This window comes from Trachurus trachurus (genome assembly GCF_905171665.1).
Source record: "Trachurus trachurus genome assembly, chromosome: 14".
NCBI lineage: Eukaryota > Metazoa > Chordata > Actinopteri > Carangiformes > Carangidae > Trachurus > Trachurus trachurus.
Genome location: NC_139903.1, coordinates 6,634,414 through 6,778,592, shown reverse-complemented (window position 1 = coordinate 6,778,592; position 144,179 = coordinate 6,634,414). Strand labels below are relative to the sequence as shown.

At 42.2% G+C, this 144,179-nt stretch overlaps 4 protein-coding genes and 2 long non-coding RNA genes across 8 annotated transcripts; all 6 read left to right on the top strand.

Annotated features, from left to right (window-relative positions):
* The first annotated feature begins 1,093 nt into the window (after positions 1-1,093).
* LOC310997562 lies at positions 1,094-1,799 on the top strand. The gene is made up of 3 exons (XR_014595945.1): positions 1,094-1,194; positions 1,291-1,456; positions 1,585-1,799. It is a non-coding gene; the product is annotated as an uncharacterized lncRNA (long non-coding RNA).
* A 794-nt stretch (positions 1,800-2,593) lies between these two features.
* Positions 2,594-3,722, top strand: LOC310997561. The gene is made up of 3 exons (XR_014595944.1): positions 2,594-2,893; positions 2,988-3,166; positions 3,368-3,722. It is a non-coding gene; the product is annotated as an uncharacterized lncRNA (long non-coding RNA).
* Positions 3,723-6,393: 2,671 nt separating this feature from the next.
* LOC310997335 (insulin-1-like) lies at positions 6,394-6,801 on the top strand (the record flags this gene model as incomplete). The annotated part of the gene is made up of 2 exons (XM_083987010.1): positions 6,394-6,574; positions 6,698-6,801. The coding sequence occupies 2 exons, from the start codon at positions 6,394-6,396 to the stop codon at positions 6,799-6,801; spliced, it is 285 nt and encodes a 94-aa protein (XP_083843136.1).
* A 4,156-nt stretch (positions 6,802-10,957) lies between these two features.
* LOC310997333 (insulin-2-like) lies at positions 10,958-11,426 on the top strand (the record flags this gene model as incomplete). Its single annotated transcript, XM_083987008.1, has 2 exons — positions 10,958-11,138; positions 11,311-11,426. 2 exons carry the CDS (start codon positions 10,958-10,960, stop codon positions 11,424-11,426), a joined length of 297 nt encoding a protein of 98 aa, XP_083843134.1.
* A 79,763-nt stretch (positions 11,427-91,189) lies between these two features.
* On the top strand, positions 91,190-100,511 carry LOC310996715 (leukocyte cell-derived chemotaxin-2). The gene is made up of 7 exons (XM_083986170.1): positions 91,190-91,321; positions 91,990-92,103; positions 92,194-92,267; positions 94,604-94,951; positions 95,348-95,438; positions 96,850-96,995; positions 99,407-100,511. The coding sequence occupies exons 3-7, from the start codon at positions 92,219-92,221 to the stop codon at positions 99,571-99,573; spliced, it is 801 nt and encodes a 266-aa protein (XP_083842296.1). The 5' UTR covers positions 91,190-91,321; positions 91,990-92,103; positions 92,194-92,218; the 3' UTR covers positions 99,574-100,511.
* A 2,044-nt stretch (positions 100,512-102,555) lies between these two features.
* On the top strand, positions 102,556-143,918 carry sh3pxd2b (SH3 and PX domains 2B). Of its 3 annotated transcripts, XM_083986530.1 has the most exons (14): positions 102,556-102,883; positions 106,249-106,329; positions 116,277-116,352; positions 122,951-123,027; positions 127,770-127,861; positions 133,688-133,713; positions 134,592-134,627; positions 136,151-136,282; positions 137,280-137,381; positions 138,948-139,065; positions 139,823-140,037; positions 140,147-140,193; positions 140,292-140,417; positions 140,585-143,918. In XM_083986530.1, exons 1-14 carry the CDS (start codon positions 102,812-102,814, stop codon positions 142,106-142,108), a joined length of 2,724 nt encoding a protein of 907 aa, XP_083842656.1. In that variant the 5' UTR covers positions 102,556-102,811; the 3' UTR covers positions 142,109-143,918. The 3 variants fall into 3 exon arrangements, with proteins under 3 accessions (XP_083842656.1, XP_083842657.1, XP_083842658.1); XM_083986531.1 differs by lacking the exon at positions 134,592-134,627; XM_083986532.1 differs by lacking the exons at positions 102,556-102,883; positions 106,249-106,329 and adding an exon at positions 106,379-106,500.
* The last annotated feature ends 261 nt before the right edge of the window (positions 143,919-144,179 follow it).

Genomic DNA, 144,179 nt, shown 5'->3' with positions numbered 1-144,179 from the left:
AGACATAGTCGGGTGCAGAGTTATTAGGGCTGGGACGATATGCTTTTCTCCCGATTCGATTCTTCTACGATTTTTTGGATGGTGATTCTATTTAAATTGGGATTCTACGATACTGCCGATTCTCTGGATTTTTAGTCTGCATTTTTAACATTTATCTGCACACAAATACTGTAGGAGCCTATAAATTAATATACTCCATTATAAAGTGAACTTAAACCCTTTTCAAAACCTGTACTCTCTGTATGTAAAAAAAGGCTAACAAATGCACATTGCACAATATTAACAAAAAAAAAATTGATTAAAAAAAAAATCGATTTAAAAATCGTCAAAAAAGATATCGCGATATTTATGTGAATCGATTTTTTCTCCCACCCCTAAGAGTTATGGACCTAGAATTGACACTTTCTTATTCCTCCCACCATCAAACTATCAAACTGATCCTTCTCTCACACACAGAACAGCTTTAAGCACATCAGACAGATATAGAAGTAGGCCATGGGTCATATGCTCAGCTCCAGACGATCAGTGAAGAGACAGCAGAGCGGTAGAGTGGATTCTCGCAACAACCAAGGTTAAAGGAAATTACAGTAACGATCTACTTCTTAGCACTATTTATTTGTGTGTAAATCATGTTCAACTTCTTTCTGTGGACATGTTCCTATTGTGTTATCAACTAATATTACTAACAATAACATGTATCCATCCATCCATCATCTACACAAAGCATACACACAGTACAGGGTCACAGGAGGGCTGGAGCCGATCCCAGGTCAGGGGTGGTTCATGGTGTGGTACTGTACCTGGGTTCGTCTCATTCAGAAATAATTTTTAAAAAAGTTACAATTACTCAATCCAAAGTTGTTGATTTTCTGTTGCATTGACCTGTACTTTCAAAAATTGCACAATGATGCAGACGGGAAATGTTTAATTGTTCAGCAGAGTAAACGCAAGGTTTGGAGGTGTTTTCGGGAAAAGGGGGTGAAACAACACGTTTGCTCATTGGCTCAGTTTGTTTTGAGTGCTGTAATGTTTTTACGCATCCAGTCAGAACACAAACACACAAACACAGTTGTGTCTATGTGCTGTAAGAGAGTATAAATGGAGAGGAGTCCCTCAGGTCGGCATCACACCAACCTGCTCTACAGACCTGATACAGCTGCTGCACATCTCCTCCTTCTCCTCCTCTAACTCTCGGTAAGCTCTTCTCCCCATCTTCCACTTCTCCATACTCTGTCTCTTCTTCTATCCTGTTTTACTTCAATCAGTTTCTGAACATGTCTATGTGGGCAGCACTTCTCCATCATGGCAGCACTGTGGCTCCACACTGTGTCTCTGCTGGTCTTACTGGTCGTAACCTGCCCAGGCTCCCAGGCCAGCCCGTACACTTTGTGTATGGACCAACTTCAAAGCGCCCTACGGATTATCTGTGGGGACAGAGGGGTTGGCTATGTAAATGGTGAGAAACCCAACTGTAAAACACGCCACGTCACGTCAAATCAGACTCAGTTCAGTTCCTCTGAGCTTTGTGTGCTCTAACTTTAAACCAGCATGTTGATGACTTCTCTCTCTCATCATCATCATCAGGGTTCCGATTGGATGAATGCTGTTCCAGGTCCTGCTCCAGGTCTGAGCTGGAGCAATTCTGCAACTGAACAGCTCAGACACCAGCACTTCACTGGATCTCTGTTGGTCCTGCCTGGCCTTGGCTTAGCTTCCTGGATAACGACACGTAACATCCACCTTGGCGTTATTATTGGTGCTATAAAAGCCAAGAGTTGTCACATGTGAGCGATGATAATTAAATGATTTGTCTTTTTCCAAGAAAGTAAAGTTCACTGTTTTTTTTGTTGTTGTTGTTGTTTTTTTGACTGTACAACTCAAATGTGAACAAAAAAAATAAATCATTCATGCCCACAATGATGTTCAACTTCTATCTGTGGACATTAGGGGTGTCACGATTTCGATTTTTTATCGAAATCGATCGAAATTACGTCACGATCTCGAGCATCGAAGTCAAAGAGAGGATCGACGAAAAAAAAAACCCCACAAATAATAAGCCAAAAGGTGCAACTTGCCACTTTTTGCATTATGGAAATTGCATCACTTAAAGCCCATCTTTTGAAATAAGATTTACTGTACAAAATTTGATGAATAAAACCAATGATCGTAGACTAGACTAGTCTGAAAATAGCATAGGCGTCTGTGCTGTAAGAAAAAGAAAAAAAATCGAAAATCAAATCGAATCGAGGATTTGGAGAATCGTGACACCCCTAGTGGACATGTTCCTTTTGTGTTTGAATGTGTTATCAACTAATATTACTAACAATAACACTCATACATCCATCCATCCATCATCTACACACAGCGTATCTGTACGGGGTCACTGTGACAGACTGGTTCGGCTGGAGCCGATCCCAGGTGACAGAGGGGAAAGAAAATGACAACGGGGTCGTTCATGGTGTGGTAGCTGGGATTGTCTCATTCAGAATTTTTTTTAAAAAGTTACAATTATTCAATCTAAAATGGCTGATTTTCTGTTGCATTGACCTGTACTTTCAAAAATTGTGCAATGATGCAGACGGGAAATGTTTAATTGCTGGGCTGCTGTTCAGCAGAGTAAACACAAGGTTTGTAGGTGATACGTAGTTTTCGTGAAAAGGGGCTGAAACAACGTGTTTGCTCATTGGCTCAGTTTGTTTTAAGTGTTGTAATGTTTTTTTTAATTTTACAGCAGAGCAGCCAGTCAGAACACAAACACACCAACACAGTTGTGTCTATGTGCTGTAGGGGAGTATTGATGGAGAGGAGTCCCTCAGGGCGGCATCACACCAACCTGCTCTACAGACCTGATACAGCTGCTGCACATCTCCTCCTTCTCCTCCTCTAACTCTAGGTAAGCTCTTCTCCCCATCTTGCACTTCTCCATTTACTACTGCCTTCTGTCCTCTTTTACTTCTACCATTTTCTGAACATGTCTATGTGGGCAGCACTTCTCCATTATGGCAGCACTGTGGCTCCACACTGTGTCTCTGCTGGTCTTACTGGTCGTAACCTGCCCAGGCTCCCAGGCCAGCAGCCTGCACACTTACAGCCTGCACCGCCCTACAGTTTATCTGTGACAGAGGGTTTTCCTACAGACCTAAAGGAAGTGTGGGCATTGGAGATGGTGAGAAACCCAGCTGTAAAACACGGCACAAAACAAAACTTACTTATTTTTTTTAGTGTATAGTGACGTATTGTAATGTGATGGAATTCAACTAAATCAGACTCAGTTTAGTTCCTCCAAGCTTTGTGTGCTCTAACTTTAAACCAGCATGATGATGACTTCTGCTCTCTCTCTCTCTGACGGCACACAACACATCATCAGTGCGCAGCAGGAGGCCGACTAGATTCAGAATGGATGAATGCTGTTCCAGGCCCTGCTTCATGTCTGAGCTGGAGCAATTCTGCAACTGAACAGCTCAGACACCAGCACTTCACTGGATCTCTGTTGGTCCTGCCTGGCCTGGCCTTAGCTTAGCTTCCTGGATAACGGCACGATATCGGCACGATATCGATATTTTTTCAAATAATAAATCATGTTTCAGACGTAAATCCAGTATGACTTCCGAAACCTCTGCTCCGCGAGGTGTCACTGTACTGCTACCTCAGACAGTGTGTTGTTCATGCAAGTTGTAACTTGCGCTTGTATAGTTTGAATAAAATGGCATGGATAATTTGAATTACATTGTTTTCACTCAGTTTGTCCCATGAATTATTACTACCATCTGATGTACATACAACTCGGATTTTAAGAGGCATAATGCCTTTTACATTTTTCAGTGAACTATGTAGAATATCGCAATATATCGCAAAATTTGGATATCGCAATATCGTATCGTATCGTGACTCAAGTATCGTGATGTGTATTGTATCGTGAGGTCCTTGGCAATGCCCACCCCTATCCAGGTCATGTCCGTGAAGGTTCTCAGTCATCCAGGTCATCTTATTCTTGTGGAGTTTTAGTAAAAAAGCAACTGGACTTCTTCTCTTGCTTGAAGACGTTTCACCCCTCATCCAAGAGGCTTCTTCAGTTCTGAGACTAATGCAAGAAACCCAGGTATTTAAACCCAGAGTGGGTGGTCCTAAGACCACACCCCTGAGACTTGAGTCACATGACCACACCCCCGAAACTGGGGGGGGTGTTCATGTGACCCCTAGTCATGAGGGGTGAAACGTCTTCAAGCAAGAGAAGAAGTCCAGTTGCTTTTTTACAAAAACTCCCCAAGAACAAGAGGCAAACAACAAAATCACCGTCAGGTAAATGGTAAATGAAACACAGCATTAATAGACTAAGCCAGACATTCCTCAGAGCCTGTAGCCCCTCCCATCTGTGACCCCCCAGTGACACTGACTGTGGCTGGGATTGTCTCATGCAGAAATTAAAATATATATATAATTAATAATTATACAATCTAAAGTTGCTGATTTTCTGTTGCATTGACCTGTATGTTACACTTAAAAATTGCACAACGATGCAGGCTGTAAATGTGTAATTGCTGGGCTGCTGTTCAGCAGAGTAAACACATGTTTGTAGGTGATACGTAGTTTTCGGGAAAAGGGGCTGAAACAACATTTTTGCTCATTGGCTCAGTTTGTTTTAAGTGTTGTAATGTTTTTTTAAATTTTACAGCAAAGCATCCAGTCAGAAAACAAACACACCAACACAGTTGTGTCTACTGTATGTGCTGTAGGGGAGTATTAATGGAGAGGAGTCCCTCTGCTCTATAGACCTGATACAGCTGCTGCACATCTCGTCTTTCTCCTCCTCTAACTCTAGGTAAGCTCTTCTCCCCATCTTCCACTTCTCCATTTACTACTGCCTTCTGTCCTCTTTTACTTCTACCATTTTCTGAACATGTCTATGTGGGCAGCACTTCTCCATTATGGCAGCACTGTGGCTCCACACTGTGTCTCTGCTGGTCTTACTGGTCGTCACCTGCCCAGGCTCCCAGGCCAGCAGCCTGCACACTTACAGCCTGCACCGCCCTACAGTTTATCTGTGACAGAGGGTTTTCCTACAGACCTAAAGGAAGTGTGGGCATTGGAGATGGTGAGAAAGCCAGCTGTAAAACACGGCACAAAACAAAACTTACTTATTTTATTTTAGTGTATAGTGACGTATTGTAATGTGATGGAATTCAGACAAGCAAATTAGACTCAGTTCCTCCAAGCTTTGTGTGCTCTACCTTTAAACCAGCATGATGACTTCTGCTCTCTCTCTCTCTCTCTCTCTCTCTCTCTGACGGCACACAACACATCATCAGTGCGCAGCAGGAGGCCGACTAGATTCAGAATGGATGAATGCTGTTCCAGGCCCTGCTTCATGTCTGAGCTGGAGCAATTCTGCAACTGAACAGCTCAGACACCAGCACTTCACTGGATCTCTGTTGGTCCTGCCTGGCCTGGCCTTAGCTTAGCTTCCTGGATAACGCCATGTACTGTAACATCCACCTTGGCGTTATTATCGTCTCTTTATAAAAGCCGAGAGTTGTCACATCTGAGCAACGATAAGTAAATGACTTTAAGAAAGTAAAGTTCAATGTTTTTTTTTTGTTCTTTTTTAACCATACAGATCAAATCAAAACTCAAATGTGAACAAACAAGGTTTTATTTGTGAATAAATCATTCATGCACACGATAATGTTCAACTTCAATCTGTGTACATGTTCCTATGGTGTTTCAATGTGTTATTTGTGTGATTTTCTGTTGCATTGATCTGCACGCTACACTTAAAAATTGCACAACGATGGAGGCTGTAAATTGTTGGGCTGCTGTTCAGCAGAGTAAACACAAGGTTTGTAGGTGATACGTAGTTTTCAGGAAGAGGTGGTCAGAGGTGAACAACACGCTGGCTCATTGGCTCAGTTTGTTTTATGTCCTATAATGTTTTTACAGCCAGTCAGAACACACACACACACACACACACACACACACACACACACACACACACACACACACACACACACACACACACACACACACACACACACACACACACACACACACACACACACACACACACACACACACACACACACACACACACACACACACACACACACACACACACACACACACACACACACACAGGCAGGCGTGTCCAAGTGCTGTAGGGGAGTATTAATGGAGAGGAGTCCCTCAGGTCAGCATCACACCAACCAGCTCTCTACAGACCTGATCCTGCTGCTGCTGCTGCTGCTGCTGCACATCTCGTCCTCCTCCTCCTCTCCCAACTCTAGGTAAGCTGTTGTCTCCATCTTCCACTTCTACTTCTCTATTCACCACTCTCTCTCTCTCTCTTCTTCTATCAGTTTCTAAACATGTCTATGTGGGCAGCACTTCTTCTCCATTATGGTAGCACTGTGGCTCCACACTGCGTCTCTGCTGGTCTTACTGGTCACGTCGTGTCCGGGCTCCCAAGCCATCGCCTCCCAGTACATGTGTGGCTCTCACCTGGTCGACGCCCTAAACCTGGTCTGCGGGGACCGAGGGTTTTACTACCTGCCTCTGAGCCGCGTGAACCCAGCACCAGGTGAGAAACCCAGCTGCACAAAACAAAAACCACTGAGATGCTGATTATCATTTTCAAACCAGCCTCACTTCAGTTCTTCAAAGCCGGATGATGACTCGGTGTCCTCTCTCTCTCCGATGGCAGGAGGAGCAGCAGCATCAGACCAGGTGATGGTGAAGAGAAGCCCCGTGGAACAATGCTGTCTCCGGCCCTGCAGCCTCTTTGACCTGGAGAACTACTGCAACTGAACAGCTCGGACACCAGCACTTCTCTGTATCTTTGTTTGTCCCACCTGGCCTGGCCTTAGCTTAGCATAGCTTAGCTTCCTGGATAACGGCATGTAACCTCTCCCTTTTGGCATTTTTATTGTTGTCACATGTGAGCAATGACAAGTAAAAGGTTGGTTTTTTTCCTAGAAAATAAAGTTCAATAGTTGAGAGACTGCGTGTTTCTTTGACGATGGAATTCAGTTATGAACGATGTTACAGGTAAAAAGGGCAGGTCCAATCGGCAACAACCTGTCAGCTAAAGGTCAAACTCAAAGAGTGGACACACCTGAGATGAGCCAGAAGCCATAAAAAGACATAGTCGGGTGCAGAGTTATTAGGGCTGGGACGATATGCTTTTCTCCCGATTCGATTCTTCTACGATTTTTTGGATGGTGATTCTATTTAAATTGGGATTCTACGATACTGCCGATTCTCTGGATTTTTAGTCTGCATTTTTAACATTTATCTGCACACAAATACTGTAGGAGCCTATAAATTAATATACTCCATTATAAAGTGAACTTAAACCCTTTTCAAAACCTGTACTCTCTGTATGTAAAAAAAGGCTAACAAATGCACATTGCACAATATTAACAAAAAAAAAATTGATTAAAAAAAAAATCGATTTAAAAATCGTCAAAAAAGATATCGCGATATTTATGTGAATCGATTTTTTCTCCCACCCCTAAGAGTTATGGACCTAGAATTGACACTTTCTTATTCCTCCCACCATCAAACTATCAAACTGATCCTTCTCTCACACACAGAACAGCTTTAAGCACATCAGACAGATATAGAAGTAGGCCATGGGTCATATGCTCGGCTCCAGACGATCAGTGGAGAGACAGCAGAGCGGTAGAGTGGATTCTCGCAACAACCAAGGTTAAAGGAAATTACAGTAACGATCTACTTCTTAGCACTATTTATTTGTGTGTAAATCATGTTCAACTTCTTTCTGTGGACATGTTCCTATTGTGTTATCAACTAATATTACTAACAATAACTTCTTTCCATCCATCCATCATCTACACAAAGCATACACACAGTACAGGGTCACAGGAGGGCTGGAGCCGATCCCAGGTCAGGGGTCGTTCATGGTGTGGTACTGTAGCTGGGTTCGTCTCATTCAGAAATAATAAAAAAAAAAAGTTACAATTACTCAATCCAAAGTTGTTGATTTTCTGTCGCATTGACCTGTACTTTCAAAAATTGCACAATGATGCAGATGGGAAATGTTTAATTGTTCAGCAGAGTAAACACAAGGTTTGGAGGTGTTTTCGGGAAAAGGGGGTGAAACAACACGTTTGCTCATTGGCTCAGTTTGTTTTGAGTGCTGTAATGTTTTTAAGCATCCAGTCAGAACACAAACACACAAACACAGTTGTGTCTATGTGCTGTAAGAGAGTATAAATGGAGAGGAGTCCCTCAGGTCGGCATCACACCAACCTGCTCTACAGACCTGATACAGCTGCTGCACATCTCCTCCTTCTCCTCCTCTAACTCTAGGTAAGCTCTTCTCCCCATCTTCCACTTCTCCATACTCTGTCTCTTCTTCTATCCTGTTTTACTTCAATCAGTTTCTGAACATGTCTATGTGGGCAGCACTTCTCCATCATGGCAGCACTGTGGATCCACACTGTGTCTCTGCTGGTCTTACTGGTCGTCACCTGCCCAGGCTCCCAGGCCAGCCCGTACACTTTGTGTATGGACCAACTTCAAAGCGCCCTACGGATTATCTGTGGGGACAGAGGGGTTGGCTATGTAAATGGTGAGAAACCCAACTGTAAAACACGCCACATCACGTCAAATCAGACTCAGTTCAGTTCCTCTGAGCTTTGTGTGCTCTAACTTTAAACCAGCATGTTGATGACTTCTCTCTCTCATCATCATCATCATCATCATCAGGGTTCCGATTGGATGAATGCTGTTCCAGGTCCTGCTCCAGGTCTGAGCTGGAGCAATTCTGCAACTGAACAGCTCAGACACCAGCACTTCACTGGATCCCTGTTGGTCCTGCCTGGCCTTAGCTTAGCTTCCTGGATAACGGCATGTAACATCCACCTTGCCGTTATTATTGGTGCTATAAAAGCCAAGAGTTGTCACATGTGAGCGATGATAATTAAATGATTTGTCTTTTTCCAAGAAAGTAAAGTTCACTGTTTTGTTTTGTTGTTGTTTTTTTTGGACTGTACAACTCAAATGTGAACAAAAAAAATAAATCATTCATGCCCACAATGATGTTCAACTTCTATCTGTGGACATGTTCCTTTTGTGTTTGAATGTGTTATCAACTAATATTACTAACAATAACACTCATACATCCATCCATCATCTACACACAGCGTATCTGTACAGGGTCACTGTGACAGACTGGTTCGGCTGGAGCCGATCCCAGGTGACAGAGGGGAAAGAAAATGACAACAAGGTCGTTCATGGTGTGGTAGCTGGGATTGTCTCATTCAGAAATTTTTTAAAAAAAGTTACAATTATTCAATCTAAAATGGCTGATTTTCTGTTGCATTGACCTGTACTTTAAAAAATTGTGCAATAATGCAGACGGGAAATGTGTAATTGCTGGGCTGCTGTTCAGCAGAGTAAACACAAGGTTTGTAGGTGATACGTAGTTTTCGGGAAAAGGGGCTGAAACAACGTGTTTGCTCATTGGCTCAGTTTGTTTTAAGTGTTGTAATGTTTTTTAAATTGTACAGCAGAGCAGCCAGTCAGAACACCAACACACAAACACAGTTGTGTCTATGTTGTAGGGGAGTATTAATGGAGAGGAGTCCCTCAGGTCGGCATCACACCAACCTGCTCTACAGACCTGATACAGCTGCTGCACATCTCCTCCTTCTCCTCCTCTAACTCTAGGTAAGCTCTTCTCCCCATCTTGCACTTCTGGGGACAAACAAATTGAAGACGCCCTACGGTTTGTCTGTGAGGACAGAGGGTTTTCCTACAGACCTAAAGGAAGTGTGGGCATTGGAGATGGTGAGAAACCCAGCTGTAAAACACGGCACAAAACAAAACTTACTTATTTTATATTAGTGTATAGTGACGTATTGTAATGTGATGTAATTCAGACAAGCAAATCAGACTCAGTTCAGTTCCTCCAAGCTTTGTGTGCTCTACCTTTAAACCAGCATGATGATGACTTCTGCTCTCTCTCTCTGTCTCTCTCTCTGTCTCTCTCTCTCTCTGACGGCACACAACGCATCATCAGTGCACAGCAGGAGGCCGACTAGATTCAGAATGGATGAATGCTGTTCCAGGCCCTGCTTCATGTCTGAGCTGGAGCAATTCTGCAACTGAACAGCTCAGAAACCAGCACTTCACTGGATCTCTGTTGGTCCTGCCTGGCCTGGCCTTAGCTTAGCTTCCTGGATAACGCCATGTACTGTAACATCCACCTTGGTGTTATTATCGTCTCTTTATAAAAGCCGAGAGTTGTCACATCTGAGCAACGATAAGTAAATGACTTTAAGAAAGTAAAGTTCAATGTTTTTTTTTTGTTCTTTTTAAAGTAAAGTAAAGTAAAGTATGCCTTTTTAACCATACAAATCAAATCAAAACTCAAATGTGAACAAACAAGGTTTTATTTGTGAATAAATCATTCATGCACACAATAATGTTCAACTTCAATCTGTGTACATGTTCCTATGGTGTTTCAATGTGTTATTTGTGTGATTTTCTGTTGCATTGATCTGCACGTTACACTTAAAAATTGCACAACGCTGCAGGCTGTAAATTGTTGGGCTGCTGTTCAGCAGAGTAAACACAAGGTTTGTAGGTGATACGTAGTTTTCAGGAAGAGGTGGTCAGAGGTGAACAACACGCTGGCTCATTGGCTCAGTTTGTTTTATGTCCTATAATGTTTTTACAGCCAGTCAGAATACACACACACACACACACACACACAGTTGTGTCTATGAGCTGTAGGGGAGTATTAATGGAGAGGAGTCCCTCTGCTCTACAGACCTGATACTGCTGCTGCACATCTCGTCTTTCTCCTCCTCTAACTCTAGGTAAGCTCTTCTCCCCATCTTCCACTTCTCCATTTACTACTGTTTTATATCCTCTTTCACTTCTATCCTAGTTTTCTAACATGTCTACTGTATGTGGGCAGCACTTCTCCATCATGGCAGCACTGTGGCTCCACACTGCGTCTCTGCTGGTCTTACTGGTCGTAACCTGCCCAGGCTCCCAGGCCAGCAGGCCGCTGCATCTCTGTGGCTCCCACCTGGTTGATGCCCTATACTTGGTCTGTGGGGACAGAGGGTTTTTCTTTAATTTCGAGACAAAGATGAGCGCTGCAGAAGGTGAGAAAACCAGCTGCAAAAAAACACGTTACAACACAAAACAAAACCGGCTGAGATGCATTTTATTTTAGTAGTAGTAGCAGCAGTAGCGATTTAGTAGTAGCGGGTGATGTATTGTAATGTGATGTAATTCAGACAAGCAACAACATCTATCGCTCTTTCGCTCTGACAGCTGCATCAGTGGGCGGTGGGAACGAGCAGGTGAAGACGACGGTGAAGAGAAGCATACAGAATGACTGTTGTTCCAGGCCCTGCAACATCTTTGACCTGCAGCAATACTGCAACTGAACAGCTCAGACAGCAGCACTTTGCTGTATCTTTGTTTGACCTGCCTGGTTTGGCCTCGCTTAGCTCAGCTAATAGCTTCCTGGATGACAGCATGTAACCCCATACCTTGGCCAATAGTTGCCACATGTGAGCGATCAATGATAAGTAAATAATTATCTTTCAAAGAAAATAAAGTTCAATAGTTGAGAGACTGACTGGTTCTTTGACAGTAAACAAGGGCAGGTTCACTCAGCAACAACCTGTGAGCTCGAGGTCTCACTTTATGGAGCTGACACACCTGGATTGACATCAGGCACAAGCCATACAAGACGGACGTAGTCAGGATGCAGATCAGAAGCTGGTGAAGATAAAGATTGTGAAGCAAAGGAGGAAAGTGCACGCACATCCAACTAGTAGGCAGGTGCAGGACAAAAAAAAAAGTTGTAGTGAAAGAAAAAGAAAAATGTCCGCACACTGCTAAATAATGCTCCCAAATTGTATTAATCGACAACTTTTCGACCACCTATGGGTCTTTTTCAACCAACACTAAGGAACTTTTCAACCTTCATATAATATTTTCATAAATTTTGTGATGGTACATCGACTTACAACAGGTTGAATGACACCTCTGTCATGGCCCGAGGGGGTCTGTATCATTATGGTCTGTATCGCCTTCACTGGCACTAAGCAGCTTCGAGGAGCATGGTAGGAACCCGGCTCTCACTTAAGTTTCACTTTCACTTTCACGAGTCAGGACGAGGAGGGAGCAGGCAATGCGGTACTTTTCCGTCGGATTGTGTATGTGTGTTTACTGTTTTTTATTTATGTATTTATTTATTTATTTTTTATTTTGTTAAATGATCCACTGGAAACAGAAACTTAGTTTGGACGTCTTCTGTTAATTTCAATGCACCGGGAGATCAGGATGTTTGCGGTGCTGGTGCACTACCGCTTTGGTCCACTGGCGCCGCCAAACTCAACCAAAATTGAAAGTTCTTTAGTACTGATTTCAGGTCATCTGAAGGTGTGTTTAGGGTGAGGCCTATAAATAGGGGCTGGGATGAAAAGTGGGCAGTGACTCGTAATTGTCACCTGCTGCAATTACAAAACCCCATCTTGATAAGTAATACATATAAACAATTGGACCATAACAATGACAACAACCCAAACCCCAGGTCGCAAAAAAGATAAAGATTGTATCTTATCCCAAACTAGTTCACAGCACGTGTAACAAATGCAGCGTATGTAGGCTACTGTTTATTAGCACTGATTAAAGCAGAAGTAAGCGGAATGTTTGTGTTAATATAAGTCTTAAATAGTTATATCTTCCGACAGCAATCACTTATATAGAGTGTTTGGTCTGAAACACGGGTCTGTCAGTCACTCTGCTCTGCTGTAAGCCGAGGAGAAAACTTTCCTTGTATCCTACAACCTTTATCCAATGAGGAGAGAGAACGGCATAAAGGGGCAGTCCTCTCTGTGTGTGCAGCCAAGGGATGCGCATGAATGTGGTGACGTAGGGACGAGGGCGGGGACTGCTAACTCCATCGGCTGACAGGAAACGACCGGATCGCTTACTTCTGCTTTAATTTGTGAATAAATAAACTGATTTATTTCTGAATAAATCAATAATGTTCAGCTTCAGCCTGTGGACATGTTCCTGTGGTGTTAAATGCATTGTGATAACTGATACTGCTAACAACAACATACGATGTGATACGATCATTTTTGAGTAATGTAAAGAATAGTACGTACAGTCAGATACTTCTCAGTGCCTGTCGCCCCGCCCAGCTGTGACCACCTAGTGACACTGACCTTGATACCAAGTGCATTCACCGGCACTGTGAGTCTTAATTCATGTGGCTCGTTTCAACTGAGCCAGTGTGAACAGACGGTCGGTCAGGAGTCCATGAGGATCGGCCAGGTACCGTCTCTTTGATGTGAGCGTAGTGATGGTCACCGCTGACAACAGTCAACTCTCTCTCACTCTCTCTACAGTTAAAAATGGCTGAGAACTATAATATATATATTTATATATATAAATTCAAGGCTTACACCGTATCATGAGGCTGTGAGTAGTCTTTCTCAAAATGAGCTATGGCACAAATGCATGATTTTGTGTGTGCGTGTGTGTGTGTGTGTGTTTTCTGTCACATTTAGCAGAGATCGGCACTTCCCCCTGCTGGCTGTTCTGCAGATCTGCTGGAACCAGTTTGTCCTTTGAAGCCTCAGCATCATTGTAGAAGCAGAGATCATATTTTAACAGCAGAAGAAACATGAGCACTGTAGACTGACTCTTTATAATAGTTTTCTAATTAATTATTAGTCATATTGAACATTAACCCAACAGTGTACTGCACGTCACTATAAATAGTACATACATTACTGCATGGTTTTTCATAATTGCACAGTTTCATAATGATGATGATAACTAAAGTCCAGTGCAGTGGTACAGTGATCACAGAGTGAATGCATGAGGGATTTCACTGGTGAGATTTATGGAGGGAGAAAGAGACACACAGAGTCTCTTTGTATTCCACCTGAGACGCTGTGCCTCCATATTGCAATTTCCTGTTTGAGTCTTATCTAGAGCAACCTGGAACTGTGCTCCAGCAAAAAGCCTCACACAGCCCCCTCTGCTCACCTGCTGCTACTCCATCTCTCTCCCTCTCCCCTCTCTTTCTCTCTCCATTCTCATTTTTACCCTCCCTTCCTGCCTGTGCAATGTCATGATTAGTATGCTAAGAACCAGTAAAGCTTCACCTGGACATCAGTCACTCAGACGATCAGTCAGCTGTCTCGCTGTCAGTCAGTCAGTCAGTCAGTCAGTCGGCTGATCAGTCCCCACCGGCTCACGCTCTTGTTGAATTACTCATTCAATTGCTCGGCTGATCACACCAGCCACTTAAACTCACTAACTCGTCCTTTCATTTATTTTTTGTCATTATTATTTATTTATTTTTTACTTTTACTCTGTTTCCAAATGTCCCCTGTGTGCCTGCACGCTTCATGGGAGGCACAACAGACATATTAGACTGAACAGGGCCTATTTCCCTCCTGTTTATATTTCCCCAGCTCCCAGTGAAGAACGGCGTTCAGCTCCTATTTGCCCTCACACTGAACTACTTGCTCAGCGCTGGGTTCTCCAGGACAGGGGAAAAAACAACCTTGCGTGATGGCGATATATCAGCAGAAAGACGAGGTTGGAAGGCAGCTTATTTCCTCTGACAGTAACCCTCAAGACCTGGGCTTTGAACATCTGTACAGAAACAGAATAATTGATGTGACACTCTCATCCAGATGTTACAAGATAGGTTTATACTTTATATTGAAGAGGCTAAAAATGAACATAAAAGTCTTCCCTCTGGGTCTCCTTTTTCTTCTTCTTCTTATGTTAGTTCTTATGCCACATGTGAACACACCTTTTACAGATGCCTTGGAGGGGTAAGACTCACTGACATGCTCACGGAAACGGTCACCAGGGCAACAGCAAATGTGTTTTGTTTTTTTTCCTTCAAAGGGAGGTAAAATTGTGTCTCTTGAAACTGATATCCAGTGTTTCCCTTCGCTTTCATCGCCACACTAATCAAAAATCAAATGCTTTTCATTAATTGGTGCAGAGAGAGTTGGATACACACAGAGAGAGAGAGGGAGGGAGAGATGGAGAGGGAGAGAGGCAAGTGAAGCAGAAGGCTGATCCCTCTGTTTCTCCCATGATTACATTCTGTTCAGGCCCTGTTGCAGGGAGAAGGAGGAAGATCAAGCTTCGGCCACAGAATATGAATTTTATATCTGCAATGCAGCCGAGAGGTACCTTCATGTAACAGGCAGCCTGACTTGGCACTGAGAATAAAGATCTGTCTTTGTGCATTGGCTGATTCTTTTTTTATTTATTTATTTTTTAACAGCTATACTTGGTTTAACATTCAGTGACAGTGTTGACATAAATTTTATACCGCTGTCACACTTCACCGCCCTTTTGTTTGCCTGTTTGTCATTTTGTACTCTAAAGTTATTATTCTTGCATACCTGACATGGTCATAATAATTATTCCTGAATCATAAATAAAACCATAAATATTCTGGATCAAAAACCAGTGTGTGTTTTTTTTTGTGTGAATATTTACTACTCAAAGAACAAATGACACATAAAACAGAAGTCTAAATGTGTGTTGGGGTTGTACAGCACATGGTCAAGTGTGGTCTGGCTTGTTTTAATGAAATATTCATAACGCGGTGCACATTTCAGTCACAATGGGCTACAGTGGGTGAAAAGTCATTAGAATCTACCCACGAGCAGTGTGATGAATGAGTGGATAAATGCTGACAGGTGCTTTGTATTATTGCCTGATCATTAGAAAGGTCCCACAAAGTCAGAGAACCGAGGCACTTTTGCAGGGTTCATCTATTTAAGTGTTATGTTCATGAACTTGCTGTTTATTGCGACAGAAAGTGAATGGGAGACATGACACATCAGGTGCAATGTGCTATTATGTCTAATTTTTACAAATGAAGAATACATAAATAATGTAAATCTTGAGTAGAGTGGCCTTTTTTTCAACTGAACTTAAATACAAATGAGTTGTTAATGGTTGTGTTGCCCAACCAGGGGAAAAACAGCACGGCAATAATAACAACGTACCACATCGGTATGTTTGGTATAAAATAAGACCTGAGGCCACAACAAGAAGTTGCCAAGTCTGATATTCTTTGTTACTTATTTCAGCCGAGACCTGGCTCAAGAATTAAATGCTCTTTCAATATAATGACACTTCACTGAAGCCCAAAGGCATGTAAACATCTCATTACATTAGAGCTGCTCTCTGTGTGTGTGTATGTGTGTGTGTTTGTCCTCTTACCCATAGGACAACCAATATTATTTTTGGAACAACTCTTTATTAGTATATAAAGTTTTTTCTTTTCTTTTAATAAACTAATTAACAGTATGTAACAGTGTTTTTCTAACTTGTGGTTCACGATGTACTGACCGGCACAGGAAGTACACAACTTTGGATGGTTTTGCCTCCAAAACTGACAGCAAATGAAACTGCCAAAGGGGAAATAGGGAAATAACTCTGCAACTGAACTGTTCACAACTGTAAGAAATGCACCACGTGGTGTAGGGTTAAAGTCTAGTCAAGGACACAGGCCAGTGTGAGTGTCTATGGATATCCTCATTAGGGCTGTCAGATCAAACTTCGCTATTCGAACAGAATTCGAATTATTTTCAAAATGAGAACATTCAAAGGTGAAAACTGTTTGGGGTAGTAAACATGTTGATAAAATAAACATTTTTGTTGTTGTTGTGTGCAACGTAGAGCTGCAGCTTCAAATTTACGAGCTGAGTTTTTGTAATTGCCCGTTTATCCATCTGGGGCAGCGCGCCGACGTGTTCCCGCACAGTACGCATATATTCTTTTTTATTTTTATCGATCGATCCACGGACGGATCGATCAACTGTGATCTGTTACACCTCTACTTAGAATATTTCGATTTCCCTCCTTGAAATTTTATATTGAGTTGGTAAAACTTAAAAGTTGAATATGGAGAATGTTTATTAAAAGTTATATTTTTTTCAAAAATAATAACCCACAGGGTGTTTAGAGGGGTGCAGCATAAAAGTATTGCTTATATTTAGTCAGACTCTGAATTAATTATTTAAAATTTTTTGACAGGTTCAATGATGACTTCCTGTTTACATCGTACCAGCCAGTAGACGCCATTGTGGCTCACTTCTCCACTGTTTTCCTAAGCCTCCTCCTGGTCGTGTGCATTTGTTTTCAACGAAGCCTTTTAATAATCAATCGGTGGACCGATATCATATTCATGTTACGATGTGTATTTGTGTATTTCCTGGTTTTATGAAACGTATTTGTGGAAAAGTTTTCATATTCTGGCTACGGCCTGTATTTCTGCTCTAAAAACCCAAACTGAAACCTACACGGAGGTTTCCTCATGGACCTGTATAGAATCGGACGTATTGATCGAGATGATTGCTAACCTGGTCCACAATGAGACCAGAAGACTGTGATCAGATCCCCAGCAGCCTGAATACAACGTTTGGCCTTTGAAATAAAGCCTCTTGTAACCTATAATCTCTCATTGATCACCTCCACGGTTTTCCATCTACCCTGTCCCTTTGGATTAGAGACAGGGGGAAAAAATGGAGCCAAGTCCGCCTTCCCAAACTCACCTGGACGACGCAGCATCAAGCAGATCAAAGAACAGGAAATGGCACAATGTCAATATGACATTTTGTTGCTTGAGGCAATGTGGCATTGAAAAACACCTTAGAGATTAGTGTGTGGTGGGGGGTCTGGTGAATCAGCTCAAGGTCAAACAACACTAACAAACACACACACACAGAAATAACACACACCCCGAGGCGTCACACTATTGTAGCAGGAATACACGTGAAGCTTCATGCTAATAAACTCGCCCAGAAAGTGGCTGTTAACCTTGTCAACAAATGCGTCCTTCCTGATGCAGAACATCAGATTTCATTATTACACACGTCAAATCACGCTGGTTTCAACTGTGCAAATTCAATTTCAGCGCTGATAGGCCTTGTGAATGTAAACCGGGGTGGGGGGGGGGGGGGGGTCATTATGGTGTGTTTGTTTATCATTACCTCCAAAAAATAGCTACAGTATCAGCATGAGCAGCAGTGAATGGTGCAGATGCTAATATATTCAAATGTTTTCTATAAATGGTCCTCTCGCTTTGTGATAAGTCACAGGGAATAAAAGTGGAAGAAGAAGACGGAGAAGAAGGACAGTACTGTATGAGTGAAGTGGAGGGTGGGTGGGGAGGGGAGGGGCTGGTTCAACATGCACCTCCACACTCAGATCGTCCACCTCAGACAATATCTGCAATCTGCATAACAATGTAATTATAATCTGCCTGATCCTCTCCTCTGCAGTTCCCCCCTCTCTCTCTCTCTTGAGCAACAATCGCAGCGGCACCAAATCTACCTCTGATTGTTTTGGCAAAGCACTGGCTATTTAATCAGGTGAAGTGAGTGACGAGCACATTGAAGAACAACCCCCTTATAGCATTAATCACAAGATAATTGGATTGGAAATTAGGGAGACGTTGTCTTTGTATTCCATTAGCTTGGAGTGGATTTCTCATCACTCTCTGGCAGCGAGCGCTCCTTTCTTTCTTTCGTTTTTTTTTTTACATACTTTGCGCTCACTCTCGCTCTCTTTCCCTGAGGCTTTCAGCAGACGACGGCGAAGGTGGAGGGAGAAGATTGGGATAAAGGAGTAAAAAAAAAGGGAGTAAGAGAGGCAGATGGAGGAGAGGGAAGAGGAGGAGTTTGGTAAATTTGATTCACTTAATTTTGTATAAAGGGGCCCGGTGTCCTCATAGGGTAAATTGATCCAGTCACTGTGATGAATAGGCTCAATTACTCTACCCAGTGTGGGACAGGGGTGAATACACGTGTAGGGAAACGCCCCCTTGTTGTCGGCTAATTCCTCAGACATCATCTTAGATCTCTTCACGTGGAGAAATCACTGATTGTCACTCTCTCCTTCCATCGTCTTTGGCTCCTTCATTATTTCATTTCTGAATTCCCCATGCTAAAACAGTACTGAGGAAAACACTGATGTATGGAAATTATCCACGTGATGTTCCTCATATCACTTTACTGTATGAGGTGAAATAGAGTTTAATATGAAATATTCAGACACTAGATCTTTCTCTTTTGACATGTTGGGAGGGAGGGAATGAATGTTGTTGTTTCTAAAACTACATGTTTGTGCTTTGTTGTTGGCATCAACATTTTGGCAAATTGGCCCATTGCCATAATCCCTATAGTTTTAGGAGTAGGTCCATTACCTTTTATTGTCGGTGCAAGCTATTTTTAGAAAGGCCGAGCCGAGCGGCGAGCTGCTCAGAGCTATGCTACGGAGGCTCATGGGATTTCGTGGTTTCCCTCATCAAACTCATCAAATACACAATCCAACAACTCCAAAAGCTCTGGTGGACAAGTTGTGACCTGCACGTTACGAGACTGAGTTGTTTTCGAGGCAAATGCAGAGACTGCTTGCCAAAAACTGCCCCGATGGGAACGCGCATCAGCGATTTTGCATGAATTTACTGTCTCATAGCGTTCCGTTATTATCTCATAGCGTGGTGAATGTGCAGGTCACAACTTGTCCACGAGAGCGTTTTAGAGTTGTTGGATTGTGTATTTGATGAGGGAAATCAAGAAATCCCATTAACCTCCGTAGCGTAGCTCTGAGCAGCTCGCGGCTCTGCTCCGCCGTTCTAAAAATAGCTTCCACCAACAATTAAAGGTAAGACACCTACTCCTAAAGTTATAGAGATCATGGAAATGGGCCAATTTGCCGAACTATCCCTTTAACTATATTAAACTAAAAGTATTTGACATCAATGGCTACGAGTGTGCAGCATCACTTTATACGTAAGTGTTGTTCCTGTTGTCAGCACCTCATCAACACTGGTGTGTGCTCTCTCCCAGTATCTTCAGTTTCCTTTTGCAGAGATAACATGAAAATAAAATAACGTACGTAATGTGCCATATTCCATATATTGTAAGTAAGCACTAAACAACCTCAGCTCAGTGTCCAGTTAGCAGCCTTTCCCAGAGCTTTAAATCACACTGCACTGTCTTCATCAGCAGATGGAGTTTGCTCAGTCATTATGATAATAGGTGTGTTCACATAAGCTCACCGGCTCTTTAATTTTTATGCATAACACTTTCAGGAATTCTTGACTATGCTAATCTCACCGGAGCAGAGAGGTCTAATAAGACAACGTAAAACACCTGCATTTGTGAGCGTGTGTGTGTGTGCGTGTGTGCGTGTGTGTGTGTGTGTGTGTGTGTGTGTGTGTGTGTGTGTGTGTGTGTGTGTGTGTGTGTGTGTGATAAGGAGCTAGAGGCTAGAAAAGAGTGAAAACAGCTGTGCTATTGAACTGTGAGTGTAGGGTATTCAATCAATCTCCTCAACACAGTAGGTGTTATAAAGATATTTTCACATTTCTATCCCTCTTGTTTAAAACATGACTATAATTAAATCCTGTTTTGTACATGTTTTCACAGGAATTATCGAGTGATGTGCAAATAATACACCTCGTAACTTTCAAAATGATCATCAGGAGATATCAAACCACTCCTGCAGACAATCATATCTCTGACCGGACAAATGACATCAGCAGAGCTACGTTGTTCAAAGTCGCGATCCCGGTCATGTTTAGCTTCTCACAATTCCCATGGTTTGGAGTTGTGGCAGGCGTCATTAGGTCTGCTGCATGTGAGCATAATACAAAGATCAATGTGCACACAGAGGTTCATAAATCTGGAACAAATTGCATATTTCTGCTTTTGTGCATACACAGGCTCTAAGACACTAATCTATAAAGTTTTATGCATTTGGCCCCAGGGGTCCAAGCAGCCGAAGCTTTCAACACTGTGAGCACTTAGTAAATTGCACAAGAGTAATTTACACTGGCCTAATATGATATTCTGCACATCTCCCCATTCCTAAGAAACCCCTTTATATCTCTTTTCTCCAATTTCTCATTTCACTCAAGCTTCAGTGTATTACTTTTTCATCACTTTAAATTGGATATCCCAGAATAATAGTGGCCTTGTCTATTATTAATACACTGAATCCATCACGGCAGAAAGAATAAGGGGTTTGGAAACCCCATGAAAGATCTCGAGGGCTTGGGGAACTTACGATTTCTCTGCACGCACATCCTCTGCCTACCTGTTTGAATGTGTCTCTGATAAGGATTTGAATGGGGGGTGGGGGGGGGATTGGGGGTGGCATTATACAAGACTGCCTGCCAGCAGATCTCCTTTCAGCGACTACTAATGAGAATCATCTACCTCAGAAGTGACACGGTTCACAGTGTGTCATAAGTTATCTATTCTATTTTGCTTTCCCATATTTTCTGAGGGATTAACTTGTGACAACATAGAATTGAACAGTGGTGGGAAACGTAAATCCATCATATGGGCTCAACTCTGCCGTAAGAAACACCAGCACCTCTATGTGTTTGATTTAGATGTAGTGCAGTGCTCATTCAAGAGGTTCTTGTTACGCCATTAATCGTCAAATCCTCCACTGAATCATCTTATCACTGTCATCTCATTTACACATCGGTGTAGAGCAGTTGTACTGCTGCGATAAGTCATTTCCAATTTGCAGATCTCGGATCTCCATCTAAATTATTCACATATTTTCAATGATCCTGAATGAGAATCTGTAGCTGCAGCTTGTTTTCTGGGGGATTTATACTTTGACCAGGAGCTACTACTGTATGTTTACCAGGTACTGCAGTTATGTGAATGCCCACAGCTCTAACATACTTGTTCAGTGTTTCTGTTCTTATGTTTCTCAAAAGAAAACTTCACCTTTCACCATCTCTGGTCATCAGCTATACTGTACATCCACCAATGGCCCTTTTCCACTACACAGTAAAGAGCTCGACTCGACTCGGTTTAGGTCATTTTTCATCACAATTGAGTAATTCATAGTACCTCATCAATGTGGGCAGGGTCAGCAAAAAAAACTTGTTGAGTCAAGTCAAGTTGAGCCGAGCCAAATAGCGCTACTGGAAAGGGGCCATAAAAGTCTCAAGTTGATCAGACAATACATTGTCAAGAATATACAGACACAGATTCCTCCATATATAGTTTGATTGAATCTTCTTTCTTTGTGCAAAATTTCAAATCAACAACTGTAGTTGGGAAAACAACTTTATCCAGCAATGACACAAATGGGTTATAAAAATCCTTTAAGAAGCAAAAATTCCAGGTAAAGCTTCTTAGAAATAGCATTCCTATGTGTAAATAGCAATTTAGTGTCATCTGGGCCTTTACTGTATATGCCAGTTGTCTTGGGGTTATGTTTATGTTCTTTATGTTCAATTTAGTTATATGAATGCACCTTAATACCAAGAGAAATTCTTTGTATAAGATAGTTGGTAATTCTAATATGACAATATTCGACTGAAAACATGGAATATGAGTAAATTACATTTGATTATTGGAAACTGTTAGCCGTTTTTTATAAATTTTCGGACAAACAAATAGATATCCAAATAATACAGGGTAATATACATTTATGCTTTTGTGTACAAAAAAAGTTCCTGTTGTTGACTGTCAATTGAAATATACAGTATGGCCATTCTGAAATATCTAGTTCTGGCTTATTTATTGGTGAGAAATCATTAATTGAGTCTTCAGTGTTGAGTTCTTTCCTAGAGAACCAGCAAACAGCTTTAAAGACAGCATGTTCAACCCACAGTCTTGGCTGTATTTCAAAAGCCCCATTTACTCCAGCCTTTATGTGAGTGGAGGCCTGGTGCAGCACACCTCTGAGTGTCACCCAGGGAAATTAGAGGGTGTTTTTGGAAGTTATGAAAGCAACTAAAAGTGACAGCAGCTAAGAATATGTGTCAGTATGAATGTAGCCTTTTCTATATGCACAAATATACACGATGGAAAATAAAACCAGATGACACTGGGTCAAATGCTGCATCTTCCCAGGAGCATCGTCTGCATTAATACAAACTTGATGAATCGTTTATGAGACTCACTTTAGATGAAATTCAAGGAAACTGAAAATAAACTTATTTTGTGTTTGTGCACAGGTGTCTATTGACAGCGTAGGAATACAGATCAACCAGTCCCCTCCTGTTTCAATGGGTTTCAGGGTCGCAGGTTAAACAAGTGTGGACTCCCCTTTGAGAGGTCTTCAGTCATTGCACTGTAGCATCAATGATACTGTAGCCTATATTCCCATGGTTAAGCCAATCTGATGCAATGATACATCACAGCTTGAATCGTACTATAGGCTCCATTCATTCACTACAGGTTTGCATACTCAGAAGTAATGAGCATTTCTGTTTACCCGCTAATATTGCTAACATTGGCCCTTTGTGTTAACAGTTGTAACGTGGCCTACTGAGAATGACAGCTGTGTGGCTGCTGCTGCTGTTACCAAGTTATCACAATTAACTATGGCATTGATTTTGCCATTTTGCTTTTAATGATTAACAGTGGAGAGTTCATCTGTCCAGTCTGTTTACTGGTTTGTAACCAACAACGTTTATGTCAAGCAAAAAACTACTTGATAAAGATTTATTTTTTCAGAGATCCAACAGCACAACAACAAGACTTAGTTCTGTTTTCTTTTCAGAGGATCTCGCTGTCTTTTGGCACAATGATGCACTTGTAACTCCGGTCACATAACCCTGACATTGGTTATGAATACGTATGTCTTTCATAACCTGTAAAGACTTTGCTCTGAGGAATGAGTCAGCGCTGAGTTTGACCTTTTTACAAGTTTATAGCAGCTCTCACAGTTGACCTTTCATTTTCTTAAGTCAATGATGCCTCCCACATTACAAAGCAGAGCCTCATTACCCACAGTGTCCCACCTGTCTCACACTCTCGAATAAGAACAAATGCACAGATAGTGTTCACACTTTGATGAACACTAATACATGCAGCCACTCCATGTCAAAGACTCTGGAAAGTTGCAGGCAGTGTACACGGGTCAGAAGTTGTAATGCAAAAAATTATGAACATTATGTGTCTGGAGGTAATTACATCCAAAAAGGAAAAGTCTGTGAAGACTAGTGTTGGGCATGTTACTTTTAAAAAGTAATTAGTTATTACTACATTATAAAAGTACCTAATTACCAGGAAGGGCAACTATTGGGTTACTTTTTAATAAAATGCTCAAATGTGTCAAATTACTTGGACTCGACCCCCTAATCCCCTAAACATAACCCTAACCTCCCGTTTAAAAAGGAACTAAGCAGGATTTCTCCCGTGGCTATGCTACATTTTTACCTTTATTAAACAGCTCCGGACTAATTGTGATAGTTAACTACATGACTTTTGACTTGTTATGAATGAGAATGGAGACTCTCTGCCTTCACCTGGTGTCTCATGGCTGAAAACCAACCTGGCAACATCAGTGTAGTTACTCGGTCGCCGCCCCGGTGTCCCAGCTCTCATTTCTGCGGCCCCACGACACAAATGTGCTCCGTAACCGGCAATCTTTTGCTTAGGACAGTTAAGATTACACAAATATACACTTCGTAACATCGTATATGTTATACAACGGTATCCACCGCTCCATGCATTGATTTTTTGCTGGCTTCATTGTAAACAAATGCACTTGGACGAGAGGAGCGTTAGTAAAACAGTGGAAAACCGACCGGGCGGCATAGTTCCCCTTTAAATGGAACTATAACCAACTCACTTAGTATTCCTCCACACAGGCAGGCTACGTGACGGTCGCGTTAGCTCCAGATTAAAGGCTTTTTTCCAACTTGTCGATGGACTGAAAAAAATGTGTGTATTAAATTGTGACAGGACTTCTTGAGTCAAGTAATGGCGAGTAATGGCACGTCTTATTGTCCGTAATGGTAAAGTGTTACTTTTTTGATAACTTGTTGCTGAAAAAGGTAGCGCCGTTTATAATGCCATTATTATATAACGCCATCACTGGTGAAGGCAAGATGACACATCGCCATGAAATCACCTTTTACCTGCATCTGGGATCTTGGATTTATTCTACAAAGTTGTTTTTACCCACAATTTGGAGCAGCCGCATGGAAGTAGACATTAATGGAGGATAGGTCTGCACAAGCCCAACATCCCCTCGGTGCCTCACAGCTGGGTCTCTGTTAATGTGAGCTGGTAAAAACAGAAGGAGAACCAACACCACAGTTTATGACACTTCAGTGAAATAACTGCACAAGTAGTTGCAGAGTTTCTCTGCAGTGAATTATAAAACGCCACCATTACAAATTCAGATTTTGAACAGTCAGAGCACAGATCAGAACTATTTTGTAATACCATGTAAAACAGGGATTTACTTTGTGCCTCAGCTCTCTTTAAAATACTGCTGTATCCTTGATGAGACGAGCACTTCAATCCACTCGGCCCGTTCTGCTGACGAGAGCCGGTCTCAGTCCGACATCCGTCCGTCGCCATAGTAACCGCGGCCGGTACAGCTGCTTGCTGCTTAACTGACGGAGTTAAGTCAAAACTATTCTGTCAGATCTGTGATCAAAGTGACGCTGAGTCAGCTCCTCGTCAAATCTACTTCTTTTTTTTTGTTTGTTTAGTTTTTACCTGTAGCTGCGCTTTTTATGTTCACAGCTGTTTTTTGTTCTGTCTGATTTTGTCTGTCATTTGTTTATTACGTTTTTTTCTGTCTCTATCAGTTTTGTGCTAACTAAGCAAGCCTGTCTGATTCAGAGATTAATTGCTGTGTTGCTCCCTGCAGAGACTTTTTTTTTTGTTAATATTTCACTGTCGGTATGAGAGACACAGTAAATCAGAATCTCCATTTGTAATCACTATCATTGCTCTGAAGGCCAGCTGCTGCCTCGACTTTTATAGAGCTGTGAAGTGCAAGTGGGGATGTGCCTTTTTTTATTTTGTGTTCCCAATATCATTTATTTTCTTTAGACTAACCTCCTTTTGTTTTGTTTGTGTTTCTCCTCAAATGCAGCTACTTTCTTTCAGCTTGGATTAGGAAGTTTAGCTCCTGCTCCCTCCCTAATTGTCTCACAGTAAGGAAGACTCTGAAGTCTATTTCAACCGTTGACATTTACTTAAGACTATTGTGTCTCTCAAGATACAGGATGTCTTTATAAAACCTTGACTTTAATTCTCTGGGACTTTATGAAACTTCACTTTGCATGTTATCTGAATGTTTGGCAGTTTTTTTTTGTATTATCTGCACGGCGTGGAGGCTGCTCTGGTGCCTCGGGCTTTTCTTTTATGTTAACCTAAAGAGGCTAACTTTCACACACTTGGAGACAAACTGCATTACAACGTTGCTGGAAATATTAACAGAGTGTGTAGATAAGCCCGCTATTGTTAACGTCTTAAACTCACCTCTAAATCCTGGATTTGGAGAAACAATAAAGCCTCTCTTTGCTTTGCAGTAACCATGAGCCACGTCCTGTTTGTCCTGCGTGTGTCTTTTCATCTGCATCACTGGTTGCATTAGCAGTGATGGTTGTTTTTGTATTTTGTATTTGTGTGTGTGTGAGAGTGTGTGTGTGTGTGTGTGTGTGTGTGTGTGTGTTCTTTCACCAGTTACACAAAGGCCCCGTGGGGAACTGATGACCTAGAAACTGAGAGATTCTGTCAATTGGATTCAGAGCAGTTTTCAGCTGGGTTTTGTGCTGAGGTTTTTAGTCTGCTCTCTGGTGTAATACAGTCCAGGTGCAAGTGAAACACAGTGTCACTATATGCACGACAGTGTACTTGTACTAATGGTGTAATCTGTTCAGAGCGCTACATCGTGATGCCTCAGTTCCTATTTAAGAGCGAAAACCTGGTCCCCATACTATTTATTTTAGGTTGTAAAAAAAAAAGAAAGAAAGAAGAAACCATCTTTTTGGTTCAAGGGTGGAAAGCAGCTTAAGTTAAGTGTTTCCTCTTCAAACTTCCCACTAACATAATGTTATATAACACAGCGCAGCTTTAAATTGTGTTGGCTGGAAGTTCCACATGTGAATCCTCGGGGACGAACCATTAAGGAAACCATGGGCACAGCTAAACCCCAGAGAGGACAGCTGCAAAGGCTCATGGGAATTACAGATGGCAGGGATTCCACTTCCACAGCCTTGAAAAAGCACGACTAACAAGACTCAAGACGATAAATCTGTGTACGCTGAAAAACAACACGGTGATATCCTGGTTCTCTGTAACACTGGAGGCATAAAACAAATGTGTACGTTGGAAAAGTGGAGCGAACTTTCAGGAGAGGGAAGGAGAAAGGTCGGTGAAGCTGTCAAAACTCAATACACGACTTCTCACCACGTCAGCAAGTAAACTTCATCCACAGGATGGTTCGTAACAATAACAGGAGAGAAATCAATACTGAAAATCTATGATGAATACATTTCAATATAATATAAAAAAACAGAATGAAAGAACCCAGAAGAGAATAGATGAGCACAAGCAAAAATGTGGACAACTAGTTTGGATAACCAATATAATAACTTAGCAAAAAGTCTGTACAAACTACTGGTTTCTGTCTGACAATATCAAACCCAGGAGTGTTGTTGTTTTTGTTCCTGAGGAAATGACTCAGAAGACTCACAGCGAGTGGCATCACACGATGGAAATCAGCGATGCCAAACAAAATTAAAATCAAAAACATCTTCCAGAACAACACGCTGGCTTCTACGGACGACTGAGCATATACGCTATAATAACACTTAGCAGCGTTGTTGGTGTTTTATGTTGTGTGGCAACATGGTGCAGCGTTTGTTGATGACATGGCGAGTGGCAGTTTTACGAGTGTGAATGTGTCAAACTAAAGAGATGAAACGACGCGACACGTGTTCCTCCAGCGTCAGAGATCGAAATCACTGACGCTACATTTTGTCTTTCACCGACAGACTCGCATCTTACAAATCCAGCTAAATGTTTCTGGAGGATGACCATATATCCCAGTGGGTTTTACAAGGAGAGCATGTTGTGGCCTCATTAGAGATAATTGCATACACTTATGCAAATTACAGAAATGTGCTGTTTCTCTGGAGGTTTGACACGTCTTACCCACTCATTCTTCTCGGTTTTTGTCTCCCTCTGTAATCTTTGGGCCGCTACCAAACTCTCGCAGTGCCAAAATACGAGTAGCAGGATGTTTTTTGTTTTTTAAACCCTGTTCTCCCTCTGGCATCTCTGACCTTCCCTCCTCTCTCTCCTCTTAGTGTGAATGCCGTCCTTGGGTGTTTGCCTCCTCCTGTGTTTATGTGCAGCTTTACCTCCTTCCAAAGCTTCATTATGGAGATGAGGCCCTTTGAGGCAAATTTGGGATGTGGGGCCGCACCTGTGGCTCACCTGGTGGAGCGTGCACCATTAAGAAACCTCAAGCAGAGAGAAATATTCACTGAATTCATCTTTGTCATCGTAACCTGCATCCAAAAAGGGCCCCCTGCTTATTTCTCGTCTCTACGGCACATATGTAACTCTCTGTAGTGAAGGACACAGGATTACCTTCTAATGAAACATAAGTATTTAAAGGGATAGTTCAACATTTTGGCAAATTGGCCCATTGCCATAATCGCTATAGTTTTAGGAGTAGGTTCGTTACCTTTAATTGTTGGTGCAAGCTATTTTTTAGAACGGAGGAGCAGAGCTGCGAGCTGCTCAGAGCTACACTACGAAGGCTAATGGGATTTCTTGGTTTCTCTCATCAAACTCATCAAATACGCTCTGGTGTTCACATTCACCACGCTATGAGATAATAACCGAACGTTACGAGACAGAGCCGTTTTCGAGGAAAATACAGAGACTGCTTGCTGAAAAACTGTCCCTGAAGGCAACAAGCATCAGCTGTTTTGCATGAATTTACCTCTAAAACAACTCTGTCTGGTAACGTTCTGTTATTATCTCATAGCGTGGTGAATGTGCAGGTCACAACTTGTCCACCAGAGCGTTTTTGAATTGTGTATTTGATGAGTTTGATGAGGGAAACCAAGAAATCCCATTAGCAGCTCCCGGCTGTGCTCCGCCGTTCTAATAATAGCTCACACCGACAAATAAAGGTAACGAACCTACTGCTATGATTATAGCGATTATGGCAATGGGCCAATTTGCCAAAATGTTGAACTATCCCTTTAAGCTCAATCCATTATTTAGTGTAATCCATTTTTTTTTTAAAGTCAGCCCAAGACAGACATCATGTTCTCAACATTAGCCGATCATTTTTCACATCGGGCGTTTCTGCTCATCTCATCTGTTCAGTTACACACAACTGCAGCGTTGCCAAACTGTTTAATCACGCTCAGGTGCTTCATTACAGCTTCTATTTGTCTGTTAACCCACAACTTTCTCATTAACTTCACTGTCACACACTGTCACAGAACTTGGACCGACAGACTCCGAGTGACTTGTTGCCAGAAAACACAACACAGCAGCCGAGGAGGAGGAGGTGGAGAGAGAGCTAGCCAATGTTCAGCCCAGTGGTTTCACTTTAAAGAAAAAAAACACAGGTACCGGCCAAATGGTTCTTGCTATTCATTAAATTTGAGGACGTGGTTGGCAACGCGGCAAAGTTTGGTGCCGTCAGCACAAATATGGGGAGGTGAAATGGTTTTAAATAGGTTTTCTGCATCACTGCACATTTTCTTATTACTGAAAAGGCACATACTGCAAAAATGGGTTTAGTTAGGGCATTTTTTAATATCCAGGACAAAGAAAGTTGTGTAAATTGATTTGTTGCATGAGGATTTTTCTGATGGTTCTTATTTTGTTTTGGAAGAGGAGACGGGATTACACTATAAAAGTTATTCATCTTGAATGTGCTCTAAATGACTTAACTAACCCTTCTCTCTCGCCACTGAACTTTAGAGAAATTGATAACATTCAGAAACAGCATATGACATTTTCGACTCCTGAACGACAAAGTTCACCGAGCGCCAGACACTGGAAAGGCATCTACAGTACAAACAGTGGTGAAGGCTGTCAAACACATTCATGGTCAAGTTTTTATTTTCTGACGTTGCATCAGCAGAGCTGCATGTTGCCTCAGGATACAGGGCCGAGCGTGTTACCTAATTTAGACGTTGGGATGGATGGATGCAGGAATCTGGCAAAGGGCAGGGGAAATATAGAGGAGTGACAAAGCTTTTCTTAGGTTACTATGAGGTGGATTTTAGAAGACGGTATTTTTTGAACATTTGAGCAACAGAAGATAAGACACAACTATAGTTATACAGATACTGCATGTGTCAGCAAATGCTTGTTAAATGACATAGCAGAGCAACACTAGCATTAGTTTGGAGCTGTATTTCATTAGGCTATGTCATGTCCATACTCCCCTTGTCTAAAGGGGATCTATAAAAGTCTTGTCGCTTTTTTGCTGTTTTGTGAGAGTGGTGGATAACATTTTATATAATATACACTTTATGATGTGTATATTTGTGTCACTTTTTATCTGTCATAAACAAGAGATTACAGATTATGGGGCGTGTTTGTGTCGTGGTGCCACCGAGACAAGATGTGGGACACCGGGTCGGAGGCTCTGATCTTGCACAGTCGGTTTTCGGCCAAGAGAAGCTAGATGGAAGGCAGAGAGCCTCCATTCTCCCAGGAACAAGTCTTTAAACTATCAGAATTACTCCAAAGCTGTTTAATTAAGGTAAATATCTTGCATAGTTCCTCTTTAAGCTCTGTTTTAACTTTTACCAACTCCCAATGTTGTATCTTCACCAGCTATCTGCCTGATCCTCAGTGCACAGCAGTGTACGTAGGTGGATCAGCGTAGCTTTTTGCCTGGTTGAGCTTCAAATGTCACCAGTTGTGGATCACGAAACTAAAACAATGAACTGGAGGAAGCGACAAAGCTGTCGTGAACGTGCAAAGTAATAACTGTAATAACTATAGCTTCTTTCATATCACACATGTTCATTCATTTAAATAGGCTATACAGACAAATATGCATAGTTACCCTCATAAATAGATACATGACGTCATAGATAACCTCATAATTCAAACATCAGGTGGCTGCAGTATAACCAGAGAGCTAACATTGTCACAGCATCACAGGTCTAATGATGCATGAACAAGGCAATAGTAGCAGTTGCCTTATAGCACATTATAGTTCAAATCCATTATGGAAAGCTAAGCCAAAGAAAACACAACATAGTTCAGTATCTGTTCTATATCATCCAGTGCATATAGGAAATTAAAGCAACTGGGATATTATGTTAATGTAGGAAATGCATTAGTGAGAGTACAATGTGTTCTCTGTGTGTAACTTAATGGCACACAATCAAACTAGGCAGTCAGTGATTGCTCAGACATTTTATTCTACAAGTATAATGATATTAAAAAAGAAAAACCTGAGAGCCAGATACGACACGGTGTAAAACCTCCTCTATGGTGCTTCTGTCCAAAAGTGAGGTGGAGCATGAGGGGAACTGTTCACATCCTATACAGCTTAGGTAACAAAACAGCACGAGTGCACTAATAAAGCAGCACTTCTTCACACAAACACATACACAGGAGCAAGTCATAAGAAGTGTTAACACACTGTCCATGATACTTCTCTGGCTTTCAATCCACATGAAAAAAAGAGAGAATTACTGAATTATGCTCCAATTACATGGCTCCAGTCTGCAGCTAATCGCAAAAAAAACCCTGTTGCATATAAAAACCATTTGCCTCATTCTGTGATTGCAAGACTTAAGGAAGCATCCATCATATCCATGTATGTCACTGTGTGAGTCACAGCAATTAGTTGGAACTAAACCAGAGCCTGATTGGTGCAGAGCAGACTTCATAACCTTAGGCTTCCCTTCAGAACATGTCTATGTTTATTCTATGTATGGCAGCTTTACTGGGGCCGCTGGCTAAATTGTGCTAAAATGTGTCATACGTCCTGACAGACCAGCAGACATCTTTTGCTTGCAATGACAGCCATTCTTACACACCACTAACTCTATAATGTCATGCCTTCCCACGGTGACGCACATGTCATAATGTGGCGGATTCAAACCATACATGCCCCCTTTTCTATATGTTCTTTTTTTTCTTTCTCTGTGAAAATGACACGAACAAGCTGTTCCATGTGTTAATGAGTGCGAAAACACCACTCCTCCGTATACTATATAACACCTGAAATCGAAACGCACATATAAAATGTAACTTGCAAGCATTTACAAGACGGGGTGTAAAACATATAGGAGAGTGGCACAGGATTGACACATCATGCACGGGTATACAAATGATTATAGGATGTTTCATTTCGCCTCTAATTGCTACTCCCATCTTTTGAGCCTGTCACGCCACCGCTATGCAGATTGTGGGGGCAGGAGGAGAAAACAGACAAGTCTGTATTTGGAGGTGTGAGAGAGAGAAAGAGAGAGGGAAAGAAGGGAAGAGAAGATGTGTGAGAGGAGAGGGGATATCAAGCAACAGCAACTGTAATGTGCGTTATCTAAAGATGCATTTTATCTGTCTTTTTTGTTGTTTTTTTATTACATGCACCTGGAGCTGTTATGTGCACATGCAAACAACCACCTACTGTTACTTCTGGCAAATAAAGAATAAAATTACACTTTATTTAGAGTTTTTATAGGAATCCCCCTTGATAAACACACCGTACTTTAAGCCGTGCATGTAAAAGTTGCCAGGATGACGTGTTTCTTTTATTACCATTAACTTGGCCTCTACGGTTTATTTTGAAGCACTCCCACTTCCACCATTCTGATGGCATAAAGAGCCACTCGTGCAGCAAATGTGTTAATTAATCGTCATTTGAAAATAGTCCCCCACCCCCCAAACAAATACGGAAAAAAACAAACTGCACTCTTGAGCACTGTTGAGTAGAAAATACATATCTGTGATCTGTGCTGGGATATTTCCCTTCAGCATTTTCACTGCAGGAGGAATAATGCATGTATTCCACGAGGAGCGATAACAGTCACAAACAAAAGATCACGTTATGTATCAGAGCACAAATACAGATATGGATCAAAACAACAATGCCTTTTGCACTCCACTCCTCTCTGCTCATACACCAGGAGGGTGAGGATGTTTTGTTCCAAGACTTCAACAAAAATGTTGTTGGGTGTGTTTTTTTTTTTCTTTAGTTATGATGATTTTTTTTTCTTTTCTGTTTTGTCAAGACTCTCTTTCATCAGTCGACATGCTGATTTAAGAATTTCACAATTCCTGCTAGAGGCAGAAGAACAGATTATTCCTAGATTGGATTTATTTTGGGTCTCTCTCTTTTCTATCCGCGGTTAACGGTTGGGACAAAAACATTCCTCAAAGCGATTGTAAGACTTGCGCGACAGACCTTTGGCTTATTCACAGCTCAGTGCCATACTCAATATTATTATGTGCTTGGCTTTTAGAAATATGGAGGGAGTTTATGTTTTGTGTGCGAGTGTTTTTCATGAGCAGCAGGGCTCCCTTGTAAAAAAAAAAAAAAAAATGTCTCCTCAGGATTCCCACCTCCCTCAGGAGAAGATATCCACCGATGCCATCATCTGATTGGAGCAGTCGATGTTATGATTACTACTATTAATAGAAACAGTTTTACAGTCACAGCCTTTGATGAATGTCCCATCAGACAAGAACATAACAATGAGATAAAGACCTATTTCTGTTCATTTTGAAATATTTCAAAGGGTCTGTGCTATTCTAGATTCATTGTTGCTGTTAAAATTATTACTTTTTATATGATACTGAACAGAGTAAGGCTGCTGTTAAATGTAATATGTCAGACTTTATATCCATATGAACAGGTCAAACCTATTGGAGCTACAGTATGGTAAAGTAAAAAAAAAGAGGATGGATTGTGCTTCTCTTCTCACAGCGGACAGTGTTTTTTTATGGATAAACCAAGCATTGTAACACACTGTTTTAAAAACCTGGGATTAGGGCTGAAATGATTACTCGAGTAATTGAAATAATTTCGCTTACAAAAAATGATCGAGGCAATTTCTCCTGAATTGAAGCTTCATTTAATTACACGTGCAGTATATATGCCTCTTGTGTTTTACATGGACTTCAGTTCAGTGGACCAATCGAAGAAAAGACAGAAAATAAGGAAAGAGAGACAACATCAAAGGTGCAGGACCATTTCAAGTTGCGTCCACCGTAAAACTGAAGTTTCATACCATAACAGCTCATCCCCAATGATGCAGCAGTTAAACCAAAAGCACCCGGTCTACCGTACTCAAGTCCACTGAGCGGATCCAACACAATATAAGCCAACGTAAAGTAATGTAAATGTGACATCAAAATATCAGGTGGTAAATAAGATTAGAGATTGGAGTTTTAAAAAGTTGTATTGAAGTTTTAATGATTTTTAGACCTTGTTGAATGGACCAAATGTTGATATGTGCTGGATGTGGATAAACCTGTTGTGTCGTTCTGAAGTGGTTAAAATCCAGTGGTCTTGAAGAAGATTAAGCGCTGCTTGACCCCATCCTTCTCTATAATCCTTCTCTAAACAAAAGAAAATTTGGTTTGACGAGTATAATCAGACGGTAAATCAAAAAGAAAACTGAAACTGAGTGGTTTCTTGTCTGGCTGTGTTTCTTTTGGAAAACAAAAACAAAAAACACAGCATGTTTTCAGGTAAAGCCTTCAGTGAACAGGGTAAATAATTAATGCTGGGACACAGATCTTGGAGCAGCCTTACTGTATGGTTTACAGCTAGAGACATGATTGCCTCTTTTCATAGCGGCACAGCAATCAGTATGGGGACAGTGTCGGCGACTCTGCAGCGATGATCAGCGATGTTATGTAAATATGGGGGAAAACCATTATATTTGCAGATTGGAGAGGAAGTCAACTGATTTCTGGGTAATGAGTGTGACTGTGCACAAGCAGAACTAGTGTTGAATGCTGAGGCTGATGTAGGATGACAGCTGAGATTAAACCAGGCAGTCGGTGGCATTTGTTTTTGTATCCGTACACAGCTGCAGTTTGCTGTTGAATTATGATCATATTATTGACTAAACTGTGGTAAAGGTGTGTGCCAGGAACCATTTCTCCCTTGGATATATATTTTTACTGAAAACTGAGAGCGCTAAACAAAAACCAGGGAACACCAGAGGTCACTTGGTGCTGCCCCTGGAGCATTTCTACTGGGGGTTAACCTCAGGTAACTGTTCTGGTAGATTAGTTCTTAAATCACTCAAATCAACCTCAAAGTGATAGTTCAGCTTTTTTGAAGTGGGGTTGTATGAGGTACAAATGGCCACTAAAGGCGCTTTTCCACTACACAGTCACGGTACGGCACGGCTCGGTTTAGGTGCTTTTCCATTACAGTTCTTCATAGTTCCTCCTCAGCGGGGACGGGGTCGCCATATCACGGCCACCGCTTCGTCTCTCTCTCTTTTTACGATCCTCTCGTCAGCTCCAAACTCACTTGTCTGCACCTTGATTACGGACCACAGCCTGGTTTTCCACACAGCAGTCATTTAACTCACATGAAAAAAATAACAACAGTCTCATCAGCACAGATCAGTGGGCGCTGTTGTTGGTGTGTTTTTAAATTTAGCAGGTTTGACTCTCGTGTCGGAAGTCACGCTCGCGACTCTTCCAGCAGTGACGACGCTCTGGCCAATCAGTGGAAGGCAGTCTGCTGACGTCAAGTTTAGTATCGCTTTGGCTCACTTGGAATCAGGGCTGAGGCGTTACCAAAAAAATACCAGTGGAAAGCAAAAAAACTAGTAGAGTCGAGTCGTGTTCTGTCGTGCCGTGCCGCCAGGTTGAAGAGAAAATACATCAATTTTGATGTAAAAAATACTCAGATAATAACTTTCTCACATGAATTTGGTAAATATTAACTGATAAATGAGCAATTAAAATGATCACAGCTGGGAAATGACCTTTTTTCCATTTCACAGGGCTTTTAAAGATAATCCCAGAGATGACCTGCAGGCAGGTGTTTTCTGTAGTATCTGAATTAAAGTGAACTTTATTAACAGGCTCACTTATTACAGCTTGCACTGAGTTATTTAGCATGAAACAGTTGTTTGCTTTATGTTTTTCCACTACGAGGGAAACTTTAAGAAGAGGCAATATGGTGTCAAAGAAAGGAGAATATAATAATAATAACAAGTACTAAGTACTAAGTAAGTAAGTAAAGATTAGCTCCCTTCCCTCAGTTTACGTTGGTAAGCGAGTGCTGCTCTGGAGCAGGAAGGTCACTCTGCCATGGTGGGTTTCAGGATGGTGCAGAACAGAGGGAAACAACCAGCGCTGTCAGAGCAGAGAGCTGGCGTGTAGTCCTGTTTCCAGCATGCAACTTTTGAATGTAGCGTGAGCAAACATCAGCAGTTGGAGTGGGTACAAGAGGAGGAAGTGAAATGGGAGGAGGGGGGGGGGGGGGGGATAATACCGGTAGTGGCCCCCTGGATCTGGAGACAAATGTGGCTGGAGGAAGTACAGGAAAGGACAGCTTACTAAGTAGGAAGAAGAGGTGGATGTGTTTTTCTATATTTAGTGGTATTTTGTGCTCGGCATCATTCAAGAATATCGCATGAGAATTGCTGTATTACTGTAAAATTCTTGATTGTATAGGAGGAATCAATAGGATAATGGTTGTGTTTTGTCATTCAAAGGGACAGGCCAATAATTGGCCTTGTGTGGATAGAGTGAGGGGAATTTAGAGAAAGGGCAGAGTGGGAGGGAGATAGTCTATGAGGGTACTTTATATTTTAGATCATTTTCCGTTAACGGAGATGGATCATCACTAGGTCAAACCTCAATTTGTTAGATGGTGGTAGTGAGCCCCAATCAATCCACTAAAATGTTGTGAGTAGTTTCATTTTAGGAACAATGGATCAGGGGAGGAGGAGGAGGATGGGGAGGAGGATGGGGAGGATGGGGAGGGGTGCGGTGATGGAGATTAATGTTAAAGTGGACTAATGGACTGTCTGTCAAAGCGCTCAGCGTGGACAAACTCTGTAATCAGCTCATGGACGCTGCTCAGGTTTGCTGGGACGCAGCAGGCTGCAATGAGGTTGCACATAGAATTTATTACAGTGAGTCTTGGCAAAACGCCTCATTTCCCAAAGCCTGTGCTGCTGTGTATGTGTGTGTGTGTGTGTGTGTGTCCTGTGATCTGCATTTTAATTGTTTCTGCGTTTACACCCTGATCGGTGACAGCACAGCTCTCTGATAGAAACATTATGACCTTGATGATGCCCGTTATCTCCTCTGTTTCCGCCCTCTGCATCCTACTTCTCCTTCCATTCACCCTCTGTGCTCATGGTCTCATTCTGCCATCTAACTTCATCTATTTTATTCTGTATTCCGCTTACTCAGCCTTACGTCAATTCCTATACCATCACTGTTTGGGCACGATGAATATATATCCTGCAAGAGCCATAGACATAGAGTTGAATAGGCCTGGTATGCATCAATTATAATATCTTTTACAGTATACAAACCTGGTGACTGGATTTTGGTTTATAAAAATTCACCATAGGAAAAGAAATTAATTTTTTCGCTGCTGAAAACGGCGGTGGACGAAACATAAGAACCAAGGCTGATGTTCAAAGATGCTGGAGGACGTTTCAGCGTATGAATGTGTCACTTCGGCTGCATGTCCATATCCATACAAGTGTCCATTTTTGACACATGGCAGATCAAAGCGGACAGAGGCATGAATATCATCAACGCTGCCGATGACAAAAATGAAAAACAGATTTGACTTAGAGAAAAGAAATTTGAATGCATGAAAAGACCCAGTCTGTGCAATGGCACCGATAGAGCGGCTTTGTAGCTGATGTGGCTCGTTCCTCTGGAAAAGCAGAACTGAAAGTTGAAAGCAGAATCCCAACATATTTAAATATGTGATAAAGTGCCTCTCAAACACAAAAAATGCAAATTGACAGAGTTTAGAACCTGGCTTTGAATGTTTCCTTTCTCTCCATTTTCTTTTTTCCCATTGAGTGCTTTCATCATACGCTTACATATTTGAAGCAATGAACTTCAATCGGTACCCTACATATCTAAATTGAATATGTTTTACACACCCTGGACACCCTGCAGTTGAAATAATTACAAAATATTTACACTACAAAGAGGAGGAGGACAGCTGTGTAATACAGTACGTATCACTCATGTAAAAGGCAAATATGCCTAATGGCAAGAGCTTTGCATGACTCCTGAGTGTGGCAGCATTATTATAGGTCAATTAAAATTACACTATCTCAAAAGAAAGAAAGGTGTGGGTGAATTTATGTTTTGTTTTTTTATATCAGCTATGTCAATGTGGACCACTATTTAAAGGCCAGCAGTGTCTAATTCAGAGCTGAGCTGATTTTTTAGAAGGAAACAGAGGAAGAGGAGCATTCAACATCACATTTTCCTCATGTCCTCATCCTATCTGCTGTAATATCTGCCTGTGTCATGTTGCCATGGGGATCATAGCGAAGCACTCCGGGTCTCCTGTCAGGTAATGGAAACGTCGCTGGCACAAACACGATGTGAGTGTGTTCTGAATGCAAAACAACCCGTCTCAGTGTCCAGCCGTCAAACGGAAGGATGCGATCCGAAACAGTGGTTGGCAAGAATCCATGGACCGCCAGAGCAAATCAGAGCAGACCTCCTGACGTCCAGGAGACGGCATTAAAGTGACATTTAGATTTAGCTGATCGCAGAGTCAACGGCTTTGGATGTGAGCACTGAGCACATCCAAGAATAAATAAATATGTATTTATTTATTATATATATCTGAGTCTGTGTCTAAAAGTCTGGTATAGATTTTTGTATTTACTCTTCACTATGATTCTGAATGTGTAAATGATTGACTTTTTTGTATTTTCTGTTGGTATTATTTGTAAGGACCTCCTCGAAAATGAGACGGTAGCTACATCCCAAGGGGCTATCCTTTGAAAATAAAGTCTGGATAATGACAGACGGGCCGACGCTTCACCTGGAGCTGATGTGATGTGCTGAGTTTTAATAAGAGTGACCTCCAAAAGTTCATGTTATAATGGCATACAGTAATAACTCAGGGAGAGATACACCAGTTGAATATGAAACGCTCATTAATACCACATACACGTTGTTTTAGTGAAGCGCACTTAGATGCTGATCGTGTTTTTCTCCTCATTAACTTTTTGGTTTTTCAGCAAGCAGTGTCTGTATTTACCTTGTTACGTTCCGTTATTATTTCATAGCGTGGTGAATGTGCAGGTCACAACTTGTCCACCAGAGCGTTTTGGAGTTGTTGGATTGTGTATTTGATGAGTTTGATGAGGGAAACCAAGAAATCCCATGAGCCTCCGTAGCGTAGCTCTGAGCAGCTCGCGGCTCTGCTCCACCGTTCTAAAAATAGCTTGCACCGACAATTAAAGGTAACAAACCTATTGCTATGACTATAGCAATTATGGCAATGCGCCAATTTGCCAAAATGTTGAACTATCCCTTTAAGGCTATTACCATTATGCTGTTTCTCAACATTAACAAACACAAATCATAGCATGTTAGTGGGATTTTAAATGCTAATGATCACTGTGTGAAATCAAGGCAATGTTAGCTAATATGCTAATCCGACTTATTTGTGTATTTTGGCCGATAATTATCAGTACCAATAGTTATTGTGCATTCCTAGTTGTAAACAATGTAAACATTATTTTTCTTGATTTATGACTGCATTTTATTTTATTTTTTGTGCTGTTAGTGCCTAAGCATAACACAAAATTATTTCAGAGTATTTACTGGAGGAAAGAGGAACCTATTCGCTGACTAGCAGTAGCAGAAAAAACAGAAAATCTTTCTTGGATCCAGATGCAATAACACAAAATTTCTTGAAATTTCCCCTCACATCCAACAAACAAAAAATCAAACCCTGCACATCTTTCATTCTTCTTTTCTCTCAGGAGAATTTCAGAGCTGTGCCATGGCCTCATTTAGCCGGTGTTAATTCACACTTATCTGACTGTGGTGAAAGTGTCAGTGACGTTATGCATGAGCACGAACACACACGCACACACACACACCGACCGTTCATCAATGACCACATTGTATCACCTCAGGCCTTGCAGCTGTCTGCGGCCTGTTCTTAATCACTCCCTCCTGGGGTGCAGACAGGTCAGTGAAGTCTCAGTGGTGAGTCACACTGACCTTTCATATCTCTCCTTCAGACCTCCTCGTGACCTTTTGTGAAGAATACAGGGCGTGTTTCTCACTTGGCAGCCATCTCTGGTGAGAAGGAGCCAGAGCAGGTCACACGAGGGCTACGACATGATGAAGTCTGGCCTTCAAAGTCCAGCGATGAATGCAACACACAGCAGAAGTGTTCCCTATCTTCCTGTGCTGAAATTACCCCTGCATTGTGGCCGGTAAGTTTGGGAAATGTTAGAGAAATGTCAAATAAATACTGAAAATAACAGTGGATGATAAAGCTTTGATTGCTGCGAATTCAGAAACACAGATGGAAATGCAACAATAGACACATGTTGTACTGCACAGAGTCTAAACGAATAAATTACAAGCAAATCGTTGATCCTTTTCACATTCACTTCACACACCTCATACCTGTAACCTGAGCTACACCACTAGACCCAACATAACAACAACCTCTGGCATCTATTGGCATATCTGTTCTGCCACGACTTCTTGTGTTTAGTCGACTTATGTTTAGAGTTTGTTGACGGCTCGCAAGCTCTCCACTGCTCTCCGTTACTCTGAGCACAGCACACACCTCCAAAACAAATGCAACAGACAACACAATGGAAGAGCTCCAGGCCTCCGGGGGGAAGACGCCTAATGCCCATGAGATGTGCAGCAGAACCCAGGGGCTAAAACAATTCCAGTCATCACTCCAGTCCACACGTTCATTGGTTGCACAACATTATTCTCTCATATTGATGCTCATCAGAAACTGTATCACAACCTGCAGTTAGTTAATACAGCTCTTGATTCAAACCAAGTCATTGCTATTCTCTTGAATTAGAGACCAGAAATCCACTAAGTCACCGTCATAGCTCCTGACAATGATGGCAATGATGATGATTCCCCATAAATGAAAGCAAATTATTAAAGGGATAGTTCAACATTTTGGCAAATTCACCCATTGCCATAATCCCTGTCATCATTGGAGTAGGTTCATTACTTTTAATTATCCACAAGAGTCTTTTGGAGTTGTTGCACAGTATATTTGATGAGATTTGAGGGACAGGAGTCGATGTACCATTACCTCAATTGTGTTACCTGAGCAGCTCGTGTCTTTGCCCCATGGATCTCAAAACAACATGCACTGACATTAAAGGTATTAAACCTACTCCTTTGTCTATAGGGAATATAGGCAACAGGCAAGTTTGCCAAAATGTTGAACTATCCCTTTAAATGAAAAGGTATACTCATAGACTGTAAAAAGAATGGACGTAGCGTCCGTGACGTCACCCATTGGTTTGGGGGAGTCTGTTTTGTGCCTCTACTATGGGGGTTAGATCCGCGCCATGTTGGATTCTACTTGCCATATTTGGAGCGGTGCGGCCGTTGGCCGGCCGAGAGACCGCCCACTGGCCTCGTAGCAGCGGTCGCCGGACCTGTCACTCAACGGTTCTGCGCCCTGATTGGCCAGAACTTTAACCCTAATAATAGTAAAACGGTAGAGTTTAAAAAAAATTCACCCCCCTCAGAGTGTGTGCGGGGGTAGAAACTATCGATTGAGACCAAAAAAATAAAATGTACCAGGCTGTAAATATGTTTTTTTAAGCTGTAAAATCGGCTATTTTAACATGGGGCTCAATTGGAGTTGCTCCCTTCTGGAGCCAGCCCCCAGCGACAGCCGGGGGGATTGCAGCTTTTTGAATGCGGAAGTGAGCTTCACTTCTCAGACCGACAACTGCCCCCTTGGGTATACTACTCTATGATTTGCAATGCAATAAGAACTGCTCCAAATTAACAGCATTTTTTTCACTCCACCCACTTCACTTTCACAAGCTCAGGACATTATTCAATAAAGATGACAGCAAACCGTGACTACCTCCACCATTGCAAATTTTTTCATTGATTTAAATTTTCACACATATAACTACTGGGCATTACACCGTGATGCACAGGAGACTCAGGACTGTCATACCTTATTACCTGGAACAAGGCATGCATATGGATGAAAGAGCCATGTGGAGTGAGCTAATACAAGACTGAAAGGAGCCTCGCAAAGGGATCTGACAGAGACAAGCAGCTTGTAATGGAAAGGAGAAGTGTTAGAAAAATGATTTCCACAAATCTCCTTGTTCCTATGACAACTCGTCTCTTTCATAACCATAATAGTGTTTACCTTTCCTCCACTGAGATGAGCAAATCTACCTTTTTGGGGGGGGATGTTGTCATTGATTGACCTTGACAGGGTGCTCTTAAAGTGGGCAGTGATAATATGGAGAAAAACACAGCAGTAGTGGTCTCGGCCTAGACACAAAACTATTAAAAGAGCCAAAGTGTTGAGATGCATGAAGTATTGATCATGGTAAAGGGACTTTTGGTCAAGAAGAATAAGTCTAGAATTTAGATTAGATTTACAAGCACAACAGTACAACAGCAGTGAAATGTTGCAGCATTTAAAAAAAAGAAGTTTGCTTTTATAAAAAAGTCTTATATTGATGTGGATGAATCTACGTTACCACTTGTTAATGGGTCCATTTTCGATAAATATATAGTTTTGTCGTTTGTGACGGCCCAGTGCTGTCTGTGCTGCCTGTGTGTTTCCCTTCCCCCTGCAGTAGCTGTATTTTGAGCCGGAGCCTGGGAATCGGGAACACCTGCCGCTGTGATTCCCGGTCTGTTCAGTCCGCTTTCGCTCTCTCCCTGCCACTTTTGCTTTTTCTTCGCTGTCCGGCGGTTCAACGCCACCAGATCACTAGTTGGCATCGTTTATGGTCGGAACTATGACGGTATCTGATCGTCTTCGAACCTCTGACTTCCGTTCTTGATTAATGAAAACATTCTTGGCAAATGTTTTCGGTTTCGTCCGTCTTGCGCCGGTCCAAGATTTTCACTGTGCTCATGGAGGCTCATGCATGGGAAATGTAGTGTGAAAACACTTTGCTTTCCGAAACTCCTCGTATAGTCCCTTAAGTAAGCTAAAATAAAAAATAAAAATAAACAATTCAAAAAGTATAAGAAGGGAGAGAGAGAAGGGTCAGAGAAAAAAAGCAAGTAATAACAATATAATATTGACTGATTGTCAAGTAGTAGCGAGAGTGTCCAACTGACAACAATAGCAGCCAGGTTGTAAACAGTAGCAATATTGTATAAATACATACGATGTGGAAAGTTTGTTCGAGTTCAGAGTTCGATTGGCCTGAGCACCATATTGTAATCATCTTATTCCCTTTACACACACACACACACACACAGACCGACAGACAAACAGACGGCTGCAGGAGTCACAGAGAGAGAGAGAGGAGCTGGGACACGGACACACTCAGGGTGCCAACTAAAAATGCAGGCATCTGTCTGCCTGTCTCCTTTATCCAGCCAGACCCAGAGGTATTATTTATGAATGCTGGAGGTGTTTATGCACTGCAAAATAACACCTCGAGTAGGTCAGAATGAAACCTGCACGGGAGATTGTGACGGGTACCGTAATATTTTCATTACGTCTGCTGAAGCTGTGCAAAGAGAGGCAGCGTCGGTCTGTCAGCGAGTCCACGTGCTGCGGTCTGACTCTGGTCATCGTGGCCGTGGGCCCGTACGTTCTTTCATACATGCCGATAAAACTATATTGCCTTATTGATTTCAGAAAGATCATCATCTCTGCCGGTTTTCTCGACTTTCCAGGAAGGTCAGGCCGGGGTCGGCTGCAGACTCACCGTGTACAGCGCGCGCTTTGATCACAAACAATCCATGTCTGCAGAAATGTGTGATATAAGTCGGTGCAGAGCCACAGGCAGAAAACTGACACAGGCTGGGAGTTTGAAAATAGGATCATTGCACTTCTCAAGGATGTGGCAGCTATGGTTGGTTTCTTTTCCCAGATAAATATGCTGCTCTAATACAAAAAAAAAGAAAAGCATACAGTACTAGCTCTGATGCTAACTTTCATTTGCACTTTCATGAATAACAGCTGTAATCCTCTCCATCTCGCTGGCACTTCAATTTAAATGCTGTGACATTTGACACATGTCTTTGAAATCCCTCGCTCCAAGTGTTAATCCTGGAGTTTTTCCACTGGCTCGAGCTGAAGCATTTTGGACTCCAGCCTTCCCAGTTCTATTTATTCTGAGCCCTGACAAGGCCCATTTCAGGAGCGCGGTCAACACATTCAATTATGTTGTTTCTGTCACTGTGAGGGCTGTGCAGGTGTTTGGTTTTGACAGGGCTTCCTCCGTCGTTGTGTTTCTACTTAACCTCAGTTGTTCCATGTGTTTCACTCAGTGTTCGTAGGCAGATTTGGCAGCTCTAGTGATTTTGGGAACACAGTGCATGTACCTATCTGGAACAACACATCTGGAAATATAGAAGTCAAAGTAAAAGGGATATAATTCAATGATTATTGCCCTATAGAATACAGACTAGTCTCAATCAAAATGACATGAATTGGTTGTAAATGGCATCGAATTGTTGCCACCATAAGGAGAGGTTCACACGCCTGACAATAACCCACTAAAATCTACCCCATAACACTATACCACGCAATGACTGCAACGCAATTTAACAACAGAAAACAATTTTGGAAAAACATGTTTCTTGACTTATATGATGCTTAAAAACAACGCTATGACATTTTCATATTTCACACCCTGCAGAGTTTGAACAACAAGTCAGACATGTAGAAATAAGATAGGAATAACCAGAAATCTAATCTCTATCAAAAGACATGAGGTCCACATGGTGGCCCCATCTGGGACTGGCAATTCCATCTATTCAGCTACACATGCACACATGCACATGTACACAAACATGCTCACACACACACACACACACACACACACTGAGATGAGCATCTAATTCAGAACGGACTATTTTCACAGTGCAGCAAAGCTTCTATTACTGCCAGAGCGGGCGTCTTGATTATTCAGTCTATTACAGCAGCGCAGCGTGGTGCCTCTCGCCAATGCTCCTAATGGGCCACTTATTATCCTGTGCTATTCTACCACCAGTTCAACTGGCCTGCTTCTGACTGCAGAGATGATTGCTGTGCTTCATTGCACAGAATGACAATAAAATCTGCAGAGTTTTTTTTTTTTCACCCTCCCCTTTCATTTTGTGTTTTTCCTTTTGATAAAACCACGGTTATGAAACAAGACACGTTGCAGAGGTCACCACTTACACTAACACTAAAAATGCCAGTTTAGTCTATTTTACATTAAATATGCAGAACTCACTACAGTTTATTTTTAGCAGTAAACCTTTTCCGTTATGTCTGTGTTGACCGTTTGTTTATGTCTGACACCACGTCACGGTCTGTGATGAAGAGCTGTTCTGCTGCCAGTTGTTCCATTTTCAGATGTCACAGCTTCACAGCGAGCTGCTGGAGCCGGCTGGTTGCAGAAATAAAAAAATAAATAGCAAAACACTTGTTACACCGAATGCATGTGTCATTATTGTTGTATTTCTGTGCAAAGATGGCTGCCAAACTACAGCCTTTACTGGAAACTCTGACAGTCCTTGGTGTGAGAGCTGACTGGACAATATGTGGTTTTTAGAGCTGCAGATGACCTTGAAGGAGGCTGAGGCGAGGAGGAAGCATCATGTTCTTTTCAAAAGTTAGTAAAACACAAGCTGCCAGTTTGTTTCTGCACAAATAGAAAAGCCCTCTCCTCCTCCTGCACCTTTCTGCCCTTGGATTTGGGGAGGCGCTGGCTGTGTCTGACTGCTTTTTGTTTTTTTTTGTAATTTTCTGAAAATGCCAACCTGACATTCACAACCAGCTCATGCTCCACTTTGCTCTCAAGCTCTCTCTTTGCATTCTTGACAAAAGTGCACCTCTATACACAGCTAGATTCTCTCTGAAACGTGGCTCACAAACACATCAGATCAACAACCTCTCTTCAAGCATAATCCAAGGCTTAACTGCTCCTGTCTATTCAGTGCTGATCTATACTTGTATCTGGTCCACCTTACTAAACAGTAAATCCTCCCAGCACGAAATCTGATTCAGAGAGGTCTTATAGTTCAAGCGTATATAAGATAGGTGGCATATGGCAGTCACAGCAAATAAATCAAATGCATATTAATTCAGTTTGATTTAATTTTCTTTGCTTGTGTAGCTCTGAAGCAGCTCTTATGGCGGTGCAACAGGAGATTTCAGGGAGGTGATCAATTCTTGTTAACATGCCACTGAACCGTGCGATGGGAGTCCAGAGTTTCTTGCAAAAGACACACATTATTCATCTCCATATAGTCCGCCAGCTTGGCCCGAGCAGTTGACCACAGGATCAGAGCTCTGCGGCTCGGCTCGGCCCCCCTCCTCCCCCCCTCGGCCTGGGCATATGGCCTCGCTGGCCGCGCTGGGCTCAGATGATACACTAGCCACTGCTGCCACCCAGCTCTCTGCCAGGTAACACCCACCTCCAGACTCACTGTCTCTGTGGGCCGTGATAGCATGGAAAATGTTTGTGTTTTTGTTTTTTTGTTGGTTTTTTTTAGGCAGTTTTAGCTCATGTAGTTTCTGTCATGTTTTCGTTTATTTGCCTCAGGCGTCTGCCCCGCAGTGGGTTCTGCAATTGGTGTGAAACACTGTATGACGGAGACACACTGTTTGAAGAGCTGCGTGACAGCAACACAACCATCTGTGTTCTTCTTCTTAGGTGAAGTCGCTCAGCCATTTCAGGAACAGCCACGTAATCACTGATGGACCTTTTAACTTTTGCCACATTTATTTCTTGCTCCATTATTTACCAAGCCTGAGAAAAAAAAATCCCTGCAGTGAGTCATAGAAGAAGTAAGAATCTCAACACAACAAGTAACGGCACGGCAGCAATGGGCAAAAGAAAAATACCAGATTTGGATCGTTTTCTGTTATTTTATTGCAGGAATAAAAGCGATCTTGGGGCTAACCCGGCCCCCGCAGGCGGCCTGCGAGCTTTTCATGCTAATTTAGCGACTGACAGCTCTGAGGGAGGACAGGCTGTGAGGGCGGTGGAGCCATGGACACACGCTGTGGTCAGTGGAAACAAACACTGTGCATACAGAAACGTAGCGAAGGTAAGAGCAGCATAATCATCAACGCATCTCCTTCCTGCGTGGCGCATGCTGTGAGATGAAACCGTTGTTGCTCTCTAGCTGTTCTCCTTGTGTCAGTCATGGCGTCTAATTAGCGCACGTTTAGAAGATGTCCTGACACACTCCGGCTGAGCTCACGCTGCGTTGTTTGATTACAAACACACAGTGTTGATTGTGATGATAAAAAGAGACTTGACCCGTCGACGGACTCCTCTCAAACCTTGGCCAGACTTGCTGTGATTGTCTGTGGAGGTAATGAGGAGGTTTTCACCACAGGCGTTTAGTGCGACTGTAATGACGACTCAACCACTGCTTAGGCCTCTAATGCCTCTAATGCAGTTAATTAACGTGAACTTGAATGAGAAATACCCAATTAACTCCTGGGTAGGATCAATAGCGCCAATGAGTTATCAATATGATTAGCTCTTAACCTCTCAGTTTGGAGGTCAGGAAGGCTTAGAAAGGGATCAGTGTGTGTGGGTGTGAGCTTGTGTTTTTTAAATGCCACCACGCAGGGGAATCCATCAGCTTCTTTCAGCTTATTTTGACAAATAAGTGTCATAATGTTATTTTGAATTTGGCAACAACCACAGAGACGAGAAATTTTCTGTTGGAGTGTAATGCAAATCCTTCACTTCACTTCCTGGAATGTAAAAACAGAAACAAACAATCTAAATATCACATCAGTTACGGTGACTGTTTTCAGGGCGCTTCAAGAAAACAGGTTAAAAAAAATGTTATGTTTTAGAGGGAGATGAACGTATTGCATGTAATGGCCGAATGCTATGTAAATAACAGGAGCTGCAAAGTTGCTTAGGCACAGACCCCATAATTAGGGCCCGAGCCAGTGACAACGTCACAGGGAGGACCCTATTGTAATTCGACATGCACATAAATCAACGTGCCAGCCGACGAGTAACAACAAGTAAGCAAGCAAGTAACCAAGTACTGCATAGACCTGGCGCAAAATACCCCAGATATTGCAATGTTTATTATTATTATTATTATTATTATTATTATTACGCGCGTTTGAACGCGATTTCGACCCCTTTGCCGAAGCGAGAAACGGATGAAATTTGGCATACACGTGTAGTCTGGTGAAAATAGACGTACCATGACATCCGTTCGTGTGCGCAGAATGTAATGGCGCAACAGCGCCCCCTTGAAATTTTGAATTGATCAGCCCCGCCACACCGTTGCACTTACATGCATGAAATTTGGTGGGGTTATAGAACATGGGAAGACACACAAAAAATCCTCTTAAAGCCACGCCCTATACCCAACCGGAAGTCGGCCATTTTGGATTGAAATTTTGACCTATTTGACCGAACCCCTCCTACAGATTTCGTCCGATTGACTTCAAATTGGCTATGGACCATCGAGACGCCATGCTGATCTTATCTTGTGAACTACATGTCTGTAGGTCAAAGGGCGTGGCTGCTATGATGCGACACATTTTGGCGACTGTTCGTGTTCGGCGCCGTTTCACTTCGAACGGCTCTCACGCCGACATACTTGATCGTAGCCGCTTCAAACTTGGTGGACATGATGATGGGTCCTTCCTGGACAATCTGACATATTAACTTCCCACGTTACTCATAGCGCCCCCCGGTGGTAACAGGAAGTCGACACAGATTACGCTAACATGAATTAATCGTACATAGTTCACCCCAGCAACTTCGTTCCACTTCTGATACATGTGAAACAAATCGGTGAAGCTACATTACGTACGCTTTGAGGCTACGGCTAATTGCCCCCGTGTGGCGGCGCCACGTATTGCGGTCCATCAGAAACGAACTCCTCCTAGGGGTTTCGCCCGATCGGCTTCATATTCGCTACACATCATCCTCAGACCGCCCTGATTACAGCTTGTGCTCTGCAGGTCGGTAGGTCAAAGGGCGTGGCCACTGTGGCCGCCGCCATTTCTGATGCCTCGCCATGCATACACGGGCTGCTCTATCTCCCATGTACTTCGTCCGAACTGCTTCAAAATTTATGTACGTGATCAGACACCCGCCCTCTACACCTCCATTTGATCGTACGCAACCTCGCTCAAGTCGCCCCCTTGTGGACACAGGAAATGCCATATTTTACATCGACATTGTCCGATTTGCTCGAAACTTCACATGTGTGATGAGGTCACGACCTTGAACGCAACGACCCACATCCCGTTACTGCCCCCTGGTGGACGAACCGTAAACTTGCCGTAACTCCATCGTACATTGTCCGATTTTCTCGAAATTTCACGTGTTTGATGAGGGAACGACCCTCTACTAGCTGCCGACGTCCGGTGGCGCACGGGGGTTTCGAAGAGCGCCCCGGGGGTGGCGGGGACCGGGGGGTCGTGGGAGCGAGACGCCGAGTGGCGTGGAACGAGGGCCCGTCATAGCCGCTTGCGGCTTTAATTTTAATTGTCGTCAGTGAATATGATATGGAAAAATGACCATTTCCACTAAAATTGTGATTTATATCGCAGTTGGAATATCAGCCGACATAATCGCAACATGTTTCGTTTTTTTAGAATCCAGTATTATTTATTTCAAGCAGTGATTTAATTAATTAAAAGAAAAAAATCTATTATATGATACTGTTTTTCAGCTCATTCAAAATGACAACGGCTGAAAATGAATGTCCTCTAAAGAAAACTGAGTTCTTTGAAGAGCTTCTCCTCAAGAGCTTCTCACTTAAAGAGAGTGATCAGAGGAACTGGAAATGAAACTGAATTAAGTGCATGAGATCATTGCTGTGTGTTTTTTTCTCTCTCCATCTAATCACATGAACCCATTAAAAGAGAATAACACCAGCTCATACAAATGGAAAACTGCATACACAGACTGTCTGTGCATATGTTCACTTATACAGGATAGAAAAAAAGAAAAATAATTATGTTTAAAGTGCAATAAGTGTTATCCCCACTAACTAAATGAAAGAACACATTTAAATCAATGAGACTTAGCAAGATAGAGAGAAAATACTATATATAATGGACAAAAAATACGACGAAATTCACAGCTTGTCAAAATCATGGTGAAATTTTGTCGACAAATCTAAAATGTAATGAGTTCATCCTGGAATCCCGGTGGATATTGTTGATAAGTTGTTGAGATGTTGCATTAACAAAACCAAAAACCCTGTTTTGTGAGGTCACTTCATCCTTAGGCTACATACCAAATCAAATATTGGATCTTTTGTGAACAAAGTGAGAGCATTCGTCCCCTTGGCTTTCAAGACTGTCTGCTAAAAGTTTGTATATTCATCTTACAGAAAAAGAGCAATGGAGGTTGAGTTAAACTCATGTTATATCCTCCAAAGGTGTCCGTTAGAAAGTTGCTGAACCACTCCTAACATAACGCCTCTCTTCTGCTCAGTCGTGTGCTCAGTTCGTCCCAAAACGACAGTAATAAAATGACTGAATGTGCTGTTTCTGTTAATGAGCAATCGTGCTCAGAAAGAAAGAATGATTGCCTCAGGAGCCAGGAACAAATGGAGGCATAACTTTTTAATGGCATAATTTTTTATCTTTGAATTCAGCGAGGACGCTCAATCGTACGCATCAAGTCAAAAAGCCGAGGTCATGCGAGTCCATGGAGTCCACGTCCTCTCATGGTTGTGTTGAAGATGTGTAGGATTTGGCCCGAGACAGAGTCTGGTCACGTCCTGTGGTGGCAGCAGTTCAGTTCAGAGAGATGTAACTGCCTTTGCTTGCTGTGCATGTCTCACTTCGGGCTCCACCTGTTCCTTTGCCCTAACACCACACTACGTTGGCACAGCGTCCACATGCACACACATACACTCACACACACACACCTACATACATATGCTCATATATAGACCTTACATATGCACTGTAAACACACACACACACGCATACACGCACAGATACACACAAAGTTCCCCTTTCCAACCTCCAACAGCTGCGACAACAGGAGGTTAGAGGAGTAAAATAAATTAACAACATCTGCAGACTGCAGATTAATGGGAGAAATCATCTGTAAATTAGGCATGGAGCTTATTCCTCTGCTCATTCATGCATTGAGGGGAGAGAGAGAGAGAGAGAGAGAGAGAGAGAGAGAGAGATGCACAGTCACAGCATGTAACAAGACAGCCAGCTCATCCTCTGAAATATTTTGAGTGTGTTAATTTTGCAGGAGCATTTTTAATGGTTTTAATGTCTCATAAATTCTGATTTGTTTTCCTATGAAGTGGAAATTTCCTCTGAGAGCCTTTTAAAATGACTTGGTTATATATGAATATTCTTTCACTGTGAGTAAAATTGCTTTGTGAATGTGCAAGAGCAGAAGGTTTTTTTTCTTCTTTCTTTTTATATCTCATTCAAAGTATTGGGACTTATAGAGCACATACAGTGGGTGTGATCCAATTTTTTACTCCAGGATATGCTAAAATGAACAGCAACACATTGATATTCAACTTCAGCACTACACATCTGTAATGATATTCAAGGGCCAGTCATCCTCAAACCAACTGAATTCAATATGTACAGTCCTTTCAAAACTTTCCTCCAGCTTTCCATATCAAGAACTCGGCCTATACAGACGGACTCATTTGTGAAAAATGTTCTCTGGTGCACACCAAGATCGCCACCATCTATTTGTCCTGGTCTGTTTACGTGACCTTTCATCGCAAAGATCTGATTAAGGATCCCACCAAATGCCAGCTGGGTGGTGGCTGCTGTAAATAGTCATTTGTATAACAACATAAATGTCTAAATGCTAAATGCTGGAACTTTTGAACAGAGGCAGATCACCGCACTGAACCTTTTTAGGGACTCATCTTCATTATCCAACGTCTCTCAGACATACACAACATAACAAAACAAGCTGCATCACATCAACTCACACTTTATTGTCCAGTACTGGAAAACAGTTGAAACTAGTGGAAACTACTTTTTCGTGGGATTTGAGTTGGTGCAGTGGGAAATAAAATAGTTGATGCCCAAGCTATGATCATCAAATACAACTTTTTTGATTGATACCATAGGCCTACAATGCAATACCCTACAATACGATGCGATCAGTACGATACAATGCAATACGATTTAAACCTACTTTATTATTTCCCAAAGGGAAATTCATTTGTCTACCATGTAGGCCTACCATTTGCAGAATAATTAAAAATCCTGATGGCTGAAGGTACAAAGGATTTTCTATATCTCTCCATCTCTACCATCTTCAGTGTGCACCTCTCCACCACTGCCCCAGTGAATCCAACAGGGAAACATGACTGAAGTCTCCTGATATCAATAAAAGTGTCTCAGGATGTTTAGTCTGTATCCTAGCAACAGCTTCATGGAGAACTTCACATGGAACTTCAGCAGTTACCACGGATGGGATGCACACAAGTATTGATATGAAATAATGTCTAGCCTACACCGATATCTCCAGCTCATCTTGTTGACATTTCCCATGATGACTGACAACAGAAAGGACCAACAGTATCTTCTTTTCAAGCCTTTAACCTTTGCACCAGCAGCAGCACAGCAACCACGAAAACACGTCTTCATCCTATCGGCTAGCTGTAACAGACTGGCATCCTCCAGACCTGCTCCGTGTTCAATGAAAGAAGCTCCTCCCCACAGAAGTAGCCTATCAATCAGTAGTTGAAAAAATATGATAAAACACAACAGAAATAAAGCAAAGGTTGTGTAGGCTACAAACTCAGAGCTACCAGACTGTGCTGCTACCAGTTGAAGCGCATCTTCTAATCTAGAATATGAAACAGAGAAATAAAGAAGAAAATACCCATGCTTATGCTGCGTTCAAGACAACTCGGAAGTCGGAAAAAAACGAGCTCCGAGTTGTAAAAAATGAATTGAACGGCGTCGAACTCGGAAATGTCTAAAATTTAGACATTTTAAGTTATTTGTTGAGGTTTTAATGCATATTTTTTCTGTAATATTGCAGTAGCCTAAGCTGTGATTGTTGTATGGTGTGAAATTGCGGTCCTCGTATGTGACAGAAATAACGTTTAACTGTTATCAAGGCACATTATATGTGCACTCATCTGCGGCGTCTCCTCTCCTCCAAAATAAACATAATATACTGCTGCATTTATTTTTCGTATTCAGCGATGAGCCACAAGATGCCAAACTTCCTTCAGGTATCCATGTTTTTTTTTTTTCCCGAGTTCCTGCAGCCTGAACGCAATGATGTCGGAAGTTGGAAATTTCCGAGTTGGGAGTCCCGACCTCCGAGTTGTTATGAACGCAGCATAAGTCCCATGCCAAACGTCAACATTTTTCAGAAACTATAGATATTAGGCTACCTTCCAAAAGATGATGTCTGGAACTGGGGTCGTATTCTACTCTTTACTAACATTTTAGCTGCAAAAAAACAAAAAACATCTTAAATCTTCATAAAAACACCCATCCCATTAGTGGTAGCTTCTTGGTAGAGCTCCTTTTTTTCTGTGGAGCTATATAACTTGCCAAGATTTCTTTGTGGAGAGACTGGCCTCCGTTTCACCTTTCTAGCGGTCCAGTGGGGCCTCGGTCAGGCAGAAAAATGAAAGAGTGTGTCCTTCTGGGGATCTGCTTTGAAGTCGGAGGTTTACAGAGTGCCAAACCATGCTGTGTCTGGGTCACGTAAGGGCTAGACAATATCCATACATGTTAGGTTAGAACAAGAAAGCCGATTAATCAAACTTAAGTTGATTGACTGAATTACTGCTTAACAAACTGAGGAAGAGAGCTACAGAAAAGTAAAGGAACAGCAGACAATTACAGTAACAGGTCTGTGAAGAATCAGCTTTACAGGGATTATCCCAATAACCAAACGTGATACTGAGCACTATTGTTGGCCAACATGAATGTGCACATTTACAACAGACTGAATTATTGAAAATAACTACACACATATCATGCAGTGACACTGGGTTTACAAGGTGCAGCACCTGAGCCAAGTGAACTGAAAACACACTGTCATTGAAGGCCATGCAGACCGATTATTACTGCAAATCAAATATGTGTCTGACCAACTTTAAATAAAAATGTAGTTATTTGACTGAATTCTGTAGCTGCTCTATGCCAAAGATTAATTGGATGAGATTCAACTAAACTCTGAGAGTAAAGTAATGACATGGTGTTGTTTCTCTTTTGATTAAAAAGTTACTGGGCAGTTTGTGGCCGTCGGCAAAGAATATCTTCAATAAAGAACCAATAATTGCTTCAGTGTTGGAGGTCAAAAGAGCAGACCAAATAATGGAAGATAAAACGAGTTACCTCCAGGACTGAGATGAAAGATCTGTGGGATCTGCTCGAGTCAAACTTTTATTTCAGCACTTAAGAAAAACATAACTTCAAATTCAGCTCCAGTTTGTTGAGAGAAAGGCCACCAAAGATGACCTCCTCTTTCTCCTGTCATCATACTTTTATTAGGACACAAAGGAAATGACAAAATCGGTGAGTTCACACATTTTTGTGTTTATATAGTATAAGTCTCTTTGGGGTTATGAGAAAGTGACACTAATGAGCATTAATTAAAATTTCACACTATGAGTCTCTACCTGACAAAAGGAAAATAAAGACAGTAAGCAGGGAAGGCAATTACATTCTCATAGTCCTGCTCTTGAACTTGTCAGAAACATATTTTTTTAGTGTAATTACTGTGAATTTTGTAGCTTTTCATTGTTCTTGACTCGATAATATAATTTCACACTTTACTGAACCACAAGAACAGCTGCTGTAGATATCAATGTCATGTAAAGGAAATGATCCTAGTATATTGTACAGGCTGTGAGACTGAGTATTGTAACAGGCCGAGACAGGAGAGTAAAGGACACTGTGGCCCAGCAACATGCAGCACAGAAAAGATAGTTTAAAAGAACGATGGATGTTTAAGATTTGTGTAAAAATTGGGATGTAACGAGAGAAAAGAAAAACCTTTTCTTACTAAAAAAAAAAGAAATCTAATGAGGAATCTCCACAATAAATGCGGTAGCCTAAGTCTTATTCGTGTAGGCCTACTTATAATTTACTTACTATTATTACCCTATTTCTTCAGAGTTATTATATTACATTAATGTCATGTTAACAGCGCAGGAGAAAAGTCCGGAAACTCATTAAAACTGAGATGACATGTTGAAAATTGAATGAAACTGGAACAGTACATGTAAAAGTATGCATCACCTCCCACTCAGAGTCACTATAAATTCTCTCAACATGTAATTTCTGCCGTCCACGCCTCCAGTCCTACTCTTGCTCAACAGAAAGTCTGACAGGAAAGAAACTCTAATAAAGCAGCGACTCAGCCAACAAATTAAACCTTAACCATCAAGAATTGAAATCCGCGGCGCAAATCTCTGGGAAAAAGTCAAGTCTGTTAATATCAGCTCAAACTTATACCGATATGTCTGCAAATTCATCATTACATCTGTAAAAACCTGATTAAGGTCACGCTGTCCCAGTGTAACGTATCCAAATGCAGCCATTTGTCCAATTTTATTGATTCTGCTGCAGCACCTAGACTCTTTATTAGCTGGCACATAATGTTCCCCCCGGCCCGGCCTGTGAAAATGAGCTACAAGCTTAGCAATGGCCCGTAGCCAGTCGCCGCCTTCATGAAGAAGGGGCAAGTAGCAAGGGGCCAAGCCATTACCATAGCACAAATTGACTTTGCTTGACAAAATCATTTTAAATTGAACACTGTAAGAGATTTTTTTGAGCCAAATGAAAACATTGCCAGTAGGAATTTGAATGGATGTATAAGGCTGAGTGGAAGGAACAATTATCACACATGGATAATAATGCAAACCAAGAATAATTCAAGCTAGTGTAACATAGGTTTTTAATTGTAATATTGTATTTATAACATGCGTCCTCCTCAGCGGGTCGACTCTCATCGACTGCAGCCATGCAGGACCAATTATATCTGCAGGTTCATCCGTGACAGGAGGTCACGCTGCAAAGGTCAACATCATCAGTGTTTTCCAACCTGTTCATCTACTCATCCCAGCGGGAGTCTGGATTTTGATGTAATGTTTAGCAGAGAGTCTGCCATCATCATTACATAGGATATTGTGACAGAACATGAGCCTACGTCTACTTTAACAGTGTTTTAAAGCATGCCATCACTGGCAATAATTACTGCTGTAGGTCCTTTAGATGAAAATTGTGAGGGCCAAGCTAATTATATGGAGCCTGAGCATATTGATCCAGTGGGACGAGCTTTCTAATCACTGGCCTCATGCTGATAAAGTGTACACGGCTGCTCAAGTCAGTCTGTCAATTTCAGGCAATATGCTGCACATGGACTGATTAGTTCTCCTTATGTTTATTCCTGAAGCGAGAATCTCGCGTATGCTCCATATTTTACACACACTTGAGCTGGATCATGCTCTGAAAAATGTCAACTTGATTTAAATCTCTTCATTTTTCATTGTAATGAAGGGAGGGTTTACAACTTCTCCTTGTTCCTGCTGCTAATGAGAATACATGGGGGAAGTACGGGGAAACTTTTGTCCTTCAAGCAGGAAGCCAAGAAGATTCACATTAATTCGCACAAAACCGCGTAAGGAGTGTTCTGCCTTCGTACACCGTGTCTTGCTGACCTTTATTAAATTCTCTCTGCTATTGCTCTCTCTCTCTATCTCTCTGTGTGTGTGTCAGCTTGGCTCATTTTGTCTTACCTAACTTTGCCCTTGTTTTCAGTGACGCATACTTTCAAATCACGTTTGTTTTGAATAAATTGTTTGATGCTAATAAACCGTCAAAAGACTTTGATGAAAAGGATGAAACTGAACGACTTTGTATTCCCTCTGAGCTCCAAACTAATTGCCCTTTAATTGATTGCTTTTAGCTTCAATGCAGCTTGTTTCACTGTTGGTTTTGTGCCTGTCACTCTCAAACACACCCTGGCTCTGAGGTCTACAGCAATCAGTTCACTCTATAATGATTTCTTATCTGTTGACAGTAGCTGGTTGAAATGTGTTATTTCTATCTTAGGTACATCTTCCGTTCAAGCATTTCCACATAAATAAGTTGTCTGCCACAGCTGAGTCAAGAGCTGAAAATGTCCCATCCAATTTTATCCACCATCGAAGACAGGACAGAAACAGCAGCCAAAAGCTCTCACATCAAATCTCTGTACCAGGATCGGCCTTCAGGAGCCCACCAACACCTTCAAGACAGGTGTCATTCTAGGACAGGTGCTGCGAGCAAGCATCTACTACTCCAGACTAACTTTTAGCCTTTTAAAATTTTAGGAGCGCTAATAGAAAATTTAGGGGCACAAATCGACTAGCAAAGCAAATTCACATTTCCTTTTCATTCATGATTCTCACCTTGGCCTGCCAACTATAATGACAGTTTTCAGATTCATTGAGTGTTAAAAACACACACACACACACACACACACACACACACACACACACACACACACACACACATCAACAACAACAGCAGCAGCAAATTAACTGGTTGCACATGTGCAAGTAGATGAAAAATTGACTTGCACTGTCTCAAATTTTAAGGACAATGTGTACCCATTTAGGTGCAGTCTGGAGCCCTCATGGATAAACTGTTAGGCTAACACCACCAAAAGCCATTTGTTTCACAAACACACTAAGTCGAGAAATGTTCGGCGACATTGACAATTGCTCAAAAACACCTCAACATGAGCAGAAAGAGCCAGAACTTGAACCAACAACCCTGATAGGCTACTATTATTAGACAACCACCAAGTCAGGTTAGTGAACATGTAAGTTAGCCCGTTGGCAAACCAGAATAAATGCTTTAACCACTGTCGAAATTCACAAGCTTTACTTTGTTCATTTAAATAGCCCATAATTAAAATGTTCAACCTATAAAACGCTAACCACAAGAGCATTGAGCTTCAGGCTATGCTATCAGCATCTTACACTAACATGGCTGTGTTGAGGCCTACCTGTTTCGAAGATCTAGAAGATTATCCGTCCATTCTTCAGTCATTTATAATCCATTGTTCCATAACAGTCCACAGATGATAAAACAGGAAAGAGTTCGATATCGTCTTGTTTATCCAGAGCTCCTCCATCTTCTTTTTCTGTGATGTTTTATGGCAGTTAGCACAAAGATATTCGGTTAGCATCCAACAAGTTGCTTTATGGCCATCTACGGGTTATTTTTCCCTGAATAACTTTCACTTCAAACTGTTTCGCAGTCCATTCAGCCTGAGAAAACTACAACTTTTTTTCCCCACGGAAGCTGTGTTTACATTTTACGACACTTTTCAAACCCATCTGCAGCAGTTAGCGTCCTTCTTCTCTTTACACCTGCGCGTGTCAGTGGGTGCGTTTGATTTTGTTGCTGTTCAGGCTACAAGATGGCGGCGTCCGATCAAAGAGCAAAGAGCCTATCAGCTCTCACTCCGGAGTGACCCGGTGTTCACAGCGAGCGTACACGAGCGTTTCGGCTCTGCGTGAGATTTTCCCGGTTCAAACGGCTCGCGCGTGCGCTCTCATTCTGACCAGAGCGATGTTATATCTATCGCTCTGATTCTGACCACCTGGATGGAAATTCAAGCTAGCAGCCATGGTAGGGAGTAGGAGAAGTTTACAAAGCTCATTAAATTGGATTCTTGTGGATTTTTCTTTTCTTTTCTTTTTTTTTTTTTTTTTTTTTTACAATTACTCTCCAGCCCCGCGAACAAGCCTCCTCCCGCCCATGAAGCATCATGGCCTGCGGAGTCAACAACCATACAGCAGGTAAGTTAACTTTAGAAGTTAGCTAGCTAATGTTGGGCTAAATAATCATAACATTAGCCTAATTTGTAATAGATGTACATTTTAAGAGATGGGACATAGGCCTATGTATTTTTAGATTGGACATGATGTTGTTGTCCCTTTTTTTTTATTATTATTATTATTTAACCTTTATTTAACCAGGCGAAATCAATTAAGAACATGTTCTTATATGTGGTGTAAGTTATTTGATGCTTCTGTTTTAAAAGGTTGTTATGATTTCAGTGCTGTAAAGTTAGTTGGCCAGTTTTCAGGACATGGTGTCATTTGTTAAAAAGCATTGTAGCTTTCTTCATTGTTATTTGCTGCCCCAAAATGCCCCAAGAAATCTTATCTTTGACTGTAGTTTAAAAATACAACAGCATGTAAAACACATTTTACTGTGAGATCCAACACCTGGCTGGTTGGTGTGTATGCCTATCCTACTGCACATTAAGTGTAAACATCATGATGAAATTACTACACAAAAGGACCAAAAAATACAGAATAAAATACCATGATCTGATGTAGTAAAGGTTTTAATCACAAAACAATGTTACCTCTCAAATTATGTCTCATAAATGCAATTTGGCCTTACAGTACTTACTAAATTTACATATGCAAATGTATGTAAATTATGATGTAAAATAGGTAGACCTTAAAAGGTTTTTTAACAGAATATGTGCGTTTTTCCATTTCCTATGTAAAATAGAGCATTTTTTCTAACTTTCAAGGACAACTGTGTTTGCAGCTTTTCCGTTGATTAGCCTATACTGACACTTCAAGCTTCACAATAAAAGTAGCCAATAAGCTAACCCAGCAAACACGAGTTATCCTGCCAAAGCCTTTTACAGCTTCCATCAGTGCCCCTTGCTTTGTAGCATTTAAAGTGTGTTGTGCCCTATTTGACAAATTTGAATGGTGGTGACAGCCTCCAGTGTCACCTTCCTGCCCTCTGTTGGCTCTGTTGATGTACTGCGTTAGCATAATGCAGACTTTTTCTCTACAAATGACTCACAATCTTGTATCTTTCTATCATTTATTACTCAAATTTCATCCTGTGATATTATACAGTACAATCAGTCGCTTTAATGCTCCAGTCCCACGACTGTCCCGTTCAAGCTGCTGTTTCCTCTTATGTCAATAAGGGTTAGACATCCTTTCCTTCCTTGTAAGCTTGAATTATCTGTCTGTTTGACTGACTGACTGCATGCATCATCAGATATGTCCCAGCATGCTGCAGTGTGCTGTGTGACCATATGCAGGTCTGTTTGGAAATACTATGCATATGTGCATGTCCAGGAGGGCCCTGCTCCTGTCTCAGCAGGCCACCGGTACACTGGCTGCAGTGCCTGGTGGCAGCTGTCGCTCTGTGTGTCCCTGCTTCAGGTGACACGGTGGCTCTCCTCATGTCATATCATTGTTCTGCCTCAGCACTCAGACACCAGACTCCTGGCTCAGCTGCTCACCCTGAGACCGAGGTAGCTCTCCCGAATGAAGGAAGGTGCTCCGGAGATAAAAAAAAAAAAAAAAAAAAAAAAACAGGAACACTTATTCGCACGCCAAGTTGAATGTGAGTCTATGTTTTCATGCATGGGTAGTGCATGTCTGAATTTGCATGCCTGAGTGTGTGTGCTCTCTCCTGTGTCATCCCTCTGGTATTTTGGGGGAGCCTGTCTCCAAAGCTCAGAGCACACAGAAGGATGAGTCTGGAAATACAGGCATTCTCTATTTCTATATTATCTCACCCAAGGGCATGCTGATATAATGAATACATCATTCTGTTATCTCAAGTGAGCAGTAGACTCGCTGATACTTTTTGCCAAGTGGACTTAGACGGTTTTGGAAAGTTTCACATTCAAAAACATGTACAAGTCCTCCCCTTTGTGCATTTAAGCAGTTTATCTGTGGCCCTCTGAATTTCTTCTGAGGTATAAAACTGTGTCAAGGTGATCTGGGCTGATATCTTTCTGAGGATGTTTGTGTGTGTGTGTGTGTCTGTGTGTGTGTGTGTGTGATGAGAGACAAAGAGCGACTTTGAAAGTATTTTGGATACAGAGTCATATCAAGACCTATTCACAGATTAAAAAAAAAAAAAAACCTTATTCATGTGCGGACAAAGTTGTAAGTTTGGTCCTTTTCACCAAATTCCTTTTTAAAGTGGATTTGGAGAAGAGGTCACTGGAGATTAGTGGAGAAAAAGGCTCTGAATTTGCATAAAGGTGATGTCCTTGCTGCTGCAGACACATTAAATCTTGCACAACCCGTTAGAGGAAAAAAAAAAGAAGATATTCCATGATGATCTCCACCCTCCACGCAGAATGCTTTTAAAATTCGTATTCATTTACCACACTCTAATTTCACTCAATGGCCAACAGGACCAAAATATGGTCTTTTCTTTACATGGTCAGTTTATTTTTTGAAATTGTTTACTTCCCTGTTTCGGTTGACTTTTCTTCAAAAATATAAACTTTATCTTGGGCAGCAGAATGTCTATTTCCATACAAATTAAAGTTTGACGAAAGCTTTTTAACGCAAAATAGAAGTACGTTAGAGGCAGGCGGTGGGCGAGAAGGCTAAGCCTCCGAGAAACTGGCCCTTTGGGAGGGAGAGGACTAGAGAGTGGGACACCAGGCAATTCATCAGTGCCTGAGAGCGCTGTGATCCGTTGCAACAACCAGTATGCTAATGTTCTCCTCCTGAATGGATATGTCACTCTCCTTCCTGATGTCAGTGCATGAGGGTGCCAGTTTAATCTCATAAAACAGATGTTTGGAGGAAGACTGTCAAATTTAACTTTCCTTGTGGCGTTGATGAACAATCCACTCTGACAGTTTTATTCCACATCAGTAAAAAGCAGTCGCACCTTCATAGTCTTAATGCAAGAAGCACATAAACGTTTCAGGTTGATGCTTCAACAACATTGAGCTTTCTGGGAAAGACGCTTTTTGAAATTGTCTACACCTTTTTGCACTTTCAACCTCATGCACTTAACAGTCATATACTTAAGGAAGTCTGAAAAAGTGCCCATAGAGGTCCTGCTGCATTGATATCCATTCTAGTGTTATTAATAACATTTCCACACAGATTGAGTGTCTATATAAAAGAACAGGTTAAGATTTGCTACTTAGAAAAAGAAGACACTTCGCACCAATGAAGATCCCAAGACTTTGCAGTAGAAACAGAAGGCGATCTACCTAAAGTAATGTAGATTTGAACAAATGGGAACATTAGGCTGTTGTTATATTGCAAGACGAATACCAGATAGCTATCAGATAAATGTGTGACCAAAGCTGTAGCTGGAGCCAATGTGATGTCCATGCCCTTCAACATCATCTGACCCAGAGCCCAGGTCCACCGGTACAAAGGATGCACATTCAGATTCGTCCGGAGCCTCAAATGACCGACACAAGACACCGCCGAGCTTCTGGGTCCTGATTATGATTGCCTGAAGAACAATAAACACTTGAAATTCTCCCCACTTGACATCCACCTCTCGTCTGTTCTGCCATGGCCCTGTGGCGCACACGAGTGAAAAAAGTAATCAAACGCGAACCTGAGATCCACATTTCCAAAACACCCATCAACCCCCTAGTGTTCAGTATCAGCACGTCTCATGATTGGTCGGAGAAAACAAACAAGCTGAAATTTGTTCAAGGCTTTGACTTTGTTGGTGGCTTATTGTTTCTCCATCTCTCCTCATCCAGTTCCACTAATGGTGCTTAAAGCTTTATTTTCTCCTTAATCAAAAGGCCTCCCTCCTTCCATCCCTCCTCCATCTCTCGTGGTGTTCTGGGCAGGTGTTGTTGAAATCTTGAACTGTGCATTTCCTCATCAAAATAACTTCTTATGTAAACAGTCTTTTCTTCGAAGGTGACTTCTGTCATAGCTGTGTAAACTAATGCACCGGTTTTGATGTTGTAATGACGTTTAATTTGATTAGCTGGTGCAGTGGCTAGCAAGCTTACCTCCTTGAGGTTCTGGGTTCTATTCCCAGACCTGGGGCCTTTCTGGGTGGAGTTTTGTATGTTTTTCCCGTGTCAGTGAACGCAAAACATGGAAACCAGGTTGATTGGAGACTATAAAGTGTGTGAACTTGTGTGTGTTGTTTGTCTCTATTTGTTGAGCCTGTGATAGACTGGTGGCCTGTCCAGGTGAACCCCACCCTTGCCCTTTGTCAGCTGGGATCGGCTCCAGCCCCCCATGACACTGCATTATAGGCGATGGATGGATGGATGGACTTGACACTGTTGACACTTGTCTGGATGCAGCCTCTTAGTCACCGTATGTTAAAACAAGTCACTGCTGATTGATTTTTTTAAGTCCCTTGATGCACTGGTTTTCTAATCAGGTGACTCATCGTGACTGGAGATGCTGATACTTTGGGTTTCTTTCACCTTAGCTCCTTCGTGAGTGCATGTTCCCACATTGATATTCTGTCCAAGTCTTAATTGAGGGATTGAGAATGCAGCGGGTGAACGCGGGACAGGATTTATGAGATTTATCACATTTTGCTTCACTTGTTTACCCAACTGCTCTGCAATTATGCATAACCTGTAGCAGCTTTACAAAACACAGAGCCAGTGTTTTGGCCCCGAGCAACAAATCAGCAGAGAAATGAAGCAGTTACAGTACGCAATCCACTGATACCCTGCAAAGATGATCATTATGAGTATTATTATAATCATCATTATTATTATTTTGCATCATCCTGATAGTAACAGAAAAATATACAAAACATGGCATACTGGGAATTTTGTTCAGAAAACAAATTACCAGGAACTGAACAAAATAATGAATAATGGCAGACAGTATACAAACAGTTTTCAGTTTATTAGAACACTTGCTAAACATAATAATAATGATTTCTTTTTATTTTGGAGGATGTGTGTGGTGCTGTTGAGAGCTGCTCCTGCTCCATTGTTGTTGTTTTTTAATTCCACCCTCACTTTATACAATATAATAGAGACACCCCAATGCAACACGTTATAATTCACAAACTCCAGCTGTATCAACACCTCGGAACATTATAATGTTTATACAATTTCCAGTTGAATATTTAATTAACTTGCACATCCGTGTTTCCCACTCCTGATTCTGAGTCAGTGGCATCTGCAAGGCCAGTTTCCTCTGAAGGAACAATTAAGAAAAAGTGATAAAATGTGAAATTAAGTCTTTAACTGAGACACAAAGAAAGATTTTAGGACCGAATGTGAGAAACTAGTATTACACTTCTGATGCTCAGTGACCGTGTGTCTGTGCTATTCCTGCCCACACCTTAAATAACTAGATTTTCACTTTGCTCAGTTGTATGGATCCAGGCTAAATGAGGAGTGGGAGTAATCTGATGGTTCAACCTTTCCCATTAAATGATAAGAAGGCCATCTGCTGACAGGTCTGCATGTTAAGAGACTTGCCACTGACAAATACAACACAGTCAGTCCAATTTCTCTCTTCAGCATTGTTCTTCATCAAAGGCAGCCCCGAGGTGAAGGTTATATGGGAGAACGTCTAATGATGTGTGGACCAAATCAATCTATTTCCATTCCACTGTGGCTTTTCTCCACACGATTAATGGAGGAGGCCTCCGCTTCCCATCTGTACTTCACACGGGTTGTGTTAAAGTGTCGAGGAGAGGTGCAAAACCAAGTGCGTACTATCAGAACAGAACTGGCAGAATTGTATTGATTTCTATTGAGCTGACCTCTGACCTTGTTATACAGGCAGTTTATTCAAGGTTATTCAAGGTATTCATACAGAGACATGTAGAAAATATGAACAGATAAAAACCACACACATTGAAAAACTTAACTCAAGTCAAACTGTCCAAGGTGTTACAGTAGTTCGTACAGATAATGAGAAGGTCTGCCAACTGGTTTATCTCCACTCACAAAATATTTTAAAATTTAACAGGAGACATGTTGAAACTATTGCTTTCACTTAGTATTATTTGTATAGGTCCTAGCACTGTGGATCTAAGTCATTTAAACCATCATTAGCTTTTGCTAATTCATTGTAGCTCTTCTGTATATAACCGTAGTGAAACTGGACGGCTCATTGACCTTTTATCAGTAGATAGATACAGTAATAGGTTTCCAGCACCTAGAGACGAGGTAGTATAACACTGAGAGTCATGTAGTGATGCATCATGCATGTTACTCGTGTTTATCTTAGACTTAGTGTGGGTTGCTCCCTACATCTGATAAGACAGAAATGTATCTGTTCCATTGGACGGATCATGGATGACTGACAGATAAATCAAAATAAGTAAGAAAATGTAGATTACCTTCTGGTCACAACATGAATCCTGCCCTCTATCCAAAAACTGTAGAGGTAGAAAGCCTTAACCCCACTATGGGACAACATGCTGGGATGGTTCTGGGTTTTCCTTTTTTATATATGAACATTTTGGGTTTTACCATTTAACCCACAACACTGGGTTACATTGTAAATGGTAAAAAAAATGTGCCTCATTGATCGGTGTCTACATTTTTTTATCTGAAGATCTAATGCTCCTAAATTCTGCTGTGCATCTTGTGCTGGTTTTGGATGTTTGTCGGGCCACACAGGTGAAGATAACCGACCTTGAGAGTCTTCAAAACTGTTACCAGCTCTTCAAAAGGACTGATGTGTTCAGCAGCTCTGGCCCATTTTTCCAGCTCTGCAGGCAGCAGCTGTGTCTCGACTCGGAGCTGAAGGACACATCCTCGGTTTTAAGGTCAGCGGCCCTGTTAGTCCGTCTGCCTTAATCACCTTTCACATTAGCATGTTGGCACTGCTGGGGATCGATCAGCTGCCCACACTCTCCATGTCTCCTGGCCTTTGTTCAATCACACTCGTCTGACTCGAATCAACTATAATTTATTTGTCTTACAACTGGTGGAGACGCACACCGACTCGGCTTAATCAGTGTTGGAGGGGAGGAGGGGTGGCAACGATCGATCCCTCATTCTCCCATCAGAGGCTCATCCACAGGTTACAGGCAGCACAGCAGCAGCCACAGGTTTAGCTATAGCAGCCGTGCATCATTGTTGATTATCTCCAACAAATACCAGTTTTATCCAGACCTTCAAACAACATTGTCCTTGTTTAAAGTCAAACTGTGTTGTCTCTGTTGATGTCAACAACAGGTCGGTCGACATAAAGAGAGATGGCAAGCTGACATCAGTGCAGCACAGTCGGTGCATCCCGCCGGAGGAACTCAGCATATTTATATTGTGACATTTAGATCCTGGATTATGCAGTTTTAAAAACATGTAACTTATTTTGAGAGTTCCCTGAGAATTAATTTGCAACGTGCTCTTTTATGCTCCTGCAGATTCCCTGACTTTAATTTCGACACTATCAATATCTCTGAGTCCCCACATGAGTTTCTCACCATCTGTTGTGTCTCAGTTCTGTGATTCATATACATACACACATATATCCACCTGTCAGACCTGCACAGTGTTTTCAGAGGCGGCCTGATTCATTCTCATGCAGCATAATTCCTCGAAAATTGTTTATAAAGCGCTGGAGAGAAATTATTCACACAGTTTAAGAAATTATTCACACAGTTTAAGAAATTATACAGTTATGACATTGCTTGCCATATGCTCTGCTGGATTAAAATTTTATATTTGTCACAAAACATTCATGTTTATATGTGAATGTTTTACCTGAAAATGTGTTTATAATGTTGATATTTCAAATGGCAAAGCCAGGAGCAAAGGAGGACAAAGGCAGGGAAGGAAACGTTCTTTGACACAGGAAATAGCGGTTTATTTTACATTTTAAATCCAGTAGTTTTCAACATTTCTTTTATTCATGACGGTGTTTAATGTTGTTAGCATTGCAGCAAATGTCGTGTACACCTGCTGTCATAAGGCTGTTGTTTCAGGGGATACTTCTATGGCGTTTTTAGAGAAATGTTGTTTTGATTTAACCTTAAAGGAGAATTCCGCTCATTTTTGACCCCTAAATCGTTTTCCTGATGGTCACCCAGTGTTGGGGGGAGCAAAAAACACGACTAAAATTGATGCAGGCAAACCGGAGTTACACCATGGCTACCCGGCGCTAGGGATAGCGACAACGCTAACCTATGGGGGCAATTCTTTCAACCACAACAAACACTCAAAAAACAATCAAATATCTATGGTACATGACTCAAATCCTTACGAGGCACCACTGAACTCATATAGTGTACAGTATAAACAGTATAAACTTTGTGTTTTTGCATGTAGTCACTCACCTCAGATAGCCTAACTCTGAAACATCCTGGAAAGACATTACTATCCGATCACAGAGCGCCTGCTCTCCCCGCCACAGAAACAAACACTTTTTCTTTGTTGTGATGATTTCTTTACAAAAATAACCGATCGGAGATATTATGGACATTACCCCTGCACTGCTCGACCGTTCAACAGAGGTTTTTTTAACTGATTGGAAATGAAGACTCTACAAACAGCATATTTAATAATCAGAGTATTGAAGTTTGAAAATTGTGAAAGTTTTGTTTTCATTTTACTAGTTAAAGCCTGTTTATTCTTTGCGGTGGTCAGACAGTGCCCCTTGGCCAACCAGCTGTTATGATATGATGACGTAAATAATACAGATCAACACAGAGGCACAGAGTCTGGCTCTATCACAGTGTTGTTATGTGTTCCTCCCTACACTGTCAATGTAATCAAAGATTTTCGGATCAACAGAGTAGATACATGAGTCAGATATGGATCAGTTTTGCGGCAGCGTAAATTAAAAAAAAACCTGATTCTAAGGCCTAAATAAACAATGATAATGTTCACTGGCACTCAGCAGAGAATTTTCCTTAAATGCACCAGCATGTGCAGTGTGTCTCTGTGTGTGATTAAAGTTAACTGGCATGGTCAGATATGGTAAGTGATAGCAGTGTGGGATGTACGGAAGCATCAGCGTTCCCTGTAGAGAAACAATTAGACGATAGAGTCGGAGCCATACGTTAGTTTGGCAGCACGTTACAGGAGAGGAGAACTCACAGTCTCGTTCTCACTGAAACACACAGGCAGAGAGGTAAACACAGGAGCGCATATACACCAGCCATAAAACAAACTGCCATTTTCTAAGTGACGCTGCAAATGTTTCTCGTGGTGAATCACATTCACAAGCTGCTCCTCTCATCTCCGAGTGTTTTTGATGTTTGGGCGCTGCTTGAAATGTCAAAAACACTCAAGAATACAAAGTGTAGAAGACTCTAAAGTTGTTTTAGAAGACGTGGATCTGAAGGAAGGAAGGCTGCAGACAAGGAGAGAGTTAATAAACACAACTTGCTTCATGTTGTGCTTCAGTTCACCCTCTTGCTGAAAGACGACTCAATTATTTTGTTTGCATACATAACTCAATAGAAAAAGCAACCGGACCTCCATCTGGCATTTTGTTTCTGCAGATCCTACACTCCTTCAGTGAACGCGTAAACAACACAGACCATCATCACCTTCATCCACAAAGGACACACAAACTAACACCAACTTGTGTGCTTCACTCAATCGATAACAATCAATATCACAGGTGATGTGTTTTAGAAAGCAGCTGCCGTGGTGTGTGAAGTGTTTGCTCTTAAATCCTGCAGAATTTAACCTTATTTAATTGTGTAGATGTTTGAAGAGAGACAGAATCCACTCACCGGTGTTGGTGCAGCTGTATTATGTTCCCTCTCTGTCTGGCTCAGTTGATTGGTTGTTGACTCGCGATTACTCAAGCAGCTGGGAAGTCATTAAGGAACAGACGCCACGTTCTCACCAGAGGAGACACCTGAGCACCACGGAAGAAGTTGCTTTTGTGTAGAAGATGTATGGAGTGTCGTCATGATGTGTGGTATCCATTCTGCAGAGACTATCAGCCCATAAAACACTCTGGCAACTGCTGTGTGTAAATCCAAAAATAAACATAGCTGTTGAGACCTAAATTAATTTAGAGAGGATAATCATCAGCTCGCTCTGGGACCAATTGTAGATTTTTAGCGGTTTCTTTTATTGGGATAAAAGCTTCAGGTCGGTCTATTTTTAAATCGGTAATAATAATTATTTTGGCCCCCGGTGCACAAGGAAACATCACGACTGATTAACACCAAGCAGATGTTAGTTTTAAATCTAATAATCACTCTCCTTTCAGCTCTGGTTTGGTCTCAGCTCCAGTGTAAAGTATCGACTGTGGATTTATAACGACTGTATTCATGAAGCTACTGAGACTAAAAACACAGAGAGTGAAAATATGCACTCCAAAACTGTAGGGGGAGCTCTGTAGAGAAACAAAAAGCAACCAAAACAGAGAAAAAGCGACCAAACTTGCATACTTCCCCTTTAACACTGCAGAGCAAAGAGAACCTGCAGAACCGGACGTGCTCTCACCAATATGAGCGACCTTTCTCACATCACGCAGTCATTTGATCCATTAAAAACATTGATTAGTGCGGCTTCAACAACACTGTGTTTTGTAACACGGACCCAGTCTCTGACGTTAATGTTAACTGATACACACTCAGCTGCAAAACACTTCAACATGTGCTAATAAGCAGAGTTCATGCCTGCAGGTATGTGGTCAGGCAGAGGTCATAGAGAAACCTGTGGTGTGGGATCAAGTTTTACAGCTTATTTACTGACTTTTAATTTAATGAAACACGTTTATTGGTCAGATGTCGAAGTAAGAGAGTGGTTGAGTCAGATACAGAATATTTGCTCATTTATACAACATGAATATTTATATATTTTATTTTCAAGTTTTAAAATTCAAAAGGACTTGTCCTGAAGAGATGCAGAGACGGTCGGGGGGCCAGACTGTGAAAACAGAGTAACTACCTAGAAGCTTAAGAAAACACAAGAGGCCGAGCGGAGCAGTCGGACCGCTGTGATTAGCTATCCAATTAATTTGTTTTTGTATATTTCCCGTCTACAGCCGGAGCTGCTGTGGCAGCTGAAGCAGCACGAGAGGGTCAGGATGGGAGAGCTGCAGCTAATGAAGCGAAAGATGTAGGAGGAGGTGGAGGAGGAGGAAGAGGAGGATGGCAGCCAACACGCTGCAGTGGGGAGAGGAGAGCAGGCTGGTTCAGAAACAACAGGTGAGATCAGACAGAAGACAGAGACAGAGCTGAGGACGGAGGGATCAGGTCCTGTTGCTGCTGCTTTCCTTTGGTTTTCTCTTGTGTTCCTTCATCTATTGCCAGTGTGTTTCCCCTGTGTGTGTTTGTGTGTGTGTGTGTGGGCAGTCTCAGTCTCCATCCACACATGGAAGCTCATCATCAACTCCACAACAAGCTGCAGTAAAATCTGTCGTTTCACTCATCACTCTTTGTCAGTCACTGTTTCACACCATGTGGTCCAAACACTGTAGCTGCAGTTTACTGACCACCTGGATGGTGACCTTACTGGGCCATATTGGTCTGATTGCAGTTTTTTGTTGTTGTTGTTGTTGTTGAAGCTGAAAACAGCTGAAGCATGAAGCCGATGATGATGACTGCAGTGAAAGTTGAACAACAGGAGAAAGAAGTGAGAAGTTGAGTCGATGGAGTTTTCGAGGCAAATACAGAGACTGCTTGCCGAAAAACTGCTCCCAGCGGGAACGCGCATCAGCGGTTTTGCATGAATTTACCTAGAAAACAACTCTGTCTCGTAACGTTCTGTTATTATCTCATAGCGTGGTGAATGTGTAGATCATAACTTGTCCACCAGAGCGTTTTGGAGTTGTTGGATTGTGTATTTGATGAGTTTGGTAGGGAAACCAAGAAATCCCATTAGCCTCCGTAGTGTAGCCCTGAGCAGCTTGCGGCTCTGCTCCGCCGTTCTAAAAATAGCTTGCACCGACAATTAAAGGTAACAAACCTACTGCTATGACTATAGGGATTATGGCAATGGGCCAATTTGCCAAAATGTTGAACTATCCCTTTAACTGGTCAGATGTTGTTTGCCTTCCTCGTCCTGACAGCACAGTAGCCGGTTACATCTTCTACCACCCAGAAACATCTGGATACAGATCTCAACCTAACACCGATAATAAAATGAAACATCAAGAAGTTCATCCTCTACAGACTAACGCAGGAACACAGCCCCCATCTGGTCATGAATCACACCTACAGATCTGCTCTGTAACTGTAGTTTCCACTCGTAGCCGTGCTCCGGCGCTGAATGTGAATCAGTTTTTGCCTCCATGACATTTCCTCCCCTCCTGTGTTACCTGCTGCAGGCTCTGAGGGAGATAACACTGACTCACATTGATCCTTCATTTCAGCTCTTTTGTTCGCTGATTACTGGAGAGTTTTGTGACCAGGGGCTGAAACGTTTCACAGACCCAATGTCAGGTCTAATTTAAGGCGAAGAAACCAGAATATATTATGTTGAATGGTTGTGATAGATATGAGTGCAGTGAATCTCTAATGTTGAGCTGGATCTGAAGGAGAATAGGGGGCAAATCTGAGCTGGTGAAGATCCTGATATTATACACAACATTAGATGGACAGGAATGTAGCTAGATACGTAAATAGAAGAAATAGTTTTGCACTCGTACAGCTCATTCATAATTTTAATGAATATAGATTAGAGACATTTGAGAACCACTTTCTCAGGTTCTGTGAACAGATGAAATAAAGTTATTTTAAAAGTTAATGAGATGATGAGATACCAATGAAGACAGAGCCGCTCTTTAATCTCTGAGATGGAGAATAGTGTACAGTTTATGGTTTAGGTGAGCAAATTTATAGATTATACATTATTCCAAACAAGGGATGCTGTGATTTTCTGTGATTGCACTACAAACTATACTTTGAATTTTCAGTATTATTCAACAATGGGTTGAATTGTAGTGAGTCAGCAATATTTCACTTTGCAGTTGTTTTAAGTTTCAACAACAAGGGCAATAAAAACGTAACCAAGCACCAACTGACACAAAGACAAAGGAGATAATAAATGAACTAGTGAATATAAGTAACTAAGTAATCTTTATTTTTATACCACTTTTCACAGATAAAATCACAAAATGCTTTAGAGTAAATCATTTAAATCTATCAGCTAAAATTCAGGATGTAGTTCTTTGGTGCCGGAGGAGGTGAACGCAAAGCGAGAAGGAGAGCGTTGGATGAGGACTTAGCTTGGTATGATGATGATAAATAAATGCTAATATTGCTCCATAATGTGAACAAATAATATTAATGTTGAAAAAATGTAAATTCAATCCAATCAACAAAGTAGCTACAAACATCTCAGGTGGGCAGCACCAGGAGGAGAGCGCAGTGTTTGAGAAGGTGATTATCGTATACATGTCGCTCTTCCCTGCCTGCAGGAATCAAATGGGACACATGGAGATTCAGCTGGAGGGGAATTTAATCTTCCGGAGAACGCTCTCAAACTATCGCTTAACTCGCCGTGGGGGTCAGATGAGCGGATGGAACCTGTGAATTAAATTTTGGCATAACTTGTTTTTGCAGGCAGGACAGTTGAATGTCACGTTGCTCAGAGCAGCGTTTCCACTCCATCACCGCCGCTCGGCTCCCAGACAAACACTTTGCTGACGAAGCAGGTGGCGGTGCACTCTGATACCTCAAAACAAATCTAACATCAGTTTTCCATTACACCGAATAGAATTTGTGAATTTTTTTTACAAAGGCTCACACACAATCCTCAAACTGTCTTTGTCACATTTATTGAATCCTCCACTGTAGTTGTTAAATAATGTGTGAATGAGTTGGAATGGGCCTCAGTGGTGCCTTTAAGTGCTGAATAAGAAGCATCAGTGTCTCCAAATCTGGGCTTTATTTTGTTTTAATTCTTATTTTTGCCATCTCCTCTGTCATGAACCAGAAATAAAAGCTCCATTTAGATCGTTTAAGACTGTTAAGGAACTTTATTACCTGTTACTAGTTGCATTCAGGACTAATTAATAATGCAATTAAAACAAGAAGAACAGCAAAAAAAACAGCTTGTGCTCTGTGAGTTTGTTGCATCTGTCTGTGCCTGGAAAATGCAGGTGGGTGGGAAACGTGACTCTGACAACACGGGGAGTCTGACCGGCTTTGGCTTTTACACCTGTCTGCAGAGGAAGGTGAGACGCCAAAAGTAGATCTTGTAATTTCGGCCACGTCCACACTGCTGTGTTTTCATGGCAACACATCTCTTTTCCAACATTTACCTCCTAATGCTGCTGGGTCAGTGGTAGTTTGAGTTTGGACAAGCCAAAAAAGGAGACCTATAGGAGACCTTTAGAAAATGATGATGTATTAGACACCAAAGGTTGCTCCCCGATTGGTCCAAAACACTGAATCACAAATTTACAAGCTTGACCTTGCTCTTTCTTATAGCTATTGAGAATCTTAACACTACAACAACAGCCTTTACTGCCCCTTGTTCATTGTGGACGGTCTGTTTCCTGTTTGCAGTGTGTTTTCAGGTCTGTTGGTCTGGACTGAGATTGTTTCTGATAAAGGACTAAACAAGTCTGGAGATTGTTTCCGTCTTAAAATGAAAACATTAGAAGTGTGTGGAGCACAGACCTCCACCAAGGCCAAACGACCACTCCAACTTGTAGCTACAAAGTCACACAGATCACAGCACCATGAATATGTACGATTTTTATTTTTTACATCAAGATCCATAAATCATTTGCAAAGTGTGGAAAAATTCCATATGTTCAATATTTTCAAATTCAACTCAGTTGTTTTGGGGTTTTTTTCAACTTTCTATTATTGTCAGAATATATTTTGGGGATTTGGAGCAAAATTATCACTTTGGCCATTTTTGTTTTCTAGCTACGTCGACTGAATGAGTGATTAGCAGATGAATAAATAGCCTGCAGCTAAAGTGAACAAGATTGTCAGTAAATCCAGTCTCTTGTGTGTATTAAAAGCATAATGGGATCAACGTGGTTACGGTGACAGTGCACATTTGATAACTGCTTTCTGTTTGAGCTTTTACACCAGTCGTATCCATAGCAACAAAGGAGAAGACTGCATGTCCTTCTTGGCTCTTTTTTTTTTTTAATGCAGCCTCACAGCCCCGTTGCCCTTTTATCTATTTATTTATTTATTTATTATTGATACAGGCAATGACATACAAACATAAATACACACAAAATACTCAACAGGAGAATATAATGACATGAATTGACAGAAAAAAGAAAATCAGTTCCTCTTCATTTACGTTGAATTATATGTTGTAAAACGCAGCAAACCTTACTGGTACAGTTTAGATGTCAGATGCTGCTCTGCTCTCCCAGCCCCCTGTGCCTCACCACACACACACACACACACACACAGAAACACACACACACAGAGAAACACACAACCACATTTCTTGCTCCTGATGCTAGTCTGTTACACTGGCTCAAGAGAGACTCTCCTCAGGCCTTTGTTATACCCACTTACCATGTCAGGAGCAGTGCTCATCGCAATCTGTCTCTCAAGATGCATCATGACAGCTTCTGCTGTCTGCTCTGGACAATGTTCCTGTGATGTGAGAGAGAGGGAAGGTGCAGAAGTGCCAGGGTGAAGGAGGAGGAGGGGAGAGATGGAGGGATGATGTGAGGAAACAGATCCAGGGAGACAGAGATGGAGGTTGCGTTCCTCCTCTCAGCCCTCGATCTGTTAAAAAAATGTGAAGGCAGAGAAATGTTGGACATCACAAGGGGTGTATGTCACATCAGCGTTATGTGTCTCGGCACAAAGCAGCGTTGGGCAAAGGAGCATTTTTCTTTCGCTCGGGGAGAAGTGGTTTATGGACTCGCCGCTGACTGGAGTTTCATTTGAGAACATTGGAGAGATATTGGACTCAGTTTGAGCCTTTTGTCTGAGAGCTCGGATGAAGAAAAACACACTCACACTTAAGAAGGAAAGATTACGAGCTCTAAACCAGAATAACAATAAAGATTTCACTAAACTTTAAGTGTTGCAGTAAAATGACTTTGCACAGAAAACATTTTAAAGTATAATTCTGCTTTATTGATGCTGAGCTTCTGTTTCCTACCATCACAGAAGTGAACAGGAGATATGAGAGCAAAACAAAAAGCACTGTGACGATTTCTTTCAAATTTAGACTCGTCTCATTTTCATGCTTGATTTATTCCCTGTTCTGTGTCACAGTGTTTGACGACAGAGGGTCAGGAGGGTGAGTCACACCTGTCAGTGTCTCCATCATGTAAATCATCACTGTGAAGGATGACGATTTTTCTCACTCCACGGTTCCTCTTGTTTTCTTTAACAACAACAAATACTCAAAGAGTCCAGGCCAGAACAACCACCATGTTATTGAACATTATTTAGCTTCTGTTGTGTCTCATAGATCAACAAATCTAGTTGTTGTTTAGGATGAGTTAAATCAGGGGAAAGGATGAAGGAGGACAGTTTAAAGGTTCAGTATGAAAAAATTGGCAGGGTTTATTGGCAAAATCTGAATATACTACCCATGAATATATTTGTATACGTGTATAATTGCTATCAAATAAAATGTGTTTGGTTTTCGTAGCCTTATAATTCTTCTATTATATACTGTACATATAGCAAGGGTCCCAGCTCTCGTCTCTGCGCACCACGACACAAACGAGCTCCGTAACCCATAATATCTTGTTTATGGCAGATTAAACTACACAAATATACACATCGTAACATTGTATATGATATATAAAGTTATCTACCACTCTATTGATTTCTCTCTCGCCGACTTTGTTGTAAACAAATGCACATACCCAGGACGAGGGTTAGCAACAGCGGAAAAGCGACCGGACTTGCATAGATCCTCTTTAAACAGATTCTAAGTAATTGTGATGGTTAAATAAATTACTTGTAACTTGTAACAGGGAGAATGGCGGCTCTCTGCCTTCAACACTGTCCCAGTGTCCCAGATCTCCTCAGGACACAAACGCGCCTCATAACTCGTCATCTCTTGTTTATGACAAATAGTGTAGCCTACACATTGTAAAAAAACATCATCCACCACTCCATGGGTTGCTTTCTCGCCGGCTTCGTTGAAAACAAATGCACATGGCCAGGAGGAGGGTTAGCAACACAGTGTAAAGCAACCGGACTTGCATATTTCCCCTGCCATATTGGGTCTCTGTAGATACAGTTCTGAAGACCTTCTCTTGTTGTAAAGTAGGCACTATATAAATAAAACTGACTTGACTTTTCTTCAGGCCACTAAAATTTTTAGCAACATAGCTGTTTATTGTAGTGACCTCAATTTTTTTTTTTACTGATGTTTGGTCACACATCTTCTCAAAAGTCAAGTCACAAAGCAAACTTATCTCATGAAAAGGTCAAAGCCGAGTACTGTACTGACAGACACTGTGGATGATAAATACGGGATTACAGCAAACGTAAGATTAAATGGGAACTGTAGGGCAGATTTAGAATCGAGGGATTATCAGGTAAAGAGCAGAGGAGAAACCACAAGGTAGGAGGAAAGAAACGGATGAGAGAACAAAAAACAAGGGGGGGTTGGAGAGGAGGGAGGAAGTAAGATGAGAGGGATGGAGAGAGTATTGAGGGCAGAGAGGAGGAAAAGAAAAGGACACGGGGATAAAGATGGAGGTGTAGTCAGGTGACTGAAGAGCTGTGTGAACCTGGATATTAGGAAGGTGGAAGGACTCGGGTCCGTTTGTTCAGCGTCCTCAGTGAGTGATGAAAGTCATTTCATTTTTACACCCCTGATGACATGTCCTCCGATGTCCACTGTCAGACTGATCAGTGTGTGTGTGTGTTATTATGTGTGAATGTAACCTCTTTGCAGGGAGGGTGTGTGTGTGACCGCCCTTGGAGTTTTTGAATGATATCCTGTAAGTACTGTGCGTGTGTATGTGTGTGGGTGTGTGTGACTCACCGGTGTCCACAGCTGGAACAGGGGCTTCAACAAGCTCCACAATTTAATGGCCTGCCTGACAGTCCAAACTCAGGGCTAAGAGATTCCGGAGGACACTTGTTGACACTGTGTCACTCATTACTGTGAGTTTAAAGGTTTAACCGTTAAGGCGGCGTAGAGCTGTGAGGGGTTAGAGGACACACGCCCACGAGTGTGTCTTTTTGAGTCTGCCTACCAGTGTGTGTGTGTGTGTGTGTGTTCTCTTCCTCTTTCCTTTCTTTCTAGGACGTGTGAATGCACTTGTCGTGTTCCAGACAGCCTCAAGTGGGCGAACTAAAGGGAAAGGGTCTTCCTTGTCTCTTCCTTGATTTTTTTTTTAATCTCACCCACTGTCTGGTGGAGATGAGTGGGGGGTGGGGGGGGGTGGGGGGGGTCATATGAGCTGTCACTCTGTTCCCCATCGCTGCACACACACCTCCAAAAGAGCTCACACACTCCTGGAGGACCAGAAGTCACTCAGAGGGACGAACACAGGACACGAGGATGCACATCTGTGCGTACAGAAGATGAGATTTCACAGATGAAGCAACACAAAGACACACACTGACATCAACCACTGTCAGTACGTCTCTTTGTGTCAGAGTGTATGTGTGTGCAGACATTAACACGCACATCCATACCACAGGGGCTACAGCTGGTTGCGTGGGACAATCTTAGAGCTGCGTGATGAGTGACAGGCAGCTGGTAGCGTTCAAGACGTCCATGGGACTCAACGCCTGGGCTTGTTGTGACTATGCAACATCTGTTACATATTCACTCTCTTTTTCATTTTTGTTGAAAGTGAAACTATGTCGACTTTTTCTGGACAAAAGTTCAATCAATTGCATCATGCCTTAAAAGACCCCACAGCTCTATTGTGTCCACATGTTATCTCTGGATATACGTAAACCAAATTCATGTCAAGTATTTTTACATCAAAATCGATGTTTCATTCAGTTATTTGATGACTCATCCTGCACTCGTCCTAACTTTGCATCCACTTAAAATCAATTTCTCAAATGTTTTTGTTCCTCCTCAAACTACTGTATAAATTCTTCCGGTCACCATGGCAACCTCGGAGCTGGACCTGCTAGCTAGTTCGAGAGTTAAAGGGATAGTTTAACATTTTGGCAAATTGGCCCATTGCCATAATCCCTATAGTCTTAGGTGAATGTTCGTTACCTTTAATTGTCGGTGTAAGCTGTTTTTAGAACGGCGGAGCAGAGCCGCGAGCTGCTCAGAGCTACGCTACGGAGGCTAATGGGATTTCTTGGTTTCCCTCCTCCAACTCATCAAATACACAATCCAACAACTCCAAAACGCTCTGGTGGACAAGTTGTGACCTGCACATTCACCACGCTGTGAGATAATAACAGAACGATACGAGACAGACATGTTTTCGAGGTAAAATTCATGCAAAACCGCTGATGCGCGTTTCCGTTGGGGGCAGTTTTTCGGCAAGCAGTCTCTGCATTTGCCTCAAATGTTGAACTACCCCTTTATTGTAGCAGGCCAACGCTGTATTTGTATGTCCCTTCATTGTTCACTGTGGATGAACTCCAGTGTGAAGCATCATGAGCCTGTGTCTCTCGCTCCGCTAGCATCACTGCTGCCTTCAGGTATTGGCTCAAACATAGAAACATCTTCATCATCATCTTCCACTGATTCATCCTCCACCAGACTCATCAATGAGGTCAGCAGGTGGAGGAGAGAAGTCCTCCACAACAGAGTGCAGCCTGTTTTTACCGTCTAAATCCCACAGGTGGTTCATTCCAAGCTATTGGCTGCTGTAGGTGTCGATCAATATCTATGACAAGTCCCTCCCTATACCAGAGTGTTTCAACTGGAAACATGTTATCATGCGGAGCTGAATGGGATTCAGAGAGACATTTCAGGACGTCCTTAGGTGAACCATCCCAGTCTGTCTTATCCAGTCCGCATCTGAAGGGGACATTGTCTCATTGTGAACCAGCCGCGGCTCGATATCTGAAGCTGGTGGAGTAATCTAACTTTTTTCTCTTTATATACCGACTTTTCTTCTCTTCTTAATTGGAAGTTCAACTTGTGGCTAAATTGCAGCATCAGATCTTAATGGAAAGTCCTTAATGAAAAATCCCGCTTTGATTCAGTTTCATTCCACTGGTCTGATTCAGCTCTGTCCGTCTTCTTCTGACAGTAATGAGTTCAGCACGACTCAAAGAAAGTATAATAACCCAACCCAACATTTATTAGCTTTGTGCTTCTGGTAATCTAACTCTGCTCTTGAGTACGGTGAAGATCAATTAGATGTTTGTAGACCAGGACTTTGTCAAACACCATCAGAACCACTGACTGGACTGGTATCAACACAGCACAGGACTGAACAAACACTCACACACACACACGACAGTCACTGAACCAAGGCCTCTGTTACAAGCTGTGATTCACATTGTCAGATTATGTTTTGAGAGAGTGATGAGTAACGACGTCTGTGTCGTTGTCAGCAACTGAGGTGCATCCAACACTTTGCTCTTACAGTGTGGTGGCACAGCTCATCCGACAGCATCAGTTTACATTATTTCAGTCATTCTCAAAGGGGAATTACACTCACAATGTGTTTTTACTGCAGCTTTGACACCTTTTATTTGGATTTCACAGTCAAATCATCTCCATCTACCTGCAGCAGTATTCAGTGTATCTGTATAGTGAAGCCACAGAATTAAAAAGCCTCATAAAGTGCTCACAAGGTGAAAAGAACAATTTGCATACACCTAACCTTTGGTGCAGCAACTCCCCGGAGAGACGGCAGCAGGTAAATGGCCAATTACAGCAAGTTAAATATGGGATCACACTCATACACACACACAAAAAAAACAATCCCTGTCACCCTGCACACACATTTACAGCCATATCACTTCTTCATACTGTAATTGGAATAAATTTATAATGCTCACCTGTCAGCCTGCTTGGTCATTTCATGAAGAAGATACACAGGCTAATGGCTCTTTTCCAGTAGCGCTACTCAGCTACTTGTTTTTTTGCTTCTTCATGAAGGATAGTACCGGTTACCTGACACTTTTTTTGGTAACACCGCAGCCGAGGTTCCAAGCAAGCCGAGCCGATACTAAAACATGATGGCAACCAACACTGACTGGCCAGAGTGTCATTACTAGAAGAGTCGTGAGCATGATGTCCGACACGAGAACCAAACCCGCAAAAAAAAACACTGTTGGGTACTGGCTTCACCACCTGTGGGTCAGTCATGGATGTGCCAAGAGCAGGACTGTGAGGGCGCATGACTGCATATCGCTGCTGTGTTGACACTACGCACTGTGCCGTTGTGATGATTTGCTTTATTTATTTACTTGCGGCCGGCGTTGTGGCATTTGCCCACATTGCCCTATGGCCAGTCCATCACTGTGTGCGGAAAACTACACCGTGGTACGTAATCGAGGTGTAGAAGACCTTGTTTAGAGCTGATGAAAGTATCGAAAAAATAGAGCAAGACAGAATGACCATAGCAGCCCACGCTGCACGTTGAAGTAGTATGAAGAACTCAGCTGTAATGGAAAAGGGCCTTAACCAAGTTGAGCCGGGTAGAGCTGTAACTGTGTGGTGGAAATGGGTCATAAAAGAGGAGATGAAAACATTTTATGATCACCTGAAGGCACCTGGACTTCTCTCTCTCGGTTTCTTGAAGATGTTTCACCTCATTGTGGTTGGAGAGTCACAGGTGTTTAACCTTAGTGGGGTGAACACCTTAGAGGTGGAGCAGAGAGTCAACCCAAACTATTATCATGCGATTTTTTTTATGATGTAAAATAGGAGTGACTCGTTTGTAAGATCTTGGGGGTTAACTCCCCCGGGGAGGGATCTCTCTCATTGGTGTCGTAGGCCTTCTCCTCTGTTCAACATGGGTCTTTCCAGTTGGACGTATAGATGTCTTCCTTACCACCTGACCTCCTTGTCCATTGGGATCTTCAAAGGAGTGACCTTTCTCCTTTAGATGGAGGCACACTAATGAGTCTGGAGAGCTTGTTCTCCTGTCGTGTACCATGTGCTGGTGGAGCAGCTGAAGAGCAACTTCTAACTTCTTGTTATGTTTATGTTTGTGCATTGAGAAGCTTTTGGTCCATGCAGGATGGCAGACCCAGAAATCTGGAGGAACCATCAGAGATATTAGAATCAGACATAATCACAAAGCTCCCACCACCTCTAGGGAATAGAGGTCTAAAGTTGCAGGTCCGACCTGCGCTGGTCTCTCCTGGTTCAGAGCACATTCCTGCATGAGTTCAGATTTCCCGGTGAATCTCAGCACCAGAACTGACTCGTTATACAAAAACCGTTCCACCAGGAAAAACTCAACAGCACCCGACCATTAACAGTTCCTGTGCCATCACACAGAGGAAGAAGAAGAGTCACTGTGAACAGAGAGGATCTTTAAAGTGTCACTGAAGGCAGGTTAGAGGAGATGTAGGAGGACTGTTTGGTTTTTCCTTTTTACAAAGGGACTAAAGCAGGCGTATACGTTTTTGCCATGTTGAAGTAGGCCACGTACACAGTGTGCTGCATTTGTCATAAGTGACAGCCCTATTAATCATGAAAGGGCCGGTGTCAATGCCCAGTGGCTTTGCTCTGCAGGTGGCTTGTCCCTCTGGATGCCAGGGCTCCAACCTCACTGTTCTACCTCTGTTCTCCTTTCCTTCCCTCTCCTCTGATCCCCCGGTGCACCCACAATGTGAAATGACTCTCCTTGTATTCCCTTTGTGCATCCAACTTCTTTCACCTCTTTTTTTCTGTCTTCCTTCACCTCACTTTTTCACTTTTCTTTCCTCTAACTGCCCTTGGAACTTCTTCTGTCTGTCTGTTTAACTCCGGACTCCAACCTCTGGTTTTTAAGACACTAAGAAAGTCCTGTCCCATCAGCTCTCCAAGAACTGATGTTTTGGTTCCCAGTGGTCTTGACCGACCCTGTTCCCCTTGCTCACCTGTCCCTTGGTCCATCTTCTCCTCTCAGTGTAGAGAGTTGTTGGTTAAAGCCATAAGGGAAAGTGATGTTAATGTTAAAGGGAGGAGATGTTTGTTTGTTATAACATTTTGATTTTGTGACGGTTTCTAAGCAGAAACCTAGAAAATCCTTTGACATTAGTCAGGATAAGATGTTGCATATTTATTAGGATAAAATTAGGATTAAAAAAAACATGACATGTTGTTTCCCCCTAAGGCAAATTGATGGTAATTTAACAATGAATCCTTCAAAATCCAAAATTGCGGACCAGAATAAAGGCTGACTAAAACATAGACATGTAATTCTGCAAAATAACTGCTGTCTCATACTGCTACTAGATTGGAGGACGTCTGGGTTCCTCTCGTCTTATTTATTTTGGTCTGGACCAACAACTGTGGAAAACCCTGTGGTCTCTTTACTGTAGCTGCTAAATGTTCCACCATGGTCTCCTTCTTACCTTTAGTGAGTGTTTAGAGCTTTGTTTCTGGAAACAATGAAGAAGTTGGAGGACATTGTTTGAACAGATGATCTGACTATGAAGCTCTAAAAGCCAAGGGAGCTGCAGGTTAATGATTCTTCATCTTACACATCACACTGGCATTGATGTATTGATAATATTCTACAAATATTGATTGTGTCGCTTCAAATTATAGTGCATCTTATTTTCTGACGTCACTGTATGTCTCAGAGTCTCCACTAACGAGGTTGTGTTGAGTAACGAAGGTAAAGTAACAACAACTAATTACATTTGGTGTTTAGTAATAAGTAAAAGTGACGCTGACAACGTCTGTGTGAAGACATGATGATGTGAACCACAGCCCAGTACAACACAGTACAATGCTTAATACTGACACACAACTCTTTTATTAGGAAGACAAGTGTGCGTGCGTGTATGTGTGACTGGCTGCGTTTGTGTGCGCGTGTGCATGCGTGTGTATGTGTATGTGTGTCAATCACTGCTGCTGATAGTGTTACATATTTCAGTCAGATTCCACGGTCATATATCTGGGTGCATTTGAGACCCAAGATAAGGAGGGATTTATGAAGGCAGCCCTCTGCTAAGTCAAGGTGAACACCAGAGATATGATGCATCTGAGTGTGTCTGTGTGTGTGTGAGAAAGAGAGGCTGTGTGTGTGTGTGTGTGTGTGTGTGCGCAATTCATTGGTTGTGTGAAAGAGCACAAATGTAGAATGTGCCCCCATATACATTCATGTCAGACTGAGTGTGTGCGTCGTATTTTACACTTAACTATTCCATCTGTGAAGGATTTAATGTCTCCTGGTTCCTGAAATCCGTCCTTTCAACACCTCAGGATCATTTTCTTCTTTCTTTTTTATTCTTCTCTTTCACAAACTTAATCCATCTCATGGCCGCGGCCTTGAAGCTTCTCCTTACATACAAGTAGCATGAGACAGGACAATCAGCGATGGACTAATAATATGTTTCCAGTATAAGTCTAATAATTTGATTCATAACCTCCATACTACACAGATGGATAAACTAATTTTAGCATCATTTCTCCTCCACCTGATGTTATCAGCCTGTTTCATGTATGATAATCCTGTGTAATCTCATGTTTGTTCCAATGCTCCAGAACCTAAACTGCTTTGGTTTGACTCTGAGTCATTGGGCGTCTCTCTCATGATCGTCAGCCCGAAGCGTTGGCCTCTACATCAGTCACGTCTTGTTAACAGGTGGGGGTGGATTATTAGATAGAATACAACAGAATTTTTGTCAGATGCAGCAGAGTTCTAGCGCCGTCCAATGCAGACATCACTTTGTGTCCTAACGAGCAACAGTCAACAGATCATTATGACCTACATGCAAACAACCCACTAAGTGTTTAACTGCACAGAGTCTGAGAACTTCATACATGCAGGGATAATAAAATGGGTCTCTCTTAGGGCCTTTTAGCTCATTGTTTTGGTTTTGGTGTTTGTAATTTAACTTTTTTGGTCCTGAAATGTGCATAAAAAAGACTCAGTTGTGCATGATGTAAATTTTTTTGTCACTACTACTACTTCACAGAGAGTGAGTATGATGCTTTTTGAGGTGATGTCTTAAGTGATATCTCACACCTGGAGATCAGGTATTCTGGCTTCTTTGAGGAGTTGTGGTGTAGTTCATTGGGTCGTGCGGGTTTTTTTTTTTTTTTTTTCGAGAGTGTGTTTCCATCAGCGCTAAAGGAAACTTTGGTCTTCAGACTCAGGAGAAGTGATTTCTTTGTTGGCAAAGTTGGCAAGGTGCTAGGAGAGAGGAAAGTTTTGGAGAACAGGACTGGAGACATGGCTGCAGTGTTGGGTGATGTCTGTCACTCCCTGTTTGGTGTCTCGGCAGCTCCTCCACCCCATCGATGGCTCGCTCCCTAACTGAGGAGGATCAGGCTGCTCAGCATCCAGCCTCTCCTGCCCCCTCACATCAGGTCATTTCATCACAAACTCGCTCTCTTTTTGGACTTTTCATTGAGGACTTTCAGATCCTCTTGTCCTCTCTTTCAACTTATCTCCAACCCTCAGAAAAAAAAAACTTTAAAGCTCTTATCTACTTTTTTTTAACATTCAATCACCATCACAAGTCAGACTATGTAGAAAAAAGGGAGCACATGAAGTTTGGGCAGGTCACAGTGTTAACTGAAAAGTATTGATTTTTGCATATCTGATACATCTAGCAGATATAGCTGTAAATGTGGTTTTGGTAATAAAATAGATTAGCTGCCATTCATCATTGTACATTATATATATAAATAAAAACATCTATGTTTGTGATTAAGTTCAGTTTTGCTTAGTGTCAGTCAAGTGACAAGCAAGCCTCCACCAGTTTGACACCTGAAGGACTTTACTCTGAAATGTACAAATAACTGTTGTACATATTCTCAGTGTATAACTCAACAACAATGACCCTGAACTGTCCAGTCCAACTGGCTGCTTAGTGCTTACACACCTCTGTGTCGCTGTGTGTGAACTTGTACATCAACACAAACTGGAGGATCCAACCTCAGCTTTTAGTGACTGAAGTACCATTTTCATACACGGGCATTAGGAGAGAGAGAAAGAGCATGGCCAACGTGGGAGCTCAGTATAATTGGGTTTACACTGTCACACACACTGAGCTTCTTCAGCAAGTTGGTCGACGCTCTCTGGGCTAAATGGGCAAATAGGAACCCCAGTGCATTCTTTATACTATTTCTGTGTGACTGCAGTGACGCTAATGAGTCCTGTTTACAGCGCTCATGCTTCTACCCCATGGTTAGAGACCAAAGCTGCATTAACACATATCGTAGCTCTTTCTCTCTCTCATTTTGCCTCGCTAGTCCTTTCCAGATATGTACTGTAGCTTTACATACAGCAAACAATGTGTTGTTGTTATTATCAACAAACAATCTTGTAAACCAACCTCATAAAATGTCTTGTTTTTTTAATTTATTTAATGAGCAGCTTTCATCACCACTGGAGATGCAAAGGCTTTTTTTCTTTTACACATGAAATCTGATCTGTAAAGCTCCGTAGAGTCAGTTTATCAGCAATCACAGGTTTTCAAAGCTTCAGTGGTCGAGTTGTTAAGATGTCACAGACCCACAGAGTCGTCTATTCATGAAGTCAGCGGCTTCAAGAGAAAAGCTTTTTACCCTCGACACTGTAAGATAAAACAGGCTGAGATTGAAAAACGGTGAAGAGTGAAGTAAAACCCAAAGACGCTTCTCTGCAGATAATTCACCTCAGCTCTGACCTTGACCTCTGACCTTCAGCGTGAGCCAAAGTCAGACTGGTACGACTTCGTTATTGACCCTCCTGTTCTCCTTTATCAAATTCCCTCTTTGAAAAACAAAACTCCAGAGGCCTGTTCCTTCATTACCTTCATCGCCCCAATTATTCTTTCAGCTGCACCCAATGTGACAGGCTGATGTGGTGGCTGCCACCTCCCATTCATTTCTGTGACAAATGGCAAATTCATGTAAAGCATGATTGGATTATTTAGCGGCAAGGACGGAGCGGCAGACAAAGTTACAACGGCTGCACCGCGACCTAGAAAAGTTTCATCAAACACCTGAAATCTCTTGTGTAAACAGATGAAAACAGTCTGGAAGACACAGCGGGTGCACAGAGGAAGGTTTGAACTCCCTGGGTCCTTTGAATGTGACAAACATTTCCTCTTCTTGCAAATATTTCTTTACTGCATCTTTGCATTTTTTTGGTTTCATGGTCAAGCAGCATCAAATCTCTCTCTTTATCCTCAGCATTTATTCATTTTTATAGTTTTATCTTGTCTAACAACACACGTTCTGTCATTTAACCTCTTGCATCGCCGGTGCATTGATGCTGCTTTATCTCACAAACACACACACTGAGTTGACCAAGGCACAGAAAACACAACCACACTGAGAGCTAATGACTCTGTTATCCTGACGTCTCTATGTACAGTTTATGTGGAAGTGATGGAGGAGAGGAGGAGGAGGAGGGGGGAAAAAACACATTAAAGTTTGATTCCCTCCTTCTCACCATGGGTTAATGGTTTGTGTTGAGATTGTCGCAGCAACTCTTCCAGGTCTTGTTTGTCATGACATGGACAGTGACGGAGGATGAGGCTCTGAGCTCTGACAGAAGATGTGTGCAGGTTATTAGCAAGCAAACACGGTGACACAATTATTAGCAAGCAAAATAAAAGATTTCTCTCTCTTCTCTCCGCCTGCCATCTTTCTTTCTTTCTTTCTTTCTTTCTTTCTTTCTTTCTTTCTTTCTTTCTTTCTTTCTTTCTTTCTTTCTTTCTTTCTCTCTCACACACATTTTCCTTTTATCTCTCGCTCATGATCTCTCTCTGTGCTTCTCTCCAGTTAGATACTGTTTGAATGATCACGTTCCCTGGCATGAGAGTGCTATGTAATTAACCTATGAGATTCCTGCTGTTGCAACGTGCCTCTTGCCTGCCTCACTGGGCTCCTCTGGTGGATTATTACTGCCATCTACTGGACAGACACACACCAGAGTGGGGGAGCCAATCATGACAGAGGAACAACTTGTTATGATGTTATTGACAGGTGATCATGCAAAAAAATACTTCCTGTTTTTCCTATCTTCCATCTTTTCAGAGGTGGTGAGAGTCTGAGGGGGAGAATCTGACTGTAAGTGCAAAAGAAAATGCACAATTTTATTTATGCATTAACAATAAGATAAATATAGTATATACACAAACTGTAGATCCACTTTACTTCTGCTTCATTATCAGCTAAAGATTTGGTCGGAGATTCTCTGCACTCATCATCAATAAGGCCAAACAGAAATGAAATGATCCTATTGTTGGTGTTGGTTCCTCTGCACCATATTCACATTGTTTTTTAAGACATCATTGAACCCTGATTGACATGAACACTGTTGTTAAATGATGTTGTACCAGAAGGAAGCTGTTTCCCATTTGCAGGAAAAAAAAACATGAACCTACTGTATATAACGTTGAGTAATGAGGTCACTCAGTCACTGGTTTACTCTGCACCACTTCTTCTTCTCTTCTTCTTGTCTCTCTTTTGTTTTTGCGGCTGCTCACTCAGTCTGAGTGTCAGGATTAAAGTTTTTCTGGACGTCAGTGTGTGAACAGATTGACCAGAATGCATCAGGGCTCCCAGGTCTGTGTGTCTTGGCAGCAGTTTACTGTCAATACTGTGGAGTCGAATCAGTCATTTCTTTTCCTTGTCTGGGCTGGCTCCATAAAACCAGAGCTTTCACCTCTTGTCTTCTGTCTTCCCTTCTTCACAGACAAGAAACCACTGGGTTATTATCGCAGCGGGATTTCACCTCGTACTCTTCAGTTAAACAATAATCATGTGTGTGAAACGGTTTATTTTGTGTCTTGGTGGATGCTACTTTCTTCTCTGTCTGGTAGACAGGTGTATTAGTATCAATTTCTTTCTAATTATGTGGGTAGTAGGTGCTCGCTAAGGCTAATTATACATTGAAGCAGCATTGAAGGAGTTTTATCTTGGAAGCGTGATGTAAAAACACCGTAATTATAGATAATGTGGGTGTAATTAGGTACTTCTTAATGAACAGACTTTAAATGAGATGTTGCTTCGATGACAGCAGCAGTGAGATAGGACAGAGGGACTTCCACAGCTTTTGTGTTCTCACTTCCTGTGTCTGCTCTTTCCTCCGTGACTGTGCAACCAACCACACTTTTTTTTTTTAGTTTGACGTTGAAAATGGGAGGTCATCTGTGTCGTTCACTCATCAATGCAACCTCACACAGCGCCGGCTAATCGATCCTCCAGCAGCAGCAGCAGCAGCAGCAGTCGGCTCATCACATTTAACTCCTGGGATCCACATCACACGATGAGCAGAATATCTGGCTCTCATTTCCCCCTCGTTCTGCAGATAAATGCTCAACATTACACGGCGGCAAATATTACTCTGCTCTCCAGAGGCTGAAATGCACCAAGGGGTTTTTCTTTTCTTTTTTTTTGCCGTATTCTGTTTTTTTTGTGGTGCATGTTCCCGCATGGCTATTTCCAGCCTAACAACGTGGAGCGTGATGAGAGAACCTGAGTCACAGTCGTGGTTTAAAAACGTCCATCTCTCTCTCTCTCTCTCTCTCTTTCTGTGGGTGAGATCAGATATGAGGGTGACACAGCTGACTGGCAGTGACTTGGCTTTTTGCTTAACCCTCCTGCTGTCCTCCTGGGTCAAGGAAGGAAGGACGAAAGGAGGGAAAGAAGGAAGGAAGGAAAGAAGAACAAAGGGAACGATGGGAGGAAAAAGGGAAAAAGGAAGGAAAGATAGATGGAGGGAGGGAACAAATTGGGTCAAAAAAGAAGGAAGAAGTAAGGATGAAGGGAAGGAAGGGAGGGAGGCAAAAAGGATTGTGGAAAGAAGGAAAGGAAAAGGGAAGGAAAGAAAGATGGAGGGAGAGAACAGACCAGGTCAACTGGATCAAAAGAGGAAGGAAAAAGAAGTAAGGAGGGAGGAAGGAAGGGAAGAAGCAAGGGAAAAAGGATTGTGGAAAGAAGGAAGGGAGAAAGGAAGGATGGAGGAAGTGAACAGGGGTTTTAATTCATCCATTCGCCTGCTCCTCCACCTCATCTTTTCCTACGTACCTCTGCCTTCTCCCTCATCAAAGCCTGTGATTTAACCACCTTCCCTGCTGCGTTTGACCCCCACCTCTTCCTCCTCCTCCTCCTCCTTAGCACTGATCCATCAGTCATGAAACCGAGCTTTGATCCGTACACGATTGGCCGTGACATCCTTCGTCTTGGCCTATCACACTCTGAGCTGCGGTTGTGTCCACGCCTGCACAGTTCAAAGGCTTCGCTCCTAAAACTTTTAAGCTCTTAACTTTAAGCTCTTGTTCTCTCTCTCACTCCAACCAACTAGTTTCTACTTTGTCTGACCTCCTCCACTCTTTTTCTCTCTCCTTCACCTCTGCATCCTGTTGTCATGAGTTATGAGCTCAGAGTGAAGCAACATGAAGGAAACGTTACAGGGCAAAGAGTCAAAAGGAGTCGTTTGTTTGAAAAGTTAAGATGCACAGATGTTGAGCTGCTCCCACTGTGTCACATACAAACTATCTGTTACGGAGAAAAAAAGGAAAGAAAATAAAAGAAGATCAGATTATTTAACGCTGTGGAAAAACACTGCAACAAGTCTTTCATCTGATGCGAGCCCGAACCTCAGAGTTTGACGGGCCTTGAGATTCCAGTCACATTCGGCTCTTGTGCTTTGTTGTCTCTCGGCTGCTCTCTTTCTCAGGTCGGCTTTTAACTTGTACTGCAGGTTCGTGGGAATACACAGGAGGGATGAAGGACATGGATTGACATTTGTATATTTTAAAGGATACGCTCGGTCTAAATGTTGTTGTGCTCCCTGCAGACCCACAGAGAGAGAGGAAGAGAGGCAGAGAGAGAGAGACGGAGACGTGTGACCAGACTTCAGTCCGTCCACCGACGCCCTCTGAAAGCTTCTCCCCCCCCTTGGCAGACACTGAAATGCTTTTAGTGGAACATACTGAACAAAAACGTTGGCTCCCCCTGTCTGCTGCCACCAGCACTGCAGAGTTCACCCATCTCAGGAGGCCTGTGTGTGTGTGTGTGCACGGAGTCTGTTTACAAATGGACAGAGCCAAGTGGATGTAACTGGGGGCCGCCGTGTTGAGGAAGCGGATGCGGGTCCACGGAGCGGTTCTCCATCCATCAGCGGAAACCACAGAGCCTGGTTTCTGTGAGATGTTCTTTCAGCTGAGCAGCGGAGAGAAAGATGGGCAGGAGAAATGAAGTGAAAGAGTAAAAAGGGGGTGAAATATTGCTGCCTTGAACCTTCAGAGGGAATAACTTCACTGTGTGATTTTTCTTTACAGATGTCGTCTGCTGATGCAGGTCTGGCGGTTTTCAGGAGGAAGAAAGGGAGGGAGAGCCTGGAGAATTAAAATGTATTTCAGGTTTGGAGCAAGTGGTGCATTGCTGCAACTGGTATCTCAGGGAAGGAGGGAGTTTAAATGTGGAGGAGGAGGAGGGAGTGGGAGTAAGAGAGGGAGGCTTTTGCATCAAACTGTTGCTAGGAAACACTTGTGGCATCTCTTCTCCGTCTCCTTGAAATGCCAGAACTAACTGACAAGAGGAGCTGGAGTGAAATGTCAGCGCCATCCTCCCAGGAGTTTGAAGAATGTGCCGCGTGTTTCTATTTAAGTAGCCGTGTTTATCAAAGGCTTCTCAGAGAGTCAACGGGAGCCTTCCCTCCGCCGGTGTTTAGGATGCAGACTGGAGTTTCTGCTGCTCCTCTCTCTTGTCTCCTGTTTGTCTGCTCGCCTGTCGCTTCCTGCTTTATCTTTGTTTCGTTTTTTTTCCCTCCTCTCCTCTCGCTCACGTCTTTCAAGATGTTCCTGCTTCCTTCCCTCCTCCTCCCTTCCTCTAACTCTCACACTCACTCTCGCTTCTGCACCTTTATAACTTTGTCCTGTCCGTCTCTTATTGGGTTTCTCTCCTCGCTCCCCAGGTCCCTCAGAGTCCAGGAGTCCATCTGGTCCATGGGTATAATCCTCTTCCCAGATATTTGATCATCACCTCTCCACTGACTGACTGACTGTGGTTCAGCCTCTTCCCCTACACTTGTACATTGTCATTCAGACACAGTACCCAGAACAAAAGCATTAATATATTATATAGTGATGACCTCCTTCATAATATAACAGTAGAGTTGGATTTCCTTCGAGGAGAAATTTTAATGAGCAAACAAAAGGTGAGCTGAGCAGAGGAGCTACAAGCTACAAAAGATGAGCTGCACATCTGTTGAACTGATTATGAACTTCTATAAAACATGAATCAGCTTCATGCTCGTGATATTTTATGTAGATTGTATAAGTGAACTGTTCACACCACAGCCAATCAAAAGGAGATATTGCATTCAAACAGTTTACTTCAGCATATAACTGGATTGTTACCACACACTCTCTCTCTCTCTGTCTTTACAGTTTTCATGTACCTCCTTTCACTCTCCCACAGGGAGGAGAGGAAATTCATACCATTGATTGACTTCCACTGCTTCATGTGAGGCCTCACAGCTAATTGTCTCATAATAAATGCCGGGCTCATGCATGGAGGATAATGATTTCTCCTTAAAGGAAGAGGAGCCAGGATTTCAGAGCATGAGGCTGCACAACCGTGAGAGACCGCTCTGCACACATACCAATGGAGGCCTGGGCTGGTCGTCTTCATGTTTGGTGTTTGCTGCACCCTCAGGTGAAATTATCAACATTGTTAAGACCTCACGCCAACTTTGTGGGTGGTTTGTTGGAATTGGCTCAAAGAATGAAAAGATAAATGTTGGCATCGTCTAGCTAACGAGCCTGTGAAGGTGAACCAGGCTGCAGTTAAATCTCAGCAACAAATAAGGACTTTATGAACAAAGAGAGAGGGCTGTGATATATTAAGTGTAGAAACTGTAATCAAATATCCCTCAGAGTGACATGAACTTTAAGGATAAAACTTATTATCCTGTAAAGATACAATAACATTTACCTACTTTTTCAGTTTTAGGCAGAATATCATTACATTATCAACAATGCATTTTACTGCAGCGATTAATAATATTACAGTTTGAGCAAAGAAAATCATGAATATGTAATATCAGGCTTACTCAACAATATTGTCATGTAGCTACAAAATACTGAAACACAAGGAAACAGATTTAAATCAAATTTGTCCACACAGTTGGTGATTTCACACAGAGCTGGAATATATTTGTTCAAACTTTAGTTTCTTGCTGCGTTTTCATAGAGGCAGATAACTGTGAGCTCTGTGTAACTTCCAGTATGGCAACAAAAAGTCGATAAAGTGAAGCCTTTTCCAGCACATTAATGTGTGTGTGTGTGTGTGCGTTCTCTAAAGTCCAATATCAATATTGACAGTGGGGGAACGTCCTGTGGTCGGAGCCTGCGGCCTGCACAGCTTCTCCAACAGTTGCTGCTTTGTGTTTGGACCCACAGCGTCTGCAGCTTCACTGTAACTTCTCCATGAGCTTGGTGAGTACAGACCGATTCTTTGACAGAATCTATGAAGATGACACTGAATGCATCGTCTGAGGTTTATGTTTTCTCTCCTTATTGCACAAGGTTTTAAATCTCTGATCCTGCAACAATGAAAATGCTGTTGAGGGTTTGTGTCACTGCAGCTCTGCTCCTGTGCTGTAAGTACGGTCTGCTACTGTCTGCAGAATATATATTATACATGTTAAAGTGACATGCATCATGACGTGCCTGAGCTCTGTTGAGAGACTGTGAACTCCAGTGAACACAGACCTCAGTGGTTGTTGCTACAAGTGAGACATTTAAAGAATGATTGAGTGTTTAATGAAACATTACATCATTGTATGTAACAGCAAAGCAAAAGGCAAACTTACCCTGAGTGGCATCACAATGAGATGCCCACTGCTGCATGAGAAGAGAACTGTGATGTCTCTCTCTCTGATTAACTTTGACTGATTTTTTTCTTTATCTTTCATCACCTTAGAGGGAATTTCTATATTTGTGTTCATTGTCTGAATGAAATCTCTTCAATCAGGGCAGAAGCAGTGAAAGAAAAGGTCCAGCAGGTTTTTGTCAGACAGTGATTTTAACCCTCTAAAACTATTTAGAGTCAATGATTCAACATTTATCTATACATATTTCATGATGTATGTTTTGAAAAAAGCATGTGCAAAGGAGTGGCCTGTCATATCAGCTTTATTAGTAAATGTATACACAGATAAATTTGGCTCTAAGTATGAAATATGATACTGTTACTAAGCAAAGACACTAATTATACTATTATATCAGATGTAGTTTTTATTTGGCTGTGTGAGAAATTGTCGGCACAGTCCTTAGAGACAGAGAGAGAGGTTTGATTTTGTGGGTTTTGTTACTTTACATAGAGAAAACTGAGACTGATTTGACTCAAACTGCCTAAACAGGCGTGTCAGGTATCCATAGCAACCATCTACTCAAAAAAAGAAAAGAAAAGAAAAAAGAAAAAACACCCAGAACATCAAATTTACTGCATCACAACACCCTGGCAACCCTGTGACGTAGCAACCACCCAGAAATGCACAACAACAACAACAATTGAAGCAGACACAGCAGCACACAACATCCTCGCTCTGTGCCACTTTCACCATGGCAACGAGCTCACACCCGAACATTTCTGTCTCAAAGTTTTTTCCCTTTTTTTTTCTAATTTTAACCCGCGTGTCGAGGAGAAGCTGCTTCTCCTTGCCGCAGCCTGATATCCATCCCGTCCTCGTGCCTCGCTGTCATCACGGCCCTCTGGTGATAAGCAGCTTCTTTCAATCACGGAGCCCAGCGTGTGTTCTCGTGCCAGGGCAGCGTGATTGAAATATTTTCTGTGCCTCTGAGGTTAACGGAGTTAATGAAGATCAAAGACTCGTGTCTGGGCAGGGTAATTAGTATGCTGTCAGAACCAAAAACACACTATGAATAACTGAACTGTGACTCTGTCTGTGTGGACAAGAATCACAGTCCTCAACAAGTGTGAATGACAAGACAAGACCAGAAAACTCTGCTCAGAGGTGGAGAAAAAGATAAATAACTGCAATATAATCTAAAGCGAGAGCAAGACCATCCAGTTAGTGTCTATAAGGTCTGCTTTTTGGCTTTTAATCTATTACAGTTTTTATATTTGGGGCGTTTTGCCTTTATTGTGAAAGGACAGCAGAGAGAACGAGACGGGGTAGTTAAGGTTATGAAGCAAATATTCACAGGTTGGATTCACGCTGTTTTTAAGGGATTTTAAAGAAGAACTATGCCAGATTTTTACCTTTATTAAACAGCTTTGAAGTAATTGTGATAGTTAAATGACTTGTTACGGGGAGAATGGAGGCTCTCTGCCTCCCACATAGAGTCCCTTGGGCCGAAAACCAACCTTGCAAGATCAACGCCTCCGACCCGGTGTCCCAGATCTCATCTCATGAGAAACATGGACAGTTTTACAGCTCTACGACACAAACACACCTGGTGATCGGTAATCTCTTGTTAATGTTAGCCATCTCATTAGACATTGGCTTAGTTGAAAACAAATGCACAAGGCCAGACCTCGAAACTGTAGGGGGAGCTCCGTAAAGACAAAAGCAACCAAAACAGCGACTCGCATAGTTCCCCTTTAAAGCAAATATTCACAGCAGGTCAGATTTACATTCATTTTAAAGCAGCTGTGACTTTGTAAATCAACCAAATTGGGAAAAGAAAAAGTAAAGTAATTGATCTGAATGTTGATGTGCTTTTGAACCTGCCACAATATCTTGTGTGGTTATGAATTGTTGCTGTTGGTCAAATTCTCTCAGATAATTTCCTCTCTGTGCACTGTTGTTAGCAAATTATCAGTAAGTAAGATCATCTGTGACTTTAAATATCTAAATATTAAGAAACTAAATCCAAAAATCAATCTCACAAATATTTAATATTGAAGTAGCCACACTCACTTTAATCCTCCCTCTTCCCTCCTCCTTCGCTCCTTTCATCTCTCCATCAGACATGCTGTTGACTCACGCTTCAGAAAATAAAAAGACAAAAGGTGAAGGGTCTCAGAGCGGTGACATGAGCGCCAGCAGCAGCAGCAACATCAAGGCGAAGGGGAATGACACAACAGCAGCACACGGCAGGAGATCTGAGGTCGTGGTTCCCAGGAAGAAGCTGAAGAAGAAGATGAAGAAGAAGAAGAAGAAGACAGGAAGTATCGAGACGAGGTCAAGAGGTCGCGGCGCCGGCGGCTGCACCCGGCTGGGCGGCGTCTGCCAACCGGACCGCTTCATCTGCCCGGGACGCTACCTGAAGGACAAGTGTCCAGGGAGCAGGACGCAGCAGCAGTGTTGTTTACCGGGTAGAGTGATGCAGCTACACATGTAAACACACACACACACACACACACACACACACACACCTGCACTCAGTGTTTTCAGATGTTACTCCAGGTGAGACATGAACTAACTCTTCAGCACAGTCGCTGTTCGCTGCCAACAGGGATTAAAGAAAGAGTCTGGTGTTGTTTTCCTGACTCAGACTGGAGAGCTGAGTTATTAAAAAGTGACATTTGAACAGTGTCTTTGTCTTTAAGCTGTAATTGACCTTTTTTTTTTTTTTTTTTTTTACATGAGTACAACACTGAGCTGACTCGCACTCTGTAGATGTTTTAAGATATAATTACTTTCTTCTGCTTTTGGGGAATTTTAAAAGTGGAACATGATTTTTTATTTTTTTTTCTCTCCCGTCTCTGAAGTCGGAGCGTGGAGCGTCCTTTGTGCTGGTCACCACAACAACAGAGTGAGAGCATGTGACACACACGGCTGTGGAGCTTTCAACTCCAGAAGGTGAGTCGTCGTCTTCTTCATCATCTGATATTTACAGTAGTGTTAGCTTCATCCTGAGAGCTCGTCCATGCACAGTGGGTGATACGGCAGAGTTTCATGTCATGTTGGATGGATGAGGCAACGTAAGAACTTCGGGTCTTTATGTGGACATTCATTGAAGCCCAACCTGCTGTTAAAAACCTTCTACTGACTAAACCAGAAGTGGCTGAGTTCACTTCAAATATTTCAAGTTAGCAGTTATTAAAGCAGAAGTGAGTGATCCGGTCGTTTTCGCTAATGCTGCGTTCCAGGCAGGCTTTTGAAATCGTAAATTACAGCTTCAAGTCACAACTTACGACTTTGTAGCGTTCCAGGCAACCCACTCGTGTTTTTCCGACCTGTTTTACCGGTGAAAGTCACTATAACGGCCACTCGTAACTTCCGACCGGTGAACTCGTACCAGATCGAACTGGTACCACTTCACGGTCGGAAAAATACGAGTTTCCTTGAACGCACCATAACAGTCCTCGTCGCTACGTCACCACATTCACGGCGTTCCTTGGCTGCACACACAGCCCTGCATGCCGTTCTCTCTCCTCATTGGATAAAAACTGTAGGATACGATAAATGTTTTCTCTTCGGCTCAGAGCAGAGCAGAGGGACTGAGAGACCCGTGTTTCAGTCCAAACACTCTATGTAAGTGATTGCTGTCGGAAGATATAACTATTTAAGACTTATATTAACACAAATATATCACTCACTTCTGCTTTAATTATTACATATTTATTTCTATATTATGTTTACTTATGTTCAATTATCGTCTACACATTCACAAGTTGAGATGTAAACAAGTGAGTTATAATGTTATAATACTGTTACAGTAACATCTGGACTCAACAGGTGTAGTTCTTCTCATATTTACCTGAGCTTTGGTCCGTCCTGCCTGCTGCCTGTTATTGAGTAGATGAATGTCCTGTTACTGGAAGAGGAGACAGGAAGTTGATGAAGTGTGAAGCGAAAGAAAAAGCTGCTAAAAAGTGAATCCATCTCCATCCTTCATCCAGAGGATCCAGACCACGACATATCAAACTGTCACGTTACAGATACAAACACAATTGGTCCAACTAAATATCAACACAATAATAATATTGTATATAAATATTCAAGCTGCTTCTAGAAATGAGTCTTTACAGTAAGGATACACTCCTCTCCAGACAGGAGGTATAATTTGCTGTGCCTCTTTTGCTTGGAGAAGAGCACACATGTAAACAACGCAGGTCAATAACAGATTTCTAATGTGTTCGTGTTGCATTAGACTCAGAAGAAGTTCAGACGATGAATCTCCCCAAGTTGCAGAACCCATAAACTGAGACGAACACGTTTTTTGTGAAATATGACTAACTGAAACGATCCTCTGTCCGTCCTCTTGCAGAGGTAACGGCCTCTACAAAGCCGTGGACCTGGTGTGTGATGACTACGGTATCGTCAACGCCCCGTTCTCTGGAAATCTGGCAGGTCCAGTGAGCCGGAGAGACCCAGAGGGGAATCAGTACGACGGGGTCAAACTTCTCAGCGATGGTGAGGAGGAGGAGGAGGAGGAGATGTTAAAGATCCAGGAACATGTTTTATCAATCAACAATGCCATTAATAAAGTCAGGACTTCTGATAACTGTTTGATAAATCAATAATAGAAGGAAGCTATAGTCACACTCCAGTGGCTCTGCAGGCTTAAAGAAACCACTCAGGTCTCAGTTAAAGTGTATTGTCATTCAACATTTTAAAAACATGAATGAACAAAATATGTCACTCAGATTCAGCAGCATAGAGAATAACATTTAAAAAAAATAAACCCTATAATGAGAAATAAATAATTAAGATAACCTGAAAGAATAAATAGAAACAGACACACAGTTATGTAAATCAAGTATAACCAAAAATGGTATCAGATGTAACATCACCAAGGTCCAGAGAAACTATGACTGTCATTTCTATTGAACAACAAAAACAGGGAAAGTTGAAGACGACCAAAGGTTTTATTGCCTGGAAATCACAAAGTGCAAAACCGTGTCGAGATTTCAATAGATGAGTCTGACCTTCTGATGGAGCTGGAAATAACCAGAGAGTCATTAGATTCACCCTCTGGGCAGCAAACCATCCAATAGTTGTTAAGATGTTTGAAGTCCTCCTGAACAAACCAACACACCGTGCAGATAGAAACCTGGAGGCACATCTGTTCCATCCCCAGAGGGGGGGAACACCTACAGTATAAGAAGACATTGTTAAAATGGAAGAAAAGTTAAATCCTGTAATCTATACAGTGTGGAGCTGTGACTGCGGGGTGTGGGGGGCGGGGCAGAGGGGATGTGAGGTCATCACCGCGGAGACGGCAGGTGGGGATGAAACGATAGGAAGTGATTTAGTCGGATTAAGTCGAGGCGTTGGAGAGCCGGGCTGAGATTCCTCTGAACTCCTGGTTGCCTCTAACATCTGGCCCCAGCTGCATGTGAAACCTCATCAAAGGCTGCTCATGAGTAATGACCCCCACACACCCACTACCCCCCATAAGGGCCGGCATCATCACACAACACAACAAAGCAACGCGTCCACGTTTGTGTGTCCGTATTGATGCCTTTGTAACGTATAGTTTTGTGTGTGTGTGTGTGAGTGTATTTTTGAGTTGATAAGGTGCAGGCGTGATGGGTAAACATCATTAGTCCTCACTCTGCCTCTACCTCTAATTGAACTGTATTATCAGAAGAACACATGTAGTGTCAGCTCCTTTCATCTCCGGCTAAAGCGCAGACATGATTAGACATCACAGAGACACATTACCTCGCCATGATACCCACATTAATGCTGAGACACTGATCATTAGGAGCTCATAGGACTTAATGATGATGCTGCTGCTGCTGCTGCTGCTGCTGCTGCCCGTGTTGTGGACTGCAGCCTACCTCTGGTTTGTTTGTCTCCGCGTTTGCAGGTTGCTTTTTGTCTTTTCTTTGTTTGTTTGTGTGCAGAGCGCTGTAAGAAAGACTTGAAAAGAGTTATCCTCGTCTTCATCGACATGGTTGTGCTGTGCGTGTGTGCAGAGTGTACATTAATGTGCATTAAGGAGGATTAGACTGCGGATTCCCGTCGCTTCTGTGTCTCTCTTACAATTGCAATGATTTATTTATTTATTTGTTTTATTGATCAGCCATTAACACCTGTTTTACACATCCATTAACTGGTGGTGCAGAAACATGAGCTCTGTCCTCAGATGTTCTTTCAACTCGGCTGCAAAATAGGTGATAATAATCTGAGAATACTGCTATAAATATAATAATAATCCATAAATTACTGAAGACAATTAAGATAAGATCAGATAAGATAATCAGAATCAGAATCAGGATTACTTCATTGATCGCCGAAAGGAAATTCTTTTGTTACCAAGCTCGCAATAGAAATTAAAACATGAAGTGTAATACACATAGGAGTTAGGAAAAACAAAGATATGGGTAAAAAATAACACTTCTAAAAGAAATCAAATTAATAAACATACTGTAATACAATTCCCCGACCCTCGGGATACAGATAAATCCCAGAGCAGCAATGTAAAACATATCTGCATATTTAAACATACCCTGTTTCCCATAAAGTTGCAATAAAATATTATTTTTACCTCTTCTCATTAAATGATTTCGACAAATGTGATTTATTCTTGATAGATAAAGTGTACATCTTCTCAAAACTTTATTGATCACTGTGAAAATTAAATCACAATTAATCTTTATGATAGGAATAAAAAAGAGGAATGTGTCGGAAAAACAAAATTATTCCAACTTTATGGACAACAGTGTATTTACATGGGATTAAAAAAATGTAACATTAGATTAAGATTAGGATAATGCTTTATTTGTTCCACAGTGTTGCAGCAGCAGTGATAAATATATAACACAGATAACAAATGAATAATGAGGTAACATGCGTGTCTTCTGTGTCCGGTCCAGTCGACTGCGTGAAGATCTTCAACCTCCGTCCGTACCGTTACGCCGGCGCCGTGGCTCAGGGCGAAGCTCTGGGTTACCTGCTGCCGCTGCAGGAGCGATTCTCCGGCATCACGTCACACCTGCAGCTTCAGAGGTGTGACAGCTCCGACCCCTCACCTTTCATCTGACCTCACTCACTTTCATCTCAGCTCACCGGGCGTGACCTCTGACCTTTGGAAACGCCTGATGATTTGATCATGTCAGCTCTTATGTTTCCATCATGTGATGATGAGAATGAGCTGTTGTGTTGTTGTTTTTATTATTAGGATTCATTTCCAGTCTGTGATGCAACCGACTCAGATCATCATCACTGACTGAAGCCAAAATAAACGTTGATGTGGCAGCTTTTAAAAATACACACACCCATCTCATAATCTTGTGATGATCAGTATTATGATCTTCCACTGTTCTGATGATCCTTCCTTTCCATTATTACATTATATACATACATTTTTCTGTATCATCATTTTCCACAGAGTATTGACTCCTTTTTCATTTTCTATTTGTATTTGAATGAGGCAATAAATTGAAGGTTTCATTTCTGCTTTTGATTAAATTAGTTTCTATTTCCAATGACTAAGGGAACAAAAAGACAATTTTAAACAGTGGAGACACATGCTGTTGTCACTTGTGTAAGAAATAGATTTATTCTAAACTCTGACCTCTTGGTTTCATTCTGCAGCCACAGTTTGTTGTTTGTGCAGATAAGGAAGAACTGCCACATGTACAGTGTTGATGTAATGAGCAGAAGGAACCAAAAGATGGAGCTATTCTGCAACAAAACTGTCAGAAACTTTGTCTCCAGTCCCAACAGATGTCTGCAAAACTGTTAGAAATTCAGTTTTTTTTTTGTTACTTCAAGTTTTTTTTTTTTTTCAATAAGTCACAACATTAAATACACTTTGCTTCAGGATAACAAGGACACAGATGTCATGTGATGAAGCCTCAGTGAGTCAGTGAGTTACACTTTTACAATTTAGTCTTTTACCAAACTGTTGATTAACAAACATGTGATGGACTCAGGGCTGAAAATGTAAAGATGCAATAAACATCAGTGGAACCTTTATTGGAGCAAATTATAAAAGACTTAACTTCAGTTTATTCAATTTTTTATCAAACTCTTTCCCGTTAGACGTGTGTAGCTATATAAAGATCAGTAACTAAAGAAAATTAAAAGTAATGAAGAAATTGTGAAAAGCCGTGAATTGTGTTTGGAACAGTTATCTAACAGTGAGGTAAGAATGATATATCGCCTTTTTCACCCACTTTAACATGAACAGTTTTTACTGTTTAGGGTGAGATACAACACAGATCCACAACAAAAACATAACAAAGACGTGTGAAGAAGTGTTAATACTGATTCTTTAGATAACTTTTACAGTACTTTTATTTATACGTATGATGCTTCTTTTTAATGTATGATTTGTTTAAGTATGATATGTGTTGAGCGGGATTGTGAGGATTGTTGAGCTGCTGTGCAGCACAAATTTCCGCAAGGACAATAAAGGTCTTTTAAGTTTAAGTTTAAGTGCCTAACAAGTTTTAGTTCTGTGTTTTTTCTTTTTCTTCTTTTGTCAGTGTTTGGATATTTACAATTTAGCAGACCATCTATTTATAATTTCAAAATGAATTGAATAAAGGGCAGGGGAAATAGGTTTTCTTCATCCTGCTCCTTTCCATGCATGGGATGTGTGGATTATAATCATCACTTTGTCAATAATGTATGAATTAAAAATGTCCATACAAAATGAGATGAAGACACGTTTTCGTTCTTCACTTACTTAAAAAAAAAAAAAAAAAAATCATACCATAGTTAGGGGAGAGTGGGGTAAGATGAGCCAGTGGGTAAGTTGACCCACCCCTTGTTTCTAGGAAACTATAGGAAAAAATTAGCATGTGACCAAATATTTGGGAGGCAGGCATCATTTCATGGAGTCTGTGAAGGTTAGAACCATGTGAGTAAATTGGTTTAATATTTATGACCCAAAAATCATTTTTCACTCTCGCAAGTGAATTTTGTCGATCATAAGTTTTATGAGAATTGTGTTTAGACTAAAAGAGATTATTGTAAATTTGTTTTATACATGGGTTGTGGTATCTATGAGCTACAACATGAGGTAGTAAACTTAGCATGAAAGTGCACAATTTTAGCTGTGGGAGTAATAAACCCAAGCTAGGGTAGCTGTGGGGTAAGTTGATCCATTTGGCCAGGGGTAAGTTGAGCCACCTATCCTATACACTTAGTGAATATATTTTGGCTGTATATGTCCAAATGATTAAATCAAGATTCTGTATGTTTGTGATTACAGTAAGTATGTTCCTATAAACAGGAAAAGTTGTTTATAGTGTGCCAAACTTTACTTTCAAAGAAAAATATCTGGGATTCTTCCCAAGATGCCACGTAATTGCAAAACTCCCCAAATCTCAGTGAGTTGGTGGCTCAGCAGGAAGTCCCTGCAGTTTGTGTTCACCTGTAGCCTGGACGGGTGAAATATTAAGTAAAGGGGGAGGTAGAAGATCAATTTACCCCACTCCTATGGTCAACTTACCCCATTCAAGACCACTTTTTTGAACATGCTATATTTTAAAAACAGTTATATTTACACTCATTCTGTTCATTTGTAGGGATGCAAAACATCCTGAAATATATGCAGATGTGTTAGTTAGGAACAAAACTGTAATTGTCTTGATGTAGTGATCCTGAATACAAAAAGTGGCTCAACTTACCCCACTCTCCCCTAAAATGGACAAAGGTCTCAGCTACTAACCCCCTTTCATGTGCCGGTGATTCTGATACAGCTCCTCCTCCTCCTCCTTCCGGTGCTGCCCCTCTCCTCCTCACTGTGAAGCTACACAGAGATTTAACTCTTTAAACGCCTTTTTAAAGATGATGATTAATATTAAAAGCGTTTGGATAAACGTTGCCACCAGCCAGTGATCTGTCTGTCTGCAGGAGCCCGGGCTCGGTGTCTCGGTCTGCAGCCTGCGGTTCTCTCGCCGTGACGCGGAGGGGCTGGGAGTGGGCGAGCTGGGATAGGCTGGGAGTGTTGGTCGGGGAGCCGTCAGCGGGACGGCACAAGGCAGCGAGAGGAGCCGTCGGGGGCGGGGAGGGGGGAGTCAGAGCGTCGGAGGCGTCCGAGTCTTAACTTGTGGCTGAATGTGGGGCAGGAAATCTGACGCAGCTGTTTGGGGGAAAAGCTTCAGTCGCTGTCGAAGAAGGAGGAACCGAGCGGCGCTGATGACCAAGGAGCGTCGGCCTCTCAACTTTCTCCTCCAATAAACCCAGTTTTTATTTTATTTTATTCTATTCTATTTTTATTTCTCTGTGAACGGAGACCCAAGCGGAGGAAGGAGGAGGAGGACATCATGCCGCGGCGCACCGTGCAAGAAGTATTAGTGCAAGATGTCCAGAAGAGACGGAATCCCAACAAACACTATGTAAGTGGGGTTTCTTTTATTTTTTCTTATTTTTTCTAATAATCACAACAGATCGCTTTTCGCTGCGGGACTCGAACAGCAGATCGTGAAGTTGGTGCGGCTCCTCTGTCGTTTTTCCACTGGGCCAAAGTAAAAACAAAGAGAGTGTCAGATTACAGCTCAGCAAAATCAGCCGAGCTGGACAGAGAGTTTACAGCTCTGGGTCTGAGAGAAGTTTAACATCTGTGGGTCCTTGGTTTATTATAAGGATTATTAACAACACTGTCAATCAATAGATAAACCGATCAATTAGTGAAGGAAAGAGGTGGAAGTTTGAGAAACTTAAAGAGACACAGTCCCTTTGAAGTTTTGCCTTTATAGTTTTTACAGTTTAAGTTTTTTGTTTTTTTTTCTAAAAAACTGCTGAATCAGGAAAAAGAAGATTTATTTTCTATTCCCACTAGACTTGAGAGGTCAGAGTTGTTTTGGATCGTCTGGCTCGTGTGACCTCTGACCCTTTTCTCTGTCTACTCATCCTCCAGTCGCTCAGTGATCTTGATGGATTCTCATGTTCATATCATATATAAGTGTTGAGCTGTTTCTCTCAGCTCCTGCAGCTTGAACAGAGGCTCCTTCAGTCCTGCTGCTGTGCCCAGTGCCACGTGTGTATGTGTGTGCGTGTGTGTGTTTGTGTGTGTCACCACAGAAGCAGAAGAGACCCTGAAAACATCCCTAATAGGCAAATCACTGCCGTCCACAAAAACCTCCTCACTAATCCTCATGTGGATGCAGTTAGGCTTCGTCATGCTCCAGACGCTTCAATTAAGAATAAAATACCTGCAGGCGCTGATAAGCAGGAAGTCCTGATCACGGTGCTCTTAAAGGTCATCACAGCAAACGCAAAAACTGTGTTTGAACAACAGGGACAGGGACATATGTCACACAGCGCTCGTAGCTTTATACGACTCTGGTTTGGCGATTTTATTCTGATCAAACACGTTCATTTAATCAGGTTATTTACACACAGAACAAGCCGAGTCCTGCAGCTGCATGGTGCTGACTTTACAAGACACAAGGATCCTGATGCCTATAAAGGTTGTCATGTGATAATGCTGCACTCATCTCATTAAGGGTATCTGGATCTGTACTGTATTGACTATATAGTCAGAGAGGGGGAAAGTAGGTAGAAGAGAAGCAGAGAGTGGATGTTTTTTTCCAAGCAGAGTCTGAGTGGGAGACAAGAAAAAAAAAGAAAAAAAATCTCCAAAAGACAAAGACTCATTTATCATTTTTCTGCAAATCATGAACAATGGAGCTTTTATCAGGCTCATGTGAAAGTGAGTGTGAGTGTAGAGGGGGTGGATGGATGGTGAACGGATGGTGGACGATGCATCTGTTTTTTTTTTGTTTTTTTTTGTCGGTGCACAGCTTAAAAGTAACACGTATGACATCATAGGATGTAGAGAGCCAACAGGACGAGGCCTCGCTGCCAGGTCCTTAGCAGGTGTTGGTGTTATACATGCAGCGTGCCCCTCAGATCATGCATATTTCCGGATTGCATCCATGTACATATGTGTGTGTGTGTGTGTGTGTGTGTGGATGGGTGGAGGCACCAACAGGCTTCACACCACTGAGGGTGTGAACGGTCAAGGACACAGAGTTCTCCAGGTCCTGTGACTTCTCCATCTGTCTGTTTGCTCTGCAGCTCATGTTGTTCTGTGCCTCTGGTGCTCGCTCTCTCCCACTCGCTCGCTCTCTCTCATTCTTGCTATACACAGCCAGGCCGGACACATTACCCACCTAACACCCCACCTATAACACCCACCCAACCCCACTCCTAGAAATCTGAGGTGTGGTTAAGAGCAGGAAAAAAAGCAACTTAAAAACCTCATCTGAGTCCAGTCAGCCCATCGCAAAGAAAAGGAAACAGTGCAGAGTAAAGATGGAGATATAAGAAGATTTTATTACCAGTCCCATTATGTCATAGCCTGGCTAACGTCAGACTGCATCTCCGTCTCATTTGATGTATGAGCATGGATCTGGTGAAGTTGTAATTCACCTCTGACCTCCAAGATTGGACTGGACAGAGCTCCAACCAATCAGAGCAAACGATCCAGATGACGTCTGCAGAGCGACGGAAAACGAATGTCAACAGATGTGGTTGTTGTAGTTTTGCAGAAGCGATGGCGTCTCAGGGACTTCCGAAATTAAATCTGAGAGTGTCTTGGTGACGTCCATACAGACGCTCGACCAACGTTACGATAGCTGCTCTTCGGTGTCCGCCCGCCATGTTACATGTAAACAAAAGCTGGATCTGCAAAGGGAAATGAAAATCGCTGGCAGGTTCATTGAATTGTACAGTAGGTGAAATGATGCTTCACTTCGTTCTTCACCCTGTGGCAAGAATAAATCCATATTTCAGCATCGTTTTAATGTGTATATAGCTAAATAGAGCCTCTATTAGTTAAAGTTTCTACACTGAGTTTAGACTTTGCTGTAGTGGTCTGTCCATCCGTTGCTGTATCCGACTTCAGAGCCCTGAAAGAGGAGGCGAGGCCGGAGAAGGTCTGGGAGTGGAGCCAGCAGCGTCGAGCCAGACACACCGAGCCACCCGGGAGTTTCCGATCACCTCCCTGCCTCTCCCCTCCGCTTCATCCTCTGGGAAGAAAACGAAGAACTGTTGAAGCCTGTTGCCTCCGGGCTGCAGCGTTTAGACGAGATGCTTTTTGGTTTAAATGCTTCATGATGTTCCAGCGTTGTTGATTTTTGTTCTTTACTGTGATAGAATCTGAGGTTTGACGCAGGTTCAGGGTTTTAATTACTTCCTTGCCAAATGCCACTTCCTCAGGAAGTGATGGGAATGGGAAATGAAATAATCGGATTTCCCTGTCGTGTTTTGTGTGAACGGATGGCGGTTGGCTGTTCAGAAGTCACAGCTCTGCAGATTACTGGCACTATGAGTCAGGAGAGATGCCCCAGGCGGGTTGCATCATCAGGATCTTAAAGCAGAAGTAAGCGATCCGGTCGTTTTGGCTAACTTTCTGTCAGCCGATGGAGTTAGCAGTCCCCGCCCTCGTCCCTACGTCACCACATTCACGCACATCCCTTGGCTGCACACACAGAGAGGACCGCCCCTTTATGCCGTTCTCTCTCCTCATTGGATAAAGGTTGTAGGATACAAGGAAAGTTTTCTCCTCGGCTTACAACAGAGCAGAGTGACTGACAGACCTGTGTTTCAGACCAAACACTCTATATAAGTGATTGCTGTCGGAAGATATAATTATTTAAGACTTATATTAACGCAAATATTCCGCTTACTTCTGCTTTAATAATAATAATAATGGTTATTTGTTGTCCCACTGATCTCTCAACCTCTGTTTTCCCAGGTTTACATCATCAAAGTGTCCTGGAGCGATGGCAGCACAGAAATCATTTACAGACGCTACAGCAAGTTCTTTGACCTGCAGGTGAGTAAATTTGTCTGTGTCTGTTTTATACTGCAGCTGTGTGTGTGTGTGTGTGTTGAGTGCAGTTGCATGTCTTGTATTGAAAGGAAGGTGACAGGTTTTAAGTTTTCCACCAGTAAGGATCAGTCCAGGCCAGTAGGAGCACAGAGCAGCTCCCTCCAGATGACACTGGTAATTATATTGTACGAGAGGAATCGGAAAATGTCCCGGTGCAGTTAAACCCAGGACGGTGATGAATGCAGCGACTGCACTGATGACCACAGAAATGTCTGAATCACCCTCGGACGTCAGCGTTGTGTGTGTGTGTGTTGCACAATGAGGGAATCTCATTAGTTTACTGGTTTTCACTTCCTCTTTTGAAGGTATAATGGACACGTATAGCCCCCGTGCACATCTGAGCTTGGAGAGCACTGACTCTGAGAAAGCAGAGAGAGAGGCAACTGCTTTTAATGAGCACGTAGTCAATCCAGGGAAACTATCCTGTCAGTGTCTTTCTACCTAGCGTCTCTTGGTTGCAAACCAACCTTGTAAGATCAGAGCCTCCGACCCGGTGTCCCAGCTCTCGTCTCGACGGCACCACGACACAAACACACCCCATAATCTATAATCTGTTGCTTATGACAGATAAAACTACACAAATATACACATCGTAACTTTGTATATGATATATAAGTTATCCACCGCTCCATGGATTGCCTTCTCACCGGCTCTGTTGAAAACAAATGCACATGGCCGGGTGGGAGGGAGGGAGGAGGGTTAGCAAAACAGCAACTGGACTTAGCAGAGTTCCCCTTTAAATGATTTAAAGTTCTAAGGAGAGAAAACCACATCAGATTTAGATGTGATTCAACGAATCTGCACTGGAAAGTTTGGTGGGAGATTTCCAGTGTTGAACATTCATTAATTGCAGTTTCATCTTCCAAGAAGAAGAGTTTTTAGATCCTGTCAGTGATGTGATGAGGTGATACGAGGAGATTATGAGGCATTTGAAGTTTTTTTGTTTCAGCATGGGACTGGAAAGAAGCAATAAATCTTAGCACAGGATAAAGTCATTGTGATATCAGGCTTAATCACAAACGTACATGTTGTAGTGATTTGTGCGCTTCTTTAAAACATGCACGGATATTAATAAAAAAAAATAAAAAAAAGTTAGCTGTCATGGATCTTTAATCCTGTGCTTGTTTCATTCATTTTGGTCATACAAATGACTTTAGACACACAGCATCAGATCAGTGGCACTGGATTGAATGAGACAGGCATAACATATATATAAATGAGTTATTTTCAGCTGGGGGGCATTCCTGGCTGCATTTACCCCGACCACGCTCTCAGCTGCTTCCTGCTGTGTCGACAGCCCAGAGGGTCGACTCTCGGTGGTGACGGAGATGTAGATAAACTCAGCTGCAGAGTCCAGGCCCGTCTCTTATCTCCTGTTAGGTTTGGCAATAAGAGCAGCAGCAGCAGCAGCAGCTCAAGTCAGTGGTGTTGGGCCATTCAATATAAGATGTAGTATTTGGACTTTTTGTATGTTACTTTATTTTTCCAACTGTCAGCCAACTTTGAGCAGAAATGTAAGGTAGCTCGGAGATGATTGAAATGCAGAACGACTGTTGCAGGGAGCATGAGTCATATCTCCACAGGTGAACAGGAAGTGAACCCACTGACTTCCTCTGGTTCCTCACATCCTATACAGGAAACTCAGTCTCTGCTTCCATCACACTAAAACTGACACTCGAGTGAGTTTTAAACACCAGCGTCTGTCGTGGCCGTCACTTTGGAAACATGAGTCTAAAAATCAGAATCAGAACAGTTTTATTGCCAAGAGCAGTAAAGGTCAGTTTACAGCACGAGGAACTTGTCTTGGTGTCAGGTGCAAACATAAAAGTACCAAAAAATAGAATAGAATGAGAATTTAGAGAATTAAAAATTTAAATAAAATAAAATAGAATGAATGAATGAAAAAATTCTAGTGCAAAAGATACGCATACTATATACAAAAACAAAAAGGAAATATGCACACCGTATACGATATATACACATATACTATATAAAAGAATAGAATAAATATATATACAAATACTACTAAATAAGTTATTGTGCAAAATGTTGTAGTGCAGAGTGACTGTCCATAGGTTTAGGGTTATTTAGGGGGAACTGGGGCATTGTTCAATAGGCTGACTGCAGAGGGGAAGAAACTGTTCTTGTGGCGTGAGGTCCTGGTGATAAAAGGTGATAAAGTGGGAGAATTGCGTCACCGTGTTCATGTCACTTCATTTCTCTTGAACTCTGGGCGTGGTCGCAGGTGTCAGGACAGGATGATGATGATGATGATGACATCGAGCTGCGTCACTCGTTTCCTCACAACGACGTGTCTTCATTTCCTGCCATCCTCCTCTCATCCCTTTCCCGTCATCCCTCGTTCTCTCACTGGATGCTGTTGATTCAGGAGTGGTTCTTTTATAACAGAGAAAAGATGTTTTAATGATCCATAAAGCGTCTTTGATGAGTCCGAAGCCAGACAGGAAGTGTTATTCATCACATCCCGTCACTAACAATTCACTTGACCACAGACTGTTTATTCACTCAGTCTGACTTCACCACATGTTTCTAGCTCTATTCAGGGGTGTTCTCTACTCTAATCCTTATAGCTGATATCAATCTACATATTCACATCTTTATATATCCAGACAACACTTATCTGTAATGTTCCCTTTTTTATAAAACAAGTTAAATCCAGACAGTGATCCTGGTGATAAGGAGAAGAAGAAGAAGAAACCCTGCAGAGGATAATTACCTGTTATCTCTTTAAAAGCAGCTCTGTAGCTCTGACTCACCCTGTAATGATTCTCCTGTCAGATTAAAGTATTTACCCGTTAGCAGAGGTGATAAAAAAAAAAAAAAAAAAGTGCTATTGCCAGACGCTCTCTCCTCATCTGAGATATATCTGCTGCTTCTCACCCAAACATCCAACCCAGACTCTCTGTGTCGCTGCAGAGTTAATGAACTCTCTCTCAATGAGGCGGAGTTGTTTGATTTAAAAGCTGTGACTGTATTTTTTCCCCCCTCTGTGTTTCACTGTGAAACAGAAATAGACGAAACTTCTGCTGCTTCAAGAAGATGGAAAGTGTGGAGGGTCGACTCGTCCTCACTGCTGTACAGTTTTGTTTCCATGTCACTGTAGAACAGTTTCCATGCTGCACACGTGTCCACTGAACGTCTGGATGCAGGAGAAACTTTTACTTTTAAAGTTGTTGGAAACAAAATGCAACACATCACGTCTTATTTACTGAGACAGACGACTCACATAGTTTCCATCTGCAGTGATGCACTAACAAACATTTTAAACGGGGGGTGGAGGGGGGGAGTCATTTTGCCACAGGGTGGTGGGGCTGTCTGCTGCATGAATTTAACCAAGCAGCTGTTTTTATTTCATGAGCAAACTAAAAACTTTGTACTGTGATTATTTTTTATATAAATGCACAGTGTGCATCCTTCAGCAGAGCAGTGACAAAACCAAAATGTGTTTTGAAAAGGTACATTTAGTAAGTCCATATACCCTAAGATATACATTATCCATGCACTCTTTTTATGTTTTAGAGGAACTATGCAAGATTTTGACCTTGATTAAACGGCTTCAGAGTAATCGTGATGGTTAATTGACTTGTTACGGGGGAGAATGGAGGCTCTCTGCCTTCCACCTACAGTCTGTTGGCCAAAAACCAACCTTGCAAGATCAGCACCTCTGATATTACTGATAGACATCGCTCCCTGGATTGTCTTCTCGCCGGCTTTGTTGAAAACAAATGCACATGGCTAGCGGGGGAGGGGGGGAGCTGGGTTATCTATGAGTTTTTACAACAGTGAAAATATGCACTCTGAAACTGTAGGGGGAGCTCCGTAGAGCAATAAAAAAAAAAACTACGGGATTTGCATAATCCCCCTTTAAGTTGTTTTTATAGGAACAGGATATGTAGGTAGGCTATAGGACAGACATTAGCTTTAGCAACAGGAGGATATTATTGAAGATGAAGATCCAACATCAAACCACTTTATTCAGGTGAACCTGACAAACACGGCTCCACAGGGACCGAGTGAGAGTGTCACATTAAAATGATGAATACCAGATAATATGTAAACTGAACTCATTAGACACAGGAGTCGTCCACGTGTCACCAGAGATTCAGCTCTGTGTTTTTACTGCTATGGTAACATAAGCATAATAAATTAACATGAGCATGTACAGCACAGGGAAACTTGGTCTTAATCACAGTAAGAACAGAAACTATTTATTCATGCACATTCACATTTTTGGAAAACAGGAACAGTGATCATTGGAAGTTATTTTGGGATGAGTGGTCAGTGTTGTGTCTGGATTTTATGTTTACAAACAGCTGTGTTGCACATCAGCATCAGTCAGGTTCGATTCCACTGCTAATAAACTGTTGATTATGTGTATGATACGGTACATTAAACTGGAGCGTAGACAGTTCAGCCCACCATGGATGTAGGTTTCCTGTAAAGGGTTAACAATGACCTAATCGAGTCTACAGTGAGTGAATGAATGAATGAATGAATCAGAGGACGACTGTGGTGAAGAGAGCGGCCATTGTTCTTTTATATCTCCCCTCCTTCTTTATTCGAGGCCTGATGATGCGGTTAGAGCGGATCTGGACCAGACAAATTACAGACTGGTGGAAGATTGAACAGTGTTTAAAAGATTTACAGTATCATGGGGAATATTAAAGGACGTGTTGACAATACAGAGGGTTGTTCCTCCTCTTTAAAATCCCTGCTTCACAGCTGTTGGTCGAAAGTCAGTCAATCAAATTCAGACTCAAGAGTCAAAGTGTTGTTGTTTTATTATTATAATTAGTGCTATAATCAACATTGACACATTACAACACAGTTAAGAGACTGTGTGTTGTGAATGGATTGTTAACAGTTTACATGTGTCTCTTTTTATTATTCAGTTTCCTTGCAAATTAAAGTTTATTGATGACCTACTAGTTGTGAAAAAAGTCACTTTGCAGGTTCAGATTTGAATTAAAGCAGAAGTAAGCGATCCGGTCGTTTTGGCTAATGCTGCGTTCCAGGCAGGCTTTTGAAACCGTAAATTACAGCTTCAAGTCACAACTTACGACTTTGTAGCGTTCCAGGCAACCCACTCGTGTTTTTCCGACCTGTTTTACCGGTGAAAGTCACTATAACGGCCACTCGTAACTTCCGACCGGTGAACTCGTACCAGATCGAACTGGTATGACTTCACAGGTCGGAAAAACACGAGTTACGAGTTGCCTTGAACGCACCATAACAGTCCTCGTCGCTACGTCACCACATTCACGGCGTCCCTTGGCTGCACACACAGCCCTGCATGCCGTTCTCTCTCCTCATTGGATAAAAACTGTAGGATACGATAAATGTTTTCTCCTCGGCTCAGAGCAGAGCAGAGTGACTGACAGACCCGTGTTTCGGTCCAAACACTCTATATAAGTGATTGCTGTCGGAAGATATAACTATTTAAGACTTATATTAACACAAATATATCACTTACTTCTGCTTTAACTTTATGAGTTTATAGATTGAATTGCTAATGTAATTCTAAATGTGACATCTGCAGATTATATTATGCAGTATATTTGTTGTTACAGTGTCAGTGTTTCTTCATCTCTACGACTATTTAAAAGAACACACTTCATAATAGCCTGTGGAGTTGACTCCACATGAGTCTCTCCCCCCCGTCCGCCTGCCGAGGATGAATATTTGATGCTTGGCTGCAATGATGTAACTGGTATTTTGAAGAGCCGTCTTCTCTCTGGGCTGATGCCTTGTTCTGGTTCTCTGATTACAGAGCAGATACATATCAGAGTCAACACAGAGGCTGGGTGTGTCTATCTGCTGCTGCTGCTGCACTCACTCCACTCAGACACATGGGAACAATTACAATGAGAGGAGGGCAGCCGGCTCTTCTGTCTCTGTCTGTAGGTTCGTACCGTCTCTTAAGGTGGTATCGTTGCATCAGTCATGTCTGAACCTGCGGTCCAGCAGAGTGATGTTTTTGTGAGTCGAGTGGCTCTTTCTTCCCTTTTGTCGTATCATTAAAACTCAAACACTTGAAGACTGACGTGACCTAAAAAGACCTTGTTTATTTAACTTTGCCTTTCAACAAAAGGAGGGTTGTGGCTCTCGCTCCCTCTCTTTCTCCCTCTCTCTCCCTCTCTTCTCCTCTTCTTCCTTTAGTTTAGTTTGTTGTTTTTTTGTTTAACAGGGGAAATTGTGGCTTTAACTTTATGATGCTGAGCTTTGGCAGTCGGAGCCAATGAGAATCATTTAAGTGCACCCGTATGTGGTTTGATATTCATGCCTGAAGCCTGATCGCTGCAAATATGTAGTGCACACACAGTATAATATAATGTTTTATTTTTCAACCAGATCTAAGTTATGATTTGTGAAAACATAGGGTTAAGGATTAATTAAGTTGCACCAGCTTTGTCAGCTATTGTTTGGAAATGTTGACTGGATTTATCACAATGGGCTGCTTGTTGGTGTTGTTGTTGTTCCACTAATTTCTAAAGAGAGGAAATTATCGAAATCCATTGAGTTGGGAGAGCAGATCATTAGTGGGTTTAAGGATTAGGTTAAAATGAGCTTGGTTGAACTTCTGTGTGTGTGGGTGTGTGTGTTTCATGAAGCTGAGAAAACAAAGGCTGGTAGGAAACAGCTGGAGATCTGTAAAACACATATGTCATCTTTTATGTTTGAACATACAGTATAGTGATGTTTTTTCTTTTTTTTGCTGACTGGTGCTTTGCCATCCAGATGTCTGTGATAACCCAGATGCTGACAGGCCTTTTATAATATATGGTCAATATGGAGTTTGGATGTGGAGCCACTCTGATGCTGAGTTTGTTCTATTTCTCCCTCTATCTCTTACAGTGTATTTTTTATTTATTTAAAATTTTAATATCCAACGTCAACATGTCTTTGGTTTTATCTAATCAAGTTGTTCCATCTGTGTTTTCCACAGAATATTAAAGTATGAAGCTCTATCTGTTCTATCTACTCCAGTAATTTGTTGAAAATGTTATCCCTCGTATTGTTTTAAGGCAACGAGGCCTCTTTGGCACCTGACTACACTGAATCAGTCCATAAAAACCATTAGAAAAGACTCTCTGGCACCGCTCTCTCTCGCTCTGTATCACCTCTGCATCACCTCGCCTCATATTACACCACCCCCTGTTGGTTTTGGCTCAGTCTCACTTATTGTTTCTCTCACATTTGCATTCAAAGGACATTTCTGTGACATCTTGATTCGACTTTGTTTTTATTGCTCGAAAGCTGGAAGAACTATTGGATTATATTGCAATGACCAAAGTTCATATCAACAAGGCCGAGTTAAAACCTAATATATAGCTGGATGTCAGCTGTTTGATTCTCTCCAACTCTCTGTGCTCACATATACATGATTATTTAATACAGTTGTGTTTTTTCAACAAATACTGTATGAAACAGTGAGACACGGCTCATTAAATCTAACATGTTACAGGCAGTCGCTTAAACTAGTTTCCAAGCTGCAGATTTTTAAAAACCACAACATCGCCTGATAAAACAACGGCTGTGTGTGGTGTTAGATGTATTTACTTGTAGACCTATCACTCAGAGTTGTACAGTCACATGAGGGAAAGCCCAGCCTTGTTATTTACACATTTACAGAGTGACTCTCTTCTCAAGAATTTTTTTTCCCAAAATGTTGCTAAATGTGTTGGTTTCTGACTCACTGGGTCTGAAAAGTCGGTAAATTCAGCCAAAAAAAGGCAAAATTATTTTGCAAAGGCAACGTCCAGCAGGGAAACTCCAACATATGCTTGACCGACAATGATGAAACATCATCACTCAGTCACATCGCAGTCAGCTGACCCATGATGATGTAACTCCATCACTCAGTCAGTCAGTCAGTCAGTCAGTCGTCCTACAAACTTTTCTACGCCAAAGCCCCTGAATAGCATTAGCTTCTTGCCCCCTTTGCAAACCCACAGAGTTTGATGTCAGAAGCAAACCAGCAGGTCAACACTAACAGTTTATAACGTCATGAATGATATTTTGGCTAGCAGGCAATTAGAAAGATGAGCATGGCAAATAAGGGTTCGATAGTATTATAAATTATATTTTATAATAATGCTCAAATTATAATAATTCATTTTTACCACCCACTTTGAAAACTGTCTTACACAATCCTACATATGAATTCAGATTCAGGAGCAGGTGGACCAGAGGAGGCTAATGCCGTGTTGACAGGAAGCTGGAGGCTTCTCCCTGTCAAATATGGGATAAACAGAGTCTCCAAACCAAAAATACAAAACCTGTCATACATAATGCATCAAAGATCTTTGGCAGAGAAAAGACAAAAACTTATTTATGCACAAACACAAACACACACACACTGGCTGTGAGATCTGACATGTAGCTGCTGAGAATAAATATACAGCAGTGACAAATGTCTGTCTCTCTTTCCCTCTAAAGTTCAGAGACATTAAACTGTGGCAGGGATGAAATCATCCTTGGTTTAGATATTTAGTGAATTTACTCAGTTTGACCCTCAAAGGCCTCTGTAGCACGGCCTTGGTAGATAAATCCAATGGTGTTATCTGGTTAACATTGAACAGAGCAGAGTCAGAAATGTCACTAATGTCATTGTGTGCTCGCTCTGTCAAAGGACACGGACTCTGCTGCAGGCCTTCTCACTCTGTAATTATGTTGTTTGTCTTATAGGAAACAGAAGATCAGACAGTATAGAGTCACTCTGGGTTCAGTTAATGCTTAACTAAAAAAACAAACATTGCGTCCTCATGCTTTCTTTTCTAAAGTCGTGTAGTTTCATTCTAGAGATGCTCCCTCTCCATCCCTCTGTCTGACACACAGATACATGGATGGACCATCAGAAAAAATCCATAAAGTTTTTATTGGTCTTGTATTTCACTTCACTGGTTTTCTCTGTGTGCATGTGTGCATTGAAAGCGAGCTGCAAGTGTGTGTGTGTCTGAGTGTGTGCAGGGACTGGGCTAAAGTAAAAAGACTACAAGACAACTGGCAGTCAGTGAAGATGATGACTAAATCTTGCACAAAAAATAATGAGAGACTGGGAGAAATAATCCCTCATGATGTCGTCCTGTTATCATCACAGCCCTCAAAACAACACCACTTTTCTCTGGTCAAATCAAATTTAGTTTTGGACAAAGACATCAAGTGTTTTCTGAATTTTTCACGCAGCCTGTCATGTGGACACAAATTTCCAAACAACTCCTCTGTTCTGCTTATTGAGTTGAGCCAAGTTATTTTACTACAAAAGGTTTGCAGGTGTCACAAAGAGAGTGAGAGAGTTCATGGCTGAGTGTGACCAGGTGTCTTTTTATTATAGGCCTCAGCTGCACAGAGACGAAAAGACAACATGATAGAAACTGTAGTTGATGCGACAGAAGGAGACAGAAACAAGATCCAACATGTTGAATCAGACACTGTAAGATTGAGTTAAAAAAAATAAAATAAAACAAGACAAAAAGCTCCAAATGGTGGTGGTGGTGGAGGAAAAACACAAGGAGCCACTGGTTGATTATGGTAACAGAAATGTTCCACTATGTCAGTGGTGGCTCGCTGCTCACACACCAACGCTCAGCTACAGCAGCACACGAGGCAAGAGAGGAAAAACCAAACCATCTGCTCAGTTCGTTCCTAATCACTGGCAGCTTTTTCCTTTATTGGCCGAATTCCTTGTAGGAACTGCTGATTTGTAAAAAAAGGAAAAAAAAAAAAAAAAAGAGCCCTTCCTCTCTAGGCTCAGCTGCTATCCTGTTGTGTGTGTGTGTGGTGAATGTGAAATGCATGTTTATATGTTTTATGTGTGAGTGTAAATACCTTATGTGCTAACTAATAATGTTGAATTTGTTGTTTTTCAGATGGAGCTGCTGGATAAATTCCCAGTGGAGGGAGGTCAGAAAGACCCGAAGCGCAGGATCATTCCTTTCCTACCAGGTAAGATTTAAACACACGTTACTCATAAATAGGAACTGTCTGGCGTATACAGAACGAGAATTATTCTGATCATCATCATCATTATAATAATAATAATAATAATGATAGGAAATGGCAAATAAAGGGATACCAAACAGATGCAGAGACTCAAGCTGCTGGAATTTGAGTTTTTGCTTCTTCTTTTTTTCTTCTTGGGTTTAAACGACTGATTGTCACGTTTCATTGTTTCTTATTGAATTGAATTAGATTAGATTTCATCACAGGATAGTTTCAACCCCACTTATAATAAGATGTTGTGTTAAAAAATGAATGAAGAACAGAAGAGTGAAGTCACATGAGTCAGTCTCCGTACTGTCGTGTCTTCGTGTTCGATTCCTGCTCACTCACATGCATGTGGGCAACGATGTGACTCACTGATGGGTGAATGGGACTGTGGATGAAGTGTTTTGTTGTGTTTTTTTTACACAAAGGAAAAAAAGCAGAATCATCTGAAACAACCACAGTTGAACCGAGCATCAATATGTTTCTTCATCTTCAGCTGAAGTCGACCCGGTGGATGAATCAGAGCTGGAGCCTCTGAGTGTCTTGTTATTGTTTCAGTTGATAAAAACAAGAAAGTCACAGCTCATAAGATTCATCACGGGCTGTTCGTTGTTGCATCATTTCTCTGACAGAACTTATGAAACCTGAGTGGCCTAAATAACAAGTCCTTCTCTTTTAGTTTCCGTGACTTTATTCCAAACAAATCTCAGAGCCACTTGTAGTAAAGAGCTTTGAAAGCACTCGGCCGATGTTTGAACTAGTTTCACACTGAGTTCCTGCTGAAAGTTGATTTTCTTTATGAGACTTTGAAAGAAAGCCTCACCCAAAGACCCAAAGACCCCACCCCAACTCCAACCAGGCGAAGGGGGGGTGGCGGGTGGGTGGGCGGTGGACAGGATTATTTTTGTGGCCGTGCAGGTCTGGAACTCATTCTGAGAGCTCACACACACTCACACACACACACACACACACACACTGGGCCTGTTTGGTGAACTCAGAGTTGGAGGAGGGGAGAGAGATAGAAGAAAAAATGCTTCTGCTCCACTGCTACTAGAAATACAATAGAATATATATGATAGAATAGATAAAACAACCTTTATTATCATTGGACAGAATATTACAAAATCCAAAGTGATGTTTACTACACTAAAAGACACAGTGCATCATAACAGACAACCACAAGTTAAATACTGTAAATACCTAAATGTATATGTGCATCAACTGTATGTATTTGAATGTTCTACCTCAGTGAAGAGATCTGAGTAGGGATGTCACGATTATAGATTTTCTTGGTGCGATTATTGTCAGAGAAATAATCACGGTATTACGATTATCACGATTATTATGCATTAATTCATTTCACAACACTGTGTGTGTAAAATCAAATGTAGTCTAAATAATTACAATGCTAATTATTTACACAAAATGTTTTAAGTATCTATTAATAAAGGACCAATTATATTCCCCAGGGGAATTAATTGTCATCTTTACCAAATGTTTAAGTTTATTTTAATCAGTTTTTTTTTTGTTTTTTGTTTTTACAAATGACACACAAACTTTAAAATTCCTACCGATTCAATGTTACATTAGGTAAATGGACCAGTATCTGTGCGTTTACCTTTACTTTGGCGCACATTTGTCAAGATGGTTCTGACAAATCTTTTTTGGAAAATGACGGTATTTAGGAATCTTTGTGATAAATTAATTGTGGCGTTTTATACCGCGATTAATTGTGAAAGCAAGTAATCGTGACATCCCTAGATCTGAGTGTTGGTAGAGTCTGCTTCTGTTTCCAATGGTAGAACTGTACCATTGATGGTCACATAAGAAAGAAACTCAACAGTTAACTGATGCAAAAGCACCAAGAGTTAAAGTTGGTCTACTCTGCCCGACAAACCTGTAGGAACGTCGCTGTGGAGCTGGAAACACCACCTGCACTCAGTGCCTGCTAGTAAAAAAAATTGAGGTTTTAGATAAGGAGGATAATCTCCATCCTCAGGCCTGAAAACACCAAACACATGATCATTCACACACGCGCACACACACACGGTCTGCTGTTGTAGCTGGAAAACACTGAGAACAAGGAACAGGCCTGGAGAGATTTCTTTATTTGCTGTAAGTGATGAGAGACGGACAGGAGGACACGCTGTGAACAAAAGAAAAAGTCTGTTTCAGTCCGTGTCTATGTCTGAAAACTAAAGACATTACTACTTACTTTTAGATGTGTCACAGATCCCAGATCTGCTCATACTGTACTGTCTCTCTGTGGGAAGGAACTTATTTGATTTTCAGGCATGAATTTTCCTCACAGCCAAGAAAATCCTTCATCCACAGAGCAGCAGCAGTCTGGTCTGTGGCTGAACACGGCACGGAAGTGGTTTTCTCAGCTCAGACCTCAGGACGGTTTTACTCCTTTGGTATCTGCACATCAGCAAAGTGGCTGGTCTGAATGCGTGTGTGCAGGATTTCTGCTTTGTCTTTAGTTTTTTTTCTGCTGCTTTTAACTTTGAGTTTTGACCTTTAACCCCTGAGAAGACGCCCTAGAAACCTTTTTCATATTTTTCTTTCCCCCCTCCTTGATGGTTTTGTTATCATGAAGATAAGCTTCCTGTCATATGAATACATGCCTCCCACTGTGGCGCTGAGATTTCTTGGATGGGCTCATCATGAATGACATTTAGATAAAGGTGATGTGTTTGAACCCAGAGCCCTGAGCAGTGTCAGCGGGTCAGCTAACCGATAACCTTAAGTCGGGCTTTTTAAAGGGATAGTTCACCCAAAATTCAAATTTTCACTCATTATCTACTCACCCTCATGTCAACTAAGGGAGAAGTTTCAGAGTCCTCCGTGCCTTCTCTGAGTTACAGCGGGGCTCAGCGCAGCACTGCATGTCCATATGACGGTAGCGAACGGGGCTCAATTTTCTTCGTCCAAAAAGACACACCAAAAAACATCCAAATACCTCCATACTGCTCGTCTGTAATGTCCCTCTTGTATTGAAGCCTCAACATGAGAAATTGACCCGAAAAAAATTAAATAAGTCTATATTTTAAGCTTGTTTGTAGCGGAAGCTCCCAGCACTGCTCTTCCTGGTCCGTCCAAATCTCGCGTGATTTGCACTGACACGGCGCAGTGCTTCTCATGTTTGGGCTTCAATACAAGAGGAACATTACAGACGAGCTGTGTGGAGGTATTTTAATGTTTTTTGGTGTGTCTTTTTGGAATCAGAGAAGGCACGGAGGACTCTGAAACTTCTCCCAGCCCTTATATTAGTCGACATGAGGGTGAGTAGATAATGAGTGAAATTTGAATTTTGGGTGAACTACAGTATCCCTTTAAGCTAAAAGGAGGCGTGTGGGTCCCTGTGTGATGGAAGGGGTGTTTTTTTTTTTTTTTAATAACTTGGATCCCAGAAGAATGAAGGATGAATGTGTGCTTCTTGTCGGCCGTCCTCCTGAAGATGGAGCAACATTACTCACATGCTGAGCAGGGATCTCTCCGCCTGCCACAGTAGGAGGCACAGTACGTTAGACGGGTCAAGTATGAGTCTCCAGAGCCGAATAACTAACATTCCTCTGTCTGAAAAAGGGCAAAAAAAAAACAACAAAATATCTCAACAGTTACCATGACCTGGTTGTTTATGTCTCGGTCGTCTCATGTTTCATCTCCTGTCTGCAGGGAAAAGCCATCACTGCTCTTGTCTAATTGAATCTGTTGCACATGTCGTACCGGGAGCGGCTGATGAAGCTGTTTGTGGCCTCACTCAGTCACAGACACTGATTACAACAGACGCACGGCTTTGTGGAAACTGTCAAGTCATTTCAGAAAAAAAACCTAAGTCATGCAAGACAGGTTCAGTCTCAACCCTCAGCTCATGAAGTAATACGTCTTTAGTCAAGTGTCAAGGTATTCAGGATAAGTCGAGCAAATATTTCAGAGCCTGAATCGTGCTCATAAAAAAGAAAGAGAGGTTATTGATCACCTGCTTGTTGCTTATCTAATGAGGTAAAAACACAACTTGTATAGTCTGCAGTCCTCAGTTTTTGGCTGGTTTGACCGGATTATTAAAGGAATAGTTCACCAAAAGATGAAATTCATACTCCGGAGTAGTTTTGTATTCCTCAAAGTGCATCTGGAGACGCGAGAGGCCGGTTCGTAGTCCAACGAAAATCTTATAGAGTCAATAGCGCCCGACACAAAATATATATATATAGTAGTTAGTAGTGTAGTGTAGTGTAGTGTAGTGTGTGTGTGTGTATATATATATATATAGTGTCCTGAAGGGATATAGTCCAGAGTTTACTCAAAACAACGTCATTTAGGACATTTTTACAGCCTAAACAGTCCTGTATTGCATTTGCCTGGGGCTCGCTCTTGTGTGAACGTGTGTGAACATCAGAGCGCAATACAGGACTGTTTAGGCTGTAAAATTGTCCTAAATGAGGTAGTTTCGGGTAAACTCTGGACTATATCCCTTCAGGACACTTATATATACTACTACCTATGTACTATATATATATTTTGTGTCGGGCGCAATTGACTCTATAAGGATCCAGAGTATTCATCACCATGATAAGTCAATAATGACTGAATTTCATTTTTTGGTGAACTATTCCTTTAAGTCTGTGTTGTTATATAAAAGTTTAAACTGCTCATAAATTTCCTGAAGAGGCAAAATAAGGTGAAAAGAAAAAGATGAATTCATGTGTGGAGAGTTCACAGAGTGTGAGGTGTCGAACGACGACAACAACGACCTCCTCTGTGTTTCCACTTGTATCTTCTATCTCCCTCTGACGGCCTCGCTCACCGCTGGCTCTGAAGCAGCTTCAACCCCCCCACCCCCCCCTCCCACCCCCAACCTGCCGCCACCCAAACAGACTCTTTTCATCGGCTGCAGCCATGAGTTGCGGTGGTGCATACAGAGTGGGCAGTGTTGAGTCAGTGCTTCTCTCCTGACCCCAGAGAGCTTTGGAAAACTGTCAAAAAAGCTTTCTGTTTGAGGAGTGACAAGGGGAGGAGAGGAAGAACAAGACAGAGAGGGGAGGAGGAGGAGAGGGAGGAGAGGGAGGAGGAGGCGTCCGAGGGGTTTGACTTTCAAAACTCTCTCATTTGGTGGAGCTGTGTCCAGACAGTGCGTCCTTTCTGCTGCTCTGCCAACAACACGTAAAAGATTTGGAGCGTCATTCTTCATGGACTCGATCTCTCCCTCACACTGCGCTGCTCTGTCCTCCTCCGCACAAACGCAGCTCAGGTTCATCCTCTGGTGACCACGCATGTCTGCACATCATCCATCCAAAACCTCCAGAACAGAAGCTACAGGAACAACCACATGTCTGAGGATCTGCTCTTTTGTCACAGCCCCGTCCCTCCTGCTGTAGTTTTAGTTTTAATCTCCGAACCAATCAGGTGATGATGTTGAGCTCTCTGATGTTACACATGGACAGACTCTCACATCCTCCACCTCCATCACATCTTTAGTCACGTACTGTAAATAGGAAGTACTCTGAAGAAGAAGAAAAAAAAGAGTTCCTGTGTTTATAGTCTTGGTTTTTATCGCCCACCTGAGTTAACTATAGTTGTGGTTGTGTTTTCAGGAAGTGACTTCACATCTATAAACTCTCTATTCTTCACCTTCGCTCACATCTGTCTTTTCTTCAGTCTTTAAGTCAGATTAGTCAACAAGCAGTAACACAGGGGAGTAAATATTAGACACTGTGGTGATCACACACTCTTTGCGTCACTCACTTTCCCGCACACACACACACACACTTGTGGGTTTGATCTCTGAGAAACACTTGTTTTTTTTAGTATCATGGTTGAAGCTGAGGAGCGGAAGGTGTCGACTGCTCAGCCTCCAGCTCCTGTGACATTTATTCATGTTCCAGCAAGTCCAGACAAATACCTTCACCCCTCGATGGACGTGATACACTAAACTTTTCAAAACACATTCCCTTTTTTTTTCATTATTATCATTCAGTCCTTGTTCCGGCGTCGACTTTCCTGCCCAGTTCATATGTTTCCATTAACGCTGTCTCAGCGAGAAACTTCAGGAGAAAATAGATGCAGACTTTGAAATTTCCTGCAGGAGTGTTTTTTAAAGAGGCCTATTTGTGGCCGTTTCTTGTTATTGTTATGGCGACGCGGCTCGTCGGTGCCCGAGGTTTGTTCGTGCCCGGAGATAAGAACAGCAGCAACAGCAGCAGCAGCATTTAAGCTGTCAGGCAGGCATAACTAGCTTTTCCCAAAATCATTTATTCATGACTTGGAAAGGCCAGATATTCACCTCGCTGCTCCGCCGCCTCATTGTGCTGTCAGTGATATTGATAATAGCAGCGTATCTGCATGCTAATTCACTCAACCTACTTCCTACAAGTCTGTCCTTATTGTCCTTTTTTTTTTTAAAGTTTGTTTTTGACACAACATCATCCAAATGAAACAGCCTCGGTGTTATCTTTAATCTGATAATACCTGTCATGTACATGTTTAAACACAGTTTGGACTTTCTGTTTCTGTCAATATCTAAGCTGTTTCTTTCTTTCTTTCTTTCTTCTTCCAGGGAAGATCCTGTTCAGGAGGAGTCACATCAGAGATGTGGCCATGAAAAGGCTGAGGCCCATCAACGAGTACTGCAGGGTGAGTGTGTGTGTGTGTGTGACTTTAACTCAAAAGTCAGCAGCGGTCGTATTACATGAACATCCATGGTGAAAGCTCAGCACATATAAAACGTGTGTAAGATGAAGGTAGAGAGAGAGCGGAGTGGTCAGAGCAGAAGAAAAACATCCAAACCACCCACAGAGTGAAACTGAATCAACTCAGTCATGAACAGGAAAATGGAAAATAATCTTCTCATGGCCTCTGAGTGTTTGAGCAACACGGGAATAACACAGAGGCACCCGGACATCTGGTTTGAAGGGGACATATTATTTGTTGTTGTTGCATATTATACAGTATGTATTTTTAGCGTGATAGAGCACACACACACACACACACACACACACACACCAACATTATAGTCGTAAAATATTCAAACACATGGTTATATTGATTAGAATTAAGCTGATGGCCACACTGCAACATTTACATAACTAAATTTATAGGGCTACATCTTTCCAGCAGCAGCAGCTGTGTGAACGATGCCTTGTAAATTGGCAGCGCGCGGTGTGAACTGCACTGACTCTGACAGCAGGTACAAAGGCCTCTAACAGCCCCCCAGGTGCTCCGCCGCTCACTGACCTAACTGTAAAAAGCAGCAGACAAACTAGAGGAGAATTTCTCTCCAGGGATCGATAGTGTACGGAGGAGAAGAGGATGATCTCACTGGAACACCCAGATGTTCAATAACCCATCACCATCCCACTGAACAGGACGACTCCTAATGCATCTGGTGTGCTGATGCCTTGGTGGTGATGCTGCTGCTGCTGCTGCCAGTTAACAGAAGAAAGTGGTGACATGTGTGAAAATGAAAGCACTGTTCTTTCCATCACTTGCAAAAAAAAAGGAAAAGAAAAAGAAAGAATGTAAAACCTGTGCATTATCCAGCTCATTACACGTCTTTTTTTTTCTACCAGAGGTATAAATCACTTCGACCCTCGAGAACGGGTGGAAAAAAATGCAACTGTACAAACTGCGGCTGCACCGTAGCAGAGCTGAGCTGTGACCATAAAACTGCCAATAGCTGGAAAATAATCACTGCAATCTGATGGAAATAATGTTGCCCCGGCAACCTAAAGAATACGTTATGATTGATGATGATTGAGCGTCTTAGCAACAAATATTATGGTTTGGACTTTTTTTTTTTTTTTAAATAGAAAAAATGGACGGATGACACATTATTTAGGTGTGAAACAGCAGGAGGATGAGCTGTAGTGTCTCCTGTTGTCGTGGTTACTGTTAATAGAGTCACATCGAAGGCGAAGGGGTTTTCACAGGTGCTGACTTTGCTCCCGTCAGCACATCCACCACAGCCCTTCACTGTGTTTTTATTCAGCTCTACAGGTTTTTACCTCAGGGCCTCCACTCTTCCTCCTCCTCCTCCCCCTCCTCTTCTTCTTTTTCTGAGATGAGGATATTTATATAAGTTAGTTCTGACTTTGCCCACACACTCTCTCTCTCTCACCTCTCTCGCCGATCCCGTCTCCGATCCCGAGCTGATCGGCTGATTCTCCTTCCTTCCTGAGTACAGATGCTAATTTACGAGGCCTCGGAGTGAAGAGAAAGGCTTTTATGTATGATACTCCACCGAGTGTCATTGGGGGGTTAGAGGAATGTACCAGCTGCTGTAGGAAACATCTTTAACCACTTATGTGAAAAATAAGAGTTGGGGGAAGGGGGCGGGGGTAAAGAAGAGGAGAGTTGTTGGTTCACGTCTGAGGGCGTGGATGTTTATGGGAATAGCTGAGCCAGTTTTACATCTGTGGTGTCGCTGCTGCTGCTGCACACAAAGTTGTTTTTGTGGAAATGTCTGAAAAGTGATTTAAGAAAACAACAGAAGTTTTCATTTACCTGCTGCTGATGGATGTGAGCGGTCTTTGATGTGGTGCTGCTCTTTGAGGACGGAGCTTATCTGAGATAGGTGCTGGTGACTTGAAACAACATCACTCAGCCCTTTGATGAGATGGTACAGTAGCTGCTATACTAAAGGTCAGATCTAATGATGCAGCCGGGGCGTCACCAACCACGCTCACTTCTGAGACAAATCCAAACTTGAATGTAAGCACAAAAAAAGAAAAGAAAAGTGCATTTTCATCCACCCCCCTACATGCTGCCGGCGTCAGGTTGACAAGGTGAAACTTCATGTTTTTCTTCAGGAGGAGCTGAGTCAGCACTTCTGTTGTACAGCTGAGGAGGCTTCAACCTGACTCATGGAATTTCCCTGGTCGTTCGGAGTCTCATGTTTTCTTTCAAGTCCGGGAAAACAGTCGGATAAAAAAACAAAAACACATCTAATCAGGGATTGTTTGCATAAAGACTGAGGCTGAGGTGGAGCGACTGCAGCTCCGTCACATGGCAAAGTCCATGACGTAATAAAACACTTTCTATCTGACCTTCATCAGTCAGGACGATGCTTTTACTTTATTTGACAGAAATAAAATCCCTTTGACGCATGTCAGTAGTTTTAGATGCAATAGACACGACATTATATCTTATATCTTAGTTATTTTGTGTTTAACAGGACTGATCCCAGGCTGCTGTGAAACGTTACCGTGCACAGTCACAGTCACAATGCACTGTTTCTTTTTATAGGAATGAATATCCATTTATCCATTACCTTATACTTTTCCTTGGAGAAAACACACACATGCACACACACACACACTCGACACACACAATTACCTTAATGCTGCCGGCTGTAAAGAACACCCATAAAGTCCATTTGCTGTAATGTACCCTGAGCCTCCTCCTCCTCCCTGGGGAGAATGGTAATGAGCGGTCGGGCCGCCGGCTGACACCAGGAGAGGATGGACGGTTCTCTGACCTCAGGCATGATGCAGCTCTCTGGGCTGCAGCACCAGATATGTGTGTGTGTGTAAGGGGGGGGGAGGGGAGGGGGGGGGGGGGTCCTCTGGAGGTCAAAAATAATCTTAAATCAGCTTCTGTGTCTGGGTGGATATGGATGTTGATGCACAATCATCTTCACAATATTAGATCTGCCATGAATCAACAAAGGCGTATGGTTGCTCTGTAGTGGTGGTGGGTTTGGGGTGGTGGGGTTGGGGGGTTCTCATGCATTGCACACTCCCAACTCTTTATGACTTTGCTGCTAATGGAAAACACCACATACATACACTCTCCGTCTCTGTCCATGGCAGCAGGCCCACTCCTTTTATTTCAGCACAAGTTGTTGGCGTGAATTGATAGTGATAAGTGTGACGAGGCACAAGTGGCCACGCGGGGACAAGGACACCTTGGTGGTGGTGGTGGTGGTGGTGGTGGGGGGTGGGGGGATTGTCTTTGACTTCCATTTCATATCCCTCAGTACTCCTGATGAGATATCAGTGTGTGTCAGAGACTCTGCTGCCTTAAAGGACACAACAGAAACACTTAGGAGTATTAAAATCAGAGGGAGCGGCTACGGAGGAGGAGGCCTGATGGATGATGGCACCGAGCTCTGGCTGCCAGCGGATGGAGGGAGGAGGAGGAAGAGGAGGAGGAGGAGGAGGAGGAGTGGTCTCTGTTTCTTAGCAGCAGCAGTAACAGAGACAGTCAGCACAGGGTCATTAATGTGTCTTCTGGTTTTGGGTGGGGGGTTGAGCTGTTAAGGTGATTATCAGTGTCACTGCTGCCCCCAGAGAGGTTTGTTTGAAAAGAGAGTGAAAGGCAGATAAAGAAAAAAAAGGGGGAGAGAGGAGAGAGAGAGGGGTTAGAGAATGTGCAATAACAGGACTCGCCCGCCGTGTGCACATCGATACAGAGGAAACGCTGAATGTGGCTGTTTGTGTTTCATCTCCTGCTGTGTTGTCAGGGCTCAGCACTGATCCTCCACAGAGACACAAGAGGAGGAAGGGGGGTAATCGAGCCGGATCAATGAGCCCAGATCAGAACCAGAACCAGAACCAGAACCAGAACCAGCTGCTGGGACCAACGTTAAACTCTGGTTTTGATATATAAATGTTAGAAACAGGAGATGTAGACTTCTGCGCCGGCTGCACAGTCAGTCATCTAAAAAGAAGTTAGGCAAAATGATGATGGTGCTTCGCCATTTTATACACAAAATGCATCAGATTTTGAAGCTCATGTAGTAAGAACAAAACAGTGCAAATCAAAAACAGTTTTCGATATTGCAGAGTGCATGAAATTTCATTTGCAAAATGCAAAGAATGTGTAATGGTGGAAAAGGATGGGATAATATAAAAGTGGAGTCCAGTACTGATGAGTTGGCATCTGGATATGAAGAAGTGAATAATAATAATAAACTTTATTTCTGTAACATTTCTGAACATAGTTACAAGGTGCGTGGACAGAAAAAAACTATTTAAAATACATCAAACACAAGAGAAAACAGACAAACAAATGACAAAAAAAAGGTATTTAAAAGGAAAAAGCAGTATAAAAGCCCACAAAGGACCAAAATAGAAGTCACGTTTTTATGAAAGTGAGTCTTTAAAAAAGATTTAAAGTTTGTTAATGAGTGTGCTAACCTGAGGTCCGCAGGTAGACTGTTCCAGAAAACGTTCATTAAATAGTCACATGCTAAAAAAATCCACCAGCTCCATGTGTTTTCTATATTATCACATGTTTCCCAGTGCAGTGAGAGGTCTGCTGTGAACTCAGACACACATTGAGCACTACGTTTCACCCTTGGTGGACTTGTGTGTATATATACAGTCAGTGTATATGAGGTGATTGTGACTGTCAGTTTGCTTTGTGCTCTGCAGGCTCTCATCCAGCTGCCCGTCTACATCTCCCAGTGCGAGGAGGTCAGGGTCTTCTTTGAGACCAGGCCCGAGGACCTGAACCCACCCAAGGAGTAAGTACCACCACCACCACCACACACACACACACAGACACACACACACCCACATCTCCTCTTCCTCCTCCGCTGTGGTGAGGCGTTCAGGATCTCACACACACGATGGAAAAACCCGTCATTGTTCTCTTGACTGATGTCATGTCACCCCCAGTCTGCCGGTAATGAGCGTTCATTACATCTCTAATGGACGTGACTTCATGCTGTTGCACCACTTCCTGTTGGGGTTTTTTCAAGCAAAAGCACATTTAATGATCTTTTTTTTTTTTTTTTTTTCAAATGCTGAGTTTGCATTTCAACATGTAGCTGCAGCTCAGACAGCTGAGTCTGCACAGCTCCTCACTCTGTCTCTCTCTCTCTCTCTCAACACATTAACGTCATATCCAGCGCTGACAGTTAACGATGTGCTAACACTAAGACATCAGTGGCCAATGAATGCCAGCCGCCAACACACACACACACACACACACACGAAGCACATGATATAAACATGAGCCTGTGTTGTTATTAAAGTCAGCGGCGGCCTCGGGGGCAGGCGAGGTTACGGGCGGCTGGTTTCATAGAGACTTTAACCCCAGAGATGGTTTTTACACCAACAGCTGTCGGCTCAGGCTTTCAGCTTTAACCTCTCTTGTCAACACACACTGGGGCGTCGAGCGGGTTTCCTCAGTCTGCAGGAATATTAGTCCACAGGTCCCGTTATGTGTGGCAGGAGGAGTGCATGCTGGGAAAGCAGCAAGGGAGCGAGGCTGCGAGACATGGTGACAAAATCAGGGTCACAGAAGTGAAAGTCTGTCACTGTGTCACAGTCGTTCCCCTACAGACTGAGCTGTACACTCTCTGACTATACGATTAATCAGTAACTTTTTTTTTTTATCACTATTAGTTATTGTTGTCTTAAATATTCCTACAACTGTTTTCACTTTATGCAGTTTCGTGCACCCTTAAAGGGGAATTCCAGTCATTTTCTACGTAACGCTCTACAGCTCTAGGTCCATATCAACAAAGACAAAAGGAAAAATGGCTTTAGGGGGAAAAAATGATTTTGGATGGGGAAATAAGCAGTTATATTCATACTGATGCTTTTTTCCCCATCCAAAATATGTTTTTCCTCCTAATTCCATGTTTTCCTCACATTTTTGTCTTTGTTGATATGGAAACAGTCCCGAGCTCGACAGTCGACTAGTAAGGTCTACCTAGGAAGCTAGAGTTAAAGCAGATATCAGTGGAATGTTTTTGTTAATATAAGTCCTAAATAGTCCTATTTTCCGTCAGCAATCACTTACATGAAGTATTTCAGCCTAAACACGAGTCTCTCCGTCACTCTGCTCTGCTGTAACCCGAGGAGAAAATTTTCCTTGTGGGATACAAGTGTTATCCAATGAGGAGAGAGAACGGCATGAAGGGCTGTGTGTGCAGCCAAGGGATGCGCGTGAATGTGGTGACGTAGCACGAGGACCAATTGATGCCTGACAAGGGCGGGGGCTGCTAACTCATGGTGCGTTCAAAGAAACTCGTACTTTGTGTTTTTCCTTCCTGTGAAGTCATACCAGTTCGATCTGGTACGAGTTCACGGGTCGGAAGTTACGAGTGGCCGTTATAGGGAACTTTCACAGACAACAGGATGGTAAAAACACGAGCTACGGGTTACCTGGAACGCTACCAAGTCGTAGTTGTGACTTGAAGCTGTAACTTACGGTTTCAAAAGCCTGCCTTGAACGCAGCATTAGCCGAAACGGCCGTGAAGCTGATATCTGCTTTAACAGAGGTACGTGATAAAAACACTGCTCATATTAACAGAGTTACAGCTTGGACGCACTAGACGCGGAACCGAAGCGCAGCGCCCTGGAGCGGAGGGAGTTTCAGTTCGGCGCACATGTTAACAGGTCTGCCTGGCCGCACATCTCGCGCTGTGGAGCGCAGTGCGCGCGCCTGGAGCGCTTCAGTTCGGTTCATTTCTATTTTGTCTGTCTGTCAAGCTGGACAGACGTGGTCGTACCAGACAGGAAGTTGGGCACAGAAAAGGCGAGAGAATCCGGTCAATTTTCAAAATAAAATAATTAAATGATGATTAATTAAGTTGTTGCTTGTCCATCTATACATATTTGACCGTTGCGTCTGCACATGGGGCACACAGACACATGTTTAAAATGACGTGTGTGTGAAAAACCGAGTGAATACGAGTATGAACGACTGCAGTCGATGTCTGACCGGCGCGGAGAGAGGAGGAGAAGTATGCTCCCAGTGCGACCACCCAAGCGCCCGAGAAGCCGCGCGCAGTGCGCGCGCCCAGCTTCCGCGTGCAGTGCGTCCAAGGGGTTATGCACACTCAGTGTTGTGTGGTAAGGAACTGGTGGATGTTACAAAGCATTTGTAGTGATATTTTGAGCATTATATAGAGGCCAAAGTCGCGGTTAGAAGAATTGCCCCCTTTACTTCACTATTTAACTGCAGTGTAGCGCAGCTAGCAGGAGGAGAGCTAGGTCCGGTCTGCACATATTTTTCTCATATTTTTTCCTATGGTCGCACTCGGGGACCTAGAGCTGTAGAGCGTTACTTAGAAAATGACCGGAACTCTCCTTTAACCGTGAAGCTCTTTAGTAAAGGCACTTTCTCTGACGTGGCTGAACAGTTAGTCTCGCTCGCCATGGTCCGGGGGTTGAATACTCAATTCTGATTGGCTGTAGGGTGTCGACAGTTCTAAATATTATTGTGCTGGCTCAACCGCTAGTTAGTAACCATGGCAACGGAGACTGAGAGCATCACAAGTTTTCTTCAGTGCATCACAACCCCTTGAGTCTGTAACACGCGAGCGGTAAGGAGTACAATAAAAGTTCATTCATCTCACTTCCCGTCACTGATCAACCATTGGACTGCGGCAGAGTCGTTGTGGCTCTACGCTTCGGCCACAACGGATTTCCTTTTTCTTGTCTGTGGACGAGAGATATTAAATAGTCCGTTCAGCTATAGCTTGTGAAAAACTTAATTTTAAACACATTAAAGTATAATAAAAAGTTGATTTAATAGTTGATTTCATATTTATTTATTTGGTAAGTGAACATGGTATAAGCAGGATAATGCCCTTCGAGGTGTCGTGAACCGTCCGACGCGAAGCATCTGTCCAAAGAATCTACAAATGCAGCACACTGTGGCTTTTAATCCCTATTTAGATTTTTTTTCCCCCAGTAAGTAATCACATTATGTAATGTAATTATGAGCCAATCTTGTTAAATCATCATATTTACATCTTATTTCCTGTTACCTTCTCTTCACATCCGTCCTGCTCAAGGACGTTAAACAGGACGTGAGGCCGTTAAAGAGACTGAGACTGATTAAATGTCACATTAAAGTGTGTGGTGCAGCTCAGGCCTCTGATAACATGATCAGTGTCAGTCAGCTCAGGAGTTCTGACAATCAAAACCCTCTGCAAGTCTCCAATAACAAATTCAGTATCTATGTGATCAGTATGAAAGGACGTTCTTCATTGGAGCATTATGTCATTGTTTGTTAATGCCCAACATTATACCACTCCCTTTTCTCGTGTTCAACTAAACAAATCATGTTCTCCTTCGACCGCTGGTTTTATAAAACAGTGCAGAGTCAGTCTGAGGACAAACTGTAACTTGCTCTAGAAGATTTCATATTTCCTGTCTCCTCCTGGACGTGGGGAACATTTCTGTCTGTCTGCTGCTTGATAACCAGAAATGGCAGCGGTATTTGTCTGACAGTAAATGGACAATATGTCTGAAGGAATCAACCATTGATCTGTTTATATATGTCCTGACAGCTGGACCTCTCCCTCTCTTCTCAACGCACACACACACACACACTCACTCACTCACACTCACACACACACTTTGTCTTCTTCTGTCCTCCCTCGGTGAGGTTGCCAAGGACACATACCTCCTCACTCCTCATACAAACCCCCAAGCATGTGTTGGGGAGAAGCAGGAAGGAGAGGGAGCGTTTTACTTGAGGCGGATGAATATAGGAAAGACCTTGGTTTGTCTTTTATTGAAATTGGATTACTGCTCTCTGCCAGTGCAGCCTGTTGTTTGGCCGACTGACAGCAGGGCCGGTGCACAGACACAGGCAGCAGCCACTGTGGAAGAAGATTTATCATGGACTGTAAATCCACCGCTCTGAGCCGGACATCTTAGACTCTCTCTCCTTAAGAGCAGCAAAAGTTACAGGGGGCAGGGGAGGGGGTTGTACTGTACAGTAAGTGCAAAGAGGAAGTAGAAAAGACAGCCATGATGGGAAGTGTTTGCAGAAAAGTGTTGCACAATATTGAAAGCAAAAGGGAAAACAGGAGGGGGGGAAAAAAAAAAAATAGAATCAGACGATGGGCCAAGATGGAAATAGAGCTGGATGGAAAGAATGAAAAGGAGCTCAGATAAAGACGGAGACAGAAGGAGAAGGAGGTGAAAGGGCGTGGAGGTTGTGGAGAAGCAGGGAGACAGATGATGAGAGTATCGATTTTTATTAATCACTCAAATCAATGCAGGTGTAGGAACTCCAAAGCTTTAATTTAATGTCTGTGAAAGCCTGTCCCAAGTCCTGTGGCTCTGATATTTGTCACCTCATTTGTTTCACACAGCGCTCTCACGACTGGGTGGCTATAGTTTGTTTTACCGTCTATTATCTCAGTGCCCTGAATATGACTCAGCCCTGTTTGTTTGATATGAATTTTCCCATGAAGGTTTGAAACTAAAAATTGACCCTAATGGTTCAGTTCTTTTTTTTTTTTTTCTTTGGTAACCAGCCTCAGAATAAAATGCGAACTGTAGAGAAGTTAAAATAATCACATTAGGCCAAAGGTCAGTTACTGGTGTATAAATTGACCGCGGTTTCACCTCGGTACACAAAGAGCAACACACACACACACACACACATACACAGCTCTTCTATAGTAATCCAAAACATTGGTATTGCTGTGGTTGGCTCGGGCAGGGGTTTCTTTTTATAGCACGTTAATGGGCACACTTCATGGGTAAAGATTTATTGAGACCTGAGCCTCTGCAATTAACAGTCGTGTCGATTGAACTGAGCTTTTTGTGGCTGAGAGAGCTCATGTTGATGCAGGGGAGCGAACAACAAGCTGCTGCCAAGGAAAATGATTAAGGGAGATGAAAGGAGCGGAGTGGAGGAGACGTGGAAGATGTGAGATGGAAAAAAAGCGAAGGCCATAAAGTGAGGGAGCAATATTTAGATAACAAAGAGGCTGAGACAGGAGTGAAACACTGAGCATTAGCCACCATTGACTTTTCTGGGAATCTGGACATTGAATCAGCTCCTGATGCCTCGGTGGAGCGATGGTCTATTTATCTGGCTAATGTCTAAAGCAGACGCTGTATTAAGTTCAACATCAGAGGCTCCTTCCTCACACCGAGAGACACAGACTCTCTCAGATAAAAAGCAGACGTCACAGAAAATGGCAATATTATGATTTATTGTAGATAATTAGCTGCAGGGCATCACTTTGCTGCTTTATTGTCCTCCATAACAAATATAAAACTCTCATGAAGCAATTCAAAACCCATTTAATTCTCTTTAACTCTGAGTTTGTTTAAAAAGCTCCATTAGTGCCAGATTGTTGTAGAAACGACCTTTCAATCCTCTACAAGGTTTCATTCCTGCAAAATACAGACTGAATGTTATCTTATCAGTGAGAGGAATGAGTCTCATGTTAAAGCATTTTATGACATCTGCATGTGAACTATTCAAAGTATCTTGGATAGTATTTGTTGGCAGGAATTTATCCTTATCTCTGCAAAAGGACTTACAGTATTTCTTGGTCCTAATGTGATTTCCTCTCGTTGCCAGGGAACCAATCGGAAAGAAGAAATCAGGTAAGATGCAGTTTTATTTATGTATTTTAAATGAAAATGGGGCGAGGTGGTTATTTTGTCCTTGTTTAAGCCTGTTGCCATAATCCCTATTGTTTTAGGAGTAGATTCGTTACCTTTAATTGTCGGTGCAAGGTATTTTTAGAACGGCGGAGCAGAGCCGCAAGCTGCTCAGAGCTATGCTATAGAGGCTCATGGGATTTCTTGGTTTCCCTCATCAAACTCAACAAATACACAATCCATCAACTCCAATACGCTCGGGTGGACAAGTTGTGACCTGCACATTCACCACGCTATGAGATAATAACGTAACGTTATGAGACAGAGTTGTTTTCAAGGTAAATTCATGCAAAACCACTGATGCGCGTTCCCATCGTGGGCAGTTTTCCGGCAAGCAATCTCTGCATTTACCTCTAAAACAACTCTGTCTCGTAACGTTCTGTTATTATTTCATAGCATGGTGAATGTGCAGGTCACAACTTGTCCACGACAGCGTTTTGGAGTTGTTGGATTGTGTATTTGTTGAGTTTGATGAGAGAAAACCAAGAAATCCCATTAGCCTCCGTAGCGTAGCTCTGAGCAGCTCGCGGCTCTGCTCCGCCGTTCTAAAAATAGCTTGCGCCGACAATTAAAGGTAACAAACCTACTGCTATGACTATAGGGATTATAACAATGGGCCAATTTGCCAAAATGTTGAACTATCCTTTTAAAAAGTCAATTATCACAGTAGCATTTATAAACCAACCACCTTGGCCACTGTTTTGTTTTGTTTTGGTTTGCTTTGTAAATCGTCTCTGTCCTCTTCACTCATCTAATTTTCTGAAGTTGCATCCATGTCGTTTTTTTCAGTTTTCTTCTCCATTCATTTTCCTTTCCATCAGGCATTGTGGAGAGAGCGACCACTTTCCTAAAGAGAGGTAGTAAACAAGCTGTCATGGTTGGTCGTGCTGTGTGTGTGACCCAGCCGGTTGCTAGTGGGCTGTTACTCCCCCTCTCCCTCCCCGGCCCGGGCAGGTGGGATGTGGCTCTGTTTGGAGGCTTGGGGCTGGCACTGGTTCTGGAGATGATTCTTTTACAGTGTAACTGGTGAATTTAGACCCAGCGTGGCTCATGGTCTGTTGGATGAAGTGAGGATAACGACACCTACGTTAGAGGGATTTTACTCTGTATGTATTCCAGCTCGGCCCACGGGTTGTCAGCATCTGGCAAAAGCAGGAAGATTGAAGTTACGGAAAATGATTTGAAAGTGTGAAATCTATAGTTAGAAGTAGCTGGTTGAGTTCAGAGGAAACCAAAAGAACCATTTCAGATTGTGTCTGCAAAATATCATTAAAAATGAACGTCGCAAAAATGCACCATATGAATAATTCAATTTCACATTTTGTTCCCAAACTTTTTCAGCTGGCTCATTGGTTCTTTTCTTTGACACTAAACTCAACCGGATCTTGTCTTAATAGTAGTTATGTGGGTCTTGCTGCAGCTCACTGAAAGGATGTTTATGGAAAAACAAACTCTGGTATTTTAAGCTGTTTTCAGCTGTTTACAGTCAGAATTGAACACATCAGACCTGTGAGTCCATCAGCACCTTCAGTGGCCTGCAGGCTGCAGCGGATGATATTAATGCTCCTTCACCATAACTGCCCTGGATGCAAATGGCATAAAGGTTAAAATATCAGTGCACTACAGTATGTGTGGACCAGGAGGTGTTTTGTTCACCTGCAGTTCTGGTTGTGTTGTTGTCGAGCCCTGGTGTGTTAAGAGTAGGTGTTCTGCAGACTGGCTTGGTGCTAACACTGGGTGGTGGGTCTTGATGGTGCTGGTTTGTGTCTCTACTGTAGAATCCGCAGCCGTACTGATGATTGACTTTAACCCCTGACACTTTTTAACGGCCTCATTCACTCCACCTCTCCACACGTTTCCTTCCCCCCACCCCCCCTCACCCTCTGTCAGCTCATCGTTTCCCCTCACATCATCATCTCTCTCCAATCACATCCGCTACCTCCTCTCTCTCTGCTTCATGCCGGGGTGAATCTCCATCCTGTAGAGAAGCCTCTTCTCCTCTCACCAGTTAGCTTTTTACAAAATGCTCAATTATCCTTGGCATTTCATGAAAAACCTCTTGTAGCTCTGCAGATTTGTTGTAAAGACCATGCTTAAATTGGATCGCCAGGAAAGTTCTTTGAAGTGTGTGAAATCTGACATTTTAAAATGTCTTATTAGGAGGTAAAAGGGTAAACAGATGTAATCCTATGATTCCAAGTTCATGGAATTCATCTTAATATTAAATAATATTACCAAAGGTCCTCAATGAGTCAAAAGTTAATGAGAAGAGGCTTTTTTTTTACATGATTGAGATTTCATCCACAGCCTGAATTAGAAAAGGAGCAAGAAGACATAAGAACTAAATGAGCCTCTGCTTTGATTTGTTCCCCTTTAACAGGCGACTCCAACGCGGCCGACCCTCTGCTGCTCGACCAGTACGTGGCAGTAACAGACTATGAAAAGCAGGAGAGCTCTGAGATCAGTCTGCAAGTGGGTCAGGTGGTGGAGGTCATTGAGAAGAATGAGTCCGGTAAGTTCCATACAGCATCGGTACGGTACAGTCTTTAGGTATTTATTACTTTAAAGGATAGTTCACCCAAAATTCAAATTGCACTCATTATCTACTCACCCTCATGTCGACTAAGGGCTGGGAGAAGTTTCAGAGTTATCCGTGGCTTCTCTGAGTTACAGGGGGTCTCAGAGTAGCAGCACATGTCCATATAACGGTTACCACTTGTCTTCGTAACAAAAAGACACACCAAAAAACATCCAAATACCTCCATGCTGCTCGTATGTAATGTCCGTCTTGTATTGAAGCCCCGAAATGCAAAATTGTTCCGAAAAAATTAAATAAGTCGCGATTTGCGCCGGCGTCAGTAATCGCACTGATGCTGACGCAAATCTTGCGAGATTTGGACAGACCAGGAAGAGGAGCTTCCGCTACAAACAAGCTTGAAATATAGACTTTTTTTTTTTTTCGGAACAATTTCGCATTTCGGGGCTTCAATACAAGACGGACATTACATACGAGCAGCATGGAGGTATTTGGATGTTTTTTGGTGTGTCTTTTTGTTACGAAGAAAAGTGGTATCCATTTGCAACCGTCATATGGACACGCAGTGCTGCACAGAGCCCCGCTGTAACTCAGAGAAGCCACGGAGGACTCTGAAACTTCTCCCAGCCCTTAGTCCACATGAGGGTGAGTAGATAATGAGTGAAATTTCAATTTTGAGTGAACTATCCCTTTAACTTTGGATTGTGCAACGGTTGGTTTAAACCACTGGTGGAAAAATCTGATGCTATGGGGATTTTTCCATCAATCTAGAGTAGATGAACAAAGGCATGCTGGGAAACGCTCCCAGGTGTTACTGTGTGAGATTATTTCACCGTTCAAATTGCGTATTGAATTAAATATCAGATGGAAAGGCCACGCTCATTAGTCACGCATCACAGCAGAGAATCAGCATGAATCCTTTAATGGAACGAGTATTTGGCGTATAATGGATGTTTGTATTCGCCTCGTTCAGGCTGGTGGTTTGTGAGCTCTGATGACGCCCAGGGTTGGGTTCCTGCCACCTGCCTGGAGGCCCAGGATGACCCCGATGACTTCAGTCTTCCAGGGGAAGAAGGTACAGAAAGTGTTTGTACTGTAGTTGTTTACTCTCAGTAATGTGAAGGAGTTACAGAAACCATCAAGTATTCACTCTTAAATCCAACTGTACACAACAACGTATCTCTTACTGTTGGTTTAATGTGACTGCAAGTAGAAGTTAAGCTGTACTTTTATGAAATTCTGACAAACATTGGACAGATTTTGACCTAGTGCTGCCATCTGTCTGTCGACTTCTGAAGTACAAGCCACACCACATGTACACTACAGCCACTTCATTTGACAGACAACATCCTCCTATAGCTCATACTACTACACCCTACATTTATATAGAAATTCAAGGCTCTGTGGTCAGGAGGTGTTTATATAATATGTTCTGCTGTTGTGTGTTGTTTTTTTATTTTAAACACCTGAATTATAGAGCACTAACTAATACAAAGAATGTTTAAAGAATGATACTGTATGGCCAAAGACAAACTACAGATCATATTTCAGTCTGAGGCTTTAACAGTGGATAGTGATCTGGCTATACTGTGGTCATTTGGAAAATCAGAGCTCATATCTAACATATTACATGATGATGGATGTCTGGAAATACAACACGAAAATTGAGGAGATTAGATTAACTATTACGTCCAGGTTTTGCTGTAATAACATTGAATCCCAAGATGCTGAAAGATGGATTATACATCGTGGTGATGATAATCCTTCAAGGTACCAAACCCTTCCTGGACTGCAACTTTGATTTCTTCTAGATCCACCAATACTGAAAATGATTTAACTTAGATGAAAAGATCATCAGGATGACATATGTAATGTTCACTTCCTATCTTGCCCCACTTACTGTACTGGGATCAGTGCCTCGGAGATTCTGGTCACTGCCAAGGCACATGGGTCGTCGCAGAACTTTAGGGGATCTATTCAGCACAGGCTTTGGGCAAGGTGGAGCGCACGCCTTTCTTTTCCCCCTATTCTCAATGTGTGTGTGTGTGTGTGTCTGTGTGCACACATACACAACTGTGTGCATGGTTGTTCATGTGTATGCATGATGTGTATGCTGCATGAGAGACCCAAGCATGTCCATTAAATCCTTGCACGAATATTGTGTATTTGTGTGGTTTAAATTCAAAATAAATGATCGTTTCAATTAACCAGCATTAATAATAAACACTTGGTAGATCAGTGCAGTAGATTTACATCTCTGTAGTAGAAATAATGGTAGAAAATGTAGTAATTACTGCATTTGTAGCACAGTAACAACTTTGTCCTGTCAGTATTTGTGGAGGACGTATGTGTGTTTTTTTGTGTTGCACAAGTGTCTATCTTACATCTTCTCTCTCCACAAGACGCTGCTCAAGCCTTGCCTCATTTAATCAGTCAGCTAATGTAAAGCCAATGTGGCGACTACAATCTACATGGGAGAGGGTTGTGTTGGACTAAGTATTTTTGAACTGTGCATTTTGTCTCCCAAGCTTTGACCCCGTATCCGCAATAATCTGTGCTCCCCTGTTTGTGAACCTGTACCCAGCAATCTTCAAAACAGACTTTATGTTTTATACTTAATGCTGTCTTTTTCCGACTTTAGAAGAGAAGTACTCAGTGATTTACCCATATTCGGCCAGGGACCAGGATGAGATCGACCTGGAGAGAGGGATGATTGTGGAGGTGATTCAGAAGAATTTGGAGGGCTGGTGGAAGATCAGGTAATTTTGGGGATGCTCCCCGAGGAAAGTTTAAAGGGATAGTTCACTCAAAATTGAAATTTCACTCATTATCTACTCACCCTCATGTTAACTAAGGGTTGGGAGAAGTTTCAGAGTCCTCCGTGCCTTCTCGGAGTTACAGGGGGGCTCGACGCAGCAGTATTTGTCCATATAATGGTTGTGAATGGGGCTCACTTTTCTTCGTCCAAAAAGACACACCAAAAACCATCCAAATACCTCCATAGTGCTCGTCTGTAATGTCCCTCTTGTATTGAAGCCCCAACATGAGAAATTGTTCCGAAAAAAATTAAATAAGTCTATATTTTAAGCTTGTTTGTAGCGGAAGCTCCCAGCACTGCTTGCCGGCTTCCTGGTCCGTCCAAATCTGACACCGGCGCGAGATTTGAAAATTTGAGATTTGCGAGAATACAAGAGGGACATTACAGACGAGCTGTGTGGAGGTATTTGGATGTTTTTTGGTGTGTCTTTTTGGACGAAAAAAAGTGAGCCCCGTTTGCTACCGTCATATGGACCTGCAGTGCTGCACGGAGCCCCGCTGTAACTCCGAGAAGGCACGGAGGACTCTGAAACTTCTCCCAGCTCTTAGGCGACATGAGGGTGAGTAGATAAATTTTGAGTGAACTATCCCTTTAAGAACTAAAGCTACATGAATGAACAAGTGAATTGATCTCTACAGACTGTCATCTCATCTACACAGCTAGATTATTTCAGTGTTGGATCCGTCTTATCCACTCAGGTACCAGGGCCGTGAGGGCTGGGCCCCGGCCTCCTACCTGAAGAAGATGGACATTCAGAGCCAGAAGCAGTCGGCCGGCTCTGCTGCTCATGCCAGTACAAATGACCTGGACGGGTTTTCCAGACAGAACCAGCAAAACAACGCAGCCAAGGAGAACAAGGACAACAGCCAGAAAGAGAACAGGCTGTCACTCTTCTCTGACAACAACAAAGGCAGTGAGTGAATTGAACTGAAGGATTTCCTGGTTACAGATTGAAGGTTTTCTGACGGCCTGTGCACTGCTGCACCTCAACAAAAATATTGATTCTTCTTTTGCCTCCACAGAAATGGGATTAAGACACAGACCTCCTCCACGCAGAGATCTGACTATTGTAAGATTTGACAGAACAAGGATTCTGAAGTACTATTAGAAAAGGTCTGAACTTTTTCTAAACTTAACCTTAACATGTCTCCCTTGTGAATCACACAGCCCCGAGGTTCAAACCTGCCCAAGCCACCTGTTCCTCCTCAGGTTGAGGAAGAGTTCTACACCATAGCAGATTTCCAGACCACTATCCCTGATGGTATTAGCTTCCAGGCTGGAATTAAAGTAGAGGTGGGTCAGGCACTTAATATACTGTAATTACATTCAAATTAGTATGGAAAGTCATTTTACAGTGAATTTGTTTTGTTCAAATCTGTAAATGTAATCTATTAATTTATTTTGTGATTGATCTGTAATGATTTGGTCAAATAAAATGACTTTGCATTTTATTTTTCTAGGTGATTGAGAAGAATTCAAGTGGTTGGTGGTACATTCAGATCGATGAGAAGGAGGGCTGGGCCCCTGCTACCTTTATTGACAAATACAAGAAGACCAGTAATGCAGTGCGACCTAATTTCCTCGCCCCTCTGCCCAATGAGATGGAGAAGCTGAGGCTGGAAGACGGAGGTTCCTCAAGCTCAGGCACTGATGACAGTTGGTCCAAGCCTTTACCAGACGAGCCAACCACAGAGTCCTGTACCCGACCCAAGCTGAGAGACTGGAAGTCCAGTGCCCCCAAGGCGCCCCCTACTTTCTCCGGGCCTTTGCCTCCAGCCCCAGCTGCCCCTCCAGTCGAGGAGAAACCAGCTCTGCCACCACGAAGGGAGTCGATTAATAAGAGCTTTGAGTTGGAGGTAGCAGAGAAACCAAGACCTGATCTTTCCAAACCTTTGCCCCCAAAACCACCTGCTCCTGGGGTCATTGTGCCATTGGTCACACCCAAAGCACCCCCCTTCAAACCAGACAAACTACCAGACACCAAGAAAGAAGATAAGAGCAAAGCTCTTCACCTGCGGAATGAGATGGGTCTTGAATGTGGTCATAAGGTGTCTGCCAAAGAGGTGAAGAAGTTTAATCTGAAACCGGTACCTAAACAGCCCCCAAAGCCCAAACCAGAGGTGCAGGAGGAGAAACCAGAGGCACCAGGCCCCTCAGTGCTCACAAAGCCCAAGCCAGTGCTCCGACCTAAACCTGTTCCTGCTGCAAAACCAGACCCCCCAGCAGAGAACAAACTGGACATCACCAACCTGAGGAGCAAACTGAGGCCGTCAAAACCTCCGGATGCGTCTTCTGAGGCAAATCATCAGAACGACACCTCAGCGAATAGTTCTCACCCCAGTTCACCCCCTAGTTCTCCCCCCATTCATATCCCTACTCTCAACAATGGTAAGTACTGTGATGAGCCAAAAATCCCCCCGAAACACATCAACGGTCACAGCCAAGAGAGTTCATCACCTCCACCCACAAAACCAGCAGTGCCTCCCCACAAGGAGCCGCCTCAGAGACCCCCCGCCATGGCTCCAAGAAGACCTCCTCCTCCAAAGAAAACCGACCCGGCCAGTCCGACTGAGCTCAAACCTCCATCTGCTTTTAAAGAAGCCAAGGACGTTCCCAAGACCGCACCACCACAACTCAACCGGCCCCCTCCCCCTAAACCCAAAGGGTTTGTCCCGGCACCTCCAAACAAAGAGAAAGAAGAGTTCAAGCCGAATAAAGTCCCAATTCCTCCCAAGCCCCAGATGAAGAGCGAGAAGCCTGGTCCACCCAAAGACAAGCTTCCACCTTTACTTAAGGAGCCAAGTAAGGATGAGCTGTATCTGGCCGTGGCAGACTTTGAAGGGGATGACCAAACATCCAGCTTCAAAGTAGGTACAGTGTTTGAGGTGATGGAAAAAAACAACAGTGGCTGGTGGTTCTGTAAAAATGTAGGAGGAGAAGTCGAGGGCTGGATCCCCTCGAATTACCTGAGCAAGAAACCTTAGGACCATCACTATATGAATAAATAAGTAAACTAAGGTTTTAAATGAACAAATTATCACTACTTTGTAGCTAATTAGCATTTTTTTTATTTATAGGTACCTTTTTTTTTTTAATTGACACGTTTGTTATGTTTAATTTTGTTAAGGATGTTCTACCTAAACTGAACCAGCAATAACACATGCTCTTATGGGTATTGTGATGTTTACTTGTTTGTTTTTTTTAAACTAAATATTACATTAAATATTAGGTAAAGTTATTTACTTTCTTTGTTGTATGCTAGTTGCAGCCTGTGCCAGTCCTGCCACTACAAAGGCAAGGCGTTATAACAGCGATAAATGTATCTACACCCATGCCTTCTATGATATGGTGCCTCAATATTATATGCAGAGTGCTTCAGTGCTTAATAAACTGTATGCAACTGTAAGCATAGTCCTTGTTGGAATCTTAAAAACTTTTGACTAAAGATCAAACATCATCATCACAGGAGAAAACTCTAGATGTTCAAATCCAGCCAGTCTTTCTCCAGCAGTAGACAAAAAAAAAAAAATCCCTTAGACAGAGACTGCACATGAACTCATCAGGGGAGTTCAATGATTACATGTGGGCTTTCAAGTGCTATTAGCTAATACTAAACAAGATGTCTTTGCCAAGTAGAAGTGCAGTTTGTTATACTAGGAAAACGCATATTAGTTTTTGTGCTATCGTAATGCTTTTCTTCTTTGACTGCATAATTAATGTTGCAGTGACTTGTAACAGATGTGCGCTTTTCCAGTCATATCAGATGAGGTGTAAGTGTGAGGTTTGCACATGCGTAAGGAAGGGGGAAAGAATGCCACAGTGCATTTTATTTCTTAATTTTACTCGCCATTGTATTAGCCATTTAATTTTTTATACTCACTGTAACAAAATAAGACGAGGCCAGAAGATCAAGACTGAAGCTGTCTTATGTATTTTCACATAATCATGTTCTATCGCAGCCAAAAAAATAAAATTGTGAAGTGTGACTTGCTGAGCACATCTGCAAATCTGTACCAGATGTTTGACCTGGCTTAAGAAATTTAAAATCTACAGTGATTTGTGCAATGATTTACAGTATTTTAAATGTACAGTACATTGTGATGTTTGGTGCTCAAACAACAGCAAAGTATGACCATTGTATAAAAATAATGTTTTACATTAATGCTTGACTGGTCTCAAGCATGGTCAGTATAGCAAATTATTTTTTATTGTACAGTAATGAGAGTCATATCTGAACTGTTATCACTTTTCTGTGGTGGTCCATCCATTAGGTCTTTGACTCTGTACTGATGGAGGGAGAAGCAGAAGGAAGAGCCAAGAGGGAATTTGATTGGTTGACTTGTGGGTTTTCTGAAAAGTATGTGAAACAAGTGGTTGATCATTTCACAGGTGGTCCAGAGTTTTTTTATTAGAAAAACAAACTGTTTGATTGGAAAATACAAAAGTTTGTTCATGGTTCCAAATTCAGACAAAGCTATAAGCTGTAACACTGATTCTGTTCTGCTTCTAGTTGCTTTAGTATCATCTATGTTCAAAATACAGTACGTCACCAGCTATGGGGAAAAAGATGGGATTGAAATACACTTGAAATTGTGTTGTTCAGGTATAATTTATGTGGACGAAAGGAAAGGAAAGGAAGGTCCAGTACAGTGCAAAGCAAATGTGTTGGTTGATGGTGTCATCATTTCAGTATTGTATTCTTATTTACTTACATTTTGCTATGTATTTTTCATTACATTGAGTCTCCTTTTACTTAAGTCAATAAAGGTTTCAGATTTTTCAGTTCAGCTGTCACACTGTGTCTGAATCGGTACTTTAAAAATCACAAGGATAATGTTTACTGCCATAACTGTTTAGAGGGGGTTTGATAAACACAGATAATGTAAAATTTAGCTGATAAAGAAAACATTAACAACTTGTTTATTTCAACATACCTAGCCATGGACGATAGACAACTTATCAGGCAGCTCAAGTTATATTATTAAGAGTCATTGGATACCAATAGAGCTACAATTGTTAAAAAAAAAAAAAAAAAAAAAAAACTGTACTTATCTT

What these genes read in the sequence shown, in the direction of transcription:
- LOC310996715 (XM_083986170.1), top strand. Translation starts at nt 92,219, where the DNA reads ATGAAAATGCTGTTGAGGGTTTGTGTCACTGCAGCTCTGCTCCTGTGC. An exon ending in TGCAGCTCTGCTCCTGTGCT is followed by an intron (nt 92,268 to 94,603) that starts GTAAGTACGGTC and finishes TCTCTCCATCAG; the next exon opens with ACATGCTGTTGACTCACGCT. An exon ending in GGAGCTTTCAACTCCAGAAG is followed by an intron (nt 95,439 to 96,849) that starts GTGAGTCGTCGT and finishes GTCCTCTTGCAG; the next exon opens with AGGTAACGGCCTCTACAAAG.
- sh3pxd2b (XM_083986530.1), top strand. Translation starts at nt 102,812, where the DNA reads ATGCCGCGGCGCACCGTGCAAGAAGTATTAGTGCAAGATGTCCAGAAG. An exon ending in GATCATTCCTTTCCTACCAG is followed by an intron (nt 116,353 to 122,950) that starts GTAAGATTTAAA and finishes TTCTTCTTCCAG; the next exon opens with GGAAGATCCTGTTCAGGAGG. An exon ending in CCATCAACGAGTACTGCAGG is followed by an intron (nt 123,028 to 127,769) that starts GTGAGTGTGTGT and finishes TGTGCTCTGCAG; the next exon opens with GCTCTCATCCAGCTGCCCGT.